A 144,179-nucleotide genomic window follows, 5' to 3' on the forward strand; every position below is an offset into this window, starting at 1 on the left:
GTAGTAACCCTGTACTATATGAATTATCAATCTACTAAAACATTCTGGAGGAATTTAGACCTACTTCTTCATACAACACTGCTTAAGTGCAGTGGTGTTTCAGTTTATATACAGCTCAGATTAGGTTATGTATACAGACAGAGTTGAGGGCTAGTAGTAAAGTGCAGGTCTTTAGAAGTGGAGTTATTGCCCATAGCAACCAGATTCTAGCTATTATTTTCTAGAAGGTGCTAGAGAAATGTTAAGTAGAATCTAATTGGTTCCACTTCTGAAAACCCACTTTAGTAAATATACCCTCTAGGGCAGGGGTTCAAAACCACGGTCCTCAAAGAACACTAACAGTCCAGGCTTTAAGGATAGCCATAGCTGAACACAGGTGACTTAATTAGTACCTTAGTTATTTTGATTTAACCATCTGTGCTTAAGCATGGATATCACTAAAACCAGGACTGTTAGTGTGCCTTGAGGACAGAGGTTGGGAATCACTGCTTTAGGGTTTGCTTTAGCCATTCCAAAACATGACTTCATTCCACTATTCAAATGATTTTCAACCGTGTAGAATACGCCACCATAGAAAAGGACTCATTGTAGGGAATTAATTAGCCTCTATGCTCGGCTGTGGAAATGCTGGTAATGTTACTGGTCCTGACGTGCCATTCCAGAACAGCTTATCAATGTTAAGTGAATCCCCCCTAATGACTATGAGACAACTAGTTCTTGTGGCTGTAAATCAACCTCAAATCATGACTACTCTACCATTATGCTTGACAGTTGGTATGGGGTTCTTGTGCTGTGTTTGGCATTTGGCATTTTACGTGAAGGTCAGTCAACTCTACTTTGGTCATGTCTGGCCAGAGGACATTGGGCCTGATTCAGACCCGGTTGCTAGATGTGTACGCTCACTCCCAGCGTATGCAAATTCGGAACACACCCAGCAAGGCAGGCGATCGTACGGCAAGTCATAAGCACACCCACTATTTCTTGGCGTGTGATCACTTTGTGTATGCAGACGCCCACCAGCCTATCTTAAGACGCCCACTAGCGCACATCATCTCCAGGAAGTGTATACAACCATCGGTACATCAGGTACCATCGGGAGCATTCGCAGCGCTTGTGGTTGCCTTTACCCTACCGTAAGCACTGCGAGCACGTCATTGTAAAAAAACAGCCAGGTGACGTGTACTATGACACTACCTATTAATTATGCACACCTCTGAAACGGCGTTGAAACACTCAGGCACGCCGGCGTTCGCACCTCCACTCCCCCGTTACTACTGGCCTGCCCCTGTTACCACCCACAAACAGCCTCTCCTGTCACTCATTCCACTGGGCTGTGTTTGCTGGGCGAGCGCATCCCGATCGCTCGGACTAGTTCGTGCACGCGCACTGCATACGCACATTAGCAAACATCGCTAGCAACGAGCGAGCACTTGCTAGCGACCGGGTCTAAATCAGGCCCATTATTCCAAAAGTCATTCAGATGTAACTTTACAAGCCTAAACTACAGTAGTGTCTTTCTGCTGTAGGTGACTATGTAGTTTTTGCCTTCTTTGCAATATCATATAATCTGATATTTGAGTGAAATTGCTGGGATGACCGCTTCCAGGAAGATTGGCAACAGTCTACTATGTACACATTTGTAAACAATCTCTCTCACAATAGATTGATAGGCTTGATATTGTTTGGAACTATAATTCTACAACTGGGTATACACTGACAGATATATTGGCCGATCAATTGATTGGCCAATATATCTGCTGCACGTCGGCCAGTGTGTGCCAGTGATATGTCGGTGAACATAGTCATTCACCGACATATCACATTGGCTGTGCTGCACAGCGATTGACAGATATGTCTGCAGACATATCTGTCCATCGGCAAGTGTGTACGGGCAATCTGCAGACCGCCCATACACATGCAGCAGCCGTGGGGAGGGGGCGGGACCTGCGGCCAGACACAGATGGCCGTTCAGTGTATGAACAACCAGCATCTGCAGATATATCTATAGTGTGTACCCACCATAACCCCTTCCAGACCGATGAGAAACAGTTCAGAGATCACCGCAGAGGTCTTATCTGTGGCATGTTGACACAAACCGGAATACTCTAACATTGGAATGTTTAAGGTTCTACTTCTATAGAGAGGTGGCCAATCACATAACTGTGCAGCACTCTGCTCAAATTACCTACTTTATTGGCACAGAAGCAGCTTACTTTTACACATAAAACTTTGTTTTGGATTTTTTTTGTTCGATAATTGATTTTTATTTGTTTTGACTAGGTAAATCTGTCATTGGGAACATGTGATTAGACTGATCACATTTTAGGACTTGACGATTGTAATTTTCTTATCTGTCTATTCTTAGTTGCAAAATTATGTTTGAAAATGGTTTACTTTAATTTCCACATGAATGTAATAAGACTCAAAACTGAGGCCTAATAACACATAGATCCATAAAACTGCATAAAGGTGAATGCTTTGCAACAATTCATAGCAAATACAACTCAATGGCTTCACACACTGTTTCATCAAAAGGTGTTAGGCACCTTGAATAACTGGTGCCACATTTAAGTATACTTTATTATAACCAAAATAGGACCAACCACAATGACTAATTACAGAACGCAATCATTTCCCCTTTTTCCACTTCTAGAGAAATGAATGCAATGCAAGCTGATGGCTATGACGTCTTTTGTCCTTCAGCGAGTGTTGCTACAGCAGCAAGTTTTTCTATTTTATGTGCCTGTCTGTGTTTTTTAAGTCCATAAGTATTGCTGAAAGCCTCACCACAGGCTCCGCATTTAAAGGGGCGACCCCCTTGATGGGTTTGTATGTGTTTGCTGAAATACTTTGGGTCTTTGAAAAGTTTCAGACAACAAGAACAGCGAAGGTCAGGTTTAGCATCATGAGATCGTTGATGGCGCAAAATGGACGAAATGTAGAAGAAACTTTTGCCACACTGATCACAACGGTAAACCTTTTCCCCAAGGTGAACTCTCTGGTGCTCCAAAAGATTGGATCGGTAACGAAAAGTCTTACCACAGGTAGGACATCGCTGAGGACGAGCTACAATGTGGAGGCGTTGGTGTTCTGCTAAACTGGATGACTGGGCAAATCGTTTGTTGCACAAGGCACACTTATATGCTCGCTCACCAGTGTGCACTACTTTGTGCTGACGAAGGTACCAAGAATGCAAAAAGCCTCGTCCACAAATTGTGCATCGGTAAGGCCGCTCTTCTGTATGACAACGCTGGTGGCGCATCAGAAGAGTGGCTTCCCAAAACCGCTTGCCACATATAGAGCATGTGAAGTGCCTCTTCTGCAAGTGGCTACGACGATGAAGCAGCAGGTCATAGGCTCCAGCAAAACTTTGGCCACACACGTTGCAAGCTAGAGTGCGCCTAACCAAGTGTACATATTTATGGGTTACCAAACCCAAGAAGTGCTTAAAAGTCTGACCACATATACTGCAGGAAAATCTCTCACCACTGGGAATCATGGGATGCTCCTCAGACGTGGCAGACACAGCCCCAGTGGCTGAAGCTGCTGCCCCAGACCCGGTGACCATATCACTTGTAAGACCATTCTGCAAACAGATCACTTGATTGCCTCCTGTCGCTTCTTGACACTGGTTTAATGGAAGGAGACGTTCTGTAGCAGTTTGGTGTACTAGTTTGTGCCACATTAAGTTCTCAATGAAACCAAAGCATTTTCCACATATATCGCACACATAAGGCTTTTCACTCATGTGCAGTTCTTTGTGATTCATAAGCTGAAAAGAGTCTGGAAACCTCTCCCCACAATCTGTACAGCCAAATGTGAGCCGGTCAGTTGTAAGCGCTCCAGCAGGCACTGTGCAAGGCAGCTGCAGCCGGTGGATCTGTTTGTGTCGTGTCAAGCTTTGTGGGTAGCCAAAAACCTTTCCGCATAGTTCACATTTGTAGGGTCGCTCTCGCGTGTGAACAACATGATGCTTAGTGAGGTGAAAAGATTCTCTGAACCTCTTGCCACACACTGAACACTGGTGTGGCTTCTCTCCAGTGTGAATCCTTTCATGCCGTTTTAGCGTTTCTCTTCTGCCAAAGCCACGTCCACAGACATTGCAACAAAAGTGTTTGCTTGAACTAGCCGAAAGAGAGGACTGCCTCCGCACGGAAGAATGACCAAAAACAGATCCAATTCTTTCAATAACGCTCATAGCTGCTGGGTCGGTCTGGGCAACATCTGTGGGAAGGAGAGGTGCTGCCTGAAATGGAACGGACACTGAGGGTTCTTTGAGGACATCATTAATCGGTTGTGGCTGTGCCAGTGACTCTGTCAGAGAAAGGCTGTGCTCATGCAAGTGTTTGTGTCTTAAAAGGCTCTGAGGAGCCGCGTATGACTTTCCACACACATCGCACTTGTAGTCTGGCCGCTCACCTGTATGTGTGGCTTGGTGCTTCAATAAGTATGTAGTGTCACGAAAAGCTTTACCACACACTTCACACTGAACTTTCAGCGAATCAGAGTGAGTCTTCACATGGCGCTTCAAGCTTTCGCGACGATTGAAACTTTTTTCACATATGGTACAGCTAAAAGGCTTCTCTCCGGTATGTATTATCTGGTGCTGGTGGAGGTGACTTTGCTTTTTAAATACTTTCCAACACAGGTTACAAGTAAAGGGACCATCTTGTTGCATGGTTATATTTTGCTCCGTCCCAGCTACAGGCATCTCGCCAGAACCCATCTGAGACTCCGACATCGCTGCTGTCGCAGCTGCCACTACAGCAGCTGCTGCAGCCGTCTCAACGTCTGTGGCTGCTAGTGTATTGGTTCCTTCAACTCCGATCTCCTCTCTATGGCAGCGCCTGTGTCTTATCAGACTAGATATATGGTTATAGGTACGGCCACAAATATTGCATTCGTATGGTCTCTCCCCAGTGTGTACCAGCATGTGCTGCATGAGGTGAGATGACTGTTTAAAAGACTTTTGGCAAATGGTACAAGGAAAACGACGATCGATTAGATATTTCAATCGACGGAAGTAGTTCTTATCTTCTTTAGCTTCCTCTTCGGTTTGTACCTGTTGAGTTACTGGAAGGGAGCGCTTTAAGTTGTTGAAAAGATGCTGATGGCTAGAAAGGTCAACAATTCCCCATTGTTGTGCATTAAAAGTCCCATCAAAGATAGCCTGCGTGCTAGAGATTGAGGGTTGGCTGTTATATTGTTGCACATGAGCAGAATCTGACTTTTTAGGTGTGGAGACAGTAGAAGGGACTTCTACTTTGAATTCTTTTGACTTAGAAGTGCCGGCAGCAGAAAACTGAATACTACTGGTCTGAGTCTGATGACTATAATCATACTGGGTTGAAGTACACGGCAGAGCAGCTACAGCTTTGGCGTGCTCATGGTGGTTGTACAATTCCATAGGTTCAAAGCGCTGGTGGTTAAGGAATTCTAAGAAATCAAATGGGTAGCTCTGAAAGTGAATGCCCTCATCTCCTGCATTAGCTTCCATCTCATATGCGCCCACTTTCCTGAAAAATAAAAACAGAGTTAATTTTTACAAAATATTAAAAAATACTTTATTTTACTAATTTTATGATCATGCCTACCAACATGAAAGCACATTTGTTGGAGAGAAAAATTGCTAATATACTAACTTCCGTCTAATTATTGATGTGTAAGGTGTTGCAGTGCTCTGCAGCAGATTTAATATTAATACTGCATACTACAGTCTGTCTTCACTGGAAGGTACCATGATAATGTCTCCCAAAAGCAGTAACGTACTAGATATATAGAGGGGGAAATAGATAACTGAAATCCCTCTCTGGCAAAGCTGCCCCAGTGAAGCTAATGGGATAAAGCCATCTGGAATTAGCCGACGCATTCAAGTTTTGTAAAGCTACGCTTTGCAGATCTTGATACATACCATCCTTACAGAAAACCATGGACACAGTTCTTTTGAGGGGTTGAGTACCAGATGCCGATGCTCGGGATCCTGGCAGTCAGAATCCCAAAGCTGGCATCCACACAGGGTTAGGATACAAACTATCCAAACCCTCCCTCCCCGATGCCTGAACCTAACCTCCCCCCCCAGTGCCTAAACCTAACCCTGCTATTTACCTTCGGGATGCCAGCAGCAGATTCTGACAGGTGTCGGGATTCCGGCGACTGCATTCTGAGCGCAGGAATCCTTGCAATCGGGATTATGACCACATCCCCCCATTGAGTGCTGGCAGCCGGACCACAGCAGCACTTTCTATATTGGTACATTTAAGGGATACTTAATTCTGCCTTAAAACTTAACCCCTTAATGGTAATGACAGAGGCCTAATCTGACATCTACCTTCCATGCGCTCTTCTGTTTCGTTCTCCCCTCCCAGATCCTTCCTGATGAACAGAAGCGGCATAACCAATACATTTAAAGTTCTGTATTTGAAGCATCCATGACATAAGAATTAGAGTAATGGGGAAGAAAAAGCTCATCTAATACATCAATTTGAGTGACAACTATGGATTGCATTAGGAAGGTGTATACTGTTCATATGGTTTGGGTACCCATCCAGCACACTACAGTCCCTTCCCTGTCAGACCTCTGACCTGAGGACTGTCCTCCAGGGTCTCCTTGATTAGCAGCTTGTTTATGCTGAGCATGGCTGAGGTCACACAACGAGAAGAACCGACAGCAGATGTCGCACCCCTGAACCAGCTGACAGGGATCCGCGATGCAAGCTTACCAGCGGGGAGGTGTGACTAAGGCAAAAGAAGGGGCGGCTTTTTAAATTCGGCGCCGGCCGCGAGCCAATGAGAAGCTGCCACTTTGCAGCTTCTCATTGGCTGATGGTCCGTAAGCCAAGATTGACTAGCGGGCGGAGCCACTTAAAAAATCTGCCCCTTCTTTTGATTGGCAGCTGGTCCACGAGCCAGGATTGGCTGGCAGCCAGTGCTAGCTTTAAACAGCAGTGCTGCCGGGACCCGATGCTCCCAGCTCTGTCCCAGCCATCACTGCCACCGATTGAGAGGTGTCCCCAGCGGGACACATCTCCACCCAATGCTGCTGCAATTCCAGCGCTGGGATCCCATACTCGATCCCAGCGCTGGTACAAACTCTACTGCGGCAAGAATTAAGTGGTGGCGGTATGTCATACCGCTGTATACCACACCCCACTTCGAGCACTGGGTGGACATATGTATATCAAGAGTCTGTGTACTGTGTGCCAATGTATAACACATTTAGAATAATTAAAACAGATGTTAAAGGAGCATCATATAAATGTGCTCAAACAACACTGGTTAAGTGGCCAAACACCACTGCCCAATTCTGTTGGAACATTGCATCACATTTACTGCAATATGTCCCCATCATCTACCTATGGCTGCCATAATAGTGATATCCAAAAATCAAAATAGAATCAATGCATAACTTCATGCAAAATATAGCTATTTAAAAACCTCATATAGGGGTCAATTCAATTAGACCCGAAGGGGGTGAGTTGCAATTGAAAATTATTAGAAACGCAGACAACTACAGCTGAACTCGCCCAGCACTCATGTATTTTTGTTTGCAGTCCTGTGGAATAAAGCTGGGTGCACACTTGTCGATATATCGCTCAATCGACGAACGATATATCGCAAGTGCATGGGCAGGTGTGTACACCTGATTAACTGATCAACGTTGTTCAAAGACATACCAGGTCTGCCGTGCAGCACAGCCAATGCGTATATATATATATATATATATATATATATATATATCGGACAACCTGCCGACACTGACATCACAAATTGAAATACCCATCCAGTTGTGATATCTGGGCAGACATATCGAGCGTCTGATTGGTAAAGTGCGTTTAGCTTACAAATCGGCCGCTCAGACAGTGGCTCGGTCCGCTGACCGATCCATCGTTTAAGTGTGTACCCAGCATAAGAAACATTTTATGAGCAATTGTTTCCACTACACTGAAAATATATTTAGACCTGTAATATCAGGTTATGATGAGATCCCAAGAATCATTTCTTTTACTTGCTGCGTTAGTAAAAAAAGAAAATATCTATTTTTAAACCCAAATAAGTTGCACGTTAATAACTTGCTACTATTGGACATTAAAGCTGTACATCATTAGTGTAAGAGTAACACTTTTACCCCAAAACTCTGCCTCCATATTTTTATGCTGCACAATACTTTTAATAATTTGGTGGTAACCCCATCAATATCTATATGTAGGACGAATTGGAAATAATTTTTGCTAAATATACTTCTCTGCCCCAAAATAATGACCCTGTAAGAAAGTTTTAGGGGTTGATTCACTTAGGGGTGATGGGGGCGGTGTAGCCCCTAAATATTTTTATTTTAATATGCACCAATAAGGGGCTGCGAATGTAAAATATACCATTAAGAGGACCATTTGGGGCAAAATTGGTGAGATTTAGGGCATCATTGCAATTGAACTGGCCCCTCTGTACAGCTGTTGCTACTAGATTACAGTGAGCGCTGTATATACATGCCATATACATATAATATGGGGGAGAAAGGCGTCATACCTGTATCAGGGCGGCCACAAGCCCCTCCGGGTGGAGACAGCATCAGCAGCACAGCGGATGCGGGCGACACCTGCTCTGTGGGGTCACTGCAGTCTCCTGTAGTGGGGGCACAGCCGCTGGTGCCGGCATCAGACCGTCACTAGTGTCTCCCCCCAGCGCCTGTACGGGGAGAGAAGGGGGGCGTCATGGTGTCTGCTCAGTTACCCCCTAAGATACTCCATAACTCTCCGCAATAGGCCTGGGAGCGGGGCGGCTGGTATCCGGCACACTGGCCGATTTACGCCCTCCTACACCGCGCCGCCAACGCCCGGGGGATGGAGAGGGAAGTGGCACCAAGATCGCAGCGGAACCGATAGGCGGAAGCTGCGTTTCCGCACACCCGGAAGGACAAGATGTGTGACGTCACTTCTGGTCGTACTAAGGGCAGGAGGATGGGCAAAATAGGAAGAAGCAGCTAGATCCAATCGTTCACCAGCCTGCAAAGTCTGCCCTGTACTAGCTCAAAGTCCCATCGCTACTTGTTTTATATTTGCCTTTGCTACAAGATAGAGATACCATAGCGCCCCCTATTTGTAGACATCCAATTTTATAATATTACTTTTTAAAACTGTACAATATATCTTTAGTACAGCCGTCAAACGACATGTCGTTCATCGTTTCTTATGTACACACAATACGACGTATTTCACAGATATAGGGCCAAATATAATAGGGTGAGAGTTTAGAAAATGTGAGAGTTTTCTTACACTTTTTAAACTAAGCCAATGTAATAGAGTCCAAGAACAAAGCAAAAGCGCAAACTTGCATGGTTTTCAGACTCAAAAAGCTCTCGCGATTTAAACTCTCATCCAGATTTTTTCCCATTTTGAAGATAAAACTCGAACAAAGTCATAGTGTGACTCTCGCATTCTGTAAACTCTCACCCTATTACATTTGGCCCATAGTGTCGGCTGCGCTCTACGGCAGATGCAATATGCAGATATATATATATATATGCCTGTGCGTACAAGCGACTGGCTCGTTATGCTGGCTACGGGAACTGCTGACAATGATATAGACATAACAATTGGACAAATTGAAATGCCCACCCTATTGTGATGCCTGGCCAGACATATTTAGTCACCAGTTGGTAAGTGTGTTTGCTTACCAAATCGGTCGGCTGGACAGTCTGCCATCCAGGTCTGCACTCCACATAACTGTGCTAGTTATACCAAAAACAAATTAGTAGCAAAAAATAAAGAAAAGTGTAAAAGAAAAAGTTTTAAAACAATAGAAGCACTGCAAACTAAAGTAAAGCTGGGTACACACCATACTTGCCTACTTTTGAAAAAGCATTTCAGGGACATTGTGAAAGCAACACCTATGAGCGCAGCGTTAGAGTGGGCGTGTACTGCTACATCTGAGAGGCGTGCCATAAACCTGATTTACATCCAAATGTAAATGAGCCCCAAAGCAGTTAGTAAAACACACTGATACTTTTCAGAAAATGCATGTAACCATAGGGATCATTGTGCCTAATAACCATTGTAGGGAAATTATACTAATGATCGCATAGGTGGGCTGTGTGGGGGCACGATCGCTTCATCGCGACCACGACCTGCTATATAAAGCCGAGATGACTAGTATTGTAAAGCAGGGGGCTGGGCTACATTGTTGCGATTCAACGTGAATTGCGTCAAACCCCCCTTCCCGACCGCCCACTTTCGCTCGGAAAGTGGGCGGGTGGCGGCCTGTCCAGGAGACTAGGCATCTTTTGCAGGTGACCGAGAGCACCACCCCTTTTTTTTGAGCTGGGAGAGTAGGGAAGTATGCACAGTTTAATGATCTCTTGTATTTCATTATGGACAGACCAGCTTGATATTTATCTAATACACTAGAAATTTCTATTTCTTAATCCTGCATATTTTATGTTTTTGTATGTTGGAAGTAGTAAAAAGGGGATAGAGTCAATATCCCGGGGGCCGTGATGCTGGCACTGATATTACCGGCGCCGGTATCCCAAAAGTGGGGATACCTAAGGTAAGTAGCCGAGTGGGGGGAAGACTAGGGTTAGGCATCCCATACCCAATCCGTAAAAAGTGACATATATAGGGGCCTTTTCATTATAGGGGGCCAGATTAAGTATCCAACTCCTCACGGGGGGATACTTATCACTGGGTCAATTCAGCGTTGCTCCGGTGCGGGGACAGCATCTCTGTCCTCATGATTAGTAGCACTGTTACTTCAGTAGCAGCGTTACTTAACTCCCCCGTTGCCGGCTTCTGCGCATATGTGACCGGAGGGCATGCATGTGCAAAGCCGCTGGGGAGGCGACAGAGAGATCAGCTTGGATCCCTCATCACAACCCCAGAATTCCTTCCCATAGGGGATCCGAGAACCAGCAACATCTGAAGATGATTTTTGTTCCTGAAAGCAAACTCTGAAAACTTTAAGTTTTTTGGAGTTTACTGAATATTAGACGGCCCTATCAGACCCTAATAATTAATGACCCGTTACATAAAATATACATAAACTAGCGTTTCCGCATGTATAACGGGCCATTTTAGTGATGATGAATAGGCCCCACAGTGCCATATGTTTTGTGATATTGTGTAACACAATTGCAGGATACAGCAGAATCAAGTAAAACACATGTTACTGAGCTATGGAAGGCAATGACAAAGGTATTTAAAAAAAAACAAAAAAAACTTTTGATCATTTTGTTTATTTCTCATACACTTTTTTAAAACTTTTTTCTTACTACATTTTATTTATATATTGCCAATATAGTCTCCAGTGCTTTACATATGAGATCAAACACAATCATAAAACCAGACTGGATAATAACAGACAAACTGGCTTGGGGCTATTAATCCAGTCACACAGCAATGTTGATTTGGGGTCAGTAGGTTGTTTGAGTATATAATTAAGATAATACATGTGAGATTTGCATGAACTCTTTAGAGCAGCAGTGGCTACTAACCAGCAAGCCTTTACCTGTGGCCGCCAGCTCTGTGCTCCCAATCTAATTCTCTACTTTGTTATAAAGCAAACTAGACGGAAAGTTAGCACCCCGCTTTCGTGTCATGGGAGGTTCTTTGCACAATGCAGGTACATTACACAAAGCAAGTCCTGTCAGAGAAAGAGAGAGTGCAGCGCATTCAGCATCACATACTCTCCGTTCTCTGCCGACTCTGGCTGTGCTTTTATTTTATGAAAGGCATGTAGGGAGGAGTGAGAGGCATGCGGAGGAGAATCGGTATGACATACCACTGGACTAAAGCCCGGCGGATGTAATACAGACGCCGGAAGGCAGAAGAATGAAGATGCCGATAGGGTAAGTATTTAAGCTATTCCTAGCCCTTTGCCCTCCTAAACCTAAGCCTCCCTTTGGGGTGCCTAACCCTAACCTCCCCCCTAGTGCCTAACCTCCCCCAGGGGTGCCTAAACCTAACCCCCCCTACCTGCACCCTAAACCTAACTCTCCCCGGGGGGTGCCTAACCTCTCCCTTAGTGCCTAACCCTAACCTCCCCCCCAGGGGTGATTAAACCTAACCCCCCCTTCCCTGCACCCTTAACCTAACCCTCCCAGGGGGGGTGCCTAAACCCTAAACCCCCCTTCCCCTAGCCTACCCCTAACCCTCCTAAGACCCCACGGGAGCCCCTAAACCTAACCCTCCCCCCCTGCGGCTATCTGCACCCGACGCCACAGGGGTGTGAGTGGCTTTGGAAGGGGTGTGAGAGGAATGCGGAGGGGTGTGAGTGGCATTGGAAGAGGTGTGAGAGGAATGCGGAGGGGTGTGAGTGGCATTGGAAGGGGTGTGAGAGGAATGCAGAAGGGTGTGAGTGGCATTGGAAGGGGTGTGAGAGGAATGCGGAGGGGTGTGAGTGGCATTGGAAGAGGTGTGAGGAATGCAGAAGGGTGTGAGTGGCATTGGAAGAGGTGTGAGAGGAATGCGGAGGGGTGTGAGTGGCATTGGAAGAGGTGTGAGAGGAATGCGGAGGGGTGTGAGTGGCATTGGAAAGGGTGTGAGAGGAATGCGGAGGGTGTGAGTGGCATTGGAAGAGGTGTGAGAGGAATGCGGAGGGGTGTGAGTGGCATTGGAAGAGGTGTGAGATGAATGCGGAGGGGTGTGAGTGGCATTGGAAGAGGTGTGAGAGGAATACGGAGGGGTGTGAGTGGCATTGGAAGGGGTGTGAGAGGAATGCGGAGGGTGTGAGTGGCATTGGAAGAGGTTTGAGAGGAATGCGGAGGGGTGTGAGTGGCATTGGAAGAGGTGTGAGAGGAATGCGGAGGGGTGTGAGTGGCATTGGAAGAGGTGTGAGAGGAATGTGGAGGGGTGTGAGTGGCATTGGAAGAGGTGTGAGAGGAATGCGGAGGGGTGTGAGTGGCATTGGAAGGGGTGTGAGTGGCATTGGAAGAGGTGTGAGAGGAATGCAGAGGGGTGTGGCATTGGAAGAGGTGTGAGAGGAATGCAGAAGGGTGTGAGTGGCATTGGAAAGGGTGTGAGAGGAATGCGGAGGGGTGTGACTGGCATTGGAAGGGGTGTGAGAGGAATGCGGAGGGTGTGAGTGGCAATGGAAGAGGTGTGAGAGGAATGCGGAGGGGTGTGAGTGGCATTGGAAGGGGTGTGAGAGGAATGCGGAGGGTGTGAGTGGCATTGGAAGAGGTGTGAGAGGAATGCAGAGGGGTGTGGCATTGGAAGAGGTGTGAGAGGAATGCAGAAGGGTGTGAGTGGCATTGGAAGAGGTGTGAGAGGAATGCGGAGGGGTGTGAGTGGCATTGGAAGAGGTTGAGAGGAATGCAGAGGGGTGTGAGTGGCATTGGAAGAGGTGTGAGAGGAATGCGGAGGGGTGTGAGTGGCATTGGAAGAGGTGTGAGAGGAATGCGGAGGGGTGTGGCATTGGAAGAGGTGTGAGAGGAATGCGGAGGGGTGTGAGTGGCATTGGAGGGGGTGTGAGAGGAATGTGGAGGGGTGTGAGTGGCATTGGAAGAGGTGTGAGAGGAATGCGGAGGGGGTGTGAGTGGCATTGGAAGAGGTGTGAGAGGAATGCGGAGGGGTGTGAGTGGCATTGGAAGAGGTGTGAGAGGAATGCGGAGGGGTGTGAGTGGCATTGGAAGAGGTGTGAGAGAAATGCGGAGGGGTGTGAGTGACATTGGAAGAGGTGTGAGAGGAATGCAGAAGGGTGTGAGTGGCATTGGAAGAGGTGTGAGGAATGCGGAGGGGTGTGAGTGGCATTGGAAGAGGTGTGAGAGGAATGCGGAGGGGTGTGAGTGGCATTGGAAGAGGTGTGAGAGGAATGCGGAGGGGTGTGAGTGGCATTGGAAGAGGTGTGAGAGGAATGCAGAGGGGTGTGAGTGGCATTGGAAGAGGTGTGAGAGGAATGCGGAGGGTTGTGAGTGGCATTGGAAGAGGTGTGAGAGGAATGCGGAGGGGTGTGGCATTGGAAGAGGTGTGAGAGGAATGAGGAGGGGTGTGAGTGGCATTGGAAGGGGTGTGAGTGGCATTGGAAGAGGTGTGAGAGGAATGCGGAGGGGTGTGAGTGGCATTGGAAGAGGTGTGAGAGGAATGCAGAGGGGTGTGCGTGGCATTGGAAGAGGTGTGAGGAATGCGGAGGGGTGTGAGTGGCATTGGAAGAGGTGTGAGAGGAATGCGGAGGGGTGTGAGTGGCATTGGAAGAGGTGTGAGAGGAATGTGGAGGGGTGTGAGAGGAATGCGGAGGGGTGTGAGTGGCATTGGAAGGGGTGTGAGAGGAATGCGGAGGGTGTGAGTGGCATTGGAAGAGGTGTGAGAGGAATGCAGAGGGGTGTGGCATTGGAAGAGGTGTGAGAGGAATGCAGAAGGGTGTGAGTGGCATTGGAAGAGGTGTGAGAGGAATGCGGACGGGTGTGAGTGGCATTGGAAGAGGTTGAGAGGAATGCAGAGGGGTGTGAGTGGCATTGGAAGAGGTGTGAGAGGAATGCGGAGGGGTGTGAGTGGCATTGGAAGAGGTGTGAGAGGAATGCGGAGGGGTGTGGCATTGGAAGAGGTGTGAGAGGAATGCGGAGGGGTGTGAGTGGCATTGGAGGGGGTGTGAGAGGAATGTGGAGGGGTGTGAGTGGCATTGGAAGAGGTGTGAGAGGAATGCGGAGGGGGTGTGAGTGGCATTGGAAGAGGTGTGAGAGGAATGCGGAGGGGTGTGAGTGGCATTGGAAGAGGTGTGAGAGGAATGCGGAGGGGTGTGAGTGGCATTGGAAGAGGTGTGAGAGGAATGCGGAGGGGTGTGAGTGGCATTGGAAGAGGTGTGAGAGGAATGCGGAGGGGTGTGAGAGGAATGCGGAGGGGTGTGAGTGGCATTGGAAGGGGTGTGAGAGGAATGCGGAGGGGTGTGAGTGGCATTGGAAGAGGTGTGAGAGGAATGCGGAGGGGTGTGAGTGGCATTGGAAGAGGAGTGAGAGGAATGCGGATGGGTGTGAGTGGCATTGGAAGAGGCGTGAGAGGAATGCGGAGGGGTGTGAGTGACATTGGAAGAGGTGTGAGAGGAATGCAGAAGGGTGTGAGTGGCATTGGAAGAGGTGTGAGGAATGCGGAGGGGTGTGAGTGGCATTGGAAAAGGTGTGAGAGGAATGCGGAGGGGTGTGAGTGGCATTGGAAGAGGTGTGAGAGGAATGCGGAGGGGTGTGAGTGGCATTGGAAGAGGTGTGAGAGGAATGCAGAGGGGTGTGAGTGGCATTGGAAGAGGTGTGAGAGGAATGCGGAGGGTTGTGAGTGGCATTGGAAGAGGTGTGAGAGGAATGCGGAGGGGTGTGGCATTGGAAGAGGTGTGAGAGGAATGAGGAGGGGTGTGAGTGGCATTGGAAGGGGTGTGAGTGGCATTGGAAGAGGTGTGAGAGGAATGCGGAGGGGTGTGAGTGGCATTGGAAGAGGTGTGAGAGGAATGCAGAGGGGTGTGCGTGGCATTGGAAGAGGTGTGAGGAATGCGGAGGGGTGTGAGTGGCATTGGAAGAGGTGTGAGAGGAATGCGGAGGGGTGTGAGTGGCATTGGAAGAGGTGTGAGAGGAATGTGGAGGGGTGTGAGAGGAATGCGGAGGGGTGTGAGTGGCATTGGAAGAGGTGTGAGAGGAATGCGGAGGGGTGTGAGTGGCATTGGAAGAGGTGTGAGAGGAATGCGGAGGGGTGTGAGTGGCATTGGAAGGGGTGTGAGAGGAATGCGGAGGGGTGTGAGTGGCATTGGAAGGGGTGTGAGAGGAATGCGGAGGGGTGTGAGTGGCATTGGAAGAGGTGTGAGAGGAATGCGGAGGGGTGTGAGTGGCTTTGGAAGGGGTGTGAGAGGAATGCGGAGGGGTGTGAGTGGCATTGGAACAGGTGTGAGAGGGATGCGGAGGGGTGTGAGTGGCATTGGAAGAGGTGTGAGAGGAATGCGGAGGGGTGTGAGTGGCATTGGAAGAGGTGCGAGAGGAATGCGGAGGGGTGTGAGTGACATTGGAAGAGGTGTGAGAGGAATGCGGAGAGGTGTGAGTGGCATTGGAAGAGGCGTGAGAGGAATGCGGAGGGGTGTGAGTGATATTGGAAGAGGTGTGAGAGGAATGCAGAAGGGTGTGAGTAGCATTGGAAGAGGTGTGAGAGGAATGCGGAGAGGTGTGAGTGGCATTGGAAGAGGTGTGAGAGGAATGCAGAAGGGTGTGAGAGGAATGCGGAGGGTGTGAGTGGCATTGGAAGGGTTGTGAGAGGAATGCGGAGGGTGTGAGTGGCATTGGAAAAGGTGTGAGAGGAATGCAGAAGGGTGTGAGTGGCATTGGAAGAGGTGTGAGAGGAATGTGGAGGGGTGTGAGTGGCATTGGAAGAGGTGTGAGTGGCATTGGAAGGGGTGTGAGAGGAATGCGGAGGGGTGTGAGTGGCATTGGAAGAGGTGTGAGAGGAATGCGGAGGGGTGTGAGTGGCATTGGAAGAGGTGTGAGAGCAATGCGGAGGGGTGTGAGTGGCATTGGAAGAGGTGTGAGAGGAATGCGGAGGGGTGTGAGTGGCATTGGAAGAGGTGTGAGAGGAATGCGGAGGGGTGTGAGTGGCATTGGAAGAGGTGTGAGAGGAATGCGGAGGGGTGTGAGTGGCATTGGAAGGGGTGTGAGAGGAATGCGGAGGGGTGTGAGTGGCATTGGAAGGGGTGTGAGAGGAATGCGGAGGGGTGTGAGTGGCATTGGAAGAGGTGTGAGAGGAATGCGGAGGGGTGTGAGTGGCTTTGGAAGGGGTGTGAGAGGAATGCGGAGGGGTGTGAGTGGCATTGGAAGAGGTGTGAGAGGAATGCGGAGGGGTGTGAGTGGCATTGGAAGAGGTGTGAGAGGAATGCAGAAGGGTGTGAGTGGCATTGGAAGGGTTGTGAGAGGAATGCGGAGGGTGTGAGTGGCATTGGAAGAGGTGTGAGAGGAATGCAGAAGGGTGTGAGTGGCATTGGAAGAGGTGTGAGAGGAATGCGGAGGGGTGTGAGTGACATTGGAAGAGGTGTGAGGAATGCGGAGGGGTGTGAGTGGCATTGGAAGAGGCGTGAGAGGAATGCGGAGGGGTGTGAGTGGCATTGGAAGAGGTGTGAGAGGAATGCGGAGGGGTGTGAGTGGCATTGGAAGAGGTGTGAGAGGAATGCGGAGGGGTGTGAGTGGCATTGGAAGGGGTGTGAGAGGAATGCGGAGGGGTGTGAGTGGCATTGGAAGAGGTGTGAGAGGAATGCAGAAGGGTGTGAGTGGCATTGGAAGAGGTGTGAGAGGAATGTGAAGGGGTGTGAGTCGCATTGGAAGAGGTGTGATAGGAATGCTGTGCTGTACCTCCAATCGAATGGTATCGCATGCTGCGCTGTTGCAGACAATAAAGGACGGATTGAGGGATCGTTCCGTCGTTCATTACATTGATCAATATGTACCCACAGTAACCAAATGTCGGCCCGTCTGGGTACACATCGGCAAGTGTGTACCCAGCATTATTGCACTGTGTACAGTGTAGGGATAGACATCGGAAGCCAATGGTTAGCAACCATCAATGTTCCCGATTAATGGAAGTACTTTTTCCATCAAATTGCAGGTATTCATTTATAGCCAGCCATCGGATGCAGCTTTCTGATGCCCACTTGATGACTGACTGATTCTGTGTAGCTGCGGACACCCCAAAGTGGTGTCCGCAGCTCAGGTAGTGTGCGAATGCTTCTGTGCAGGCACACGTAAAATCATCGATGGCTACTAGCATCAAATCCAGTGATGCTAGTAGCCATCACATCACTGGATTTGATGTAGGGATCCAGGCAACTATTTGATGCCAGGCATCGGATGTTCATCCCTAGTACTATATATCCCTACTACTGGTTTTCCCCCTTTGATCATACTGGGGTCTATTTATCACTAATATTTGTGGCATATTCCCAGAAAATACCTGTGTTCGGGGGTCACCTACAAATATTTAGTATCCCCTAAGTATATATTATGGAGGGATATCTGCTGCGGTCCCTCCATTTTCGCCAGCCCCCGCAACCCCCATATATATTTATGGGGAATGCGTAGCCTATGAGCTACACATTACAAAAATCAGCAGGAGAGGTTTCCATAGGAACTCCTCCTGGAAATGGCCACCACGCATGTGTGGCCAGTAGATTGCGCATGCACAGGGTGCCCGGCACAGGAGTGAGGAGACTGCTGACGCGGTCACTTCACTATCAGCACATCGCAGGGACGGACTCCTCTCGGCGCCCCCGGCTCTGCAGGTGCACTTTGATACATTAGAGTGCTGTAATTGCATCCTGTAATGTGATCATGGGCGCTAATATCGCGCCCGGATCACATTGTAAATTCGATTATTAATAAATGAGCCCCATTGTGAATTATAAAGTGATTATACAGCACCTGTGCGCCCCCTCGTGGATGAATAAGTAATGCATTGCAGGGAAAAAAATTGTTTCATTATTTTTCAGTTTCTTATATAGTTTTCAACCATGCTGGCATAGGCAGCCTGTGTCTCTCCAGCTGTCTGCAAACACCAGCCACAGCATACAATTCCACTATCTGGACATGCTAGTACTTTTAGCTCAAGCATAGGCAAATGCAAGGGGTTTTTTCGTCTGCCTGGAAACCCCGCTCCCCAGCCAACAATAGAAATAGTAATGTAATAGAATTTTACTAGTGCTGCATGTTCTCCACAGTATCACAAATGAAATAATTAGCACCACCTGTGGATCTTTTAACATGTATCAGTCATTAATAAATACCCTGTGCACCAACTAGGAGATCTGGAAAACATGCACTGTTAGGGATGCACTGCTATAGAGCCCAATATGTACATATATGTCCAGGGCAGTGCTAGGTTCTTCTGCTGCTCCCCCAGACTCCCGGACTTGCTCTAATACTCTGGAATGGAGCCCACATCTACAATAAAAACATTCAGCTCAGGCAGGATGGCCCTACTGCCGCATCTATTGGCTTACTGTGATCGCTGGAATTATTACACACAATACACTTTGTATGACGCATATTACAGCTGGTTAAGTGCTAATTCTACCCTCTTCATGGACTGGCCACACTCGCTCTAAAATCCAACATTTGGAAACCCCCCTCTAGAAATCCTGCGTTTGTCACTGTCCAGTACAGCTCAACGGTTACAGGTTGCCTGTCTGTGCATTATGTATGATCGTTAACATGACAGAGGCCGGCAGTGCTAACTGTTGTCATTCTCTCGCTGCACTACGAGCAGCAGGGCACAACCATTCCAGATCTCTGTCCTCTCCCACCCCTAATGCACTGTGACTGCAGACTCCATCAGGTCCTAGAGCCCGCTGCTTGCACCTAACTCCTTTCTTTTGTTCCATGAAGCCAAGGACACACACACAGTCACACACACAAGTAGGATGAATGACCCCTGTCTTCAAGCCTACATTAACATCCATTAACCAGTATGAGCCACATGGGGTAATAAGCATACAGTATACCTGCCCATGTGTCTATGCACAGTATTGCATTGCAATTAACATTATTTATTCTGTTAAATGGAGGTCCAGCATCACACGTACTGTGCTCCTTATCTAATTGTCTGTTTTTCCTTACTGCAAATACAATCTGATTATTTCACATTGAGCTTGCTGTAGTAAGGTAAGCCTAGACTCACTGGGGAGGTGGAAAATATAAATCAGTGGAGACTCAGAGGTTACTGGAGCTGTGTGACCCAGTCTATGTGCAAGACTACATTGGTAAGCATAATAATTGCTGTTTTTTTGCTTTGGGAATCTTTAAATTGGTTGCTGCAGATTTCTGATGTAATACTAATGCCATGATATATGCATGATGTACCTGGTACCTTTCCATCACAACAAGCCAATTTACTAACAGTATACTTGCAGTAACCCACAGTAACCAATCTGATTTTTGTTTTCATTTTACAAATAAAATTATAGCTATAATGTCTGGTTGCTATGGAATCTGCTTGGTTACTATTGGTTCCACCACATATGTACTCTTGGCGTTATTAATTAAGCATGGATGTTCATGGCAAAGTATTAGTTTTTTTCTGTAATTAATTATAAGTTGACCACAAGTATATTTTTATACTGATTTGTGATATCAAACTGATTATTCATAATAATTAAAATTAGGGATGTGCAGGCTCGGATTAGTTCGGTTTTGCACGCCAGGTTCGGATTTTTTCCATCCAAAAAACGGGACTCAGAAAGAGGCAAAACGTCATCATTCCTGTAAGTCCAGGAATGATGATGTTTGTCCATGAAAGGTGACGTTTTGCCTCTTTCTGAGTCCTGTTTTTTTGATGGAAAAAATCCGAACCGGTCGTGCAAACTAATCCGAGCCTGCACATCCCTAATTAAAATGTGCTTCAATGACTGAGAAAGCCAATGTTATGCACATGTTAGTAATGGTTTAATTTCTGTCTCCTCTCCAACAGAGATAGCAACAGTGCCACTAGTATGCTATGGATGACTTATATTTATTGATGGGCATTCTGAAGAGTTTAAAATTCAATGAAATTTGCATATATGAAATATTAATAAATACTGTATAATGGCTACTATGACCTGACCATATTGTAGGTGAAGCCAGGATACTGATCAGGACCTAAATTGTTATCAGGTCATCCTGTGAAACCATAAGTCACCAGTAGAGCAAATCCAATATCTTTTCCTCCAAGCATCCCTATTATCAGCTACTTGGGTACTTTCGGTAAGAAATGTAAATTGGTTGTTGATGTATTATTATTTATTATTTATTTATTAACAGTTTCTTATATAGCGCAGCATATTCCGTTGCGCTTTAGAATTGTAAGCATTAATAGAACAAAACTGAATAATAACAGACAGATATATAAGTAGGAAGACCCTGCTCGCAAGCTTACAATCTATATTTAATTATTTCCTAGCATAACTAGCTGAGTCGCTGACTTGTAATAAAGTGTAAAAAGAGCAATAAATTAAAAATATAATAATATATACTGTATATGTGTGTTATCTGTTACACTGTAACAGAATTATTGTATATCCCTATTTATATAACAGTTTTAATGAATGAGCTATAAAATGGAGATTTTCTTTTCATAGTATTTGCTAATAAATAAAATAATTTTGCAATAAATGATACAACATTGTAGAATTATGTTTTTATGAAAAGGCAGTCATGTATTTTTACGCTGTGCTCCACTCTGCACAATTTTTGTTACATACAAGTAAAATGTTTAACAGGTCCAGGGGGAGATGTATCAAACTGTTGAGATAGATAAGGTGGAGAAGTTGCCCAAAGCAACCAATCACCTTCTGATATTTATCTAGCACAGTCTGTGAAATGACACTTATCGGTTTCTATGGACAACCTCTCCACTTTAGCTCTCTCAAAAGTTTTATACCCACCCCCAATCCTTTATTGTAGTTTATGGCTCCAACCTAATGGGGGGTATCCACTAGACGATAAAGTTGAACGATTGAACGATAGCGATAAAATCATTCGATAATCGTTCGAACATCGTTTGAAAATTTGGTCTTTTAGACATCTTTTAGACATCTATCATCGTGCAAACATGCTGGTCAACCTGACGTTATCGTCAGGATCAGCATGTTTCCAGATGATGGATGACCCTGCACTGAACGTCTGCTCGTTCAGTGTAGGCTCATCACACGACTGACAAATGACTGCATGATTACAATGTCGTAATCGTGCAGTCGTTTTCAGATCTTGTAGTGGATGCCCCCCTTAACAATTTCACCATTACTTCCTTATTGTAAGTTAGTGGTTCTCAAACTCGGTCCTGAGGACCCCACACAGCTCACGTTTTCCAGGTCACTCAGCAGGAGCACAGGTGTATTCATTACTCACTGACACATTTGAAAAGGTCCACAGGTGGTTATAATTATTTCACTTTTGATTCTGTGAAGAGACCTGGAAAACATGCACTATGTGGGGTCCTGACTACCGAGTTTGAGAACCTATGTTGTAGGTTATCAAGGTAGTAAAATTCCTTTTAATTGAAGAAAGTTGGATATAGAGTCCTAATTGAGCCATGCCTTGGAACACAGTAAAGCTGGGTACACACAAAACAAAATATTATGTGATATTTTGTTCCAATGCGGACTGAAACAATATACAGTCAGGTCCATAAATATTGGGACATTGACAGAATTTTCATATTTTGGCCTCTGTTCACCAGCACAATGGCTTTGAAATGAAACAAACAAGATGTGATTTAACTGCAGACTTTCAGATTTAATTTGAGGGTAATTACATCCAAATCAGGTGAATGGTGTAGGAATTACAACGGTTTCTATATGTGCCTCCCACTTTTTAAGGGGCCAAAAGTAATGGGACAAACTAAACAATCCTAAATCTAACTTTCACTTTTTAGTACTTTGTTGCAAATCCTTTGCAGGCAATTACAACCTGAAGTCTGGAACGCATAGATATCACCAGACGCTGGGTTTCATCCCTGGTGATGCTCTGCCAGGTCTCTACTGCAAATGTCTTCAGTTCCTGCTTGTTCTTGGGGCATTTTCGCTTCAGTTTTGTCTTCATCAAGTGAAATGCATGCTCAATCGGATTCAGGTCAGAGGATTGACTTGGCCATTGCATAACATTCCACTTTTTAGCCTTAAAAAACTCTTTGGTTGCTTTTGCAGTATGCTTCAGGTCATTGTCCATCTGCACTGTGAAGCGCCGTCAAATGAGTTCTGAAGCATTTGACTGAATATGAGCATATAATATTGCCCGAAACAATTCAGAATTCATTCTGCTGCTTTTGTCAGCAGTCACATCATCAATAAATGCAAGGGAACCAGTTCCATTGGCAGCCATACATGCCCACGCCATGATTCTACCACCACCATGCTTCACTGATGAGGTGGTATGTTTTGGATCATGAGCAGTTCCTTTCCTTCTCTTCTCTTCCCATCACTCTGGTACAAGTTGATCTTTGTCTCATCTGTCCATAGGATGTTGTTCCAGAACTGTAATGGCTTTTTTAGATGTTGTTTGGCAAACTCTAATCTGGTCTTCCTGTTTTTGTGGCTCACCAATGGTTTGCATCTTGTGGCGAACCCTCTATATTCACTCTTGTGAAGTCTTCTCTTGATTGTTGACTTTGACACATATACATCTACCTCCTGGAGAGTGTTCTTGATTTGGCCAACTGTTGTGAAGGGGTTTTTCTTCACCAGGGAAATAATTATTTTGTCATCCACCACAGTTGTTTTCTGTGGTCTTCCGGGTCTTTTGGTGTTGCTGAGTTCTCTGGTGCATTCTTTCTTTTTAAGAATGTTCCAAACAGTTGATTTGACCACATCTAATGTTTTTGCTATCTCTCTGATGGGTTTGTTTTGATTTTTCAGCCTAATGATGGCTTGCTTCACTGATAGTGACAGCTCTTTGGCTCTCATATTGAGAGTTGACAGCAACTGATTCCAAATGCAAATGTCATACCTAGAATCAACTCCAGACCTTTTACCTGCTTAATTGATAATGAAATAACGAGGGAATAGCCCACACCTGTCCATGAAATAGCTTTTGAGTTGATAGTCCCATTACTTTTGGCCCCTTAAAAAGTGGGAGGCACATATTGAAACTGTTGTATTTCCTACACCGTTCACCCGATTTGGATGTAATTACCCTCAAATTAAATCTGAAAGTCTGCAGTTAAAGCACATCTTGTTTGTTTCACTTCAAAACCATTGTGGTGGTGAATAGAGGCCAAAATATGAAATTCTGTCAATGTCCCAATATTTATGGACCTGACTGTACATTGTACACACTGTATAGTGTGTACGCCCAATCCGTCATTCCCAACAGTCGTTCATCACATCGATCCCATCTGCTGTCCTGTGAGGCAGATGGGACGATGCAATGTACATTGAGTTGTTGCTACATGCACCATGTAACGACACATTGTGCAGTCTCATGCCGGATTGTGCATTGTGTATCATTACATCGTATCGCTGGCTCGCACAGTCGTATGGTGTGTACCCAGCTTTATCCTGAAGACATGCTCCACAACATTTTTGCATTCGTTGTGATCAAACACATAATGTGGTTCTTCTACAGCAACCGGTTTCTGGTCGCTGCTGTGTATATAATAGTATATGCTTAAGTTACACTCTGTAAAATACATGCACGTTATTAAAGTTTAAAATCACTGTAATAGTTTTGTAAAATGTTTATATCCCTTTAATGGGGTAGGATGAGAATCCTGTTGTCACAAACTGTCGGGCAGATTGTGGATGCAACCCGTATTCAGGGAATTGGCTAGACCTATTCCTGAGGCGTGGAGTCTAATTTGCCGGCGGTATTCACCAGGGACTCTCGCAAGAGGGTATGGACTTGGCTGCATCCGACACACAGGACGCGGCCCTCAGGTTAGGTTTCCCTATACAGGTGCTGGTGAACTTAGCAGGAGTGCAGGAGACTTTAGCGTAGTCGACAAGCCGAATCAGAAAAAACAGACGGTACGGTACCAGGGTGGAAACGTAAACAGGGAATAGCCGAGGTCAGAACCAAATAATTAACGCAGAACCAGGGATCAGGCAGAATCAGACTCACGAACAAGCCAATGTCAGAACCAATAGTCAGGATATACACAGGAACGCAGGAGTATGGTAATGGAGCCTATACTCTGGCACTGAGGTGCTCCCAGGAACTTCCTTATATAGGTCAGGTTTCAAGCCAGACCCAATCAGCGACTCCCTAACCCCGCCTGTTTCTTTAATCTACTTGCAGTACGGCACGCGCGCCCCTAGGGGAGCCATGACCGTCTGCACATTTGACAGGGGAAGCCCGCGGCAGCAGGCGCCGGGATCTCCCACCTTGCCGCTCGCCGGAGGACAAGACAGGCAGCCCGGGAGGGCGTCATCGGCAGCGGGCACCGGGATCTCCCCACCCGCTGGCTGTCAGGGAGCCAGTGCTGCCGGACCTGGTAAGTGATGACCGGTGTCCGGCACACTGTGACACCTGTCTTATGGATCAACTGTTGGTAGAAAGCAATGGAGCCTGGTAACGGAGGTGCTGGCTAGGCCTATCTGTCCCTCTCTTACCTCCTGGCATCCATTGCTGTGCAGCAGGTCTTCTTGGATTTACTGCTGCCGAGATTGCGATCGCCGAGCTTGACTTTTCGGCACCTGCGGGCGGGTGGTCAGGTGCTGATGTCACTGGGCTGTGCCATAGCTCGCAGGTTTCATGTACTGTCTCCAACTGTCTCTGACTCACTGCTCTTCCGTTGGAGCTCTGCCTGCCCCCAATGGTCCATATCAGCCTGTCCCTTCAGATCAGTGCAGTTTTAGGTACTGGAAGACATTCTGAGTAAACGTGCTTAAACAAAGATTTCAAATCAGAGACTCCACGGCCTACTTGATGGGCACCATGTAGATCTCCATGGCCCTGATGAATTTCAAACATAGCCAAAAACCTAATCCTAGTCAAACTAAACCACAATGTCAAATTTGGGGGAACTACAGTAGGTACAAAACTCTCGCCGTGCATAAAGGACAAACAGACAGACAGGCAGACACACACACTTTCTCTCTTATATAGATGACAACTGTTGTTTACCAATAACTTTTCAATATTGATTGTGATGTTGGAGTTGACATATAATTGTCACGACCACAGTTTCTAGGCATGGTGGTCAACGGGTATTACCTGTGAGATCACTAATACGGGGGGCGTCTGGCGGTGGCACTGGTGTTTGGCGAGGGGCGTTGGCTGTGCGTGGTTCTGTGCGGGCATGTTGTCACGTTGGGCTGGTGAGGCCTGGTGGTGCTTCCGTTCCACTCCGGCATGGGAGCCGCCATCTTGCCTCCGGTTATGTGACCTAATCGCCCAATCCTGGTTTGTCACATGCTCTCTCTGGCCAGTCACGGCACAGCACTTGGTATTTAGGGAGGTTCAGAGCCTCACTTCATTGCCAGTGCAACTTGTTTCTCAGCATAACTGAGAGAGAGTTCCCTGTGCTCACCACCTGTTTACTGTGATACGCTACCTGCCTGCCTGCTTGTCTGCTCCAACCCCGCTGGACTACCCTGCATCCTCCATTACCTTCCCCTTGCCTGAGTACCTGAGTCTGCTGTTCACCCTGCACCTTGCCTCCACTGACACTCTGCTGGATAATCCTTCCTCAGCCTGCATTCTTCATTTCAGCCACTACACCTGATTTCTCCAGCCTACCATCACCTGAACATTCTCTATTAACCAGTCACTTCCTGGACATTGTTCATTGCCTGTCACTTACTGGACTTTTTCCCATTACTTCACCACAGCTCCCAAGTGCACTTAGTGCTATATCTGGACTTTAGTTTTTGTCATATTCATGTCTATCAACCACTCATTAAAAGGTCCACCTTTTCATTTAAACCTGCTCAGTGTCTGCTCCTATCACCACCCCGGGCCCACAACAAAACCAGATCCTCACAATTTGTACTGGTCCCATGGACCCGGCCATGGAACAGGAGTCTGGAGTAGATTTATTTTGGTGCATTGCTGGCCGTTTGGAAAACCTGGAAACCATGCAGCATCAAATGGCTCAGTTTTTACAGGAAATGTCTAAAAGACAGGATAATCTGCAAACCTCCTTATCCTCCCCTGGGGTAACAGTCCCTACACTCTCTCCTGCATCTGGAAATACTGGTAACAGAACATCTCCTCGCTTACACCTTCCTATGCCCAGCAAATTTGACGGCAACCCTAAACTCTGCCGGGGGTTTCTGAATCAGTGCGATATACATTTCACCTTACAGCCTGATAACTTTCGCACTGCAAAAACTAAAGTTGCTTACATAGTGTCTTTGTTGTCCGGCTCAGCCTTGGATAGGGCTTCCCCACTCTGGGAGCATTCAGATTCTCTGCTGGATAACTATACAGCCTTTGTGTCATCATCCAGGAGGATCTTTGATGAGCCCGGACGTACTGTATCAGCTTCATCTGGTATTATGACTCTGAGACAAGGAATCCGTTCTGTCGGCCAGTATGCCATACAATAGCATCAGAGCTCAAGTGGAATGAGGAAGCCCTCACCTCAGCCTTTTGGCATGGACTCTTGGACCGACTAAAAGATGATCTGGTCACCCGTGAGCTTCCCAACAATCTAAACGACATGATTTCGCTGTGTAATAAAATCGACCTATGCTTCAGAGAACGTCAGGCTGAAAAGCACAGGTCTGACAGGCAAAGGTCATCTACCCTTCCCTTACCTACCCGTCCATCCCCTACTCCTATGGATGCAGAGCCTATGAAGGTGAACCATACCCATCTCTCCAAAGAGGAACGTCAGAGAAGGATGTTAAAAAACCTCTGTCTATACTGTGGAGATTCGGGACACCTGGTAGCCTCCTGTTCCCGCAAATCGGGAAACGCTCGTTCCTAACTGACACTGGAGACATCAAGTTAGGAGTAATGAGTCCGTCCTCAAATAATAAAGATTTCGTAATAACCTTAGCTATAGATCTAAAGCCTATATCTGCCTTTGTTTCTGCTCTATTAGATTCTGGAGCAGCCGGAAATTTTATAAACTCCAGCTTAGTTGACAAACTACAAATTTCTTGTTCATCCCTCACTCATGCGATTTGCTTGACTGCTGTGGATGGTCGGCCTCTGGCTAATGGAGTTGTCACCAAGGAAACTCTACCAATGCTAGTCCATATTGGAGCACTCCATTCTGAGTCTTTGAAGTTTTTAGTGATACCTGAGGCATCCCAAGACATTATTTTAGGACTACCCTGGCTACACCTGCACAATCCTAGGATAGACTGGTGTTCTTTGCAAATTCTTTCATGGGGGACAGACTGTCAGAAATCCTGTCTTCCCAAGATACGACCTGTAAGGAAAACAGCTTCATTAATATCTCCAGCAATTCCTAAGGAGTCCTATTGACCTGCTGCCTGATAAGATGCCACCTCGTGGTTGCACCTATCCTCTGTCCTTACCAGAGACCAAAGCAATGTCTGAGTACATCCAGGAGAATTTGGAAAAAGGATTTATTCGCCCCTCCACCTCTCCTGCCGGAGCTGGGTTCTTTTTCGTTGCCAAGAAGGACAGCGGCTTAAGACCTTGTTTAGACTACCGAGGCCTGAACGATATAACGGTCAAAAATCAATATCCGCTTCCACAAATCATGGAGTTATTTGACAGGGTCAAGCAGGGGCGTATCTTCCTATTGGCCTGGATGGCTCTTGCCAGGGGTGCCGCTGTTTCAGCCCACCATCACTAGCACATGATTTTCTGTCTCCTCTGCTCTTAGCAGTGTCTTGCAGTCAGCTGCAGCAAAGATCCCTGGTCTCTTTCTGTCTCCTCTGCTCTTACCAGTGTTCTCCATTGATTGCTAGCATGTATTAGCCGTCTTATATGTCCCTTTATATCAGAAACATTTAAAATTAGGGAGAGTAATTTTTTTTTAATTTTTATTCCTAATATATCTCTTCCCCCACAATACCTAACACATATCAATCACCACTCACTAATTCCAATATGTCAACTGTGCAGGAAAAGAGTGCAAGGACCACATCAATCACAAAGCTCTATTCGAAAGGTAATTTGCATATATGCAAATTATCTTGCCCATAATGCATCTTGATTGTTATTGATGCCCTCTTTTCCTGTGTTGTTGACATATAGAAGTTAATAAACAGTGCTTTTCATGTAGTAAATGTTATAACTGAAAAAAATATATATAAGATTATATATATATATATATATATATATATATATATATATATATACATAGTCTCCCTATTTCTACAGGCATGTAAATTGAACTACCCCCAGTGTAAATTTAATAAATTTGTATTTTCTTCAGTTTGGGGGAATTGGCTAGATCTTTATAGGTTGTGGCTAACCCTGTGTTGAGAATAAGATATAATCCATATGGACTGTCTTCATTCTTATGTGGGATAATATAAAAGATTCATGTGAGTTATCATCCCAGTAACTTAATGGTTGAGTGAGGGTATCAGTTGTTAAAAAGCATAATGCTGTATAGATAGCCCAATTTGAATATATGTAAATTATGTTACCCATAATGCATTTTGTTTGTTTTTGATTCACTGTTTTTAAGCTTTTCCTGTGTTTTTTTTGCATAAAAAATGTTATATATAGTGGTTTGCAATAGAGAAAGTTTTATAAAAGATATATATATTAAAAAGAGAAATAAAAATTATACTCTCCCTATTTCTTCACGTGTGTGAATTAAACTACCCCCAGTGTGGTTTTTTTTAATTTTTTTTAGTAGAAGCAGTCATTGGAGGGGGCGCCCATTCCTTAGTTTGCCAGGGGCGCTTGGACCCCTAGATACACCCCTGGGGTCAAGGGGTCCATCATATTCTCCAAGTTAGATCTGTGAGGGGCCTACACTCTCATTCGTATTCGCTCAGATGACGAGTGGAAGACCGCTTTTAATACTAGGGATGGACATTTTGAATACCTTGTGATGCCTTTCGGCTTGTGCAATGCCCCCGCTCTCTTTCAGGGCATCATTAACAAAATTTTCCGGGATCTATTATATGTGTCAGTCGTCTATCTGGACGACATATAGATTTTCTTGTCTTCTCTAGAGGAACATCATCACCATGTGAAGGAAGTGCTGTCTCATCTGAGGAAGAACCACCTCTACTGTAAACTGGAAAAGTGTGTCTTTAGTGTACCTAGTGTGCCATTTCTTGGTTATGTCATCTCTGGCTCCAGCCTAGAAATGGATCCCAAAAAAGTGCAGGCAATCCTGGATTGGTCCCGTCCTCAAACCTTGAAAGCCATCCAGAGACTACTCGGATTCGCCAACTATTATAGACGCTTTATCAAAGGATTTTCATCACTTATGGCTCCCATTACCGCCCTGACCCATAATGGTGCTAATCCTGCCCTATGGTCACCCGAGGCAGAGATAGCCTTCCAGCTTTTGAAACAAGCCTTTATCACAGCTCCAGTCTTAAGACAACCAGACCTGAATAGACCTTTCTTGTTAGAGGTTGATGCCTCATCAGAAGCAGTAGGAGCGGTCCTATCCCAGCGATATGAAGTCAACGGAGTTCATCCCTGTGGGTTTTTCTCCAAGAAGTTCTCTCCTGCCAAAAGGAACTATGCTATAGGTGAACAAGAACTCTTGGCAGTGAAGTTGGCCCTGAAGGAGTGGAGATACCTACCGGAAGGGGCTAAATTTCCCTTCACTGTCTTCACTGACCATCGGAACCTCCTCTTCCTCAAAAACATCCAGTGTGTGAGCCCTCGTCTGGCCTGATGGGCAATTTTCTTTGCTCGCTTTCAGTTCACCCTGACCTTCCGATCTGGAGCTCTTAATAAGAAAGCAGATGCTCTGTCTAGATCTCTCCTCTAACAACAATTTGGAGACCCTGCGTAGTGCCCCTGTCCTGGAGTCAAGAGTGTTTGCCACCATACAGATACAGCCTCCTACTGGGAAAACTTTTGTGGCCCCGGAGTTAAGGAAGCAGCTCCTCACCTGGGCTCCTCTCGTTTTGCAGGTCACTCAGGTACTCGAAAGACTGGAACTTTTAAAGAGAAGTTATTGGTGGCCGTCCATGAAAACTGATGTATTGGAGTTTATTTCCTCTTGTGCCTCATGTGCTCAGCATAAGTCTTCGCATCAAGCCCCAGCTGGTGAATTGTTACCCCTGCCTATTCCATCACGTCCATGGACACATCTCTCCATGGACTTCGTAACGGATTTACCTAGCTCTCAGGGGTACACCACCATCTGGGTTGTGGTAGACCGATTTTCGAAGATGATTCATTATATACCTCTAAAGAAACTGCCTACTGCTCCTGACTTGGCTCATCCCTTAGTCCAGCACATATTTCGCCTCCATGGACTTCCTACCAAAATAGTTTCTGATCGTGGCATTCAATTTGTGGCAAAGTTCTGGAAAGCCTTATGTTCTGTTCTACAAGTAAAGTTAAACTTCTCCACGGCCTATCACCCTCAGAGCAATGGATCCACAGAGAGGGTCAATCAAGATCTTGAGACCTTCCTAAGGATCTTCATGACGTCATCCCAAGACAATTGGTCTGAATTGCTACCATGGGCAGAATTTGCACATAATGTCTCGTATCATTCCTTGACAAATCAAACCCCATTTCAAAACATCTACAGTCTTCACCCTCGTATTCATGAGTTTCGAAGCCTGCCTGCCTTTGATGTGCCAGCCGTGGAGGATACTTTACAGAGATTTGCATCTAATTGGGCTCAGGTACGTTCGGATTTGGAGAAGGCGTCCTCCCGTTACAAACTTCAGGCAGATAGGAGACGTAGGAAGGTACCTTGCATGCAAGTTGGAGGCCAAGTCTGGTTGTCCACCCGGAACATCCGTCTCAGAGTACATTCGATGAAGTTTGCTCCCCGGTTCATCGGACCCTTTTCCATCACAGAAATAATCAACCCTGTGGCTTATCGCCTTCAGCTGCCTGCTTATCTAAAAATTCAAAACTCATTCCATATCTCCCTCCTAAAACCCCTAATATTGAACAAATTCCGCAAGGGTGTTCCTGTTCCCCCTCGCATCCAGACTGAAAGAGGCGTGGAGTTCGAGGTCTCTCAGGTCCTGGATTCTCGCATCCGCAGAGGACGATTGCAGTATCTCCTGGATTGGAGGGGTTACGGTCCGGAGGAGCGCTGTTGGACCGATGCTCGAGATATCCATGCTCCCGACCCTGGTCAGGAGATTCCATCCTGCTCATCCCGAAAAGCCTGGTGAGTGTCCTGAGGCCACCCATAAGGAAGGGGGGGTACTGTCACGACCAGAGTTTCTCAGCATGGTGATCGACGGGTATTACCTGTGAGGTCACTATGGCCGGGGGCGTCTGGTGGTGGAGCTAGTTGCTGGCGAGGGGCATTGCCTGTGCGTGGTTCTGTGCATGCATGTTGTCACTTTGGGCTAGTGAGGCCTGGTGGTGCTTCCGTTCTGCTCCGGCATGGGCGCCGCCATCTTGCCTCCGGTCAAGTGACCTAATCTCCCAATCCTGGTTTGTCACATGCTCTCTCTGGCCAGTCACGGCCCAGCATTTGGTATTTAGGGAGGTTCAGAGCCTCACATCATTGCCAGTGCAATGTGTTTCTCAGCATAGCTGAGAGAGAGTTGCCTGTGCTCATCACCTGTTTCCTGTGATACGCTACCTGCCTGCCTGTCTGCTCCAACCCTGCTGGACTACCCTGCATCCTTCATTACCTTCCCCTTGCCTGAGTACCTGAGTCTGCTGTTCACCCTGCACCTTGCCTCCATTGACACTCTGCTGGATAATCCTTCTCTCAAAAAAACGTTGAAAATTGGCTTGACACGAAAAAAACAGGCTTTTTCTTCTGTAACCATTGCAGAGCATGCAAGACCTCTAACAAAAAATCTACTCTCCCTCTTCAAATGTTTATCTCTCACACCACACGAAAGGAATACAAGATAAAAGGGAAACTCAGCTGTGATTCCAAAGGAATCATATATTTATTATCATGCCCATGTGGACGCACCATAAGAAAATTAAGTACACGTCTGGGAGAACATATAAGAAACATTGAGAATGGTTTAAAAACACACAGTGTCTCGGAGCATTTCAGTACACACCATAATAAAGATTCCTCTTTACTGACATTCCAAGCAATTTCGCTTGTCAAACCCTCATGGAGAGGGGGAACCATATTAAAACCATGTCCAGAGAAGAAAGTAGATGGATATTCGAACTCAAAACTCTGACATCATACTGACTTAATATTGACTTTGAGCTCTCCAGTTTTTTGAACAAAGATCCCTGATTGGAACACCTAAAGAGGATGGGCAATTTTTGGCTCATGGGAAACCAACTGAAGTGGGGAGAAAATTACAGTTATACCACCCTGGTAAACGCCCAAAATACCATCCGAACTTGGAAGCTAAGAAGGGTTAGGCCTGTCAAGTAATGGGAAGGAAGACCGCCCATGAAACACAGGTACTGTAAGTAACATCCTCTCCCCACTCTCATATTGGTACACCTGAGCTAATGCCCATATCAAGGGTGCCATTCAGCATCACCAGCCGAAGAAATCCCCTCGATGGGTACATAATCCACTTTTAAGATCTGATGAAATTTGTATGTCAGAATGGATGATCCATCCAACAAGAATTCACTATTAAAAACAGTACAATCTCTTTAAAGCATTCTAGAGATTTCATTTAACTATACAGGATGCTGAGACACTCCGTATCCAACACTATCCTTGCAGGACAACCATGTATTGTATTCCCTTATTAAGACACATACACAAGATCCAAGTTTTACCATCTTTAGAAAACATTAATCTGTCATACCTTAATATTACAATGAACATATTGTCTTATACAATTTCCATTTTATTATCCATTTTTATTTTTATTTTTCGTTTTACTTTTACTTTTAATTTTTTCTTTCTCATATCTCTATTTTTATTTTAGTTTATTCTATTTTATTTCATTTCCAGTAAATTTTAACTCTGCACTACTGTGTCAGTTTGTAGGATTCATTTGATTTATTACATTTTTATTCTATGTGGAGCTCTCTGTTCATTTATTCCCTATATGTTATTATTTAAAATCTATCCATGTCAGAACTGTAATTACTGCTGCCAATGAAAAAGATATGTTTAGAAACAGCATGCTAGGTCTCCACCAGTTATTCAACGTGAAACACAATTTTTGAGACAGCACAGCAGATCCCTATGAGTCAATTAAAGTTACAACGATGTTCTAAATGAGGTGCAATCAAGGTAGCCTTTAAAGGAAGCATTTTGCATATAGCAAGATCAACACTGTCCCTGACGAAGCCCACCTGGGAGAAACGCGTAGGCCAACAGGACAACACTGTTTAGACGTCTAAACCAACTACAGACTTTCATACTGCCAAGCGCCAGCCTACATCAGAACATCAGACAGCAGCAGGAAGCACGGACCTGTGGTAAGAGCTAACTCCAGGGGGATCCGAACCTGCCGCTTGAATCACCGGCGCCACGAAGGAAGCCTGTCAACACGGACCTCCTCTGTATACCACTACACACAAGGAACTCAACGAGGCGGCTACCGCATCAAGTCCTTCCCGAATTCTGTGAAAGCTGCAAACAAGACAGTCCAGGATAAGGTAGGAGGTGCGCGCACCCACATTAAAGAAAATATACCAGTCGGTATCGTTCACATCACCACTACGAACTTCATAAGCCCCTGAGCTTCTCCATTGACTACTCAGCAAACATCTTTTACAATACCTAATCAGACTCCATTTAATATGAATTTTATTATGGAGCACTGTAAGGGTGAAGGGTAAAACAGGATTGGACCAACCCCCCCTTATTAAGTGTAAAACCACTCTTTTATATCTACATCAAGAGACATTGTTTATACGGTGGTGAGGATATACATACTACATGACCTATTGTTATAATACATATGTTTTTATGCCTGAATTTTTTCTAACATCTAATCTGTTGTTCTTATTTGTCACATTTTATATTGTCATCAATAAGTCATTTGTTTATATATATATATATATTTACTCAATATTTTTATTCAGTTATTCTGAATAGTGTACATATATTGTGTAAACCATTAGATTTTTGATTAAGTATATATAGGCCAACCAGGTGCGCCCTATAAGATCATTTCTACATATCCGTTTTTATTTGTGATCTTGGAAGGGATCACAATGATCTGTGGCAGCCCTGGTGACACACCTTAGAGGCACCCTGTCTAAATAGTGCGGCTATCCCACTCCCATTGTAATACCTTCCTCAGCCTGTATTCTTCATTTCAGTCACTACACCTGATTTCTTCAGCCTGTCATCACCTGAACATCTCTATTAACCAGTCACTTCCTGGACATTGTTCATTGCCTGTCACTAACTGGACTTTTTCCCATTACTTAACCACAGCTCCAAAGTGCACTTAGTGCTATATCTGGACTTTAGTTATTGTCATATTCATGTCTAACAACCACTCATTAAAAGTTCCACCTTTTCATTTAAACCTGCTTCAGTGTCTGCTCCTATCACCACCCCGGGCCCACAACAAAACCAGAACCTCACAATAATGCAGTGAAAAGAATGGAGAAGTGGACCAATGGAGACGTTTCCCATAGCAACCAATAATCTTCTACCTATCATTTTATAGAATTAATTCACTGGTGGAATATTAAAATGTGTATTGTACAGTCTTTTTTGAATATAGAAATTGATTATTAGAAATTATTATTAGATTTATATAATATATTTTTAGATGGAATAAAATTGTTCCCTTATTTATATACAAACCTGTGTCTTGGTGTCGGTAATTTCGCCATAGTAGAAGCGCAGCACCAATTTTTCTTTTTTTGAATAGTCTGTTCTCCACTAGTCAGTCTCCACAGACTTCACAGGTAACTGCTGCTAACATAACTTGGTTTCTTTACATGACCACCTAAAAATAAGGAACTTTGGCCCTGATTCAGAGCCGGACGCTCTGACAGAGCGCTCGCTCTGAATCAGGGCCGTCCCTCCTCCTTTTTGGAGCGGCCTCCTGGCCGCTCGCATAGCTGTGGCTGACCACCCACAGCTATAGCGACTCGAGTGGCCAAAATGATGGTCGCGATGGTCAAGACCATCGCAACCATCGGGCTTGCGACGAGACCCTTGCGGTAGGGTCTCGCTGCCGCAAGCCCTGGAGTGCTTTTGGCTCTATCAGTCAAAAGCACTCCCACCGACATCACTATTGATGTCAGTGGGGCCGGCCCCAGACGGTAGGCGTTCCCATGGGAACGCCTCCGTCTGGGCAGCCACGCCCCGGCACGCCCACCAAAGGGGGCGTGCTGTCAATCACCATCGACAGCACGCCCCCTTTGGTGCGAGACCCATAACGACGGCTTGGCCGTCGTTATTCGGGTCTTGGGCATGCGCACGATGCAGCCGCCTCCGTCGTGCGCATGCGCACTTGGGCAACATCGACCCGCTTGCGAGCGCTTAGCGCTCACGAGCAGGTCTGAATCAGGCCCTTTGTTTCTAAGATTGTGTGTACTTTATAGAATGTACTTGATAAATGCTACCTCGATGCTGATGGGTTGCTATGGACATCTTCTCCACTAGTCCACGTCTCCACTCTTTTCACTGGTAACCCTTCAGGTTTACAAGTTCCAAGTACTTTTGCCCTTCCAGAACAGCCTAATATTTCCTGAATTTAGGCCCTCATTCAGAGCCGGACGCTCTGAGCAGAGCGCACGCTCTGAATGAGGGCCGTCCTCGATAATTATGGAGCGTCCTCCTGGACGCTCGTATAGTTGTGGGTCACCACCCACAGCCTATACGAGCGTGCAGGTTGATGGCCGCGATGGTCTTGACCATCGCGACCATCGCCACTGCGAGCCGGAGCCTGCGGTTGAGTTTCTCAACCGCAAGGCCCGGAGTGATTTTGGCTCTATCAGAGCCAAAATCACTCCCACTGACATCACTAGTGATGTCAGTGGGCCGGCTTCTGACGGTAGGCGTTCCCTTGGGAACGCCTCCGTCTTGGAGGCACGCCCCCGGCACGCCCACCAAAGGGGGCGTGCTGTCAATCAACATAGACAGCACGCCCCCTTTGATCAGACACAACGAGCGATCCCGCCATCGCCATCGTGCGCATGCGCAGTGCACACCATCGACCCACTTGCGAGCGGGTCTGAATCAGGCCCTTAGTTTTTCAGATTGAAATGGAAGCTTCCATCATGATCTCTCTCGATTTATAATCCAGTATAATAAGGGACACAGGTGGTTGATCTCAAAGTAATGACTGCTCATAACAAATAGGCACGTCACTCACATAAGCCACGACGTGTCTTCCTTTGCTGGTTGTGCCATCCATGAATCATTAATATGATCCGGAGCACATATAGATAGGTCTTTATAAACTGTCTGAGGAGAAGGGAACCAAACGATGCCTGCAGTGTCTTTGCTTATATTGCGGACTCATAGATCACTTTTCTAGGCTAAATAATTTCATCCCAAGGTTTTTCCATGGATCAAACTAAGGTAACAGATATACAAGGGTGGGTGCAGCCTACAATTCTGAAAGCTGTACAGCGGCTCCTAGGATTCGCAAATTATTACCAGAAGTTTATTAGAGGATTTTCTGCTTTGGTGGCACCGCTGAAGGAAGCAGATACGTCCAATTGGCCTTTAGAGGCAATTCAAACCTTTTCTGATAAAAAAAATGCTTTTTTATTTAGCTCCAATACTCATCCACCCGAATCTGGAAGACTTATTTGCCATTGAGTTGGATGCCTCAGGCATGGGAGCCAGAACCATTCTATCTCATAAAGGACCTTCAGACAACAAATTACAATAATATCCTTACAAAGGACTAAGGATCAAATAGGGTTGAGGTTACCAAAAGGTTAAAAAAGGGCAGATTAGATGGGCCATGTGGTTCTATGTTTCTGTGTTTCTACATCCTCGTGCATTTTTCTCTAGGAAAATTAACATTAGCAGAAAGCCATTATGATGTTGGCAATAGGAAGTTATTGACAAATGGGCATTAGGAAAGTGATTTCGTTGATTAGAAGGGGCCAAGCATGTGGTCACCATATTCACTTATCATAAAAATCTTGTGCATCACAAATCAGCCAAGAGACTAAGGGCCTGATTCAGACCCGGACGCTATTTGCGGACGCTCGTTTTTAAAAACGGGACGGATATTTAAATTGAGCTCTCGCTCTTTGCGGTGTGTTGATGCCTCTATGTCTGAGCGAGCACCCGAAAAATGCGCTCGCTATTTTGTAAAGACGCCCATTTGCCGTTCGCATCACACGTCATCTCCGTTATTTTTTAGATTAATCGGGAACATCGAAAGGCATCTGAACTGCTCACAGTGCTTGTGGTAGGATTTACTTCCCGCTATCACTGCGAGCAGTTCAGGCTAAAAGACAACCAAGTGACATGGTCGATGACGCTCCTTTACTAATTATGCACTCCCATTAAACACCGTTTTGACCGTTAGGCACGCCTGCGTTCGGATCTCCACTCCCCTGTTTTCAAGCACCTTCCCCTGTTACCACCCACAAACGGTACATTCTGTCAATCAAATTAACAGCCCCTCGTTTTAAGAGCGCACGATTTCCGACCGCAATGACTGGTTTGAGCATGCGCATTGCGAACCATACGCATGCGCAGTTGTGCGAACATCGCTCAGAGCAAATGAGTGGCCGCTTACAAGCGGCTCTGAATCAGGCCCTAAGGCCCTCATTCAGAGGCGGTTGCAAGAAGCGATCGCTCGTTCTGAATGAGGGCGGTCGCTTCTTATTTTTTAGTGCGGTCTGCTGGTCGCTAGCCAAGCTGTGGGTTACCACCCACAGCTTAGCGACTGACCAGGGTGATGGTCGCGATGGTCATCTCGACCATCGGGGCTTGCGACGAGACCCTAAGGTTGGGTCTCGGCAACTGCAAGCCCCAGGGAGCTTCCTGCTCTGATCGAGCAGGAAGCTCCCCACTGACATCACTGCTGATGTCAGTGCGGCCGCTCACAAAACGGCAGGCGTTCCTTAAGGAACGCCTCTGTTTGTAAAACCACCCCCCCCCGCCCTGCCTACAAAACGGGCCGAGCTGTCGATCAACATCGACAGCCGGCCCTTTTGTAGTGAGCTCCGGAGCGAGAGAGCTCCGGGGCTTGCGTACGCGCATAAACATCAAGACCATCGGGGCTTGCAACGAGACCCTAAGGTTGGGTCTCGGCATCCGCAAGCCCCAGGGAGCTTCCTGCTCTGATCGAGCAGGAAGCCCCCCACTGACATCCCTGCTGATGTCAGTGCAGCCGCCCACAAAACGGCAAGCGTTCCGTCAGGAACGCCTCTGTGTAGCCACCCCCCCGCCCCGCCTACAAAACGGGCCGAGCTGTCGATCAACATCGACATCGACAGCCGGCCCTTTTGTAGTGTGCCCCGGAGCGAGAGAGTTTCTCTCTCGCTCCGGGGCTTGCACACGTGCAGTGCGGCCGCTGCGCAGGACCAAACCATCGACCCAGTTGCGAGTGCGCATCGCTTGTGACCGGGTCTGAATGAGGTTCTAAATCCCAGACAAGTTAGATGGTCTTTATTATTTTCCCAATTTAAGTTCATTATTGCCTATCAACATGGGTCAAAGAATGTGAATGCAGATGCTCTCTCTGTGAGTTTTGTACAATCCGATCCTTTACCTCCAAAATCAATGATACCGCCAACCAAAATAATTGCAGCGGTTTCCTAAATCTTTGCTCCAAACTCCAACAAGCACAGAAGCAGGTCCCCCCTCATACTCTGCAGTCCAAGTTATTTGTACCAGAAGAACTAAGGACAGAAGTACTCAAGAAAGCTCATGACTAAAAACTGCAAGCCACCTTAAATGTTCCCTCTGGTGGCCCAATCTCCACACTGACATCTGAAATTTTGTGAAGTCATGTCACATCTGTGCTCAAGTTAAAACCCTGTTAAATACTAGAGTGTTTCCTGGTCCCTCAGTATCCTTGGTTCCATATCCCAAGAGATTTTATTGTTGATCTTCTACTATCCAAAGAATATAACACCATTTGGGTGGTAGTGGACCAATTTAGCAATATGGCTAATTTCAGCTAAAACATTGTCTGAGCTTTTCATTCTACATATTTTTCAGCTCCATGGGGCACCTCAATATTGTCTCAGACCAAGGAACTCCATTTGTAGCATTATTCTAGAAAACTTTTTGCAAGAGTCTAGGGGGTAAATTTACTAAAGTGACAGTTATTAGAAGTGAGTTTTAAAAGTAATGTTGCCCATGTTCCACTATTACTATTGTACATTCCCTGTATGGTGCTGCATACACATTGTGGTGTCTTAAAAATAAAAGATTATAATAAGTTCAAGCTGTTTGTAAATGAGGTCAGATGAAAACAATGTCCATTGTATATAGGATCATGTGTTGGGGGGACGATGACTGCTACTAATTGCGCGTGCGCAAGCCCCGGAGCAAGACAGAAATTCTCTCGCTCCGGGGCTCATTACAAAAGGGACAGCTGTCGATGGTGATCAACAGCTCGCACCGTTTTGTAGGCGGGGTGGAGGTGTGGCTGGCCAAACTGAGGCGTTACCAAAGGAACTCCTGCCGTTTGGGGGCGGCCCCACCGACATCACTCGTGATGTCAGTGGTGAGCTTCCGGCTCTATTAGAGCAAAAGCTCACTGGGGCTTGCGGTAGACGATACCCTACCACAAGGGTCTCGACGCAAGCCCCGATGGTCGCGATGGTCTTGACCATGGCAACCATCAACCTGGCTGCTCGCAAAAGCTGTGAGTGTTCACCCACAGCTTAGCGAGCGGCCAGGAGGCCGGCTCTTTACAGAGCAGTGGCCACCCTCATTCAGAGCGAGCGCTTGCATTTTGTGAGCGGCTCTGAATGAGGTCCATTGTGCACATATAAGAGCTGGCCACTCACCATCACTTATTGTGCACATATAAGAGCTGGCCACTCACCATCACTCATTGTGCACATATAAGAGCTGGCCACTCACCATCACTCATTGTGCACATATAAGAGCTGGCCGCTCACCATCGCTTATTATGCACATATAAGAGCTGGCCGCTCACCATCGCTTATTATGCACATATAAGAGCTGGCCACTCACCATCACTCATTGTGCACATATAAGAGCTGGCCGCTCACCATCGCTTATTATGCACATATAAGAGCTGGCCACTCACCATCACTTATTATGCACATATAAGAGCTGGCAACTCACCATCACTCATTGTGCACATATAAGAGCTGGCAACTCACCATCACTCATTGTGCACATATAAGAGCTGGCCACTCACCATCACTCATTGTGCACATATAAGAGCTGGCCACTCACCATCACTTATTATGCACATATAAGAGCTGGCCACTCACCATCACTCATTGTGCACATATAAGAGCTGGCAACTCACCATCACTCATTTTGCACATATAAGAGCTGGCCACTCACCCAGGGGCGTAACTATAATGAGTGTGGGGCACACAGGCCCCCGGGTGCAGGGGGCCAGCACCACACGCCCTGCACCCATATTATTTAGAGCTCACCTGTCCGTGGTCCTGCGTTGGGTGTCAGTTCTGCACAGGACACCGGAAAATGACCGCCGTGGCCATTTTTCCGGCGTTCTGCGCATGCGCAGTAGACTCTGGGCACACTCTAGTGCCCAGAGTTTACTGCTTCTGCGGTAGCCGGCCAGCTGTGCCAGTCAGCAGCTGGCCGCCGTGGAGAGGGGAGGGGCCCCTGCACGGGGAATACACACTGGCCCCTTCCTCTTTTAAAACGCCCCTGACTCACCATCACTCATTATGCACATATAAGATCTGTAACACAGAGAAAAGGCAGTCAGCGCTCACATGCAAGGGACAGTTATTACCACTAGCTGCTTTCCCGGAAGGTGTCCTAAACTCTCCCAATAGCAGAAAATACAAGAAAAAAAGAGAAGAGCGCTCTGTGCTAAAGGGGTATATAGATGTAAGAGTGTGTAAAGGATTTGCGGTCTGGGTATTGTGATCTTAATAGCTGTAGTGTTTAGTGTAAGTGGAGAATCTGAATTTTATGGTAAATATATATAAATATATATATACACACACACACATGTATACATATATATATATATTTATATATATATATGGTTCTCTTTGAAGATAGATGTATAACGTCAGGTAGGCAATAACTTGAGGCTGGTAGTTGACAAATAATTAGGAATTTGTCCAATGATTGTTGCGAATAATGTCTTAATAATTAAGGCAATCAGTCTCTCTGATTATGACAGGTGGGCAACAACTGTAGGCTGGGTGTTGTAAATTAGAAGATGATATAATACAATATAGGCCTTATAAATTGCCAGAGAATAGGACCATCTGTCCTTATGTAATTAGTTTTTAGTCAAATTACTGGCTTATCTGTATGCTACACAATTATGGATCCCTCGACCTCATGTACCTAGCCCACCTGGACTCAAGGAGAAGTCAGACCAGCAGACATCCACCCAGGGTAAGTAGGTCTCACTTACCTAACACTGCACTATAGTGTCACAAGACATCCTGATACTGCGTTTCCTATTTTTTGAGGTGACGTTGACTACAGAGGAGGTGCTATCCACAGCATACAGCTTTCATCATAATACAAAGTTTTTATTACAACATCCAGCCTACAGTTTTTGTCTACCTGTATAGAAGGATAGATTGACAGTACTTTATACCAATTACATAAGGACAGATGTCCTATTCTCTGGCAATTTATAAGGCCTATATTGTATTATATCATCTTCTAATTTACAACACCCAGCCTACAGTTGTTGCCCACCTGTCATAATCAGAGAGACTGATTGCCTTAATTATTAAGACATTATTCGCAACAATCATTGGACAAATTCCTAATTATTTGTCAACTACCAGCCTCAAGTTATTGCCTACCTGACGTTATACATCTATCTTCAAAGAGAACCATATATATATATAAATATATATATATATGTATACATGTGTGTGTGTGTATATATATTTATATATATTTACCATAAAATTCAGATTCTCCACTTACACTAAACACTACAGCTATTAAGATCACAATACCCAGACCGCAAATCCTTTACACACTCTTACATCTATATACCCCTTTACCACAGAGCGCTCTTCTCTTTTTTTCACATATAAGATCTGGCTACTCACCATCATTCATTGTGCACATACAGCATAAGAGCTGGCCACTCACCATCACTCATTGGCCCTGATTCAGAGCCGGACGCTCTAACCAGAGCGCTCGCTCTGAATCAGGGCCCACCTCCATTAAAACCAGGAGGACGCTCCATATTAATGGAGGTGGGCTCTGATTCAGAGCGGGCGCTCTGGTCAGAGCGTCCGGCTCTGAATCAGGGCCTTAATTACAATACTGTACCTATAAAAGGTGGTGTTAACTCCTGACACCAGTTCCTGCTGCATAATTCCCTTGACCGATTCCTCATACTCATTATAATCCACCTCCATAGGTCACCCTCCTCCAGTGCTGCATGTTCAGCGCCTTTCCTGGTCCAACTTGGATTTGATACGATGTTGGATGTCTGAAAAACGCTTCACATACTGGCACTTGTTACGTTTTAATTGCCTAATAGAATTCACTGCATCAACTGCTGCCTGCCACATGGCTGCTTTCTTCTTGCAGATGTGCATTGGGCGCGGTGACCAAATAACTACTCAAAGTTAGACAACAGTGAGTTTACCAATGCACAAGTCACCTCAAAGTTAAACCTGACATTACGGCCAGATTTACTTTTGCCAGATTGAGACTCCTCCCCCGTATCAGAGTCCAGGCCCTCTGCCTGCTCCATCTCACTAGACTCACCTGCTGGGTCCCTCTCCTCCACCTTCCTATCATCTCTTGCCCTACACTTTCAGTTTGCTTGGGTGTGCGCCAGCCTTTTTATAATGAGTTTCTGTGGCTCACAGTGCATGTGGTATGTTTTGGTCACAGAGTCGGCCCTAGCTAAATTAGTGCCCTAGGCAAGATTTTGGGTGGTGCCCCCCTCCCCGTGGGATCCTGAAAAGAGGTGTGGCCTCATGGAAGGGGCCCTCACCCAGCAAAGCACCCCCCTATTTCAGCACAGCATCAGCATCCACCCCACTCACCACCCCTATCCCAGCAAAGCACCCCTCTCCCAGCAGTGAGCACCACAGCACCCTGGCCCTCTCCCAGTTCCAAACTTACTTTGCTTGAGCGCAGCCTGCAAAGCCGTTCGACACAAGGTACAGCAAGTCACGGGTGGCGGAACCGCTTTTCCCGTCTCAGGCTGGCAGGCCAAAGCTATGTGTGTTGATTGCTGGAGGCGGAGCCCAGAGCCGTGAGGTGTGACTCACTACTCTGAGCTCCGCAAAGGCCCATGATGCAGCAGCCCTCCCATGACTATTTACTTATAGTCCTGAATGAATCTCTGCACATGCGCAGAAGCTCATTCTGATTGTGTGATGCTCCAGAGCCAACCCGGCGCTAACCACTAGCTGCTGTCCAGGTGCCCCATCCCCGCAAATTGCAGCTGGCTGTTCCGCCGTTGCCCACTCACTGTTTGCTGCTGCCAGGCCCGATTGGAGCTGTCAGGTGAGCTCCGATCGTGGACACTGCGCATCGGCAGTAGCAGCTGCCAGAGTATCTGCGCAGCCGGCTGTTGGTGCCTCAGCCATGCCTGCACCAGACCTCCACCGGCCCTAGGTGGGCTTGGATGCCCCTAGGCATTCCAAATGCCCTAGGCATTTGCTTAGTTTGTCTATGCCTAGGGCCGACTCTGTTTGGTCAATAGGAGTACATAAGGAAGTGTTTGTTGATTTTGTAGGTGATTTTGTACAGTAGGTGATTTGGTAGGTGATTTTGTAGTGCACATTCGAAATCAACCATTTTTACACTCTTGAAAATCGACCCACATCGCATTAAGGCCCTCATTCAGAGCCGCTCGTTAGCAGCAGTACGCTCGTTGCGTTCTGATGTTGAGAAACCGCGCATTCGTCGGCGTAACACTGCGCATGTGCGTACGGCAGTTTGTGAGCTTTTTTTCACTCGTTCGGCAAATTGCGAACAGGAAGTGACATGTCAAATGTGATTGACAGAACAGGCCGTTTTTGGGCGTTGACGGGGGTGGAGATGGGAAAACGCAGGCGTGTCGAGGCGTTTTTTGGGCGTACATAAATTAGCACATGCGAACGTCAAATGTGTTCGTACCAAGTCATACGTCACTGGCTGATCCTCTTTCCGTTCAAACTGCTCGCACAGCTTGGGGTCTGGATTACTCGACCACAATGGCGATGGCCTTGTCCTCTGGTCCGGGCCTCCTCGATGTTTCATCGATTTATCACGGCTTCTCAGAAAAACAATCAACTTTGGATTGCAAACCAGCTTGTAATGTTTTTTTTTTTTTGGGATAGCACAAAACCGTACGCAGCTGAAAATCTCAGCTGCTAATTTCAGGATTACACAATCAATTAGCGTTTTTTTGAAGGAATGTTTTTTACAATTTTGTTAGTGTTTTGTGATATTGTAACAATATTGTCATCATGTTTGTGTGTATTGTAACCTTTTGCATTGGGCTGGAGATTTTTTTTTTTTTTTTTAACAAAGTGTTCCTTAAAGAAACATTTTTTTTTTAACCCTTTTTTTATGGTTTTTTTTTAAAGCTAAGATTTCGTTTTTGCCTTGTGGTACAGGATTACTCTAAACCATTTTTCAAATAATGAGAAAAATTTTTTTTTTTTATTTTCTCAACACATTTTTGACCAAATCTTGTGCATTTTGCCTTAAAAGTTTGGGGTCATTGTTACCCACTAATATTTTGTACATTTGTCTTTAAAAAAAAAACAATTTTGGCCCAAAAAAAATAAAAAAATAAAAACAATTCACAAGAAAGGAGAGGGAAGTTTTGGCCCTTAAGGAATATGGGGCAAGCACAGAAGGAGTGTGGGAAAAGTAGCCAGTGCTGTCATCGTTTCTTTCCCCGTTTGCTGGGGTAGGGTGGGCACCAGACTGGGTCCAGGATGTCCTCTGCCTGGCCTGTCCAGAGGCAGATGTTGTGGCCTCTGGACTAGGCACAGGGCAAGGCACATTTGGAGGAATGGCTGTTGTTGTGCCAGAGGGGTAGGATCCAGACGTTCCGGCAGGAAGAGAGGTCAGGTCCACCATGTGCTGGCGAACGAGCTGCTCCAGGGCATTGGCGATTCGGATGTTGGCCCTGGTATTTTCAGCCAGGGACTGACCAATGGTAACGTTGGCTGCAGCATTTTGCTCCAGGGCCTCAGTCACCCGTAGCAGACTGGCGTCCATCCTCTACAGAATCTCCATATGGGAATCCGATTTAAAATTGAGTTCTGTGAGGAGTGCCACTGCCTGCGAGGGGGATTGCCCAGGACTGGCTTCTGCAGGGTCCTCAGCCGGATGTACTGGTTCCTCCCCTGCAGAGCCAGCAGAAATTCTGCGGCCAAGGCTCCCCTCTGGAGCAGACTCATCCGCCTGTGTCTCTGTGAGAAAAAAGAGAAAAGAGGAACATTACAATCTACATATTGTCACAATAACATTTCAGAGTTGGTTACATCACAACATTTACCTGGGACAACATGAGGAGCCGCAAAGTCTGGCATGTCCGTATCCATGTTGGACACGCCAAACACCTCCACATCCTGCACATACCCCTGTGCCAGCTCTTCCAAATCATTAAACTCCAATGACACAGGGGTGGGACCCCCACCTGTCCCCCTTGCATGCCTAGCCCTGTCAGCCATTTTTTGCTTCAGGCAATATTTGAAGTCTTGCCATCTGTGGATGAAAAAGTAGGCATTATTCCTGCATTATTTGACCCTTTTTATTTGTGTTGGTCAAGTTTTTACTTACCGGCGTTTGACATCCCAGGCTAGACGGACATAATCACCCACCCTATTGACAGCACTGGCTATCTCCTCCCACATTCTCCACTTCTGGCTTACACCCATATTCCTGTCTGCCTGTGGCAGGATGTCCACACACTTCTGAACCAAAACCTCCATCTCCTTTCTTGTGAATTGTGGCTGCCTTTTTGTTTTTCCCAGCTTTGGGCGGAATACTGGGCCCATCAGCCTCTTCCATGTCATCCTCAACACCTATTTACATTAAATTATTGTTAATTTAGATGTCAATCTTTCACTATATTCTGCTTCTAAATAAGCCTTGATTTGAAATGTGAGAAATACTTACCAGCCGCCTCTTGGCCATTGTTTGGCTGGTCTGTAGCCATTTTTCAAGCCAAAACAAGAACTACACCAGACTGTTTGTTTTTTGTCGTGACGTATTTATACATGCGTCCTTATTATTCGGCCGAATCATTGATTGTGCGTTCCTATGATCCGTCCTTAATTTGAACGGGAAAAGAAACACTATTTATGGCTTTTGGCGACTCGAGTCGAGGTGGCGGGTGTTGTTTGTTGGAGGTTACGTTGGTCGGAGTGGATTGTTGGCGGGAGTTGTATTTGGCGGTGTTTTGGAATTTGTTAGAGGCGGTTTTTTTGGGTTTAACTTTCCGTTCGCATTTTTTGGTGTGGTTCTTTTAGTTGTGGTGTATTTTTTGGGTAAGTTTTTTCCTGTCATCCTTTTGTAAAATATGGCTCTCTTTTTTGTTTGGTTTTGGTCCCAAAATAATTTTTTTTATTTTTTTTTATTTTGTAGGTTTATTTTGGCTCTGCCCCAACGACCTTTTTGTTCTGTGACTTCTTTATCGTGTATTGGTAAGTTTGGATTTTAACTTGTTTGTTAAATGTTCATGACTTGTTTTTCGCAGCTTTTGGGGACATTACTGATTTCTTCTGGGTTTTTGGGGATGTGAAAACTGCGAACTATTTAGCGCACTTTTGTAGGCTTGATTCCCCTTGTTAAATTGTGAACTATTTAGCGCACTTTTGTAGGCTTGATTCCCCTTGTTAATTTGCGAACTATTTAGCGCACTTTTGTAGGCTTGATTCCCCTTGTTAATTTGCGAACTATTTCGCGCACTTTTGTAGGCTTGATTTCTCTTGTTAATTTGCAAACTATTTAGCGCACTTTTGTAGGCTTGATTCCCCTTGTTAATTTGCGAACTATTTAGCGCACTTTTGTAGGCTTGATTTATCTTGTTAAAATGCGAACTATTTAGCGTTCACAATCTGGGATGTTTTTTGGGGGCCAAATTGTGGAAGTCGTCGCAATGTCGGTTTGCTCTTTGTAGAAATGTGTGTTTACCCCCTTTATTTTTGTGCCTTTTCAAAAATCAAGCTTACAAAATGGACACCCCAAAATCTGTCCTTTTTATGGTCTGTTGAAATGTAGGTTTTGGAAATCATGACAATACCCCGGCATGTAAGCATCTTTGGATTGTATCGTAAAGATAAGTATTTTTCAGTCTTTTTTTGGGGCAACATACCTTAACTTCAATTCTTACCATTTCAGGTTCATGTTGGTCGTATTATTGTGGCCATTTTACCGGAAGCCGACCAACCTCAGTCTCGTCCCAGGCATAGGCATCGTAGGCGTGCAAGGCCCCAGATATATAGAACATGTGTCACCCTTTTTGGAATGCCCGATGATGAGGTGTTAAGGTGATACCATCTTCCGCCCCAAATCATCATAGACACTCTCTCATTAATAGAGAGTGATCTGGAGCGGCAAACTGACAGTCCTACAGCAACCACTTATGCAATTTATGGCGGTGTTACATTTCTGTGCCTCAGGATCCTTTAAAACCACGGTGGGAATAGTTGCGGGAATCTCCCAATCCTCCTTTTCAAGGATCCTGAGGGCAGTGATGGAGGCCCTTTTCAAGCACCTCCATCATTTTATTAAAATGCCTTTGGATATCGGTTCCCTTAGTGTGGCCAAGGCCAATTTTTACCAAATAGCTGGCTTCCCACACATCATAGGGGTTATGGATGGTACTCACATACCACTTCAGCCTCCAGCACAGCTGGAGGCCATTTTTAAGAACCGAAAACACTATCACTCACTGAATGTAATGGTGGTATGCGATGCCTCCCTCCAGATCCTGTCCCTGAATGCAAAATTACCCGGGAGTGCACATGACTCATTCGTCATCCGGCAATCAGGGATTTGGCAAAAATTAAACAACCTACAAGCTGATGATGCGTGGCTTCTGGGTAAGTGGAGACCTTTAGTAGATACCAATGCAAAGCTTGATACACAGTGATCCTGATGTTGTCACTTCTTTTTCACAGGAGACAGTGGCTACCCTTGCACGCCCTGGCTGCTCACTCCTTATTTGGCTCCCACACCAGGCCCACAAAGTGATTTTAATTCCGCACTTACAGCCACCAGGCAAGTGGTGGAGCGCTGTATCGGCCTTTAAAAGGCCGATTCAGATGCCTCCACCGCTCTGGTGGAGAGCTCATGTATTTGCCGGATATGGTTTCGAAAATTGTGGTCCTGTGTGGGATATTTCACAACATCGCCATAAGGAGTGGTGTCCCAATGCAGCCAGAGGATGCCTTGCCTGAGGATGGCCCCCCCGAGGTTGGTCGGAGGTCAGTATGTGGGGGGGCCATACGCGATGATGTGGTGGCCAGATTCTTTAGGTAATTATTGACACAAAATAAGTTATTTGACACAATGTAGGAAGGTTATTATTTTTAAATCCAATTAATCGATTTTTTATTTCCCATCTTGTGTTTTTTTTCATAATATTTTGGAATGAAACGATGACTACTTCCTGCTCCCAAAAAATGACTTCATGTGGCCACATTGGATATATCTTCTGGACCCAATTTTGCAACGCCACATTTGTGGAATCATGTTGGCATGCTCGTTCGTCAACCAGTTCTTGATTGTTTTTTTGCTTTTTTATTATGGTGTAGGCTGGATTTTTGAGTTTGTTATCACTGTGTGTATTGATTGTGACCCAACACTTTGTGTTTATTATTTATATTTAATAAATTTTTGATTATTTTAAAAACATCATTTCTTTTCGACATTACAAGCAAGTGTAAGCTGGTTCACCCAAGGAAAAGTTGCTTAATGGCTAATCCTGTAATGTGTCAAATTGCTAATTATTTTACTATGCTTTGTGGGTTAAAACCAACACCAAAAGGTATTATGTAGAATCAGTATGTTTTAGAATCTCGGCCTAAGCAGGTTTAAAAAAATATTTACCAAACCCCAAAAAATTTGAAAAACACATATGCTGGTAACTCTACAAACCTATTGTTAGTGTTAGGTGTTTCATGTGCCTGCTTAAAAAAATCAGCTTTACACAATCTTAGTTACATTAGTTTCAAATACTTGCTGCAATAGTCTACTTATGTAAGTTTAAACAATCTAAGATTTACAGACAAGGAATGAGACTGTATTCAAAATTTAAATGTTTATTGTTTAAAAATATTTTGAAACAAAATAATAATAAAAAAAATGAGTGGCGCAGGATCCCCGTCATTCTATCCAGGACCACCAGCAGGCCGATAACATGCCCCCTCAACATTTGGACACACCCGGCTAGCTCCGCCAACCGCCTCTGGTCCTCTGTGGGTTATAAAATTGTGGTGCTTACTAAAATGAATCCTTAATTTATGATTCTAAAAAACTTCAAAAGCAAAATCGACTTAGCAAAAAGTGACAATTGTTTTACAAAAACCAAAAAAACACCAATTCATTTTTCAAACCAAAAACTAAAAAAAAAAACCCCAAAAAAACAAAACAAAAAAAAAACATTCTTGCTACCGTAAACAAGAGATACAAGTATGAGTGTTTTGACATGTGTGATATGTGTATGGGGAAATCATCTGAGAAATTTATAAACAAAGAGATATATAACCAACCTTTTAAAATACTAAAAAAAGGAAAAGGCACAGACAAAGGATTACATCAACACATCAAAAAAAACAAAAAGGATAAAAGGGAAACATACCGTTCAGAATGAAGCCTGGACCAGGAACCACACCATCGTCCTCCTCGGAGGTGGGACAATTTCCTAAGGAGGTCGGCGGGGTTATTTCTGACTGTGGTGATGGGGTGGTCAAGAGAGGGGTGGGTTGAGGGGAGGGGGAATTTGGATGGATGGGAAATCGCCAAGAGGGAGGGGCGTCAGGGTCTGGGCAGGCTGGGGTGGAGGGGGAATTTTGGGGAGAGGAGGTTTGGCTCGGTGTTGGGGAGAGGGGACGAGGGCGATGTCTTCGCAGGCGATGAAGCCGTAGTCTTTGCTCGGCCCCTAAATGATGGATAACAAATTGAGGTTAGTTTTGAACATCACCTTTCTAAACGCTAATTGGTTAACAAACAAAAAGGAAAACATGCACACGCAGATATGTGTGAAAAAAAGAAACAGGCCAAACAAGAAAACATGCACACGCAGATAGGGCCGCAAATAAAAACATGAAAACCAAACAAAACATAACTTACTTTCCGCTATACGCTGGCGAAAACATGCCAGCAAGCGGGGCGTCCGCCGTTGAAGGTCGGACCACCTGCGCTCCAGCTGGCCGATCTGTCGGCGTGAGCCGAAGGAACGCAGGCGGCGGCGAACCTCCGCATAGGCGGCACGTTTCTCCCGTTTGCTGATGGGGGAAGGCTGGCTGGTGATATGCCGGTCCATCACCTCTGTCAGGACAATAAGCTCCCGCTTGGTGAATGCAGAGGCTCTCATGATGGCAATGGTGTATTTTTAATAAAACAGTTTTAATAAAGACCAGAAAAAAATTTTGATTGGCTAATGTAGTTGGGAAATTAACAGGAAACATTCTATTGGTTAGTGTATGAGTCATGTGTTCTACAGGCCAAAAAATCTATTGTGAGTTATGATAGGCTTGATGCAGTGACATGCGTAAACTAATTTAAATAAAGAAATGAAACCAGTAAAATATGCGTGGGTAAAAACACGGAAAACAATTTGATAATTGGATCAATCATGTATATTGGATAAAGAAAACCATTGTTTAAACCGTACGTATTCTGCGGGTAAACAAAAACACGGACAAGAGTAAAGTTTATTGAAAATGAAAAAAAAGGTTTTGAACACATGTGAAGAGCAATTAACCTAATTGATATATTGATTGGCATGATACGATTGAAGTAGGTAGGCTGAATGAACGAGCAGGTAATCGAAATCTGACAGGCCCACTTCCGGTTTGTACTTGTGCGAGCGTTCCCTGCAAGCCACATTGGGGATGTACGCTCGTTATTTGTCTACCTCGTTAGCTAGAGGAGGGGTTGGGAGACTTTGGGGAGGAAGTTTAGCTGCGTACGAAATTACGAGCGAGCGCTTAAATTAACATATTTTGGCACGTACGCCGAACGTACGAACGGCCACTTGCGTCCGGGTCTGAATCAGGGCCTAAATTTTTAAATCAATTTCAAAATCTAATGTTAGTAAATGAGAGATTTGGCCAGTGATTTATACGGTCGATTTTGAGTCTTGAGTTTTAATTTGATTAAAATCAGCATAAAAATCAACTAAAAAATTTACCTTAACTATACCCCCATGGACAATCTCTGTGTGTACACTGCGGGAAGCATTTGCTATATGACCTTTTAGGGGTTTTCAGCAAAAAAAACATTCAACTCCGTGAACATTGGCATTGTGTGTGACTCCGATTCAGGCCCATTATGTCTCTCCAGCAAATATCTGCTCCTCTTAAAGTGCCTTCTTTTCAGTATTTAAGCAGTACATATATTATTCATTGTTATTTTGAATTGTATGTATTTGAGCATATTTATACCTCTTTTCCACCAAAAACCCAGGTCCAACCTGGGTTTTTGGACATGGTTCCAACCCTGGTCAGACCCAGGTCAGACCCATTTACACTGCACCTTCGATCTGGGTTACTCCCAGGTCAGCCCTGTTCACACTGAACTCAGGTCTGCCCTGCTAAACCTGTGAGGTCATAAAAAGTGGGAGGTGAATGCTCCACAACCACCAATCAGCTCATTTTAGACATGACCCAGGTCAGATAACCCTGGTTGCACCGTTTACACTGCACCATTACCCGGGTCCATCCTGGGTCCAACCCTGGTAGCTACCTGGGTTGGATTGCTGGGTCACTTGACCTGGGTTATTTTTCAGGGACCCTTTTACACTGAGCTGCAACCGGGGTAGAACCAGCAAAAACCAAGGTTTTTGCTCTGGTGTAAAAGGGGTATTAGTCAATTTAGGACACGGGTTCCCGACTTTTGCGGAGTGAAAGTGGTCGCTTGGAGATGACGTCATCTCCAAGCGCCACTGAAGCCGGACCAATCGGCCGGCTAGCAGAGCACTCCAGGTCATCGTGACCCGGAGTGCGCTGTTCTCACAGCAGGGTTTCACGGGCTATGCCTGTGTTAAACCCTGCTAGTTACCTGGGTTGGATTGCCGGGTCACTCAACCCAGCGATCCAACTCTCTCCCCTTTTACACCAGGGAGCTGCCCGGGTTAACCCTTCAAAAACCCAGGTTTTAGCTCCGATGTAAAAGGGGTATTAGTGTGCCTTGAGGACCTAGGTTGGGAATCACTGATTTAGGAGAACCCTGTTTTTTCTTTCATTTTATTGGTAACAGCTTGGTATTCATGAAGTAGCTGAGCGGTAAGAGAAGAGAACAGAGCAGCATGGGTTTATAAGAGCTATTGCGGTACCCTGCGGTTCCTATGGAATTAGATATGACTTGTTTATTATCTTAACATTATTATTATTGTTTATGTAACTGGAGCACCCAGGGGAAGCTCACACAGACACCTGGGGAACATACATACTCCACACAGCTAGGGACCTAGTTGTAATAAAAAACTCATGACCCCAGAAACATAAAGCAGCAATGTTAACCACTGTGCTGCCCATTATGTCAACCTTCAAATTTCAGGAGGTTCCAGAAAGCACTTAGGACCTGATTCAGAGACGCAAATGCCATCGCAGCTGCAATTCTCTCACGGATTCGCAGTTACAAAAACATGGTAATGACTCACTCATTGCCCAGTGCTTATAGACGCCCATTGAAAGCATCTCACATCCGCCGCTCACACGCAAAACCGGAAACATCGAATACAGACCAGACGGCCATCAGCCTTCTGAGTAAGTCTTTTGCTGGCCATACACTGGCGTGATTTCGGGCCAATAGCCTGATTTTAGACGCGTCGTACGATGAATTGTGTCGAAATCGTGTAGTATTTAGGTAGGATAGGATCCGATGCTCGCTCCCGCCGCTGTTCTATCGTATCGTATGCTCAGATGTGCAGCCCATATTATCTATTGTAATTGTATACAGAACGTGTGTGAAAAAAAGCACCAAATCGTGCGACCGGGACTCCCAGGGAGTTGCCGGGGAGTTCAAGGGAAAACGTACGATAAACCGCATGGTACTGCATCGTACTAGTGTATGACCAGCATAAAATGCCGAGACACAGCAGGTCTCCAGACATGCAGAGCGCTCTCCTGCTGCAACCAAGCAACACACTGGCTAATTTATGGACGCCCAGAAAACAGTGTTTAAACGGTCAGACACGACTACGTTTTTCTAACCACCCCACCGTTACCTCCCTCAAATACTGACTGCCAGTCACTCACTTTAGCGAGTGAATCCTCTGTGTGAGCATATTCACAATTCATTCGCTGCACAGTGCGGCTTACACACTTGCGCAGTGGCAAACAGTCGCTCTTTGCATAATTTCGCCATTGCGATATCTTTGAATCGGTCCCTTAGTCCCAAACTTAAAAAAAATATATATTTTTAAATTCAGTCACATTGTATAATTGATGGATTATTAACTGTCTTTCTTTTTTGGCTTCATATCTTTCTATCACATATCACAGGGGGGTTTAATGGGATTAGGACCAGGGCTATTATAGCAGATTTTTAAAAAGTAAATGCTATTCCCAAACATCAAGTCTACTAAATTGGAATAGCAGACTTTCTCAGGTTCATGCAGTGAGTGAGAAGGATTTTATTCATTGTTTGCATCTTCCAAACCAAAACTCATTTATGTTTTTCTTATTCACATCTGCACTGCTTATTTACTCTAGGCAGTTATTAAGAAAAGTCACTTTTCCATATGTAATATAATTAAATATAAATTAAAGAACATTAAATTCAAACATCTGTTTCTCTTTTAAATATTCAATAGCAATCTCTGTCTCTGCAGTGGACCAAATAGAATTGTCAATTATGTGATGCCAACAGAAGGCTGCAACGTCATATAATTAGAGATGAGCCGTCCGGATTACCTTGCATCCGGACCGCTCCGTACATCCTGGCTCTGGGTTTCCTGCTAGGCTCGGATATCAGATTGAGGCCGAACGTCATTCTCCCGGCGTCGGATTCTTGCGGGTTTTGGATTCCACATAAGGAACCGCACCCGGGACTCGGCACCATTTCCCCCCAGTCCAGTCAAGCTTATGCATGCTCTGCTTTGTGGTGTCCAAGTGTGTCACTGGGGCTGGGTCCATCTCTGAGGGGCTGTGCTGTCACTGTGCTGTGTCCAATCCCCTTAGTCTCAGGGGGGGCAGAGAGGGGGGCGGGTACTAATTATCCGGACCCGGGCTTGCTGGAGGGGCCCTGGTCCAGAGCTTCCCCCCCCTCCATCTTACATCACAGCAGCCCAGCACACACTGCTGTGTTCTGGGCTTCACTTGGGAGACTGCTGACGGCTGCTATAATAGTCTCCTGTGCCTGTGGGGAGAGCGATCACACTGATCATGCCCCCCACTGGCTATGCGCCGGGCTGAGGGGCTCACAGCACCAAAATGTTTTGTTTTGGGTTTTAACTAAGGGGGCGTGGCCACGTATAGCGCGAGTAGGCCATGCCCCCTTCTCACCCCAGGCCCAACGTGGCTCTAGGCGCCCCTGCTTAGTCTAATTCCATCAGAGTGGTGCTGCACTGACTCTGCAGGCCCCACCCACTGCATTTACAGTGTGACTCCATATTTGTCAGGAAAAAAAGTTTAGAAATTAAAAAAAAAAAAAATTGTTGTAATTGTTTGTACTGTGCACTGCACCCAGTACGCTGTTTTTCCCCAGAGAGTGCGTGTAAAGGCGGTCTGACTCTACGCAGCTGTGAGGTGGTCAAAATTGACTGTCGATGATTGGAAAATAGTGTTATTGAGGTTAATAATACTATAGGAACAAAAAAAAGGCCCAAATTATGTCATTTTTAGCTTGTTTGTAAATTTTTTAAAAAAATGCAAATCCATATCCAGTCATGGCAGTTTGGCAAATCCAAAATCAGACGATGAATCAGAGCCAAATCCAAATCTAGCAAAAATGGTCCGGCACACATCTTTACATATAATATAGGTGCAAAGTAAAATAATGAAGTACTGTCTGCTGTGGGTGGGATCAATACATAAACAGCCAATCAGAAGCAGCCAGAGAGTGCTGCTGATAGTCATCATTAGTATTATTTACATTTGAACCAGCCGTCCAGCATTGCCTCCTGACATGTGTATCTGTGCTTCCACCCACAGAGTTCTTATTATTGCAAATGACACATGTTCCTCATAAAATGCAATTACATGCTAACTCAAATATAAAACACAAATAACAAGTACATATTAGATGAATCAACTTTGTTTTTGTTCCTTCATTAGTACAAAATAAAAATGTCAATTAAGTAATGTGAATAGACAATCACAACTTCATATAATATAGCTGTGATACTAAAGGCCGATACACACTTAACAATAAGCTCCTTGAGCAATATCCTGGGCAAACGACATTGGCCCTCATTCAGAGCCGTACGCTCTGAGCAGAGCGCACGCTCTGAATGAGGGCCGGGCTCCATTTTCATGGAGCGTCCTCCTGGACGCTCGTATAGCTGTGGGTCACCACCCACAGGCTATACGAGCGTGCATTTTGATGGCCGCGATGGTCGTGACCATCGCGACCATCGAAATTGCGAGCCGGAGCCTGCGGTTGAGGTTTTCAACCGCAAACTCCGGAGTGATTTTGGCTCTATCAGAGCCAAAATCACTCCCACTGACATCACTAGTGATGTCAGTGGGCCGGCTTCTGACGGGAGGCGTTCCCGTGGGAACGCCCCCGTCAGGGAGGCACGCCCCCGGCACGCCCACCAAAGGGGGCGTGCTGTCAATCAACATTGACAGCACGCCCCCTTTGATCGGACACAACGAGCGAAGGAAAGTCCTTCGCTTTTCGTGTCTGGCGCATGCGCACGACGGAGCTCCCTCCGTCGTGCGCATGCTCAGTGCAGACCATCGACCCACTTGCGAGCGGACAGCCGCTCGCGAGTGGGTCTGAATCAGGCCCATTGAGCATACACACTGAACGATATCGTTAATGATATCGTTCAGCGACGTCACCCTGCACTTCCCCGTACATGTAGTGCCTGACGATATTGTCAGATTGTCCTGCATGTTCGGCAATGGCAGTCATCATTAATGATCCGCGGGAGCGCACATTGTTAACAATATCGTGCATACACACTGGGCGATATGAGCACTATATTGTACACTTTATCGTCTAGTGCACAGGTTCTCAAACAGGGGGTCATTCAGACCCGCTCGCGAGCGCAGGACGCTCGCAAGCAGGTCGATGTTGCCTCAGTGCGCATGCGCACGACAGAGGGAGCTCCGTCGTGCGCATGTGCGAGACCCGGCTAACGACGGGCTCTCTCCGCAGCGAGACCCTACCACAGGGTCTCCGTCGCAAGCCCGATGGTCGCGATGGTCTTGACCATCATGACCATCATCATGGACGCTCGCATAAGCTGTGGGTGGTAACCCACAGCTATGCGAGCGTCCATAAGGCGGCTCCATTTTTAGGTAGGAGGGCCCTGATTCAGAGCCAGCGCTCTGGTCAGAGCGTCCGGCTCTGAATCAGGCCCTCAGTCCTCAAGACCCCACACAGTGCATGTTTTCCAGGTCTCTTCACAGAATCAAAAGTTAAATAATTATAACCACCTGTGGATCTTTTAAAATATGTCAGTGAGCAGTGAATACACCTGTGCACCTGCTGGGTGACCTGGAAAACGTGCACAGTGTGGGGTCCTGAGGACCGAGTTTGAGAACCACTGGTCTAGTGTGTATGAGCCTTTATGATATTAAGTACTATTGCAGTGATTCCCAACCTCGGTCCTCAAGACACACTAATACCCCTTTTACACCGGGGCTAAAACCCAGGTTTTTGAAGGGTTAACCCGTGCAGCTCCCTGGTGTAAAAGGGGAGAGAGTTGGATCGCCGGGTCGAGTGACCCGGCAATCCAACCCAGGTAACTAGCAGGGTTTAACACGGGCGTAGCCCGTGAAACCCTGCTGTGAGAACAGCGCACTCCGGGTCACGAAGACCTGGAGTGCGCTGCTAGCTGGCCGATTGGTCCGGCTTCAGTGGCGCTTGGAGATGACGTCATCTCCAAGCGACCACTTTCAATCCGCAAAAGCAAGGTCTATGCAGACCCGACTGCGGTGTGAGCGGCGCTGACTCGGGAATATCCCGAGTTGGCGCCGGCAAAATTCCGGGTCTGATCCAGATATTAACTTTGTTCCAACTCCAGATCAGACCCGGAATTTAGGTGGAAAAGGGGTATAATACCCTTCAAAAACCCGGGTTTTAGCTCCGGTGTAAAAGGGGTATAACAGTCCTGGCTTTTGTGATATCCATGCTAAAGCACAGATGGTTTAATCAAAATATTTGAGGTACTAATTAAGTTGCCTGTGTCCTTAAAACCTGGACTGTTAGTGTGCCTTGAGGACCGTGGTTGGGAACCCCTGTACTATTGACCGGAGCAAGTAGTATGCAATCAGCCAGTCAGTAGCAGCTGCATGGTGCTACTGATAGAATTTATGGTCAATATTTTTTTCACCAGCCCACCGGTACAAACGAGAGCTACGCCTCCTCCATATCTGTATCTTGAGTCACATTTATATGAATAAACCCTTTCCGTCATCGCCCTACGCTTTCCCACCCCTGTCCTCTTCCATTCTGCTTCTTCAGGCATAATGAGACGGAAGTGAATAATATACAAAAGACCGTGAGGGAGATGTATCAATCCTTGAAGAGATATAAAACAGAGAGGATGCCCAAAGAAACCAATCGGCTTCAAACTGTCATTTATCTAGCACAGTCTGAAATGACAGAAGCTGATTGGTTTCTTTGGGCAACTTCTCCACTTCATCTCTCTCCAAGGCTTGATATATCTCCCCCTATATCCGGGTATTGGTGTGCATGCACATTAGGAAAATGCATATCTTGAACAAAAACCAGACATGCTCCCAACTTTAAAGGGGAGATGTATCAAACCTTAGAGAGAGATAAAGTGGACAAGTTTTCAATAGCAACCAATCAGCTTCTAGCCATCATTGATCTAGCTCAGTATATAATTGGTTGCTATGGGCAACTTCTCTACTATATCTTTCTCCAAGGTTTGATACATCTCCCCCTTTATATTTGCATACTTATAGGGGCATATTCAATTGGGGGCGAAAATAGCAAAAATCCAGCACCCGCTGGGTATTCCTGCAGTTGCAGGATTTTAGCTATTCAATTAGGAGCAAGGTTTTTGATTTTTTTTGAGCGCCAGGAGGTTTTTTTTGCGCACCTCCGAAGCACGACCAATTTTTCCTAAAATCCACAATGGTAGGAAAAATGGTCAGGAAAAGCTCTGGGACCCCGGCGTCACCCCTCCTAATGACTAATTAACAATTGGAAGTTTCCAACAGGGCCGGCTCTAGGGGTGTTCGACCACTGCGGGCGTACAAGGGCGCCACCCCTAGAGGGCGGCACCCTTCCCCAGTATCCCGTTTTCAGCGGGACAGTACTGTCCCGCTGCTCCATCCGCGGGCCGAGGTGGCCCGCGGGTGGTCTAATTGGGAGGTTGGGGACCCCCACCGCCACAGCTGTGCGGCGGTGCCGGACCCCCGGAGTGCGTATGGATGCCGCGCGCATGCGCCCAGCATCCATTCACTGATGGAAGACGGCTGGGGGAAGCCCAGCCAGTGACAGATTGCTGGGCTTTACCCCCAGCCTGACGCTATTTGGAGGCGTGCCATGCGGGCACGCCTCCAAATAACGTCACATAGGGGGTGTGACCTATGGTAATTAGGCCACGCCCCCAAATTTGCGCCGCGCGTGATGAGAGGGCGCCATATGATGGGCCGGCACAGGGTGCTCTGACCCCTGGAGCCGGCCCTGGTTTCCAATTAACTTAATTAGTCAGTAATACTCACCTTCCGAAGTGCTATCTTCTGCATCCAGCGTCGGGACCCGATCTCCTGAAGCAGCGGTGAGTATGTCAGTGTGTGTGGGTGTTTATGAGTGAGTGTGTGTGTGTGACTCCCGGTGAGTGTGTGTGTCCACAGTGAGTATGAACACTGGGAGAACTACATCTCCCAGCAGCTCTTGTGCCTCCCTGCAGCCCCCTCACCCTGAGAAGATGGAGGGGAGGCCACCAGGACCCGCAGAGACCACCTGAGACCCCTGGGCAGGTAAGTGTAATTTTTTTTTTATGCGGCGTAGGGTTTTCAGAGCTGAAAACAGCGCAGCGTAAAGAAAATTTTATAAAATTGGATACTGCGGGTATCGGGAGTGCGCATACCCGCGATAATCCAAAATTGGTCGCAAGCTTTTTTCCTCGCTCAACCTCACGCCCAATTGAATATGCCCCATAGTTTCTGCAATAAGTGTACAATGTTTGCCTTACAGATCAGGAACCATAGAGTACTAAATGCCTACCATGTATTTCGTATATGTCTTTATACTGTACAACATTTATGCAACATTCACCATGGGGTATTGCATACATAAATACATGCGTTTTCTTTTAAATCACTGCTTAAGATGGTGCAATCATTTTCCTTTTAATAATTATGAAATTATCAGGTGCTTATGGGGATTTATTTTTGTCTCTAATGATTTTCCAAGATGTTAGGCTATCAACCCTGCCTGACTCCTCGGAAATGTAATTCTGCTACGTTTAATTACATAGACTTCATTAGGGACATCTGGATGAGCACCTTTTGCCTCTCATGACACCCAAACACTGGATGTTCCATTATGTAAGATTTACATGGGTATTCAATATGGGTGCGATAACATCGTTTTTGCGTTAATATCGGAGGTATGACGTCATTATTGCAGGTTTTACTTTTACACCGTATTAAATTTCATAGACTTATCGCAGTTTTGAAAAGTCTTTGATAAAAAACGGGGATAAGTTTTCACCATTGAATAGGTGTCGAAAAAAACTGCAGAATTGGGGTTTAGGGGTGCAGGCTTAAAAAAAATAGCCTGCACCCCTGGGAATGACATTTTAAAAAGAACTGTGTCAAAAAAAGTTTTAAAAAAAATAGGGACACCCCAAAAAATTAATTTAAAAATTGGGGTGAAAAAAAAAATGGGAAAAAATTGTTTAACAATAGGGAAATAGGTTCAGGGCTATTCTGCAAGTATGCGGCAGGTGTTTTCTAGAATAGAATTATAGCGGCAGGTGCACAAATGCAGAATTTTAAAAAACTTACTTTAGGGACATAAAAATATGCTAGTACCCATTTTCATGTACCCCAAATTTGATGGGACCACTTAAAAAAACGAAAAAAATAACCTAAGTGCTCTTCTGCATCACTTCTTCAATGTCGGAAAAAAACACTTGCTGCGGCTATTTAAATCCCCGACTTTCAATTAAAGGCTAAAACGGGGGTACCCATAGTGTTCCCCCATGTTTTTACTACTTTAGGGGGGTCTTACAATTTTTTTAAGGAAAAATTCGTCACTTTACGCAAATCCAACTTCGGAGTTTCCCGTTTTCGTTAATTTTATATTGAATACGGGTATAAGCGGGAGCGCGCCCGATACTTTAACGCAGGTAAAAACTCTGATATGAAACGTTAAATTCGACAGTGAAGTTAACATTTCATATTGAATACCCCTCTTAATCTAGTAAATATCTACACATGCAGATATTATCTATCAATACATGTAAAGTATACACAAGGCTCCTAAACTAGATATCAGAAAATTATTATTAACATTTATACAAATCAAGTATTATTGTATTACTAAAGTATGTGCATTCTAATAACTATTTATAATGATAAGACATCTAAAAAAATAAAGAAAACAAGCCCTTTAATAGAGACGCTCAGGTTTAAGGATGACAGTGATAGATAAAAAGTAATATATGTCTTAAGCTGTATACACACGGTACGATCTGCACAACCAATGATATCACTGAACGATTTCTCTTGAACTTTCTGTAGTGCAGGACAAACGATATTAGGTGTACACACTGAAAGTAATCTATGATAGATATCTTTCAGTGAAGTCATCCTGCCACATCTCTGAACAAGCAAATCTTGATGAAGTCGTCCAAGTTGGCCTGCATGTACGGACGACCATAGATATCATTATCGTCCAAGTGGGAACGTGCATCGTTGGTCATTCTCTGCACAAAAATGAATGATATGAATGATTTATCGTTGAACGATATCGTTATTGTTCATATCATTCATAGATATCGTACCATGTGTACGCACCTTTAGACTTTAATAAAGGTGTCTTTGATTGTCTGGAAGAGGGTCACATAAATTTTGCTAAGAAAAGGATGATATACCAGCACCATTATTTCAGTGTCAATTGGACTTTTAAGCACCCATCCTATTAATAGCAAAGCAGAGCCAAGGGATGTTAGATGTTTGTTGTGTTATCAAAATACCTGCTACACTAGTAATTGTGAGATGACAATCATTCAATACAGTGGTGCTTGAAATTTTGTGAACCCTAAAACTACCTCAGATTTTTACACAGGTCCTAAAAGTAGATAAAGAGAACCAATCAAACAAATGAGACAAAAAAATTAGACAAACTAATTTTTTTTTTGAGTAAAATGATCCAATACCACATATTTGTGAGTGTCAAAAGTATGTGAACCTTTAGGCTTAGCAGATATTTTGAAGGTGAAATTAGAATCAGGTATTTTCAATCTATGGGATGACAATCAGGTGTGAGTGGACAACCTGTCTGTTTAAAAAAACAGGGATCTATCAAAGTCTTATGTTCACAACATATGTTTGTGGAAGTGTATCATGCCACGAACAAAGGAGATTTCTGAGGACCTCAGAAGAAGAGTTGTTGACGCTCATCATGCTGGAAAAAGTTACAAAACCATCTCTAAAGAGTTGGACTCCATCAATCAACAGTCAGACAGATTGTATACAAATGGAGGAAATTACAGACCATTATTACCCTCCCCAGGAGTCGTCGAGCAGCAAAGGTCACGCCAAGAGCAAGTCGTCTATTAGTTCTCAAGTTCACAAAGGAACCCAAGGTAATCTCTAAGCAACTGAAGGCCTTTCTCACATTAGCTAATGTTAATGTTAATGAATCCACCATCAGGAGGACACTGAACAACAATGGTGTGCATGGCAGGATTGCAAGGACAAAGCTGCTGCTCTCCAAAAAGAACATTGCTGCCGATCTGCAGTTTGCTAAAGATCACCTGGACAAGCCAGAAGACTATTGGAACAATGTTTTGTAGACAGATGAGTCCAAAATAGAGCTTTTTGGTTTAAATGAGAAGCATTATGTTTGGAGAAAGGAGAACACTGCATTCGAGCATACAAACCTCATACCATCTGTGAAACCCAGTGGTGGTGGTATCATGGCCTGTTTTGCTGCATCTGGCCCAGGACGCCTTGCCATCATTGATGGGACAATGAATTCTGAATTATACCAGAATATTCTAAAGGAAAATGTCAGGACATCTGTCCATGAGCTGCGTCTCAAGAGAACGTGGGTCATGCAGCAAGACAATGACCCAAACCACACAAGTCATTCGACCAAAGAATGGTTAAAGAAGAATAAATTTAAAACTTTGGAATGGCAAAGTCAAATTCCTGACCTTAATCCAATCGAAATGTTGTGGAAGGACCTGAAGCGAGCAGTTCATGGGAGGAAACCCACCAACATAACAGAGTTGAAGCTGTTTTGTATGGAGGAATGGGGTAAAATTCCTCCAAGCTAATGTTCAGGACTAAACAACAATTACTGGAAATGTTTAGAAGCAGTTATTGCTGCACAAGGGTGTCATACCAGATACTGAAAGCAAAGGTTCACATATTTTTGCCTCTCACAGATATGTGATATTGGATCATTTTCTTAAAAAAATGAGCAAGTCTTGTTTTTGTTTCATTTGTTTGATTTGATTCTCTTTATCTACTCTTAAGGCTTGTGTGAAGTTTTAGGCCAGAAATATAGAAAATTCTGAAGGGTTCATAAACTTTCAAGCACCACTGTATTTGCCAAATAATGAAGCCTACAGAATACTTGTCTGTGCTAACCCTCATAATAATTTACCTTGTAGAGATTCTAATATACGAGCAAGAATCAAACCAACTTCACACTATACATATCTATTAGTATGTAACAAATATATTTTTGCAGGAGCTGTGAATATTCTCCTGCACAATTGTGTGTTTTACAGATTATCTCACTGCATCTAGGACAGAACCCATCTGCAAACTGTAGAAGCACTCAGAGAGGTTCTAGATATGTACAGTATGTATCATACAGGTTGAGTCTCCCATATCCAAATATTCCGAAATACGTAATATTCTGAAATACAGAATTTTTTTGGCATGACTGAGATAATGAAACGTTTGATTTTTGATGGTTCAATGTACACGAACTTTGTCTAAGGCACAAATTATTGAAAATATTGTATAAAATTATCTGCAGGCTGTGTGTATAAGGTGTATATAACACATAAATGCATTCTGTGTGTATATTTGGGTCCCATTCCCAATATCTCTCATTATGGTATGCAATTATTCCAAAATACGGAATATTCCGTTATCCAAAATACCCCTGGTCCCAAGCATTTTGAATATGGGAGACTCAACCTGTACAACATAATGACCTTCCTGTCAGAATATATTTGAATATATCATTATCTAGAAAGGTACATAAATCCTGGAGTCTGTAGTAACTTAGGTTTTTTTTCCTTCAATTGAGATGTTTAGCATAAAATGTTTTCAGGATAATTAGATGGAACATACCAAATACTAGAACAAGGAATATTTGCAGTGCACAGTTCAATACATCAATAACAGGAACCATTGTTTGGGATTGCACATCCTATTTACTGACAGAATACTAATTTTTTGGGGGTTTTTTTACATCTATTTGTTTTGACTTTGCTTCCCATTGTTTCCACATTACATAACATTAAGGTTTTAATATTTCACAGTTTATTTTATTATGAAAAGACATAAAGTAAGTTACATTTTATTGATTGCTGTTTTACGTGTTTGCCCCAGAACAAAATACTTTCCTCTACTCCTCGTCCCTAGAAACTTCTTGTCCTAGGGAGCACCTCCCTGATAATTTGGGTAATGTTTATCCTGATATTTATCTTTACAGGGAACAGAATCAACGCACTTTATTACGTTGGCCTATAAATCTACAGTGCAGATTTTTTTCATTATCCAGTCCAATATCAGTCATATTCAGAGAAGGAACTGATGTGTATGGCTGACCCACAGTGGTGGTTATTGCATCATCTCACCATGTAATTTCTTAAACCACAGGTTCTCAAACTTGGTCCTCAAGACCCCAAACAGTGCAGGTTTTTCAGGTCTCTTCACAGAATCACAAGTGTAATAATTAGCTTCACCTGTGGATCTTTTAAAATGTGTCAGTGAGTAATGAATACACCTGGGCATCTGCTGGGTGACCTGGAAAATGTGACCTCCTGAGGACCGAGTTTGAGAACTGCTGTCTTAAACGAATGGCTTTCAGAACTGATAGTACCCACCAATGTATATTCATGTTCACATCTACATGTTCGAAATGTACAAAAGGTAGACAAGTCTCTAATTCAAAAATCTTTTCATCTCCTAGATTCCTAAAACTTCTGTATGTCCATTTGTAGTGATGGCTAGACATCTTTCAACTGTCATTTTAGTTTAGTGTTTTCTCATTATAGCCTTGTACATGGAATTAATTTTTCCTTTTTTGTATTTTAAGGATGGTTAACAGAAATCTGATGGACAGTGTATAAATAACGTTTTATGATGACATCTCCAAAGCACAACAAACAGTATCATCAGCCATGGACAATGAATCATTTGGATCATAATAAGGAGTGGATTAAACCAATATATCCCATGTATAACTCTGTGACTATGAAGCAGATCTGGACTTCTGGAATCAAACCTCTGGAAAGAGGAACCAGTGGCTTACTTGTATCTCAACAGAGATATGGCTACAGATCTGCCAGAGAAGATATGAGAGAGGAACCGTTTTTTCCAATTTTATACAATTATTTTGATAATATGCATCACAAATGTTTACCTGAGGATGTAACACCATCACACTGGATTGCGACTGGAACAGAACTCATAAAATTGGATCCTGCACCAGTTTCAAAATCATTTCTCACGTCACCTTGGAATGTTATCCAGAATTCTTCTGAGGCAATGATAAACTATGGCTGTGACATTGAAAGTAAGCAAACACAGCATCCATATTGTGGAAATCCAACCCTGAAGATTGCTAGTAGCACTGACAGTGATATTGCATCTACAAGGGTTCCTGACTGTAGCAAGACAAGGTCATCTTCAAATATTTGTAGTCATGACCAACCAACTATGATGTCCATTTCAGAATTTAGTGAAGATGATAAAGTTATTATGACCAACAATCACCCTTTACTCCCTATTACTCAAAACAAAGGCCTCAAATATCAACTTAAAGAGGCAGACACATGTTTTACAGAAGAAAACAAGTTCCTCTTGATCGATGATCATGGAGTTCCATACACTGTTTCCAAGAAGGATCTTATGAAGTCATCAAACACTTCTGATGAACCATCTGAGATTTCATCACAGGTTCCCAAAAAATGTCATTATTGTCTGGTCTGTTTTAGGTCATTCTTGTATGTCTCTGATTTGGAACGTCACAGCATCACCCACTCAGAATGCAAACCCTTTGAATGTAAAGTTTGCAGAAAGAGCTTCAAACGGTCATCCCACCTGCAACGTCACAAACATATCCACACTGGTGACAGGCCATTTGTATGTGTCATCTGCCAGAAAGGATTTAGAGAATCTGGTGAACTACAAAGACACCAAAGAGTACATACTGGGGAAAAGCCTTATCAGTGTGAACTTTGTTATCTCCGCTTTACAGAACGAAACACACTCCGCAGGCACATAAAGAGGAAACATCCAACACAACTTATGCACCTGCAGGATGATGGGGACAGCAGTGATTGGGAAGAGAACCTCAAGTAAAACCCTGTGGTTGACAGACTGTATTGTGGGATAATGCATCTCATTGTTTCTTACACATGTATAAATTAGAACCACACAAATTGGATAGCCGCACAAAGAAATAGTTCCTCAATAGGATCAAGCAGCAACCTCAATTTATGGATAATAGAGTATGAGTTAATATGGAAATCAAAATAATGACTGTTGATACTGATGGTGCAACTAGAATATTGAACTATCAAATAAAAAATATTTGAGAAGAGACCCAAAATTTAAAGTATTGTACCAATATGGCACTCAAGGTTGCAATTTATATTGGGTATAAACTATTAAAATTAATATTTTTTATCAGATATGCAATTGAAAAAGTCTAAAGTAGTCTAATGAAACACCTGTACATACAACTTACCGAAATTTAACAAAAATGTGACAATGTGAAAATATTTAATAATATACACGTGAAATCCATTGCAATACATCTTTATAATAAATTAGAAAGTGTGTGTGTGTGTGTGTCTGTCTGTTTGTCCTTTATGCACGGCCAGAGTTTTGTACCTAGCTCAACCAGTTTTGGCATGGTGGTGAAGTTTGACCAGTATTAGGTTTTTGGCTATGTTTGAAGTTTGTCAGGACCATGGAGGTCTACATAGTGCTCACCAAGTAGGCTGTGGAGTCTCTGATTTGAAATTTCGTTTAAGCAAGTTCGCCCAGGATGTCTTCCAGTGCCTAAAACTACACTGTTCTGAAGGCACAGACTTAATTGTACAAGCAAGGGGAGCTCCAATGGGGGATCAGTACGTCAGAAGATCAACTGTCACACTGCACCTGCACTGACAGTTACTAATTTCCTCTAAGCACATATAAATGGATAGATAGGTCCTTTTCAGGGCTAAAACCTTTTTAGCAATGGGGTCATTTTCAGGATCAATGGAATGGGGTTATAGGCGGGGACAATGTAAAAAATAAAGCCTGCAGATGTACTTCAAGGTCCATTCTTCAACCCGGGCAACGTCGGGTATCCCAGCTAGTATATTATATTACATACTGCATATTTTTATTTATATATGTATTGTAAAGTCCTTCACATTGTTTATATTATTTAATTTTCTCACATTATCACGTTGTTATATTTTGCTATATCGTATGTACAGGAGCTTTGATAGTGCTTAGTACTATTTTGTTGCTTATCCAATAAAATATGATTTTTAAATAGTTCATACCCAATATGAATTTCAACCTTGAGTGCCCTATTGATGGAATACTTTGTATTTTGGGTCTCCTATTGAAATTATCTTTTGTTGACATGTATTAAATAGTACTTGTGTCTCCTGAATTGAGGCTGGGTTTCAATCGTGCCAATTTTGAGACTGCTAAATAAATGGTATGAAATCACCCATCAGCTGTAATGATATTGGAAGACTTCTAACTTGTGTAACTAGCTAAGCATCAGTAAGTGACCCATAAATGCCGGGAAAATGGCTGCAGCGTTTTGCGCATGCGAAGTAGGGAAAACTGGTCATGCGATGTAGACTCTGGGCACACTCTACTGCCCAGAGTCTACCGGTGCGGCAATGCGCTCAATGCACAGCCAGCCACCGGAGAGAGAGAGGAGGGGGCCCTGGACAGAGACAGCACACGGGCCCCCTCCTCTCTTGAAATGACCCTGAATATACTATGACAATTCATATTGGAATGTGAAAGTCATTAAACAGCCGCATACTGTAAGAATTACATAAAGTGATCATTCATGCTGTCTAGTGCTCAGCACTTAATAAACCCTATCCACTTATGCCAGAGACTCTGGGCCTGATTCAGACCCGGTCGCAAGCGCTGAGCACTCGCAACCGGGTCGATGGTGGCCCAGAGCAAATGCGCACGACGGAGCCGGCTCCGTCGTGCGCATGCACGAGACCCGGGTCTCGTACCAAAGGGGGCATGCTGTCGATGTTGAGTGACAGCACGCCCCCTTTGGTGGGCGGGCCGGGGGGGTGGCTGCCCAAACGGAGGCGTTCCCATGTGAACGCCTACCGTTTGGGGCAGGCCCCACTGACATCACAAGTGATATCAGTGGGAGAGATTTCGGCTCTGTTAGAGCCGAAATCTCTCTGGGGCTTGCGACAACGAGACCCTACCACAACGGTCTCGTCGCAAGCCCGATGGTCGCGATGGTCTTGACCATCACGACCATCTTCCTGGCCGCTCGCTATAGCTGTGGGTGGTCACCCACAGCTATGCGAGCGGCCAGGAGGCCGTTCTAAAAACAAAAATAGCCCTGCCCTGATTCAGAGCGAGTGCTCTGTCAGAGCGACCGGCTCTGAATCTGAGGAGAGCTAAATATAAAATATAATGTTTTAATATTTCTATTAAACATAATTGTATTTTACTATTTATATCACTATTAAAATGTATGACTTTATGCACTTTTTTCTGATGCTTCTCCTCTGTAACATGTTGAAGAGACAAGGCTGGCGCTACCACTTAGTGAACCTACATGGTCACCTAAGATGTTTTGGTGTAGGCGGCGTTTAAATTGCTAATTGAGTGACAAAATGCCAATCATTGAATATTTCTATTAGAGATGTGCGCCGACCCGTGTTTTGATTTTGGTTCTAATTCGCCACCGGGTTTTGGTAAAACTGCCCTCGCTTGTTTTGGTTTTGGATCTGTATATATTAATTTTTTTTTCAAAAAATGCTTAAACAGCTAAATTCATGTAATGTGGGCCTGTTTTTATTCCTACAGTATTAATACCCTCAAAACATTAATTTCCAGTAAATTTTGACCACCTCACAATACTGTTTTCACCAAAACAGAGGAGGGCAGAACTGCTTGGCAGGGCTTAGGCTATGATTCATATAGTTTATGAACAGTGGCACATCTGCCTGTCCTGCGACATGATTGAGTGGGTGCCCGACTGTCGTAGCTAATCTCAGAGAGCCTTGGGACAGCAAAACAAAAACAAAGAAGCGCTGTCTTTCTTGCAGGAAAATATATAATATAATACATACTTCTGATATTAGTACATAACATCCAGTAGCAGCATAATACAATTCTAAAAAGATACAATACAAAGTGATGAGAGGGCTTCCAGCTCAAAGTTTTATTGTATCAATATATTTTTAGAATTGTATTATTTATACTGCTACTAGATGTTATGTACTAATATCAGAAGCATCCTGGCCATATATATATACATTCATACCAGTTTGGAACTCACTAAATGTATGCTATCAAGGAGACAGACCAAGACTAAAAGGTATATTGCACTACAATACTATATACCTTTTAGTCTTGGTCTGTCTCCTGGGTAGCATACATTTAGTGAATTCCAAACTGGTGTGTGTGTGTTGTATATATGGCCAATAAATCATATACAGAGGTCGGAGAGAGATAATCGCCAGGACTTGAAGGTCAGTCTTATCTCTTGTGCAAATTCATGTGAACAGATCTGTCATCAGACACAGACACCTCTCTTCTGCTCTTGAAAGCTGCTGGCTGGGCAAGTTGAGCCGGCTGTGGACCTGCAGCATCCGCAAACAGCTGGGCATCCATGTGTAGAGTATGTCATAGAGGACAGGTACATCTCGTTCCACTGACCGCTGTTGGCAAGTCCCCCTCTGGTTTCTGTCACTTGTGCCTGTTGGATCCAATCAGTGGCAACTACCATTTTAACAGACCACTAGTTGGCTGAGAGACAGCAATTCTCAGCCAATCAGTGGCCTGTTGCCAGTAATAACGGCAGCTGATTGGATCCGACAGACACAGTGTATAAGAAACCAAAACACAGAGATTCGACACAGAAAAGAGCAGATTTTGGCTTGTTTTCAGATCCGAGCCTGGAGCGAAGACCCGAGCCAGGACCCGGATCTGCTCGGAACTCCTAAGTTCGGGTGGGTTAAGTTTCCAGGAAACCGAACCCGCTCATCTCTAGTTTTTATTCTCCATGTGGCGTCCCAATACTGAGCACTGACTACTGTCAGTGACATGCTAGGAGCATGCAGTGGGCCATTATGCCACACTCCGAGTCTGACTGTGGAGAAGATGGCACTGCTACACTACACACAAAGTAACAAGCAAGTGGGTTAAGCAGCGTCTGTGGAGGGCAGGGCAGTCAGGTTGTTTGCATTGGAGTGGTCACTGTTGAAGCTGTAATGTGAATGTTTTACAAACCTGTGATTTAGCCTGTGACAAAAAGCTCCCCATATACAGAACATAAAAACTCATGATGGTTGAGCAACAAAACTCTGTGATGATTTAAGCAACCATAACTAGACAGTAGACTATTACACTGGGGAATAGTCAATCTGTTGCCAGGAATTTAAAAGTCGATTCCGATTAATTTTGTGCTCTTGACAATGAATATGCCATGCTTATTTTTCAATTGGCTCTAGTTTTTGACATATGCATATGTGTTTAATATTTATGAAAAATTAAATTAAACAATATTCACTCCACTGGACTGCCAGGGCCCGGGCCATATCATCCACAATACACTGTTTTCATGGTCCGGCGGCAACACTTTGGGTCCCCATCGGCCTCCGTTGGACTTGGATGACATGTTGGATGGCCCAGCTCATTTTTGCTCTTTTTTTTTTTTATTAGTTAGTTTTTTGCCCGTTCCTTTCCCTTTTTTTTAAGGATCCCTATTATTCATTATTGTTATTATCTTATTGTCCTTATTATTATTTATTGATCATTTATCCTATTTATTTATTTATTATCATATTCTACATGGTTTAATTTCTGTAACCTTTCTTTCTTTTTCTATTGCTCATCATTGATTGGTTGCTATGGGCAACATCTCCACTTCTGAAAACTCTCACTTTAGTAAATATACCCCTAACTGTTACTTTTAGACTCTGCGACTGCCCTATTTTTATGTAGTTATCTAATAGTAAGTGGGTGCCGCTGTGGATGTGCATATACTAACTGCCTTACTATCTTTTTTACCTGGCTCCCCGCTTGACTGCATTCACCTATAACCACATGCTCCTGTCCAGGGCCAGCTCCAGGAGGAGCTGCTTCCTATGCAGAATGGGACTGAGGCACCTGTCAACCCTTCGCGACCTAAAAAAGGGGACGTGGCCTAATGACCATAGGTCACACCCCCTAAATGACGTTATTTCGGAACGTGTACATATGGCACGTCTCATGTTTAAAGTCAGGCTGGGGACAAGCTCAGCACTGTCAGTAGCTTTCCCCCAGCCTTCTCCCTGCACTGAATGGATGCCGCACGCTATTCAGCTTCTCTGGAGTCCGGCACCGCTGCATAGCTGCGGCGTTGGGGGTGTCCAGCCTCCCAACCACCCGTGGGACACTTTGGCCCAAGGGTGGAACAGCGGGACAGTGCCTGAAAAGTGGAACTGTCCAGCTGAAATCAGGATGGTTGGGAGGGGTGCGCCCTCTATGAGGTGGCACCCCTGTTTGACTTCACTGGTCACACGTGCCTTGAGCTGGCCCTGCTTCTGTCTACTAAGTCTACTAAATGAACTACAGTAACCATTGCATACTAACATGGCTGTCAGCCTTGATATTGGAAGTTATCGCAGTGTTTCAAGGTTATTAGGCTAGCTCCAATACCTATTTTTACACTGTCGTCTGAGTCAATATCATTGCTATATATGACATAATCCTTTACAGTATATCTGCTATTCAATTGTTCTTTTAGACTAATGTTTCCTGCATATTTATATTGATTCTGATATTTTATCTTATTGTTTATTTTTTAAATACTGTGATTGTATATTTATATGACTATATATTAAACATTATACCTCTGTCCAGCACACTCTCCAATTTGTTTCTGCTCACCAGTAAGTCTGTTCCACGAGACTTACTGGTAATAAGCATTGAGTGCAGGACGCTGCCTTTGCTTTCCCCACAAGGCACATTACATTGCCTACACATAGTGTGTACGGAGAGAGACCCCACAAAAGGGTCTTTTCACACCCATACTAACATTAAGTTGTCACACCAGAAGAGAAAAAGTTGAGCAAAAGGATGATCGCTGCTACCAAGTCACACGACGCTCACGCGCATGGGCGTTTCTACTGTATAATGGGTGCAGGGTGTGCGGTGCACATGGGGGGGGGCCACAGCGCACACCCTGTTCCCATACTTTTTAATAATTACCTCTCCGAAGTCCAACGAGAGGCGCTACACAAAACTCCTTGAAAATGGCCGCCGCGCCATTTTCCCGGTGACTTGCACATGCACAGTAGACTCCAGGCACAGACTGTTGCCGGGAGTCTACTGAGGCTGTCAGTGCGTGTCGGGCACTGGAGAGAGAGGAGGGGGCCCCGGAAGGAGAGTGAACACGGGCCCCCTCCTCTCTTAATACACCCCTGCTCACTCATGTGTAACGCTACTTGTAGCGCACAGAAAATAGATAGATGTATGTGGACACATGTACATCGGCCCCTCTGTGACTTTATGGGGCATATTTGCAAATATCCAGATTTTGTTACTGATAACTATAATTACCACATTGCAGCAATAAGAAATTAAGTATTGTTGGAAAAACACTGCAGCCCCTTTAAAGGTGCCTATCCACTAGACGATTAAACTGAGCGATTGAACGATAACGATATTAAGAATTCCTATTAATCTTTATACCCTAATGTCGCTATTTAGCATTGCGTATGCACAAGAAATAATTGCTTTCCAGACTTTGATTGTGGTTCCAAAGCACAAAAAGATATTATGCACATAAAAGCATATAGTTACAAGCCTTGATCTAGAACACAATTAGCGCAAAGGTTACACAAAATACAAGGTACAGTCGATACATTCGCATGCGCTCTGAATCCAGATTTCCCGGCATCAACTATGAAACCTCCGTCAACAGAAAGAAAGATGACTAACTACCAGATCTAGAGTGCTTGCATATGTACCCTTGCAGAGATAGGCAATACAATAGAACGAGTTGGCATAATCCCATTGGTTCTTCCTCCTGGTTCTTCTGTTACAATACAGTTCATAGGTCAGTTTGTATTGTAATAGTTCAGTCCTCCAACAGCTCTTTGTGTCCGTTTTCTCGCTGAAGAACAAGTCTAAACTGGCTAATAAACATTACATTACAGAGTACATTTCAATGCCTATCGCTCTATGATCCATAACTGGCAAACGCATGTTGAGATTTCCTTGCCGATGGAACCGGAAGTCTGCAAGTAAACAGTGGTTTAGAATGGCACCAAACATGGTCTGCTTATCATGTACTAAACCTTAGATACCAAAAATATGTATTTCACAATAGACTTGATAATGTATAAAACCTCTAATATTAACCTTAATGCTTAGGGAACCTTTTTATAAGTTTTGGTGTGTGTAAGTGTAAGGATATTGCATGTAGTCACTAATATGCGAGGTGCGTTTTATGTGCAGAGTGTTTTAATAAACAGCGCAACTGTGCACTGTGCGTCTTGTATATTATATGTATGATTTAATGTGTGTATGGGTTATGGTAGGACTTTTAACAATATGCGGTAGCAATGCAGTCGCACGATGCTAATAGCATATTAGCATCGCACACAATAGTTTCATGCTGACGATGCAAGATGGCGTTGTCAGGGGCAACATAAAATGGCATCGCCCAATATTAACTTGAGATCTCATCTCAGCCAATCATTCTGCTTTGACAGTCCACCCTTTGATAGCAAACAATACGCTATCACACTCTGGTCTTAAATTTAAAAAAAAATAAAAAATTCTCTTACACTATGACATATATTTAATGTTACATTATGGGATGGCACATTAAATAATGTGGTCTAATGATGTGGTCATTAAACCATCAATAATGTGTCTCTGGGAGGGACATAAAACTACCCTTATATGCACACCGTGGATCATGGAAGATCATGGGAAAGATGTAGGGATGCACCTAGCCTATAAGGGAAGTCTTGAAGGGGATAGGGACTTACATTATTTAAGATGTTTTAAGATAATATTTCATAATACATTTTATGCATGGCTAAATCTATACATCATCTGATGGTACATTCTAGTTCAGGGTTGTAATACAGTTCTTCCTTGACCTTGGTAACCATAATATCATTGTTCATCACCATCATCTCGGTTTCTTGGTTCGCCCTTGTGCACTTTCCACACTTCGATACATTAGGAACACACCTGACACATAAGCCAATTACTAAGATGACAATCAGTATAAGGATCAGGAGCTTACCCACAGTGGCAAGTTCCTGGACCCATTCTCATAGACCAGAGAACCATTTCACAGGGTTCAACCAAGTGAACCACTCTTCTACCTTCTCCTCTACTTCAATCAGTGAAGCATTGTGGTTCTTCTGAAATTCCCATTTTAACTGCAGAATTTCATCCATCTTCCGGTCTATCACCTCCCTGGGGGTCACTAGTGCTATTTGTAATATACGTGCAGCACTTGACACCAAATTGGGTGGCCAAAGTCACACATTATCCCCCAGTGACAGATGTTAAATAATTTAACACTAGCCTATGTTACACAAGTTCTTTCTTATAAGCTTGTAACTCCCTACCTGTATACCTAAATGTGTCATCATACATCTCGGTGATATTATCTATTAATTCAGCAAGGTCTTGAATATACCTGAAATTTAGAGTACCCCGAGTGATCCTGGTGGGATCCAATGCTACTAAAACTTGAAAGCCAGTTGTTTCACTAATCAATTGTGTGGCTTTATGTACATCACCAGGTATCATGTTTCTTTTGTCACAGTGTTCATAGTGCGTATAAAGATATGGGGATGGTGTATTTTTATGGATACCAAGCATTTCACCATGTGTAAGGGTCATAACTTCTGGAACTACTCGTCCTAGGTAGCATAAACCTTCTGAACTCGGAGCAAGCCACTTATACGCTTTCCTTCCACATATAAAATACACATCATCAGGGAGTACATAAGGGATAGTAAACATCATTATTGTCAAACACATTTCCCTAGCCCGTGATCCTATTTCAGGTTCTCCAAACAGTCAGTTTGGTTTGAAACTTTGCCCACCATGGTATGATAATCCTCTAAAGGATACCCACCCGAATACGGGTTTTACTTAGGCTGACACCGTTGGATGCATCTCTCATCGACTAGGGACCCACAAAACTCATACATACAATAATCCTCAGATGATAGACCTTCATACTGTCTTCGAGTTTCCAAAACAACAGATCTCTTAACAATTACTGTACTGGGTTTGGTCAGATACTCCCCCGATTGGTTTAGCACTCCTCCCAACTCCACTCCTTCAATATCACTATCAGCTCCCCTCTCCGTCATCTGCCCTCCATCACAGAAACTAGAAATCCCAAAACAAACTAGGATGATGAAAACTCTGGAAGAAGACACAAACGTAACCCAAGCACACCACTCCATTTCTGGGACAGTAATCTATAAATTTCTTTAGCTCAGGTGTCTCACTGTAACTTTTAACCCTCCCGTAACAGGCTCGCAATTGATAGGTCTACGTTATCTGCCTCAACTCCACCTTGTCTCTCAACCGGTTCTTACAGTGAATGGACCCAGGTATCTCTCTCTGCCACCTTCAAGGAAGTTGTACTCGTCAGCAACACTTGATACGGACCTTCCCACCGATCTGTCAAACAACCTGAATACAAGAAAATTCTGATCATAACAAATTCTCCAGGTTCAACATCATGACAGTTTGCTTCTGGCATATCATGTGACAACAATTTCAGTTTCTGCTGTTGCTGCTTCAACTGTTTACTCATTGTTATAAGATACCTTACAGTTACCTCATTGTTACTTTTCAAATCTTCCTGTGGACTTATAATCAAATGAGGTTGTCTACCAAACAGTACTTCAAAGGGGGACAGATTAAGAGGGGATCTGGGAGTTGTCCTGATGCTATGAATGACTAGTGGTAGGGCTTCTGGCCATCCCAGTCCAGTTTCTGCCATGATCCTACTCAGTTTATTTTTAATAGTACCGTTCATCCTCTCCACCTTGGTGCTGGCTTGCGGTCAGTAAGGGGTGTGAAGTCTACTATTAATACCCATGAACTTACACATGTTCTGGAAGACATCACCTGTGAAATGAGTACCCCTATCACTTTGAATAATTCTAGGGATACCGTATCTGCATACAAACTCCTGAACAATCTTTTTAGCAGTAAACACAGCAGTATTAATGGCAGCTGGATATGCCTCAACCCAATTAGAAAACACATCTGTACAAACTAATACATACCTGAGATTTCTGAAGGGTGGTAATTAGATAAAATCAATTTGCATTACCTGAAAAGGTCCATCAGTCGGAGGAACATGGGATGGTTCAGTTGGTATTGTTTTTCCAACATTCTTCCTCAAGCATGTCAAACAGGACATCGCCCTCTTTTCAGCTTGGGAAGAGAAACCTGGTGCACACCAATACACTCTGACCAACTTGCACATACCTTGCTTTCCCAAGTGAGTCAGACCGTGCGCTGCCTCAGCCAAGCTTGGGTAATATGCCTTGGATGCCACCGGCTTACCTTGTTCATCTCTCCAGAGTCCAGAGGACTCTTGCCCACATCCCTTGGATCTCCAGACTGCCTTTTCCTGAATGGAACACAAATTTTGCATCTGAATTCATTTCTGCATATCAATCGTTTGGAAAACCATCATCATTTGATTAATTGGCATGTTTACTCTTAAAACTGCTGCCCATTTGGCAGCCTCGTCTGCCCTGTTATTACCCAGTGACACTGGATCTTCTTCACATGTATGGGCTTTACACTTAATGATGGCCACTGCCTTAGGCATTTGGATAGCTGTCAATAGTCCTTTTTTATGTTTTGAGCGTGCGACTGGTGTGCCTGCTGTTGTCATAAAATTTCTTAGACGCCATAGAGCACCAAAATCATGTACTACCCCGAAGGCGTACCTAGAGTCAGTGTAGATATTAGCAGATTTGCCTTCTGCTAATTCACACGCTCTTCTTAGTGCCACCAGCTCCGCCACTTGGGCTGAGTGAGGTGAACCAACAGGTTCAGCTTCTATGATGTCTTCGTCATTTACCACAGCATAACCTGTACATAACTCTCCAGTTTCAGTCTGTCTATGACAACTCCCATCCATGTAAAATGTCACATCTACATTTTCTAAAGGTGTATCCCGTATGTCTCAGGTCTTGTAGTAAAGGTTTGATTCAGATTTTCCATACAATCATGTGCATCAATATACCTGCAGAACTCACCCTACGCCAGCGACTCACCTCTCTCCACCCTTTGTGCATCCTGTGGCACATATGGTAAATATGTTGCTGGGTTTAACGTTCTGCAATGCTTAATGGTGATGTTTGCAGGTGCTATTAGAGCTAGTTCCCATTTTGTGAACCTAGCTGAGGAGACATGTCTGATTTGGGCAGAATTTAGCAAAGCAGATACAGCATGGGGAGTATAGACAATCATATCATTGCCTAATACTACATCCTCACTCTTACTGACCAATAGAGCAGTTGCTGCTACACTTCTTAAAAACATTGGGAGTGATCTTGCCACAGTGTCCAATTGTGCACTGTAGTATTTTATGGGCCTACTGGCATCACCATGTCTTTGTGTGAGGACACCTGCTGCGCAACCATCAGCTTCCGTACAGTTTAAATCAAAAGGTTTTTCATAATCAGGTAATCCCAATGCAGGTGCTCTTGTCAGACTATCCTTAAGGTTAAGGAAAGCCTGCTCTGTTTCCTCTGTGTGTATAACACCATCGGGCTTTGAGGAAGAGACTAAGACCCTCATTCAGAGGCGGTCGCAAGAAGCGATCACTCTCTCTGAATGAGGGCAGGGGCTTAATTTTTTTCTGTGCGGCTTCCTGGTCGCTAGCTAAGCTGTGGGTTACCACCCACAGCTTAGTGACCGACCAGGGTGATGGTTGCAGTGGTCAAGACCAACGTGACCATTGGGGCTTGCGACGAGACCCTAAGGTTGGGTCTCGGCACCCGTAAGCCCCAGGGAGCTTCCTGCTCTGATTCAGCAGGAAACTCCCCACTGACATCACTGCTGATGTCAGTGCGGCCGCCCACAAAATGGCAAGCGTTCCGTCAGGGATGCCTCCATTTGTGTAACCACCCCCCCGCCCCGCCTACAAAACAGGGCGAGCTGTCGATCAATATCGACAGCCGCCCCTTTTGTAGAGAGCTCTGGAGCAAGAGTTTCTCTCTCGCTCAGGGGCTTGCACATGCACAGTGCGGCCACTGCGCGTGCGCAGGAATAACCATCGACCCGGTTGCGTGTGCATCGGTGCTTGTGACCGTGTCTGAATGAGACCCTAAGTCCTGTAATGGCAAGGCCAAAATAGAAAAACCTGGGATCCACATTCTGAAGTATCCACACATTCCCAAGAAGGTATGGATTTGCTGTTGGTATCGTGGCAGTGTCATGGTCTCTATGGCCTGGATCCTGTCAGTGGTCAGATGTCATAACCCCTGGGTTAGGCAATGTTCCAAGTATTTAACCCTGGACTGGCATGGCTGTAGTTTGTCCTTAGCAACCTTGTGTCCTGTTTGCGAGAGATGAAGCAATAAAAGTTTAGCATCATTTAGACATGACATAAACTAATCAGAGCACAACAATAAATCATCCACATATTGTATTAGAACAGATCCATTGGCAGGTTGAAAAGATTGTAAACAATCGTGTAAGGCCTGGGAGAAGATACTGGGGCTGTCTATGAAGCCCTGGGACAATCATGTCCATGTATATTGTACCCCCCTGTATGTAAATGCAAATAGGTACTGACAGTCAGGATGAAGAGGGACAGAGGAGAATGCAGAACAGAGGTCAATGACAGTAAAATGGGTTGCATTTGGTGGGATCTGCATGAGAATGACAGTTGGATTCGGCACTACGGGGAATTGGCTTTCTACTACCTTATTAACCCCTCTAAGGTCCTGTACCAGCCTATAACCCCTCCCACCACTCTTTTTCACAGGAAAGATGGGACTGTTGGCTACACTCGCTGTACAGACTAAAGCTCCCTGTTGTAATAAATGCTCAATTATGGGATAAACCCCTATCTCTACCTCCTGTTTTAATGGGTACTGGTGAATTTTTGGAGCTTGCCTACCGCTTTTTAAATTTACCATTATGGGAGCTACGTTTGCCATCAATCCAGTGTCCTGTCCATCTTTGGTCCAGAGGGACCCCGGTATCTGAGATAACATTTGTTCTACTTGAGATGGATTTTTATCTGAAACAGTAGAGTGAAACATTAACTTTTGGGGAGTGTCCAATATATCGCTCACCTCATGCGCAACTCTCTCTGGGATATCTAGAAATATACCATCAGGGGTACAATAAATGACACATCCCATTTTACATAACAAATCCCTTCCCAGTAAGTTAGTAGGGGCCACCGCTGCTGCCAAGAGAAAGGCATGCCTGGTATACAATGGGCCAATAGTAACCTCTGCAGATTTGGTTAAAGGATAATGTTGCACTTTATCCGTTACACCCATTGCTGGTACTGTTTCGCTGGTCACCTGTAAATTAGATGGAGATTTAATCACTGATCTGGTCGCCCCTGTGTCTACAAGAAAAGAATGTTTAGTACCAGCTACGTCAATTAACATTACAGGTTCTTCTCTAACATCCCCAGTTAACCTGACTGGCTGTAGACTACAGGTATGACCTGCCCCCTAACATTGACTCTCACTCTCCAATACAGCATTTAAGGCCACAATTGGAGCAGGTGACTGTGGAAAATTCCCTGCATTCTGCATATATCCCTTATGTGGATATCTAGGTACTCCCTGGTTAGGGAGTCCTACGCTCTTCACCTTACAGTTCCTACTTACATGTCCACTTGGTTGCAGTTAAAACACCTTCGTGAGTGGAGGAAAAGGTTGTTGTGTGGGTTGGGCGGTTGGGAAAGATTGTGAGTGTGGGTATGAATTGAGGATAATATGGTGGCTGCGGGTAGTATGGGTTTTGTGCCTGTGTGTGATAAGTAAGGGCTATGTTTGTGGCTGTGCAGGATTGGTGAGGGCGTGTAGCTGTGCAGGTGCATATGTGTCTGGTGGCTGTGATAGTATATTCATTCCTTCTAGAGCTTGAATGCTAACAGCCATTAGCTTCTCACTCTGGGTTTCTCTCTTCTTGATGATGTTTTTATCGTGCTCAATAGCGGACTCCCTGAGTGTGTCTACAGTAACTCCCCTCCAGCCAGGCAGAGGTCTGGACTCGGGTCTCTAGATTGTCTTTAAGACCATCCATAAGTACCGTGATGACCATTTCTCTGTGATGAATGCTATCTTTAATATCTTCTATCCCAGTGTACTGGGTGATAGCCTGCAGAGCTTGGGTACAGTAATCTTCTGCAGAATCACTCTCCTTTTGTTTTATGGTGAAAATTTTACTCCAGTTAACTACTAACGTCTGGTAAGGGATCATCTCCCTCTAATACGCAATCCGTGATAAACTTTTTCATGTCGGTATTGTGCGGAAGACACGCTCTTAACACCACTTGCCAATCTTTATTGGTTGGCTCATGAGCATTACCCAAGTTTTTCACAAATCTGGCATTTTTCTAATTCCTTCTTAGGGTCAGGGAAGTCTGTCATTATGGAATTTAGCTCAGCTCTTGTCCAAGGACAATGCATCACTACATTCCTTGTGGGCACCACTCCATTCGCATCCGGATTCCCATTGGGAACAGTTATTGTCCGGACGGGATGGATGGCTGCCATAATGCTACCTTTGGCTGAATTGCCTAGTTGAGGGTTCAGCCTACTGCTACTACGTATGGTATCAGTAATTTCCGCTACTGTTAATACTTTCTGTATGGGTGGGGCTACCTCCATTTCTGGTACTAGTGAGGCAGCTACCTGTGCTTGCTGTGGTAGTACATTTAACATTTGTGCAACATGGGAGAGAGCGGACATCACAACAGGTTCATCATCTACATCATCAGCATGTTCCTTATAATTACTCAAGAGGGGGTACAGGTTACATGTTAGATTTTTATGATTTTTTACATCGACTGTACCTTCACCCCCATCCGCAAAGGGCGGTGGTGGTGCGCGTGAACTACTGACATTACCTTTCGCAATGCTACCTTGCTGTGTGTGCGTGCTATTTTGTGGCGCGCATGCAACGCTGTTTAGCGCTGCGTGCACACTCCCCTGCATCGTGTGTATGACGCTGGTTTGCATCGCGTGCACACCCCTAAACCACGTATCCCTCTCGTGCTGCCACAACTTTAAACAGTCATTATACTTTATCCTTTTCTTTTGAGAGTTTGAGATGCTTTCTTGGACATTGTTCAATACCTCCTTATCAAAGCTGCCAACCTTGGGAAAAAATTTGACACTCATTCTTGTCATCTTAACTCACACATCACAGTACATAGTTGCATACGCACCGTACTTTGTATGCATTATATTCCGTGCCGAACCGATCGGTGCTTCCAAGAGCAGCACATCATCTAACATCTCTACCATTTGTTTGCCTCCCATCTTGGGGAGAAAAAAAACACTAAACTTTTCAATAGAGATTTAAATCAGTGAAAGAATGTCAAGGCTACTTTCACTTACCTGTGGACGATTTAACAGCCAACGCCCACACACCTATGGAAGAATAACCAGGTTGCTTCCACGCACCTAAGACCTTTTTGAGTACTTTGCACTGCTAGAATTTAAGCATTCCAATAACACTTACCCTTTTCAGTGATTTCGTCCACCACAACTCAGTTCACAATCACGATATGCCACAACCGTGCGGTTCAATCACAATGCCCAATAACCCTAACTGATAACTGGATTCCGCAATCACACTGAGAGCCGATACCTAACACAAACAACAACAACTACACCTGCTTATGTGTATAGACTGCGGTATCTACTACTGAGCCACTAGGCTGACACCAGGCGCCTAGCACTTAAGGGTCCTACGATACCCCTAGCTAGGGAACATGTTACCCCTACCAACACACGTTCACTGTTACACACCTTTTTCTGCGCAGAAGAATAAATATTTTCCCAGCTATGGCAGTACCAACTAAGATACTTAAAACAATGCTATCACGCTATCAATATCACAATGGAATCTAAACAGCTTTGTTTAAACACGTGGCAGCAATACAGGAAATACGTATACGCTATTGTGTGACTTCCCCTTTTAACATGAAATTCTATCAACAAAGGAAAACAAACTTTTTTCTTCCTTGTCCCTGGATTCTAATCAGAGCTCCTTGAACTCACATAATAACGGATAGCGGTCTCTCAGCAACAAAGTGGTAGCACGTATTCGAAGGCACAATGCGTTCTTTCCTGCGTATGGCGCCTCCACCCTTTGCTGAGAGATCGATAACCATGTGTTACCATGTGAATGGTAGCGTGATTTTACTCTACGAGCCCCCAACTATGAATTCCTACCTATCTAAACATCCTAAATGTCGCTATTTAGCATAATAAGTCGCACAAGAAATAATTGCTTTCCAGACTTTGATTGTGGTTCCAAAGCACAAAAAGATATTATTCAACAAAAAGCATATAGTTACACGCTGTGATCTAATTACAATTAGCGCAAACAAATTATACAATCACTAGGTACAGTCGAATATATACGCATGCGCTCTGGATCCAGATTTCCGGCATCAAAGGTGAAACCTCCGTCAAGCAAGAAAATGATGACTAGCTAACAGATTCAGAGAGCCTGCTTATTTACTCTTACAGAGATAGGCAATACAATAGATCAAGTTGGCATAATCCCATTGGTTCTTCTTCCTGGTTCTTCTGTTACGATGCAGTTCATTGGTCAGTTTGTATTGTAATAGTACAGCCTCCAACAGCTTCTTTGTGTCCGTTTTCCCGTCGAAGAACAAGTCTAAACTGGCTAATTACATTACATTTACAGAGAACATTTCAATGCCTATCTCTCTATGATCCATAAATGGCAGACGCATGTTGCGATTTCCTCGCCGATGGAACCGGAAATCTGCAAATAAACAGTGGTTCAGAATGGCACCAAATACGGTCTGCTTATCATGTACTAAACCTGAGATCTTAAATACAGTCGCTTTATTACATAATTAATAATGAATAAAACCTTGGATATTTACCTTAATGCTAGGGAACCTTCCTATGTATGTGTGCAATGTATAAGTGTAAGGATATTGAGAAAATATGCTAGTTAGCATTGTGCGTCTACGTGTTTCTGGAGTACACCTTGCTACGTGTTTTGCAAGGTTGTTCATATTATATGTTTTAGTAAATGTATGTATTTATATAATGAGGACTTTTAACATTGTTCTATTGCATGGGAATCGCACAACGCTAAATAATAGCATCGCCGTATGTACTGATATTGTGGGATTCACTAAAAATGGCGTTGTGCGGCCATTCGCAAAATGGCGTCTTGTTGCAATTCGCAAAATGGCGTCGTGCAGATTGAATTTTTTTAACAGATTCTGTCTCAGCCAATCATCCGACTTCGACAGAGGAAATCCCGACTGGGAAGAAACGCGTTAGTGATCTTAATTAGTGTCTTTCTGAGATAGATGGAGTTTGAGGTTTGCTGGTGAGTGAGAACATACTGCACTCATTACGAGACATAATATTTGTCATTTTGCACCCAATTGACAGTGGACCACCACCTCAACTCCTGTAATTCTATTTTTGGACAGCTGTCACTAGTGTTCAGCCGGATTTGGTCTGAGGATCATTGCATAATACAATATTACATATCCGGATAAAACCTTTTGAAAGCTGCTACATTCTTGTTTTTGGAACTTTATGCATATCGCAGGCTCCATGCATATATAAAAAGAGATATATGGGATTATAACCATCTACGTCTGATATTTAGCATTTAAAATCCCAGCTGCTATAAACTATTGTGGTGATCTAGACCAGGGCCGTAGCTAGGGTAGTGCGGCCGGTACCATCGCAAAGGGCACCACAGGTCAGGGGGCCCTGTCAAATTTCTGTTTATTATTATTCTTGCTTGTAGCTTCCTCTTATTTCATCCCCAGCATCTCCTGTCCTCCCCTATATCTTCCCTGGCCCTTACCCATGATGCCATGGCTCTTTTTCAGGTGCATTATGTCCCTTTGAAAAATGAGGGGGGGCGCCGATGCTCTTTCTGGCACAGGGCACCAAAAAGTCTAGTTACGGCCCTGATCTAGACAAATCAACTACCTTGTTACAGTGTTATATTGGCTGTTTTGTAAACATTTTTTGATGTTATCTTTTTCTTAGACACATTATAAATGAGTATTTATGTTTACGTATGTTACATTGGCCAATGATGTCTGTTTTTAATTATTAAATTTGTATTTTTTATTTTTTATTATATATATTTCTTATTTCTTATCCTTATTTTTGGCATAGCTGCTACACAATTGTGTCTTTTATATAACTTTACCTAAAACTATTGATTCAGGTTTCAGGTGTTATACAGCACTGTTGATTATCTTCTTTTTGTGTTTTCTTTTAGATTGCAACCACAACAGCTGTGTAGAAACACTTGTATTAATTAATTCTACTAAGATTTTTATAGTACTCCATTTTTCAGTGCCATTGGCTATAGATTCCTATTCATATGTGTGGCATACTGTATGTATTGGAGACATTGTATGGCACACAGATATGTCCAGTTGCATCTTTTCCGGTTGTTCAGGAAAATCGAGCCACGAATGACGTTTGTTGCGTTCCCACGAATGGGTACACACGCTGCGTTCGCACCCACAACAACATAGGATTGCATAGTGTGAACGCAGCACGCGGCATGGTGCACCGTGGCGCATGCAGCTGCAGCTAATCGCATGGCGCGATGCATGCGCACATTTGCAGTGCGAACGGCAAGGATGCAAGAGGACACATCTGTAATTCACGGCTGTGTGGTATACAATAAATTTGGGGCACAGTTGTGTGGCATATGTATTGGGGCACAAATGTTTGGCATATTATGTATTGTAGGCATTGATGTGTAGCATAACTGTGAATTGGGGATACATTTGTGTGGTATATAATGAATTTGTGGCACATATGTGTGTCATATTATGAATTGGGGCAGTGTTAATAGGCACAGTATGATTTTGGTGCTGTGCTTTGTGGCATATTAGTTGGGGCCCCCCCTCTTGGCGCCCCAGGGTATACTACCCTGGAATATAGAGACGCAGAGAAGTATAACTATGAATCAAACTGCCAAGTTTATAAACTTGTGGTAATTATGGATTTATGGTCTTCATGGTAATCCTTGAAAGCGTCTGAGTGAAGTCAAAAAATATTTTTTCCTACACAATTGCATCTATGGGAGAAAGGTGAAAACTTCCTGTATTTGTACTCTGCTGGCTGATTTTGGGGATTTGCTGCGCACACATATTACCAAAATATTTTGTATAAATTGTCACTGTTGTTTTCACCTGTGTTAATATATATGCGGCAGACATGTTTACCTATAAGGAAATTAGAGAAGATTTACCAAGATATAGCTTTTTACGTGATAAAATAGAAAATGTGGAAGATGAAGATTTGAGTAATTTATTAAGAAAATTGGAAAATACCAAAAGAAAATAGAACATTTGTGGGAGGTAGCTACCTTAGAAAGGTATCAAACTGACCACTTGATACCAAAAGGTTTAACAATCCTCAAGTCACCATCTTTCACTAGCCCTAATGAAGACTTAAAAAAAAATTGGGATCGTATTCTGCAACACTGCTCACATTCATTTATGGAATTAATAATCAATGAAAGGAGAGCAGAACTAGTAAGGTTTAATAATGAAATAAAATCTATGGAAAATCTAATTATGCCTTTTAAGGATTTGGAGGATGTTATTTAAAATAGAGAAAAACACAAAAGAACTTAGAGTAAAAAAGCAAAAAAAAAATATGAGAGATAAAACTTTTAAAGAAGGTAATCACGAGAAAATGTTTGAGAAATAATTAGAGGTTAATCCTTCACCGAAGATTAAAGAAAAATGGAGGCCAGTCACTTGGAAAAATGGAAATAAATATAGAGATAGAAATACGGACAATTTGAGACATTTTAACAATGATTCATTGAATGGAAATTTTAGGAATAAAGAGATGGTATACTCCCCTTGGCAAAAACATTCTAGAAGACAGGGGGGCCAGTCCCGACCCACTGAAAATGGGAATAATTGGGGATATACCAATTAAAATTTTGATACCAACTTTTTTACTAATCATAGATCTAGGAAAACAGAATTCTATCCTAGAACTACAAACAGATATGATCTTTTTAAAGAGCAAGAACCAAAACCTTTTTTAGATTGGGAACAACACACACAAAGGAGAGAATAGATGTACAAAAAAAAGTAAACAAGGAGAAAGAGGCAGAGTCAAAAAACTTAAAAAACTAAAAATTCTCTAAAAATGAAAAAAACCTTGGTAAATAATCCTTTGGAAGAGAAAAAAACTTACTGAGATGAAAGAGAATATATTACAAAAAAGTTTGTTCTCCCCCACCAGTGACCCTAATACTTTCGACTTGTTTATAGATGTTAATAAGTTTGTAAGGAAAGTTACAGTAAAAATTTTTTTGGGAATAAAGAAAAGGAACAGACCATTGAAACAATAAAAGTTGTCAAAAAACTGTATTTAAGAATAAATCCAGCTATTATCCGACAAACACTAAAGGTAGCTGTATTGACTGCTTTAGTAAAGTAGTCAATGAGGAAATACAGCAATGTATTCTTAAGAATAAAAATAAAAAGAATAGAAAATTTAATATTACTAAAAAGGAGTGTAAAACTATAGAATCATTACAAAAAGACACTAGTATAATTATAAAACAGACAAGTGGGGTGGAGTGGTCCTAATGGATAGTGACAATTATGTAAAGGAAGTGGAAATACAACTTAATGATGGGTCACTTATAAACGATTAAAAAGTGATCCCACACAGAAGATCTCAAAGGCTATGTTGGAATTAATGGTATAACCTCCAACCTATCAGCTGTAATAGATTCTTTTTTACAACCTTTAGTCACTCAGAGTAAATCGTACCTGAAAGACATGGCTGACACTTTGAGAAAATTGCAAGCTATTAATTGGGATTCAAACAGTTATCTTTGTACAGTGGATGTAAGTATGTTGTACATTATAATTGAATTAACCCATGTACTGGAAGCTGTAGCATATTATTTAGATAAAACTGATATGGAACCCAAATTGAAAAGCTTTATCTTAGAGGGTATTTCTTTATACTAAAGAACAATTATTTTTACTTTAATGGAGACATCTTCTTGCAACAGGTGGGCACAGCAAATGGGCACCAGGTTTACCCCCAGCTATGCCAACTTGTTCATCATACTGGGAGGAGTCAGTGGTGTGGCATGGAGAGTTGGCAGGGGCATAGGTCCATTGATGATGTCCTCTTTATTTGGAGGGGTAGTCAGGATGATTTGATGTCTTTCTGCAAAGATTTTAATACCGTAAAAATGATAGTAATATCAAACTGACTTATAACATCAGCCAAGACCAAGTGAACTTCCTGGATGTAAATATATATGTTAAAAACTAAAATCTACAAGAAACCAACAAATTCAAACTCTCTCATTGAAAAAGAATAACCAACATCACAAGAACTGGCTGGAGGGTATTCCCTTCAGGCAGTTTATAAGAGCTAAGCGCAACTGCTCAGAACCTCATATACTAGATGAGCATATTAACAAAATAGCAGAATATTTCCCACAAAAGGGATACAAAAAAGATAAACTAGATATGGCTAAAGAAAGGGTTGATCAGATTAAAAGGGAAGAACTTCTTGTAGATAAAGTTAAAAAAGAACCTCAAAAACATTTGGAATGGTCATTTATATCAGGTTATATATACTTAATTACACAAACAAATAGAGGCAATTATTAAGAAGAACCGGAAATTATTATTACAAGATACTGTATTAAAAGGAAAAATTCTGGATCACCCCACCTTTATATATAAAAAAATCCAAGTCCCTGACAGATAAACTTGTCAGGAGCACTTTAGAAGATAATAAAAAAAGTAGTAATCGTACAAAAGTATTCCACAGGTGTGGATCCTGTCTTCCATGTAGAACTGTGAAAACAACTACCGCTAAATTTAAGGGAGTTACAATAAATGGTACAAATTATAAAATAAATCAATTTATTACTGGTACATCTAAAAATTTAATTTATGCTATGGAATGCAAATGCGGTTTGTTATATGTTGGAAAGATGTCTAGAATGCTAAAAATACGTCTTTCCGAGAATATATATAATATTAGAAAGGGGCTAGAAACCCACACTCTGGGCCTGATTCAGACCCAGTCGCTAAGCTGCCCTTGCTCGCTGCCAAAAGGGGCCCGGGTATGCAAATCCTGTGATCGCACTGTCTGGCTTAAGGAGGCCCTCTATGTCTTAGAGGGCAATGGCAGTGAGCGTACGCACACGTAATCTCCAGGAAGTGTGTGATTAATCGGGAACATCGAGACCCATCGGAGATGCTCGCAGCACTTGAGGTAGCCCCTACCGCACCGCAAGCACTGCGATCAGTTGAGGCAAAAAACAACCAAGTGACGTGTTCAATGATGCTACTTTGCTAATTATGCAAACCTATTAAATTCCGTTTTGATGCTCAGACTTGCCTGCGTTCGCACATCCACTCCCCCATTCACAAGCACCTTCCCCTGTCACCACCCATAAATGGCGCTACCTGTCACTCAAAGTAGCATCCAGTCTGTGTCCTGAAAGCGCACAATTTCCAGTCACAATGACTGGTTCACGGATGCGTACTTTGACGCATATGCATGCGCAGATGTGCGATAATCGCCCCTAGCGAGTGAGAGCACCTTAGCGACCGGGTCTGAATCAGGTCCTCTGTCTCACCATCTTAAACATTGTCATAATTCCAAAGAATGTGAGATTAAGAATTTTTGGGGTTTGGATCAAATCCCATATACTTGAAAACAGAATAAAATTGAGACTAAGTTAGCGAAATCTGAAATGCGGTGGATCTTTGCATTAAATACTTTAGTCCCCAATGGTCTCAATGGTGAATTCGAGTTGAAGTGGTTGTTAACGTAATGATATTTGTAAATATTTTATATCTATAAAAGTTGAAATGGTCCTTTTATGTATTTTTACAAATTGAAATGGGTCTTAATGGAATGATATTTGGTAAATATTTTACATTTGTGCATTATGTGAACAATTTAATAATTTTTTATTTACAGTATTTAAATGTTTTTAGTAATTCTCCTAATTGTTCTATATATGTGAACTTTTATACTTGTTTTTGTTGTTTTTTATTTCTATGTGCTGTATTGGATAATAACATCGCAACTACCTTCTGATTCATTAAGATACAAAGGATTTTAACGATGATCCCTGTTTAGTTAAATGGTTTCTATTTTTAAACTTGCTGCTATAATTTATAAAGACTTCCGATGTTATGGACTTGAAACGCAAATGGAACTTATGATTGAAAGTAATTCTATTGGGAAATTAGCGACTGGAAATCGTCATAACCGGAAGTCACAGTGGCCATCTTGGATCCGGTATTTGGAACGCAAACCGGAATTTGCTGGAAGTAAATCCGGTATTTCGAACGCAAACCGAAAGCTGGTGGAAGCAAATCGGGCTCCAGAGTGTGCAATTAACATCACCTCATGAGATCCAGCTGAATAGAATTTGATAAATGCATTTAGATTAGGAGTGGTATATAAAGTCCTATTGTACAAGGCAGCCACATCCGCTTTTGATAAAGGACTTTGATTTCGAAATGTGTTAAGCGGTGGCTGTGGACTTGGTATAGCAGACCTAGTGGTGATTCCATCCATCCTTTCTCCCCTTCTTGGATGAGCTAAGTATCTGGAACTGGGCTCTATCCTGGCTGTTTTTAACATCTCAGCAGTAGTGGGAGGACGTGTGCCACATTAGCAGAGGGTCTGCTTATATGTCTGTTATGTTTTAAAACTATGTGAGTGTAATCGTTGAAAATTAAAACTTTGTGTTTGTTTTGAGATCTCTGCACTACTGGTCTTACTTTTTGTTTTATATTTCCTTGTGTTCCCTGATGAGGACATAAATAGAGGTATATTACCTTGGAATACAGAGACGCAGAGAAGAATAACTACGAAACAAACTGCCAAGTTTATAAACTTGTGGTATTTATGGATTTTTGGTCTTCATGGTAATCCTTGAAAGCGCCTAAGTGGAGACAAAAAATCTTTTTTCCTACCCACTAGCACAGTGTCAGCTGGCTTCCCACCATGCCTACAAGGGAAACTGGAGAAGAAGGCACCATGGCAACATTGCTGACAGTGAGCGGCAGAGGTTCAGGCCTGTCCTATGGTTGGAGGATGCCTGGAATTAGCCCTCCAATAGCCCTATCTGTCACCAAGCTGCTTATATACCAACAAAAAACTGCCCTTCAGCCCAGCAAGCACCAGGTACAGTGGAAGCTGTTCAGAAGGTAGTAATGCTGAAAGGACAGTAATGTAACCATGAGTACTGACAGTGTCAGGCATATCTTACACCATTTTAGCTAAAGAAGGGGCAAATAATATGTAAAAGCAGCCTAACCATAACCGCAGCTAAATCCTAACCCTACCCAAACTACAGCCTAACCCGAATCGGAGCCTAATCCTAACCCAACCTGAACTACAGCCTATCCCTAACCTAACTACAGACTAACCCTGACTTCAGCCTAACCCTAAACCCACCCTAACTGCAGCTTAACCCTAACCACAACCTAATCCTATCCTCACCCTAACTGCAGCCTAGCCTCAGTCTAATCCTAACCTCACCCTAACTGCAGCCTAACCACAGCCTAATCCTGACCCCACCCTAATTGTAGCCTAACCCTAACCACAGCCTATTCCTTACCTCACCCTAATTGCAGCCTAACCTAACTGCAGCCTAACCACATACTAATCCTACCCTCACCCTAACTGCAGCCTAACCCTAACTGCAGCCTAACCCTAACCGCAGCCTAATCCTAACCACAGATTAATCCTAACACTAGCCTACCTACAGACTAACCCTGACTGCAGCCTAACCCTAATCCCACCCTAACTGCAACCTAAACCTAACTATAGCCTAATCCTAACCCCACCATAATTGCAGCCTAACCCTAACCACAGCCTAATCCTCACACTACCCTAACTGCATCCTATCCTCAGCCTAATCCTAAACCTATATTTATGTGTCAACATTCTTGCTGTTGACATTCTAAATATCTGCATGATGACTACGTAATTTCCAGTGCTCTTCATTTCCAATATATAGCTACTACATATTATTACTAACTCATAAGTGTAACATGTATGCAAAGTGACTTACCTTCAATATGGAGGAAAAGGATCCACTGGTACTATAGCTCCAACCAAGGCTGAGGCCATGTCATTGTCTAGAAGATCATGATGACGCTTGGCTCTTCCCTCTTTCAGTGTTCATTTACTGTTGGAGTTGAACATGAGTGGAGAGGGGGTCTGGGTTGCTGTGGATGTGGGAGGGTTGGAATGGTGAGGGGAGAGAGCCAGAGACGGGAACCTGTGTGGGTTAGGGGGTCAGGGTACCACAGATGGGGGAGAGTTTGGAGCTATGTGAGGGGAGAGAGAGCAGGAGAGGGGACCTGTGTGGGGGAGGGTAGTACCGTGGATGGGGGGAATGGAGCTGTGAGTAGATAGAGAGCAGGAGAGGGAAACCTGTGTGGGGGAGGGGGTGTTGGGGGTGCCACAGATGGAGGGGGGAGTTTGGAGCTGAGAGAGGAGAGAAGAGGAGCAGGGAACCTGTGTGTGGGGGGGTCGAGGGGTGCCGCAGATGTTAGGAGGGAGTTTGGAGCTGTGGCAGAAGAGGGCAGGGAGCCTGTGTGGGAGCGGTCAGGTGGTGCAACATATATCAGGAGGGATTTAGGAGCTGTGAGAGCAGAATCAGGGAACCTGTGTGGGAGAGGGGGGTGCTCGGGGAGTGCCGCGTATGTCAGGAGGGAGTTTGTGCTGTGAAAGGAGAGAGCAGGGAACCTCTATGGAGGAAGGGAGGTCAGGGGGTGCCATAGATGTCAGAAGGGAGTTAGGACCTGTAAGAGGAGAGAGAAGGGAACCTGTGTGGGGGAGGGAGGCTCAGGTGGTGCAGTGGATGTCAGAAGGGAGTTAGGAGCTGTGAGAGGAGAGAGCAGGGAATATGTTTGGGGTAGGGGGGCTCAGGTGGTGCAGCAGATGTCAGGAGGGAGTTAGGAGCTGTGGGAGCAGGAGTAGAGAACCTGGGGGGGGGGCAGAGGGTTCCATGGATGGGAGGAAGGAATCTTCTGCATGTCAGCGCGCCATAGACAATTCTGTCATGGAACTGAACTGGTGAATGAAGGAGCTCTGTCTCAAGAGATGACAGTCTATGCTCGTGTTTTCAGAAGCACAGTGCTCCCCCTAGCCGAGGGCCTGTGACAATAGCTGGCAGTGTCTGTCAGAAAAAATATTGACTAAGTACTGGGGCCGGGCAACGTGCTGCATTTGGCTCCACAGTCCGATCGGCCTCCCAGGAAATTCACAGTGATTTTAATATCCAATCTGCCCCTGTATATGTCCCATTTTAATAGCTTCTGTCTGCTATGCCACGCGCACTACTCTATTCTATACACCGGGTGTCACCCAGTGGAGAGACACCACTGCTGTAGTCAATCTCTCACTGCCCGGTGAACAGGTCTCAGGCCATTGTGATTACTGGCTGTAGTTCTGTGCTAATGATTTCTGTTTTGTGCCAGGGATGTTTGGTCCTTCCACTATGTGAAAGGGAATCATTTTATGTGGTTGGAGCTGGACAGGCCAGGATTTTCTTTTATGTTTTGTTTATTTTGTTGCTGAAAAACTAGCTGTGGTTTCTTGTACCAAGGCCCTTGACTGGTGTACTACTATGTGGCTGCTGCCTGACAAGTGCAATCATTTACCCCAGGAGATGGCACGTTTACCCTGATCTTCTGAATTTCAGAGTAATATATCCAATGCAAAGTGTTGCCCACTACTTTCATTTTGACACTGGCTATGGGAATTGTGATTGCATGTACTGTACAAATAGACTATTTGTAGACCAATACTTTTTTCCCACATCCTAGGCCTCCTGTAAATAAAATGGAAATATTAAGAGTGTAATGTATATGTATATATGTGAGGTACTGAGCACCAGCTGCTAGTGTCAAACAACAAACCTTTTACTTTTTTTTTAATAAGATGTTTGCTCTCTGCATTTCCTTTAGAGAATATCCAGGTTGATACAACTACCCCATAATTATTTCTCCAAAACTAGTAATTTATTATAAAGATGTCTACTGAGAGTTAACAAAATATATGTAGACATATAGATAAATATATAAATATATCTATATATATGGCTTAGCAATTCACTGGGTCTGCGTTAGGTTTGACCTCATTGTATATATATTTTATTTTAAAAGTTATACTGTAGGCGACTTAGCTTTACTGAAAGCTTGATAGATGAATTGGGTAGATTGGACATTATTTCAGATAAACATTACTTCTGACATTGAAATAATTGCCAATATTTATTCTAAAATTTGTTAAAACTACCACACATGTTGCTTATTTTCAATGCTAAAAATATATTTTGGTATTTGTTAGATAAATGATTCTATTACTGGGGATTGTTGAGATTTTTATATGTGTATGTCCCATTGTTTCCAAATGTAAACTTTATTAAGTGTTATTTCTGAGACCGTACTGTCCATCATCAGTTCGTATTATACTGTGTGATAACATGAAGATTTTTTATGAGCAGTCTCTTGTTATTTTGCTGCTATCATCACATTTTCAGCCTTTTTCTGATGCCACAGTTTACACTGAATTTAACTCAAGTGCCAGCTGTGTTTTGAGCAATACCACCTTGAACAGCTACTTTAAAGATGGTGATATTATCCTGGGATCTGTAGTGACGCTGTACAGTTTTGCTTTTGAACAACAGTACACCTTTTCTGAACTACCCGTACCCCAGCCATGTATTGGGTAAGCATTCATTTGCTCAGGATAGTTTTATTGTTCTAAATCTTTTCTATGTGTGTAAAATAAGCTTTGCAAACTGAAAACAGCATATAAGTGTTTAAAAAGGATAAAAGAACAATAAAACTTACATTTTCAGAAACATCTCTGAAATAAATAAATCACTAGGGCATATAATGATGTTACTTGCAAACACAATTAAACGTACTTTGCTCATATTTGCTTGTACGGCATATATAGCAAACATTAGCATACATTCCAGGTTAGCAGACAAATTCCTGAGGTGCACTGTCAGCTTTGCAATGATTTCTGAACAGGGGTAAAAATGTGATGAGTTATAGGCTTCCCCAGCATTGTACAGGAAGTGCGAACATAACGGCTGATATTGATAGTACTGTACATACTTAGATAACTAATAGGGGTAACAGGAGAGCAAGTGCCCTGTGTACTTAATTATAATACATTCATTTTATGGTCCTTCTATGGTAAAGGGAAACTTTTTTCAGCTCTATCTTAAAAACTGGTCTCTGTGAATCATTCTACTAATATCTTATTAATTCTTCTCAATATAAAAACATGGGAATTGAACATTAAACTACTAGATAAATGGAATTTGTGCCCTAATTTCTATATAATACATGATGTTAACATTTTGTCACTGATTGACAATCATATGCACAAAAAATACTTTCTATGCTTCTTTTTCCCTTGTCTTATTCTGGGTTCCCAAATCTTGCTCGGACGTGCCATTTTTCAGCATTTTCCTTGCTGTCGTCTGGTGCTCCCCGTTGTACCTCTCCGTGGTCCCTTCACTTCAACCACCATAGTGGAAGCCATTAACGGGGGTGGGGTTAGGGGCTCCAACTGCAAATGTCACACCGGACATACCATCCACAATTATTATATAGAATAATTAAATCTTCTAATGACCCACAAAAATATGCCTTCCTAAATGTGTCTACAGAGACAATTCCCAATAAATTGTACCAAAAGAAATGTTTATTAAGTCAAATATGCCCCTTTAACCTAAATATGTAAAGTAATAAATGAGTGTCCATGTGATAAAACAGGTGGAAGGTATCCAACATAAAAGTTAAATCTCTACATAAAAAATTCAGTATGAAAAAGAAGGTAACATTTGTTGGTACATACTGAGGTCAGTATTTGGGTAGCTGGTGTTAATCTTAGTAAATGCAGAAATTTTTGCATTTGGCTGGGACTCCCTTGAAACCAAAGTATAGTCAGGCACCTGCTAAGCTAAGCAATATAGAATACATGTGTTATAAAGAAATGCCCATTTAGTGAGGGTTTCCTGTATGAATTTGGCGATATATTCTAAAGAACCGTGGGAGGGATTATTGTGTTTCAAAGTTAGCTCAATGAATGTGACATAACAGTTCAGTTGTAGAGGTTGGCTTTATACAGTAAGTATAAATAACAGTTTATATAATGCTTAGTGGTGTTCTTATGTAGGAAGTGGGGCTTTCAGTCTAACATGTGGAGTGTAGCAAAATGCGTGGGTTCTAAGGAAATGGTTGAGGATATAAATATGAGCAGTGGTATAAGCATACAAAGGGGTTTGTGATGTTTGCATTAGTTATACTGTTGGGGGAACAAAGTGGAAAGTGAGGGGTTTAGAGAAAATAAACATGGCTGTTGCCAGTCTTTGTGCATCATGTATAATGTGAGGTGTCATGGTGCGTGTACCTCAGTGTGTGACATACTGCAATTAGTGAGGCTTAGTAGTATTTGTTATATTGTTAGTGTACAGGGCTGAGGAAATACAGCAGGATAACATGTGGGATGTGCTGCTTTCTGTTCTTTTCTCTACCTCTAACATGACCATTTCATTTTACTTCCAGAATAACACTACGGTACTACAGGCATGTCCTGGTCATTCTTTTCGCCATTGAAGAAATAAACAGGAGTCAGGTGCTTCTTCCTAATGTTACACTGGGGTTTGAGAATTTTGATTCTTGTGCATATGAAAGTAAAGCATTAGAAAGTACTATGAAATTACTGACGGGAGTGCAAGACGCTGTCCCAAACTACCAATGTACAAACAGAGGAGCCCTTGCTGGCATCATTGGACACATGGTATCCTCATCAACTAAAAGCATGGCAAGGCTAACAGGAATCTATAGATACCCCCAAGTGAGTATGTGGAATGTAAAGCTGAATATCATTAACACTATGAAATATATGTTATTGCATGTTAGAATAAAAAAATGGGTATTTATAAAATATTATAGGTAATATGGGCCTGATTCAGAGATGTACGCTAACCCGATGGTTAGCGCACATCTCCGATGGTGGGAGTCCATCTCTGAATCAGGCCCATTGTTCACACTACTAATAATGTTTCTATTTTATAGATATAACAAATACTGTTCATCACATCTGTAAGTAACGGGCAGGAGTTCTACATGTAGCTGCAATATGGTAAGATGTGGCACTGCATATGTGTCACATTAGATTATGGGCTCCTGGAATCTAATGTCAGTAAGACCTAGGATCCAACTTTAAATCTTCTCAGAATTTCACTTACAGTATTTATGGAAGCTCCACTATAAGGGCAGGATGCAGCAACCTGAGAAATGCGGTCAAACCCCCAAAATGCGGGTTTGACTGCATTTCTCATATGCACCAAGCCCTGGAATGAGATGCACTCCTCATCTCATGGGTTGCGGTGGGTAACGTCATCTTTCCATGGGCTTCTATTGGGAGAGTGCTGAGAGAGGGATCCATATGGGCTTCTGGGTCATAGACCCGGAAGTCCCTCCATTGCAAAGGGCCGCTCTTACCGAGAGAGTGGTTCTTTGCAGTGCTCTAACCAATGCTGGCATGCATGCGAAGGGCGGCAGGATGCATCATGCATCCTGCCCCATATGAGCAAACATTGCCAATCAGGAGAGGAGATGTATCAAAGCTTGGACAGAGATAAAGTACCAACCAATCAGCTCCTAACTGTCACTTTATAGGCTGTTTACAAAATTACAGTTAGAAACTGATTGGTTGGTATTTTACCGCTCTCTCTACTTTATCTCTTTCCAAGCATGGATACATGTCCCAACATAGATCTGATGTGCTACCTGACTGGCCCCCGAGTCCCCGTCTCACAGGGCCTCCCCCCACACAAATACACAAGGATTTTCTATAACAGGCACTTACAGCTCACAGCTCCATGCCTTAGCTGCATGCCACCCCACAAAGCTAGAGACCACTCACACTCAGACATCAAAAGAAATGTGAAAGCTAAAATGGCAGAGAAGAGAAAGGCTGCAAGGCAGACTACCTATGGACCCCTTTACAAATGGACTATCTAGAATATGAGGAATACGTGCATAGCATCATTCCTGTCAAAGTGTTCATAATTCTGATGCCCCTCTACAGTCTGGTGAGTGTAAATAATGTTATCTGTGCAGTTATCCCAGTTGCATGGAGGCAAGTTAGAGTTTGTTTTCCAGTGTAAGCAATTTTCAAGTGTGGTGTAAAAATAAAAACACATCATGGATCAGTCGCTAGAAGATCAGGAGCAGCAACCCAGTATTAGTGCTGCGGCTGCTGCAGTCTTTATAGTACTTCAACATCTACTAATGTTGGTCAAGAGGTAGGGTTTTAAGATAGGGCACCTGAAATGTTAACAATATTTCACAATGTTAAAGAAAAAACACCTCTAACAATAAAGTGAAAATTTATTGCCAAAAAATTAAAAATTTTCAACCTGCCATACACCACACACAGTGGCAAGGAAAGGCTCAGGCCATGGCCTTCCTTTGCAATTGGTGGTCCTGCTTCTGCTGTTTTGTGCCTTAGAATGCCTATTGCGAAAGTCAGGGCCAAACACAGTTAGACATCTTCTACAATATCCTCACAAGCAACACCTTCTAGCAACACCTTCTACCTCTGAGTCTAGAGGTGTAACCTTTCATATAGACAAATCAGGGCACAATAAGAACACTAAGGCTGAAGAACAAATTGTGTTTTCACAAACTTTGCAGATCCCTGAGGAGAGTCTAAGGGAGTCCAGAAGTGCAATGTGTGAGTCTGACATTTTTGAGACTGTAAATGTAGAGAATCCTCCTTTCACCATTTTTACAACATCTGCAAAGGTGTGGATGAGTAGCAGTAAAGATAATGATGGTGATATAGAAATTGAGGATGCTACTGTGGAAGTGCAACAGGACGAGGTTGATTTTTGTGTATCTGACGCTAATAAGAATGATGATGAGGAATGTGTTGGACAAGAAGAAGTTGTTTGTATCAAAGTAAGTCAGCCAACATTGGCAGAAGTTCTTGATAGTGATAACAAGAAGGCCATTGTAAGACCAAAAATCCACCTCTTTCGAGTGGAATTTGTATCCAATTCCTGACATTTGTCAAGCCATCTATACTATTTGTGAGGCCAAAGTAAGTAGAGGTAGGGATGTTAACTATCTAGGAACCTCCTCCTTGTTAAGTCATTTGCAGCGAGTTTATGCAAATTATTTGGGAAAATATAAAAAATCCTGCAACATAACAACAAGCAGTCCAACATCAGCTAGCAACAGGATAGATAGATCCCAGCACATGCAATGTCCACCACTAACACCTTCATCATCAATCTCTTCATAAAAAATTGGACGTAGTCCTCTTGCATCCAATTTTGCGAAGTCTAACTGACTCCTCCCCTATCCAGGATTCCTAAGAAGAATCCTTGCACGCTAGGGCTGCTACTGTTCCTGAAGTTGATTCTTCATCATAGAAAGGAACTAAGAAGACTAGTAGTTTCAAACAACATTTGACTGTGAAACAATCATTTGCAAGAGAAAGCAAGTATGAAAGTAGCCATCCAGTTGCAAAAGAGATCACTGAAGCTATGACATGTACGCTAGCATTAGATCTGCATCAAATATCTGCTATCAATGCATTTGGTTTTAGACAGCTAATTGAGGTCCTGTGTCTCTGGTACCATATTCCATCTCAATTCCATTTTACCAGAACAACAATTCCTCGCCTGTACCAGGAAGTAAAAAATTTATTCTTGGCCTAGAAAATGCCATTGTGCCAAGTATCCACTTAACTACAGATATGTGGACAAGTGGTACTGGTCAAACAAAAGATTACATGACTGTGACAGTTCATGACTGGGTAGGTGTATCGCCTTCAGAAACAGCAGCAGTATCTAACATGCTGTCTGTGGCCTGTAAAATGTCTGCCCTTGTACGGCATTCAGCAACTGCATGTAGAAGATTGCAACAGCTGCAAGATCAGATCAACTGAAGCAAGAGGTAACAACCAGGTGGAATTCCACCCTTTATATGCTTTAGAGACTGGAGGAACAATAACAAGCCAGGCAAACCTACAAAAAAAGCCATGACATAGAGAGAGAAGGGGGAATGTACCTTACTCCAGTGGAGTGGAACCTACTCTCAATTTTATGCAAGACAATGAAACCATTTGAAATAGTAACCTATGAAGGGAGTTCAGACACTGCCAGGTGATTCAGTTGATCTATTGGAAAAGCAGCTAGAGAAACTGAAAGAGGGGGTTAAATGAAACAATACCTCTAAGTATGTTGGAATTGTAGATCAAGTTCTTTTCTTTATTCCCTTCACCAGAACTAATGGGTTTGCAACATCTTGTAATTGGATCACTACATTTTGGCAACCTTGCTTGATTCTTGGTTTAAGTCCTAGGTAATGACTTTGTTTCCAATTGATACAGATATTAAGAGGTGCAAAGAGCTCCTTGTGAGCAAGTTGTCAGTTCAAGTGGCAAATGACTATGGACTATTTAAAACCTTTATGCAATCCTGTCTATACCTTCTTAAATCTTAAAATGCTTTTTAGATATTCAATATAAAAACAGATGGTTACACGCTGTGATCTAAAGACAATTAGCACAAATAAATCATACAGACCCAAGGTACAGTTGTTACATACACACGCACTCTGGACCCAGATACCGGCATCAGCAATAGAAACCTCCGTCAACAGCACAACAAGAAGACTGAGGTCCGAGTTCAGAGAGCCCACATATATACTCTTTACAGGGATAGGCAATACAATAGCCAAGTTTGGCATGATTCCATTGGTTCTTCTTAAAGGTGCTTCTGTTACAGGATAGTTCATAGGTCAATTCGAATGGACACAAACAGCCTCCAACAACCCTTTTTCACGCTGCATGCTAATCTAAGCTGATAACATTACAGAGTATATTTTAATGTTTTAACTCTCTATAGTCCATCTATTGCAGACGCATGTTGCAATTTTCTCACCGATGATACCGAAAATCTGTTGAGACACAGTGGATCGGTACAACACCAAACACGTTCTGCTTACCATGTACTAAACCTTAGATATCAAATAACCTTTATTACACATCAATAATAATTACTGAATAAACCTTGAATATTGCACTTTAATGCTAGGGAACCTTTTATGTAAGTGTGCAAGTATTGGGGAATTGAGAAAAGACGCTAGTTAGCGCTGTGCGACTATGTGTTTTGTTGAGTACACCATGGTATGTGTTTTGCAGGGTTAATCATTTTATATGTTTTAATGACTGTCTGTACTTGTATGGTGAGGACTTTTAACTTCTTTCTATGGCGTGGGAATCACACAACGCTAAATAATAGCATCGCCGTATGTACTTATAATGGCGAGTTGCACTAAAATGGCGCTGGGCGGCCAGTTGCAAAATGGCATCTCATTGCCATTCGCAAAATGGTGTTGCCCCAATCTAATTTTACACCGATCCTGTCTCAGCCAATTATCCGGCTTTGACAGTCCACCCTTTGATAGCAAACAACATGCTATCATACTCTGATCTAAAAATTAATTTAGGCTCACATTATGACATATATTATTCAATGTTATATTATGGGATGGCATAAGGTGGTTCTTAATCCATCAAGAATGTGTCTCCAGGAGGGGACATAAAACTACCCCTATACGCACACCGCGGAACTTGGGAGATCATGGGAAAGATGAGGGGATGCACCAATCCTATAAAGGAAGTCTTGAGGAGGAATAGGGGCTTACATTATTTAAGATGTTTAATATAACATTTTAATAATACATTTTATGCATTTCTAAATCTTATACATGATACGATAGTACCTTCTATCTTAGGGTTGTAAAGCAGTCCTACAATTACCTCAGTATTCATATTGTTACTACTGACCACCATCATAATTTCATTCCTTTGACTCACCTTATCTTTACATTTTCCACATTTCAACATAGTAGGAACACACCTGACACATATGCCAATTACTATGATGACAACCAGTATAAGGATCAGGAGTTTTATCTATACTCACAATCATTTCCTGGACCCACTTTCCTAGACCTAAGAACCATTTTACTGGGTTCAACCATGAAACCCATTCCTCTACCTTCTCTACTTCAGCCACTGAAGCACTGAAGTTCCCATTTCAGCTGCAGAATTTCATCCATCTTCCGGTCTATCACCTCCTTGGGGTCACTGGTATCATTTGTAATGTAAGTGCAACAATTTAAACACCAAATTGGGTGGTCAAAGTTACGCAATACCCTCCAGTGACAGCTGTTAAATAATTTAATACTAATCTGTGCTGCACCAGTTCTTTCTTGTATGCTTGCAATTCCCTACCTGTATACTTGAATGTGTCATCATACATCTCGGTGATATTATCTATTAATTTTGCAAGATCTTGGATATATCTAAAATTTAGTGTACCCTGAGCAATCCTGGTGGGATCCAGTGCTACCAAAACTTGAAAGCCAGTTGTCTCACTAATTAACTGTGTGGCTTTATGCACATCACCAGGTATCATATTTCTTTTGTCTCTGTGTTCATACTGTGTGTGAAGATATGGTAATGGTGCGTTTTTATGAATACCAAGCATTTCACCATGTGTAAGGTCATAACCTCTGGGACTACTCTTCCCAGGTAACATAAACCTTCAGAACTCGGAGAGAGCCACTTATACGCTTTCCTTCCACATATAAAATATACATCATCGGGGAGAACGTAAGGAATAGTATGCATCATGATCATCAAACACATTTCCCTGAAATTTAGAGTACCCTGAGTGATCCTGGTGGGATCCAATGCTACTAAAACTTGAAAGCCAGTTGTTTCACTAATCAATTGTGTGACTTTATGTACATCACCAGGTATCATGTTTCTTCTGTCACGGTGTTCATAGTGCGTATAAAGATATGGGGATGGTGTGTTTTTATGGATACCAAGCATTTCACCATGTGTAAGGGTCATAACTTCTGGAACTACTCTTCCTAGGTAGCATAAACCTTCTGAACTCGGAGCGAGCCACTTATACGCTTTCCTTCCACATATAAAATACACATCATCAGGGAGTACATAAGGGATAGTAAACATCATTATTGTCAAACACATTTCCCTAGCCCGTGATCCTATTTCAGGTTCTCCCATCTGGCAAATACATGTTTCTGGTTGTATAACCTTAGCACAGTACCCTTCTGATATTCTACCAATCATTTCTTTGGTGTTACTCAGTGTATATTTGTACCAGAAGTGTCTTCCACCTGACCTAATTTTGCATAACAGTTCATAATTCATAGGCTCACGGTCAGCTCTTTGTGAGAAGGTCATCGTCTGGTTATTCCCAGTCACCTCCCAACTTCCTGGTTCATTGGAGTTGGTGATGTTTAAACAAAAAAGTGTTTTATCTGCCTGGTACTGGTGGAGTTTAAAATGGGGTGGTTTGGTATTAAGAAATTTTCTATCCAGTGTCTTCCCTTTTTGCAATTCTAAAATCTCAGGGATATTTAATGGGAATGGCACTAATCCAACATTATGTTGTCCTTGGGGTACGTGAGAGCACACCCAACAGTCGGTTTGGTTCAAAATTTTGCCCACCATGGTGTGATAATCCTCTAAAGGATACCCACCCCAATACTGGTTATAATTTGGTTGGCACTTTGGATGCATCTCTCGTTGACTATGGACCCACAGAACTCACACATGCAATAATCCTCAGACGATAGACCTTCACACTGTCTCCGAGTATCCAAAATAGCAGATCTCTTAACAATTACTGTACTAAAATTGGTCAAACACTCCCCTGATTGGCATAGCACTCCTCCTCTCAACTCCACTCCATCAATACTGCCATTAGCTCCCATCTCCTCTATCGGTCCCCGTCACAGAAACTAGAGATCCCCAAACAAACAAAGATTATGGAAACTCTGGAAGAGATTACAAAAATGAACACAGCAGACCAGTCCATTTCCGTGGCAAGGACCTACATATTTCTTTTTAGCTCAGATAACTCACTGCAACCTTTTAACCCTCCCAGAACAAGCTCGCGATCGACAGGTCTACTTTATACTTGCTCGTCTCTGCCTTGTTTCTCCACCGGTTGGTTGACCTTCTTGCAGTGAGTGGAATGGACCCAGGTATCTCTCTCGGCCACCTTCGAATATGTGGTACTCATCAGCAACACCTGATATGGACCTTCCCAACGATCAGTCAAACAACCTGAATGCAAGAAATTTCTGATCATAACATATTCTCCAGCTTCAACATCATGACAGTTTGTTTCAGGCATTTCATGGGACAACAATTTCAGTTTCTGCTGTTGCTGTTTTAACTGTTTACTCATTTTTATAAGATACCTTACAGTTACCTCGTTGTTACCTTTCAAATCTTCCTGCGGACTTATAATCAAATGAGGTTGTCTACCAAACAGTATTTCAAAGAGGGACAGATTAAGAGGGGCCTAGGAGTAGTCCTGATACTATGAAGGACAAGTGGTAGTGCTTCTGGCCAACCTTGTCCAGTTTCCAATATGATTTTACTTAATTTATTTTTAATAGTACCGTTCATCCTCTCCACCTTGGCACTTGCTTGCGGTCGGTAGGCGGTATGAAGTCGACTATTAATACCCATCAGTTTACACATATTTTGAAAAACATCACCTGTGAAATGAGTACCCCTATCACTCTCGATAATTTTAGGGATACCGTATCTGCACACAAACTCCTGAACAATTTTCTTGGCAGTAAACGCAGCAGTATTAGTGGCAGCTGGGTATGCCTCAACCCAATTGGAAAACACATCAGTGCACACTAATACATACTTGAGATTCCTGCAGGGTGGTAATTGGATGAAATCAATTTGTATTACCTGGAAAGGTCCATCAGTCGGAGGAATGTGGGATGGTTCGGTAGGGATCATTTTCCCAATGTTTTTCCTCAAGCAAGTCAGACAGGACATTGCTCTCTTTTCCACTTGAGAAAAAAAACCTGGTGCACCCCAGTATGCTCTCACCAATTTACACATACCTTGCTTTCCCAAATGAGTCAGACCGTGCGCTGCTTCAGCCAGGCTTGGGTAGTATGCCTTGGGAGCCACTGGCTTTCCTTGTCCATCTCTCCAGAGTCCAGAGTACTCTTACCCATATCCCTGGGACTTCCAGACTGCCTTTACCCAGATAGAACACAAATTTTGCATCTCAATTAATTTTCAGCATATCAATTGTTTGAAAAGTCATGATTTGTTCAGTTGGTACATTCATTTTTAACCCTGCTGCCCATTTTGCAGCTTCGTCTGCCCTGTTGTTGCCCAGTGACACCAGATCATCCTCACATGTATGGGCTTTACACTTAATTACTGCCACTGCCTTTGTCAATTGGATTGCTGTTAGTAGTACTTTTATATGTTTGGAATGTGCAATTGGTGTGCCTGCTGCTGTCATAAATTTTCTCAGACGCCATAAGGCACCGAAATCGTGTACCACCCAGAAGGCGTACTTAGAACCAGTGTAGATATTAGCAGATTTACCTTCCGCTAATTCACACGCTCTCTTTAGTGCCACCAGTTCCGCCACTTGGGCAGAGTGTGGTGGGCCTAAAGGTTTGGCTTCTATAACGTCCTCGTCATTTACCACAGCATAACCTGTACATAACTCTCCAGTGTCAGTTTGGCTATGACAACTCCCATCCGTGTAAAATGTTACATCTACATTTTCTAAACGTGTATCCCGTAAGTCAGGTCTTCCAGTAAAGGTTTGATTCAGATATTCCATACAATCATGTGCATCAATATACCTGTGGAGAGCCACAAAAACAGGAAGACCAGATTAGAGTTTGCCAAACAACATCTAAAAAAGCCATTACAGTTCTGGAACAACATCCTATGGACAGATGAGACAAAGATCAACTTGTACCAGAGTGATGGGAAGAGAAGAGTATGGAGAAGGGAAGGAACTGCTCACGATCCAAAACATACCACCTCATCAGTGAAGCATGGTGGTGGTAGTGTCATGTTGCCAGCGGCTCAGCTCTCTCCACCCTTTGTGCATCATGTTGCACATATGGTAAATATGTAGCTGGATTTAATGTACTACACCTTTTGATGGTGATGCTTGCAGGTGCTATTAAGGCCAGTTCCCATTTTGTGAATCTAGCTGAGGTTTGGGCAGAGTTTAGCAAAGCAGATACAGCATGGGTAGTATAAACAACCATATCATGGCCTAGTACCACATCTTCACTCTTACTGACCAATAGAGCAGTTGCTGCTACATTTCTTAAACACGTTGGGAGTGATCTTGCCACAGTGTCCAATTGTGCACTGTAGTATGCTACGGGCCTACTGGCATCACCATGTTTTTGTGTGAGGACACCTGCAGCACAACCATCAGCCTCCGTACAATACAAATCAAAAGGTTTTTCATAATCAGGTATTCTCAATGCAGGTGCTCTTGTCAGACTATCCTTAAGATTAAGGAAAGCCTGCGCTGATTCCCCTGTGTGTATGACACGATTGGGCTTTGAGGAAGAGGCTAAGTCCTGTAATGGCAAGGCCAAAATAGAAAATTCTGGGATCCACATTCTGCAGTATCCACACATTCCCAAGAAGGTACGAATTTGCTGTTGGTTCTGCGGCAGTTATAAAAAAAAGGGAAAGAGGGAAAACTGGGTAAATGGGAAAGACACAATTGCACAGGAGAATCCACTAGATTAACGTGGTATTATATTTAATTGTAAAGAGGTGCACCCTCAGAGTATGGATAACATGTAAGAAAAAAGAAGAAAGAGGACTCCTATAGCGGGGCACACTCAGGTTGTATATTTGGGATCACATAAATGAAATATATCTTTTATTACTTAATTATTAAAAATATTACTGCCAAGCAAGAAAAACACATATATAATGAAAAAGTGCAAAACAGTAGAAAAAATAAAAAAATATAAGATATGTTGTTCACAAGTGGACATCACCTATATTAATATTAGTAATCTCTAAGAATACTATACAATATATATAGGTGCATAAATATTGGGATATTGACAGAATTTTCATATTTTGGCCTCTATTCACCACCACAATGGCTTTGAAATGAAACAAACAAGATGTGTTTTAACTGCAGACTTTCAGATTTAATTTGAGGGTAATTACATCCAAATCAAGTGAGCGGTGTAGGAATTACAACGGTTTCTATATGTGCCTCCCACTTTTTAGGGGGCCAAAAGTAATGGGACTATCAACTCAAAAGCTATTTCATGGACAGGTGTGGGCTATTCCCTCGTTATTTCATTATCAATTAAGCAGGTAAAAGGTCTGGAGTTGATCCTAGGTGTGACATTTGCATTTGGAATCAGTTGCTGTCGACTCTCAATATGAGATCCAAAGAGATGTCACTATCAGTGAAGCAAGCCATCAGTAGGCTGAAAAATCAAAACAAACCCATCAGAGAGATAGCAAAAACATTAGGTGTGGCCAAATCAACTGTTTGGAACATTCTTAAAAAGAAAGAATGCACCGGAGAGCTTAGCAACACCAAAAGACCTGGATGAGCACGGAAAACAACTGTGGTGGATGACAAAAGAATTATTTTCCTCTTGAAGAAAAACCCCTTCACAACAGTTGGCCAAATCAAGAACACTCTCCAGAAGGTAGATGTATATGTGTCAAAGTCAACAATCAAGAGAAGACTTCACAAGAGTGAATATAGAGGGTTCACCACAAGATGCAAACCATTGGAGAGCCACAAAAACAGGAAGACCAGATTAGAGTTTGCCAAACAACATCTAAAAAAGCCATTACAGTTCTGGAACAACATCCTATGGACAGATGAGACAAAGATCAACTTGTACCAGAGTGATGGGAAGAGAAGAGTATGAAGAAGGGAAGGAACTGCTCACGATCCAAAACATACCACCTCATCAGTGAAGCATGGTGGTGGTAGTATCATGGCGTGGTCATGTATGTCTGCCAATGGAACTGGTTCCCTTGTATTTATTGATGATGTGACTGCTGACAAAAGCTGCAGAATGAATTCTGAAGTGTTTCGGGCAATATTATATGCTCATATTCAGTCAAATGCTTCAGAACTCATTGGACGGTGCTTCACAGTGCAGATGGACAATGACCCAAAGCATACTTCAAAAGCAACCAAAGAGTTTTTTAAGCCTAAAAAGTGGAATGTTATGCAATGGCCAAGTCAGTCCCCTGACCTGAATCCGATTGAGCATGCATTTCACTTGATGAAGACAAAACTGAAGGGAAAATGCCCCAAGAACAAGCAGGAACTGAAGACATTTGCAGTAGAGGCCTGGCAGAGCATCACCAGGGATGAAACCCAGCGTCTGGTGATTTCTATGTGTTCCAGACTTCAGGCTGTAATTGCCTGCAAAGGATTTGCAACAAAGTATTAAAAAGTGAAAGTTAGCTTTAGGATTGTTTAGTTTGTCCCATTACTTTTGGCCCCTTAAAAAGTGGGAGGCACATATAGAAACCGTTGTAATTCCTACACCGTTCACCTGATTTGGATGTAATTACCCACAAATTAAATCTGAAAGTCTGCAGTTAAAGCACATCTTGTTTGTTTCATTTCAAAGCCATTGTGGTGGTGAATAGAGGCCAAAATATGAAAATTCTGTCAATGTCCCAATATTTATGGACCTGACTGTATGTGATCCCAAATATACAACCTGAGGAGTCCTCTTTCTGCTTTTTTCTTACAGGTTCTGCGGCAGTGCCATGTTCTGGATGGCCTGAATTCTGTCATTTGTGAGATGTCATAACCCCTGAGTTGGCAGTGTCCCAAATATTTAACCCTGGACTGGCATGGCTGTAGTTTGTCCTTAGCAACCTTGTGTCCTGTTTGCGAGAGATGAAGCAACAAAAGTTTAGTATCATTTAAACATGACATAAATGAATCAGAACATAACAATAAATCGTCCACATATTGTATTAGAACAGATCCATTGGCAGGTTGAAAAGATTGTAAACAGTCGTGTAAGGCCTGGGAGAAGATACTGGGGCTGTCTATGAAACACTGGGGCAATCGTGTCCATGTGTATTGTACACCCCTGTATGTAAAGGCGAATAGGTACTGACAGTCAGGATGAAGAGGTACAGAGAAGAAAGCAGAACAGAGGTCAATGACAGTGAAATGGGTTGCATTGCGTGGCATCTGCATAAGAATGACAGCTGGATTTGGCACTATGGGAAATTGGCTCTCTACCACCTTATTAACCCCTCTAAGGTCTTGTACCAGCCTATAACCCCTCCCACTACTCTTATTTACAGGAAAGATGGGACTGTTGGCTACACTTGCTGTACGAACTAAAATTCCCTGCTGTAACAATCGCTCAATTATGGGATAAACCCGTAATTCTACTTAGTGTTTTAATGGGTCCTGGGGAATTTTAGGAGCTTGCCTACCACTTTTTAGATTTATCATTACGGGACTTACATTTGCCATTAATCCAGTGTCCTGTCCATCCTTGGTCCAAAGCAAATCTGGAATTTGGGATAACATTTGATCTACCTGAGATGGATTTTTACCTGTACCAGTAGAGTGATACATTATCCTTTGGGGAGTGTCCAACATATCCCTCACCTCATGCGCAACTCTCTGGGATATCTAGGAATATACCATCAGGGGTACAATATATGACACATCCCATCTTACATAACAAATCCCTTCCCAGTAGGTTAGTAGGTGCCGCTGCTGCCAGGAGGAAAGAATGCCTGGTATGCAATGTCCCGATAGTGACCTCTGTGGATTTTGCTAAAGGATAATGTTGCACTTTACCCATTACACCCATTGCTGGTACTGTCTCGCTGGTTGCCTGTAAGTTAGTGGGAGATTTTATCACTGACCTGGTTGCCCCTGTGTCTACAAGAAAAGGATATTTAGTACCAGCTACATTACCCATCATTACCGGTTCTTCCCTAGTACTTCCCGTTAACCTGACTATCTGTAGACTACAGGTATGACCTGACCCCTAGCGTTGACTCTCACTCTCCAATACAGCATTTACGGCCACAATTGGAGCTGGTGACTGTTGTGGGTTTCCTGTACTCTGTGTATATCCCTAATGGGGATATCCAGGTACTCCCTGGTTAGGGGGTCCTACCTTCTTCACCTTACAGTTCCTACTTACCTACTTACATGTCCCACTTGGTTGCAGTTAAAGCACCTTCGTGAGTATGGTGGGTGAAAGGATTGCTGTGTGGGTTGAGCGGAAGGGAAAGATGGTGGGTGTGGATAAGAATATTGAGGGAAATATGGTGGTTGTGGATAGTATGGGTTTTGTGGCTGTGTGTGATAAGTGGGGTAGGGTTGTGTTTGAGATGGTGCAGGATTGGTGAGGACATGTAGCTGTGCAGGTGCATGTGTGTCTGTTGGCTGTGATGTTATAGTCATTCCCTTTAGAGCTTGAATACTAACAGCCATTAGCTTCTCGCTCTGGGTCTCTCTCTTTTTAAGGATGTTCTTATCATGTTCAATAGCGGATTCTATGAGGATGTCTACAGTGACTCCCCTCCAGCCAGGTAGTGAGGTCTGAACTCGGATCTTTAGGTTCTCTTTTAGACCATCCATAAGTTCAGTGATGATCATTCCCCTGTGATGAGTGCTATCTTTAATATCCTCTAACCCAGTGTACTGGGTGATAGCCTGCAGAGCTCGGTTACAATAATCCTCTGCAGATTCACTCTCTTTTTGTTTTATGGTGAAAATTTTGCTACAGTTAACTACTACTGGAAAATATACACGCAATTGTGTGATATTGCGGGTAATGTTACCTTGGTTAATTTCGTCTGTTAAGGGAACATCTCTATCCAATACACAATCCATGATAAACTTTGTCACGTCTGTACTGCATGGAAGACAAGCCCTTAACACCACTCGGCAATCTTTATTGGTTGGCTCGTGAGCACTACCCAAATTTTTCAAATATGTTTGGCATTTAGCTAATTCCTTTTTAGGATCGGGGAAATCATTAATTATGGAATTTAGCTCTGCTCTTGTCCAAGGACAATGCATTGCTACCTCCCTTGTGGGCACTACATCGTTCGCATCCGCATTCCCATTCGGAACAGTTATTGTCCGGATGGGATGCAGACTGGCTGCACTGCTACTTTTGACCTTGTTACCTGGCTAGGGATTCAGTCTATTACTGCTACGTATATGTACGTAGCAGTAATACACAACTTCATGTACGGGTGCAGTGGATGTTAACACTTCCTGTACTGTCACTGATGGAGATGGGTCCACCATTTGTGATTGTTGTGGTGGAGCATCTAACATGTGTACAGCATGGGAAATGGCAGACGTAACAATAGGCTCATCATCCACATCATAAACATTTTCTTTGTGATTACTCAAGAGAGGGTACAAGTCACTTGTTACATTTTTATGGTTTTTTTTTAACAACTCTACCTGCAGCCCCATCCGCATAGGGCGGTGGTGGTGCGCGTGAACCACTGGCAATACCTTCCGCAATGCTACCTTGCTGCACGTGCGCGCTATATCGTGACACGCACGCACCACAGTTTAGCGCTGTGTGTGTATGTGCTCACAACGCCAGCTTGCATCACGTGCACACCTTTAAGTCACGCATCCCCCTCATGCTGCCATAATTTTAAACACTTGTTATATTTTACTTTTTTCATTCGAGAGCGCACCATACAGATGCTATCTCGGACATTGTTCAATAACTCACTATCAAAGCTGCCAATTCTGGGAAACGGTCTAACACTCTTCATCGTCATTTTAAATCATTCATCACAGTACCTAATTGCATAAGCACCGTACTTAGTATGCATAATATGCCGTGCCGACCCAAGCGGTGCTTCCAACAGCAGCACATCATCTAACATCTCTACCGTTTGCTTGGCCCCCATTCTGGGAGAACCCTAAGCTTTTCAATAGAGATTTAAACTGGTGAAAGACAGTCAAGATACTTTCACTTACCTGTGGACGATATTAACAGGATGCCCCCACACACCTATGGAAGAATAACCAGGCTGCCTCCATGCACCTAATTCCTTTTTGACTACCTTTCAACTGCTAGCATGTAGGTATTCCAATAACACCTACCCTTTTCAGTGATTTTGTCCACCCTCAACCCATTTCACAATCACAATTTAGCCAAAACTGTGCGGTTCAATTACAATGCTCAAATAACTCTAACTGATCACTGAATACTGTAATCACACTGGGAGCTGAACCTACAACAAAGACAACAACTACACCTGCTTATATGTATAGAACGGTATCTACTACCGAGCTACTAGGTCGACCCTTGCGCCTAGTCCTTAAGGGTCCTACGATACCCTTAACTAGGGAACAGTTGTCCCTATCAACAAATACTCACTGTTACACACCCTTTTCCTGCACAGAAAAATACACGTTTTCCCAGACTATGGCAACACTGATCAAGATTTATACAACAATGCTATCTATCAATGCGCTCTCAACAGCTTTGTTCAAAACACGTGCCAACAATACCGGAAGTACGTATACGCTATTGTGCGACTGATCGCATACACAATAATGCGACGTCCCCTTTTTAACACACAAAAACAAAAACAACTATCGATGAAGGAAAACAAACTTTTTCCTCCCTTGTCCCTGGATTCTTAATCAGCTCTCCTAAAGCCACAATAACAGATAGCAGACTCTCAGCAACAAAGTTATAGCAGATTTTAGGAGGCACAATGCGTTCTCCTGCTATGGCGCCTCCACCCTTTTGCTGAGAGATCGCTACCGAGTGTTACCAAGTGACCGGTAGCTTGATTCACAGTGCGAGCCCCCAACTATGGATACCTAATTAAAACCTCTATGCAATCCTGTCTATACCTTCTTAAATCCTGCCTATACCTTCTAAAATTGTCGCTATTTAGCGTAATGAGTCGCACAGTAAATAAATGCTTTCAGACTTTGAGTTCGGTTCCAAAGCACAAAAATATATTATTCAATATAAAAACAGATGGTTACACGCTGTGATCTAAAGACAATTAGCGCAAATAAATTATACAGACCCAAGGTACAGTTGTTACATACGCACATGCTCTGGACCCAGATACCGACATCAGCAATAGAAACCTCCATCAACAGCACAACAAGAAGACTGAGGTCCAAGTTCAGAGAGCCCACATATTTACACTTTACAGGGATAGGCAATACAATAGCCAAGTTTGGCATGATTCAATTGGTTCTTCTTAAAGGTGCTTCTGTTACAGGATAGTTCATAGGTCAATTCGAATGGACACAAACAGCCTCCAACAACCCTTTGTGTCCTTTTTCCCGCTGCATGCTAATCTAAGCTGATAACATTACAGAGTATATTTTAATGTACTAACTCTCTATAGTCCATAGTTTGCAGACGCATGTTGCAATCTTCTCACCAATGATACCGGAAATCTGCTGAGACACAGTGGATCAGTACAACACCAAACACGGTCTGCTTACCATGTACTAAACCTTAGATATCAAATAACCTTTATTACACAGCATTAATAATTACTGAATAAACCTTGAGTATTAAACTTTAATGCTAGGGAACCTTTTATGTAAGTGTGCAGTGTGTAAGTATTGGGGAATTGAGAAAAGACACTAGTTAGCGCTGTGCGACTACGTGTTTGTGGAGTACACCATGGTACGTGTTTTGCAGGGTTAATCATTTTATATGTTGTAATGACTGTCTGTATTTGTATGGTGAGGACTTTTAACTTCTTGCTATTGAGTGGGAATCACACAACGCTAAATAATAGCATTGTCATATGTACTTATAATGGCGAGTTTCACTAAAAGGGCGCTGGGCGTCCAGTCGCAAAATGGCGTCTCATTGCCATTTGCAAAATGGCGTCGCCCCGATCTAATTTTACACCGATCCTGTCTCAGCCAATTATCCGGCTTTGACAGTCCACCCTTTGATAGCAAACAACATGCTATCATACTCTGATCTAAAAATTAATTTAGGCTTACATTATGACATATATTATTCAGTGTTATATTATGGGATGGCATAATTACATCTCTTGCTTCAATTTCTCCTGCAAATGCTGCTGCCAGGAAAAAACTGACCTTTCCCAAGAGATCCACTGGTGATGAGGATGAGTCAACTTAGCACACCAGAGTGAAACACCGCTATGCTCAAACTTAAAATTATTGACACTGCTACCATGACTTAATCTGATACAGTATCAGTAGAATGGTGGAGGATTATTTTAATGATAATGTACAAATTAGCATATCACACAGGCACTTTGAATACAGGGAGAAAAAACGGAATATGGAGCCCGTTGTACAATTTAGCTTTGCTTTACTTTAGCTGCACACCCTCCAGTGTGTACTCAGAATGAGTGTTTATCACAGCCGAGAACCTTGTGAGTGATCGGCGTAGGTGGCTACTTCCTAATAATATGGAAAAAATGATGTTCATAAAAATAAACTACAAATGCTATGAGAAAGACCTTTGCCACCAATTACAACAAAGTCCAGATACTTTTGTAATTGTGGATTCCACTGGAGATGAGCTAATAATGTGTGGTGATGATGATATTAACACTGATGAGGGTCAGAGTGAGGATGAGGATGATAATGACATCTTCCAAATGTAGACATGATTAAAAAAAACTGTTAGCCACCATTGGTAGCTTGTTTATGGGGCAAACCAAACACTTAGCCACAATAATTCCTGATGCTGAAGTTCTTGGTTTGTTTAACTGTGCATGTCCTTTTTAATATACAACAAAAGGGCATCCAGACCTACAGTTTAGTGGTAGATATTTCCAGTTTAAGGGATATCATAATTTACTAATTTTAATTGTATATACTATTCTAGCTCCCACATTTTTATTTTTGTGTTATTTCGATTGTCTGGTTGGTGAGGCTACTTGTTTGAAAATGTCTACATTGTGGTGTTTAGCACAAAGATTAGAAAGAAGATGCAATTATATAAAAGACCAAATATCAGTAGTATAAGAGACACATACAATGGGTTATAATGACATGCACAAATTATTTAACAAACTAGGAATACTATGTATGCCGAAACAAGACATTGGTGGGACCAAGTAACCTTCCCGGAATTCGCGGGAAGCTCCAGATTTTTTGGGTAACTCCCAGCACCCCTGGAAGGGTAGGTACTTCTCCCGCATTCTGCCCACTTCCTAGAGAAGTAGGCAGAATGTGGAGAATATTAATGGGGACCGGTGGGTCAGTGCATTGGGGGCGGGGCCTAATTACGCAATTCTATGAGAATTGTCATTTAGCCCTGCCCCTTATTTTAAATATGTGCCATCTAAGTGAATTCTCGAGAGGGGTGGGGCTTAATGACACACTTTCGGCTGACCATGCCCCAACTCCACCCACCTGCCTCTCCCCCCCGGGCGTCTCTCAGGGAGGAGAATTTCTAAGTCTACAAATATGCTATAGGGGTTATGTATTTTTAAATCTGCTTCATTTAAAGAAGATAAATAATGTTTAGGCTATTGTAATCAGATTTTAGATAAGTGTTCCTTTCAATTGATGTAACTCATAATACAAAGGGAAAATTATGCCTCACAAATAGAGATAGAAAAAGTTTAGGAATCACTTAGATAATATGAAAATAACCCAGGATTCCAGGAAAGAGATGAAAAAGTGAATAGAAAATTATAGGATTTTGAAGAATCCATTCTTCAAACTAAAGACAAATAATTATAAAGAGATAGAGAAGACTATGAAACAGGTAGGGTTAGGACATACAATAGAGTGAAAAGGTATTATTCAAGATCCCTGAATTGAAATATACATGGTAACTCTACCCAAAGAAATAGTGGTTTCTCTAGAAATAGAGGAAGGAATCCTAAATTACCTCTAAATAGTTCACAAAAAGTAGAAAAAATAAGATTGTACACAAAAAATAGATACAAATGTTTAGATAGATTATTACTCTCCATAAACCTTACATAGAGGTGGAGCAAGGCATAAATCCAAACTGCACCTTCAGAATAGACAACATGAATATAAGGGGTCTTCTTAGGGGACAGCATCAAAAAATTAAATTGAACAAAAAGGGGCAGGTTCAGTTTCTCCAAAAGGGATCGAGAAAGGGATTTAGAGGAGGAAGAGTTTGGGCAAGTAAAAAGCTCCCAATAAATATAATGGCCAATGGTGTGCTCAATCAGTCCTTAAAAGAAAGTTGATCACACCAGAAGTCAACTTGCTAAGAAAAGGATTAAAATACACTCCCGCAAAAAAAAAATCTAGTCACACTGTTTGTAAATTTAAACAGATATAAAAGAAACTTGAGTAGAAAAGGGTATTTAGCTATGAAACACCTATAAAGGAAAAAAAAAAGATGCATTAGATATGTTGGAAATACTGGCCTTGAGGGTAATACTGGAACAAGTACCTGCATACATGTATTCAACATTGAACAAAATATTAAAAGACAGAACAGTTTAAAAAATAAATCCGAATTTTATCTGTAACAATTTAGGAGTCCTTGTATTAAAGGGTTCTATAAAACAACTATGAACGATTTCAGAATAATGTGTGAACAGGTGGATAGGGCTTCCTTGAAAGATAACCTTACAGATGATGAAAGACGAGCTTTATAAGATGTAACAGCATATTCTAATATTTATCATAAAAAATGTCAGATAAAGAAGGGGAACAATAGTTGTCCAGATTGTGGGTGACTATCTTAGGGAAGCACACAAACAGCTGGACAACACTGAGTACACCAGTCTATAAGAAACTATCCTCAGATTCTACATTTGTTTTTCAGAAGAAACTCAGAAGCCTTGTTGATATGGATTTGACCAGCGGTGTGGCATTGTTCATATATAATACATCCGGTGGTTCTGATTTATTACCATTTACCCAAGTTACACAAGACCCTCACTTCACCCCCTGGGCGTCCCATCATTTCAGGGATCAGGTCTATCACATCTAATTTATCTCATTATGTTGATGAACATTTACAAAGTCACTTAACTTCCCTAAAGTCATATACAAGGTGTGGCTATTAAATAACGAGATGCTATAATTTATGTTTAATTATATTAACTACATTTTAACTTAATTTCCCTTCTATGTACTCCTCTACTGCATCCATACACCTTTGCATGCTTATTTTCAATTGGTCAAAGCCGTGCAGTAGTTCTTTATCTGTCAGCTCAGCAGCTCCATCGTTTTCTTCTTTACCTCAGTAACTGATGCAAAATGGGTTCCCTCGAGTACAGATATGACACTGGAGAAAAGAAGTCACACAGTGCTAGGTCTGGCGAGTATGGAGGGTGTTATAGTATTGCAATCTGTATTTTGGCCAAAAACTGCTTCACAGAGAGAGCTGTGTGGGCTGGTGCGTTCTCCTGATGGAGGATGAAACCATTATTCCACAACTCTGTTCTGGCTTCTTTCTTCTCATTCTTTCCAGCAAAGTTGTTAAAACATTTTGTAGCAATCTTGATTCACTGTTGCGCCTTCTGGTACCCAGTCTTCCAAAATAACACCCTTAATATCAAAGAAATCAGTTAACATGGCTTAGAAATTGGTTTTGCTTTGAAGTGTTTTTTTTCATTCTTGGTGATAATGGTGTTTTCCAGTGCATTGACTGGCATTGCGTCTCAGTATAATACTGAAAGATCCAAGTTTCATCCCAGGTAATAACTCTAAAAACTGCTAATCCGCTTGAATTTATTCCAAAATGTCTGTAAAAGTTCACTTTTGATTTTCTTTCTGCTTGGCAGCCTTGGAACCATCTTAGCACAAACTTTTGTCCTGTTAAGATTTTGTTGCAAAACTTGCCTAACAGTTTCTTTGTCGATGTTTGCCATTTCTGCTATCATTCGGATGCTGAGTTAGTGGTCAAGTCGAATTTTGATGTGCAAGGCCTTCATCATCTGTAACGTCCTCATGACCATCACTAAATGTTTGTTACCACTCAAACACACATGCACGTGACATACAATCTGCCTCGATTAGCAAACAGAAAGAATCAGTGGGTGTTTTGTTCAATTTCACTTAACACGGTGCTCTACTGCTAAAATAAGCATTTTTACAACGCACAGGAAAAACACAACTTCTTCGAATGCTGTGTGACAGCAAACTATCTGTGCGAGAGAGGTGAAACTTGAAAAACCATTTTGGGATAGTCCAAGGTCAATGTTCCCACACTCCCTTTTAACTCACGCAGTATGGTTTATTTTTTACAGGTACAGTCTCATTATTTAATAGTCACTTCTTGTATTAGAGATAGTCCACAATTCTTTAATATGATTAAAGATACTAGAGAAAAAAAACATTTTCTATCTTGTGATGTGGAATCTTTATAGTTCAATTTTACTGACATCAGAAGTCTTGCAGTTATTAAGCATTATTTAGATAAAGATATTGATATGAATGAGGAGTTATGTAACTTCATTATATTGGTCATTAAGTTCATATTGGATTACAATTATGTTTGTTTTATACACAGTATTATTTACAAACATGGGGGATTGCCATGGGAATCAAGTTTGCCCTGAGTTTTGCTAAGCTCTATTTGGGTATGCTCGAAGAACAACTCATTTGGGGTGGCAAATTTGGAGCGAATCTAGATTTCTATGGCAGGTATAATGATGATTTAGTCTATATTTGAGAAGGGGATAGATCATCCATTACCACTTTTGTTTCTTCACTGAATGACAATTTGTTTGTATTAAGGTTCACAAACAGGGCTGCCATCAGAAATTGTGAGGCCTGGGACTGACAAATTAGGCAGGGCCCCCACCTTCCCCCATGAACCTTCCCTTCTCCTGCCCCCTCCCCACAACCCCCCTTACCCCACTACCTTATTCATACACAATTAAAAAATGTTGGCAAATTGAGGCATATTAAAAATAGCTGGAGCTTGCAAGGCAGCAGGGGGAAAAATCCATGGAGCAGGGACAGTCTGTTCTCTCAGACTCAGTCCCATAATGATCTGTCGACTGTCTGAATATGGAATCAATGGCCTGGGACTCTGGGAGAAAGTACAAACAGTGAATGAGTGACACTCTTACCTTACTCCTTTCTTTGGTCAGCTCCTCAAACTCTTCATACCACCCGCCCGCCCGCAGCAGCTCCTCTCTCTAATTCAGCAGTGCCGCATGACATTATGATCACACCGCGCCAGCTTCAGTGATCAAAGGAAAACTTTATTGAGGGCACGCGGGCCAATGTGGCGTAGGTAAGGAAGGAGGCGGAGTGGGAGGACACCCAGCGGATGGGTGAGCAGTGAGTCACTTTACTCACTCTATTGTGCGGTGGAGGGGTGGGGCTGTCACTCTCTGCCTGTCACGGGTAATAGCAAGCGGGTGGTAGCGAGTGCTGGGTGGGCCCCCTGAGTGTCCGGGCCTGGGACTCCATATATTCAGTTTTTGGATGTTGCACTGCTGGCCAGTGGAGAATGTATACATATGGAAACCTTTTTTAAAAATGTAGACCCAAATGACTTTCTTAATTATACAAATAGTAATTTAATAGCTTGGCGTAATAACATACCTAAAAGCCAGTTTTTTAGCATGAAACTAAACTGTTCAGATAATGACAATAATCAAAAACAGGTTAAAAGTTTATATATAGCTTATAAAGAGCAAAGTTACCCTAAATATATATTGGAAAAGGCCATTAAAGATACAAATGAGAAGTATAGAATGGAATGACTACATTTGGAAACTACAAGTGTCATACTGTGTAACTCAGTATAATACTATTATTATTGTAGACCTTTGAACACACAAAATTCTTATTACACAGAGTACACTATGGGGCCTATTTATCAAGTAATTTTTGCTGGAGCTTGGCCCATTAGCTAACACCATCCTCAGATGGTGTTAGCCATTGTAGCCTACGGGCTACTTACTGAAAATTGTGCCAGGAAAGGGATCTGTAGGATTCCTCCCCGGTATTGTCTGCTCTCACATACATGCTCAGCAGATAGCACATGCGCAGGACTGCACTGGGTTCCCAAAAGGAGAATTAAAGTCGGCATATTAACAATCAGTTCTTGGATTTTATGTTTTAATACATTGGGATGATCCTTAATTTCTTAGCAGAGATAACAAATGATAATTATCAGTTCTAAACTGTGATAATTAATAAATACACCTCTATGTCTTTTCTGCCGGCACATGCATCATCAGGGTTCAACGGAGAGGGATCCGAAGGATCTGTCTCCAAAAAAATTGGCGATATAGTAGCCCATAGGCTATATCCCTTAGGCTACTATGTAAGCTGGGACTAAATTTCGGAATGTTTAGTCCAGCATCGCAGGCCCTAGGGTATCCTTAATATTTGCAGGTATGCCCCGAAAACGGCTTGTTCGGGGGATATCCTTCAAATTTTCTTAAATAAATATTAGCAATTTGAAGCTCTGAGAATACATTTGCACAGTCTAAGCTGGATTCAGAGTTGCATGCAAATATAACCATTATCATTATCAGAAGGCACTTGCACCAGACCTATCCTTGGGGTATGGGTTAGGGGGGGGGGACACTGTCTTTGTTATAGGGAGCAATATTGCATGTGAAGTGTATTATTACACTGCTAAGAGTGGGCCTGTCACTATGTCTCACAGCTCAGACCTGGTGTAATATGTTCCCTTTCCATCCCGATCTTATTTCTATAGTGCCACTCTGCAGAACAAAGTCTTGTGTCTGTACCACTCTACCTATTCTATACCTCTCTGCCTGCTCCTTCCTTCTGCTTGCAGCCACATGAAAAATTATATTTTATATTGTGGGATGAGATTACTTAAATAAAACGGGTATATGTACTTAGCTCTGGATAGTGATAAACTGGAGAGTGATAAACTATCAGCCAATCAGCTCCCTACTGTCATTTTTCAAACACAGGGGTCTATTCATCAACACTAAAATAACATTTTTAAGGATATTTTCCTTAAATAACATTATTTTGGTATTCATGAACAGACCTAGCACAGGAGATATCACAGATATCTCCTTGCTAAGTTCCCCTGCGTTAATTTCCACACTCCCCATACATTAGTATGGGGATGTGGAAATTGCGGTATTCATCAAATTCCGAAAATTATGAATTTTCGGAATTTGATGCAGTTACTATTCGCCACTGTGAGGTGGCGAATGGCAGAATCGACTTACCTGTATCCGCGTGTGCAGGTCCCCCGACGAGTCCCTCCGGCGCTCTGCTCCGTCCTCAGGCTCCGGAGGCTGGTCTGTCATATGTGCTCCCCAGCAGAGCACAAGACAATTTATAAAAAAAAAAAAGTTTTTTATTTTTTTCTAATCTGTCATGTGGTCTGCTGGGAAACCACATGACAGACCAGCAGGACAGAGCCAGATGCTGCTGCCGGCAGGTAAGTCGGGGGGGGGGGGGGAGGTGAGCAGAGGGGGGTCGGGGGGGTACACAAACTTAACGCATCTGTAGGCAGTGCTGTGCATGCGCTGGTTTTACAGATGTAACAGCGCGTGCGCAGCACTGTTTCCAGATGCGATAAGGTAGTGTAGGCAGGGAAAAGTATCTATTTCCCGAAAAGCTGTCATCGCAAAAATTACAGCTTTTCGGAATAGATACTTATGGAGAGGTGGAATGATGAATTCCACCTATAATTAGGTAGAACTCTATGCGAGTTCTAAAGCTAATTATCTCCAGAGAATTTTTAGGTTTAATGAATAGGCCCCACAGTCTGTAACATGACAGGAGCGGAGTGGCTGGTAGTTTATCACTCTCCAATTTATCACTTTCCAGAGCTTTGTACATCTCCCCCAAGGTGAGATGGCGCTTTCTGGGCAACCAAGACTTTATATGGGCCTGAGTCTGGGGTTGTGTTGCAACTGGAGGAGGTGCGGCTATAACCCTCATATACATTACTATATTTGAGGGGAGATCGTGGCATAATGGGGAAGGCTTGGTTACGACTCCCTAGCACTTCGAGGCCTCTACAGATGACCCCCTCTCTCACATCCCCTGGCTCCATTTAGGCAAAGTATTTCTTGTTCTGAAGGAGGTGGCACAGCCTTTTTGTCGCTATTTAAGTTGTCCTTCTATTTGTGCTTGTCTACTCTCCATTATCTACTAGCACTATGCAAAGTCCACCATGTGTTCCTTCTTATATTTCATGTAGTTATCATTGGGTACTGTAATCGTCAAAGTTCACCACCGTAAAGTGCAAGTACGTTTAAATTCCATGAGCACTGTATATTAATAATACAATTGTAAGATTTATTTATTATATGCATTATTCAGCTTTGGTAATATACTCCATCAGGTGTGCCTTCTCTGTTTTCCTCATGATTGTTTACATTTTCAGGTAAGTTATGGAGCTCAGGATCCAGATTTAAGTGATACCTCCATGTTCCCATCTTTACTGCGTACAGTTCCAAATGAGCGCCTTCAGTATGACGGGTTCATACAACTCCTCAAACACTTTGGCTGGACATGGGTCGGAATTATAGCGTCTGATGATGAGAACAATATTAACGCTAGCAATGATATTAAAAACCAACTCCTTAAAAGTGGAATATGCATTGCATTCTTTTCTATTATTTTAAGTGCAGAGTTGAACAGCATAAATGCAGCAATGGAAACCACTGTACAGTCATCTGCCAATGTTGTTTTCATTTTCTGTGGTTTGACCACATTTTTTAACCTAATGTTTTTCATTGAGAGAGCTTCCATGGCTGGAAGAGTCTGGATTATACCAGCAACACTTTCTGTGATCACTCAAGAGACCTATTTAAGAGCACTAAATGGCTCCCTTATGTTTGCAATTCACAGAGGAGAGATACCAGGATTAAAAGAATTTATTTACAGTGTTAATCCCCTCACTCTACCAGATGACGTCTTTACTGCAGCAGTGTGGCATGATGCGTTTCTGTGCTTACCTGCAAATGAGAGCACATTTAGGAAATTGTTAGGACCAACTAGAGATTGCACTGGAAACGAAACACTAACAAAGTATGATGCAGTTTTTGATGTCAACAACTTCAGACTAACATATGCTATTTACAGAGCTACATACGCTTTCGCATATGGCGTGCATGATATGCTTTTCTCAAAAAACAACCCACAACCTGATTACAAATCTTATTTCAAGACAACTTTCCAGCAATCTAAGGTAAAGGAATACACACTCATAGGGGTATATTTACTAAAGTGAGAGTTTTTAGAAGTGGAGATGTTGCCCATAGCAACCAACCAGATTATAGCTATTATCTTCTAGAAGGTGCTAGTTGAATGTTAAGTAGATTCTGATTGGTTGCTCCATTTCTAAAAACTCTCACTTTAGTAAATATACCCCAGAGACTTTATGCCAAAACTCATGTGTTTTCTGTGGTGCTTTATACACAGAATTTGCTGATATCCAGATGAAATATAAATGTCATATAAATGGTAAACTTTCCTTAGATGAACCATACATCAATTTTTAACATGTAAACAGAAGAAGTTAAAGTAGATAATATAAAATGACATAAGCACATCCTTGTTAGTTTTAGGCCTACCTATCAATAGAGCCGTAACCACAGTGACAAGGCTGGTCTTTTAGCTGCTTATTGCAGTGATAGTAAAACAGTTATTAATGCATTTTAACATAGAATTATTGCCAGGGACCAACCTGTAGTGGTAAGGGCTATTCTACCGCATCCCCAGGTCAGTCTTTGCAAAAACCCACACGCATGAGCCAGCTTGCCATCTTATACATGCTCAGTGTAGCTGAAAGCTCAGATGTGGCTTGGATCTTTTTCAGGTAGTGCTTCTAGGGCCTGATTCAGACCCGCTCGCGAGCGCATAACACTCGCAAGCGGGTCGATATTTGGGTACTGCGCATGCGCTGTGTGCATGCGCAAGCCCCGGAGCGAGAGAGAAATTCTCTCACTCCGGGACTCACTACAAAAGGGGCGGCTGTCGATGTTGATCGACAGCTCACCCCGCTTTGTAGGCGGCGAGGGGGGGGGGTGGCTACACAAACGGAGGCGTTCCAGAAGGAATGCCTGCCATTTGTGGGAGGCACCACTGACATCACCAGTGATGTCAGTGGAGAGCTTCCTGCTCTGTTAGAGCAGGAAGCTCTCTGGGGCTTGTGACGGACGAGACCCTACCACAAGGGTCTCGTTGCAAGCCCCGATGGTCGTGACCATCGCGACCATCACCTGGCCGCTCGCAAAAGCTGTGGGTGGTCACCCACAGCTTAGCGAGCGGCCAGGAGGCCGCAACAAAAAGAAAAAAAAAACGCCCTTATTCAGAGCGAGCGCTCTTAAAGAGCGTCCGGCTCTGAATCAGGCCCATAGTTGCACTAATTATGTCTTAGGAGTCTATGTACTAAGCCTTGGATGGAGATAAAGTACCAGCCAACCAGCTCCTAACTGTCACTTTTCAAACAGCCTGTGACATGGCTGGATGATTGGCTGGTACTTTATCTCCGTTCACTTTATCTCCATTCAAGGCTTAGTAAATATACCCATATGTTAGTAAATTGGGGGTGTGGCTCAGTTTGCACAGATCAGGGGTGGAGATAGCTTTGTTCTGGTCTGGATAAATGTAGGATCGAATGAGCTGTTGTTTTAATACCTAATTGCACTAGATAACGCTAAGTATTTTTAAGAGCATTTTTTTAAATTACTTTTTTTTTCCAGCTAAATCAATATATCAGAAATGTTAATTTTAAATCAACATCTGGTGAGATGTTTTATTTTGAAAATGGAGAGACTGCAAGCCAATATGATATTATGAACTGGATTATCACTCCCAATAACAAAATTCAGTATACTCAAATTGGAAGCTACATCAGTTTTGCACCTCCAGGGCAACAGCTGATTATTAATGAAAAGCTGATACAGTGGAATCACAAGTTCAGAGAGGTACAGTAACTAGTAATAGAGTGTCCTATAATCTGACCACTTTCTCTTTAGGTACTAATAGGGGGGTGTTCATGAAAGCTTGGAGAGTGATAAAATTGTGAGAGATAAAGTACCAACCAGATCTTGTAAATGGCCCTGGAGCCTGGCCTGCATTTCAGACCATACCAGCCTGCTCACAGTCCCCCCAGATTATCTCTCCCCTGCTGTGCTGGCTCCCTCCTGTCGGACCTGCTTCTCAGCCCTGCCCTGCAGCGTGTGGGCCCTCAGGTGCCTCACCTTTCCTGCTGGACCCTTCCTCCACTGTAACTCTCTCCCCTTCTGAGTTACCCACCTTGGATTGATAATCCCTACGCCAATGGCAGACCCTTTTACAATCTGCTCTCCGCCAACTACATCAACGAATACTGTGCTCTAACATCAAGGGTCTCCTCCACCCTGGCAACGTCGCCTGGTCACCTGCTAATAATTGGAAGGGTGAGTGTATTCACGATAAACTGAACATTTGATTATATAAACAAGGGATTTTATAGTGGACGCGGCCTGGCGGGCGGGCTCGGCAGATTTGAATAAGTGCAGATTCTGATTTGTCCACACTTTATATCACACAGTCTGCACATCTTCTTTCAAAGTCTGCACCTACTAGAGGCCCATAAACTTTTTCACTCTCCTACACCATTGGCCGGGCTGACGGGCAGCTCTAAAGCGAACACGCATATCCGGCTCCAGCGGAACTTCACTGCCGCCTATAAACTGCCTTATGACACTGAAATAAATGTGTTTACAACTTGAAGCAATGACTCCCTGAGAGAGTTGGAGCAGTGCCCTCCTGTGGTTCTTTTCTTAACAAAGGCCGCACAATTACACTTTGTGCATATTTGCAGACGTCCGCCATCTCAAGTCCTCTGTCGCTGTTTAACCAGGCCTATAGAGTCCTTTCAGTCACCATACTTACCTCTAACTACCTTCCCCCTCATCGTCATTATGAGCAAGTCAAATACTACCACCAGAAAACGTGTGGGTGGTGACATCTCTCAACACTTTCCTAAAGGTGACAAGTCATCAGCGGCTGTCGACCCTCCATCCCCCAGTCCTCCCCATACAGAGGGAGAGGACACACCCTCTTCAGCTCTATCCACAAAAGAAGACATAATGGCTCTGCGATCCCTTATTACTGACTTCAAAGAATCTCTTGAGTCTAAGTTGGATAAGGCAGTTTCCTCGATCAAATCAGACCTATCCTCACTTTCTACAAGAACTTCTAAATTAGAATCACGCCAAGACACCCTTCAAAAATTCCAAAATGAGACTCATAGGGACATCGATCACATTATCCAGGATCTTGCTGATCTTCGTACCAAGAATGAGGATTTGGAGAATCGAGAAAGACGAAACAACCTCCGCATACGAAATATCCCAGAATTGGTCTCTCCGGATAACTTAGAGACTTATCTCCATAACATGTTCTCCACCATTCTCCCTGACTTATCCTCCCATCCGTTGCCCCTTGAAAGAGCCCATCGAGCCCTGAGACCTAAACCAAGAGAAGGTGAACCCCCAAGAGATGTCGTCATACGCTTCCTAAGTTTTAAGGACAAAGAAAAAGTCTTGGCCCCTACACGTGGAAAACCCCATATTCTCTACGACAACATCAAATTACAATTCTTCCAAGATCTGGCCCCCATTACAATTTTGAAATGCAGAGAACTTCAAGATTTAACAAGAGCACTAAGAGCACGGGGCATCCATTATCGTTGGGGTTTCCCCTTCAAACTAATGGTTGACTTCAACAGCAAAACGATTATCATCAAAACCCCTAAAGAAGGCAACGACTTTCTTTCCCATTTGGAAGACTCCGGCCCCTCTCCAACTGCTTCAGAGGACATATAATATGACCACAGTTACATGTTGTTTTTTATTCCCACTTGGGTTCACTCGCTATACCTGAATACGCTTCCGAGAAACATACTACTATTGGGCGGAGACTACCATCCCCCACCATGGGATCCTAATTTTGGTCCTGAATCTCTACACAGACAGTCATTTCGTATCCTTTTTTCTAATCATAATACTATGCATTAAGATGTATGTAGTTGTTTTACCTGCTCTATTGATTCATAGTAGAATTCTTTTGCTATATATCAACGTTGTCTCTTAGTAAGTCCATCACTCCATCGGAGCTACAGGTATGCTCTGTTCATTAGGACTTCGCATGTGGGTCCCACACGTCCAATATTATTCTATTCTTTCATTGTTTCTAAGAATATCTGATAAACATATTTGAAATGTTTATGTATGTTTTATATACAGTTATAATTGATGTTATATTTAATAAGTATACCCTTATCTGGGCTCTTCTATATGTTTTCTCTCCCCTCCCCTCTGACATTCCACATTGACATCTCTTCAGACGTCCCTAGGTCTTCATCTACCTTTACTACACAACCACAATTGGAGGGCCAAAGCTCTCTGACACCCTCATCTCTCTCCTCTATTTCCAGCATTCTTCAGTACATACAGTTACTTGTTTTCTAATATATTTTAATTAAGTTACCTAAAGGTAGTTCGGATTCCCTTCCCTACTACCTTCCTGGACTACCTAGTCCCACTTTCCGAGTGTGTTTTCCCCTGCTGGACACGGGGAACTCCCGCCCGGTTCTCTCCCCCTTGTCTTCCACATTTCTAATTTCTAACCATACCTCACTTCTTCTTTTTTTTTTTTTTTTCTCTTTCTTTCTATCTCTCAACGAACCAGGAATCTCTCACCTACATTATCCACATTGAGTATCACGCTCTACCCAAATGTCTCTAACTTTTGCCTCCCTTAATTCCAAGGGCTTAAACACCCCTCAGAAGCGCTCATCGCTCTTCCGAACTATCCGAGATCTCGAGGCAGGGATTATTCTAATCCAGGAAACCCACTTCAAAGCGCAGTCACATCCCTCTCTGCATACTAAAAGTTTCCCCACCGCGTACTATTCTTCTAGTCGGTCTAAACACAATGGAGTAGCGATACTGATCAATAGTAAAATCCCTTTCTCTTTACACACAGTACATACAGACTCAGACGGGAGATATATTATCTTGACAGGCAAATTAGGCAGTTTAGAATGCACGATTGTTAATATATATGCTCCCAATTCAGATCAATCATCATTCTTCAAATCTGTTTTCTCTAAAATAAACAAATACAGGATAGGTAGCCTCATTGTCGGAGGAGACTTCAACGCAGTCCTTAACCACGAGCTTGATAAAGGTCCTACCCCTACCAGAACACGACCCTGTCCGGCAACTCGCTCTCTAAATAATCACCTCAGTGAATCGGGTCTATTTGATACATGGAGGGCCCTTAATCCCTCATCTAAGGATTTTACTTTCTTCTCGATACCCCATCAGTCCTACTCGAGAATAGACCTTATTTTTTGTAGTACGTCAGCCAGTGAACATCTTGTTGACTCCTCTATTGTGTCTAATGCTTGGTCAGACCACTCCATCGTCACAGCGTCCTTCGATTTTTTTGATGTTCCACCCTCGCGACCCCCGTGGCGTTTGAATGAGACTCTGCTTACCATTCCGAAATTTCAGGAAAGGGTGAAGTCCGCTCTTTTTTCCTTAAATAACGATAATAAATAATAAAGCTGTTATCCGTGGGCACATCATTAATTATGCTTCTTTTAGAAATAAGGAGCGTAGGTCCCAAATTAAATTCCTGACCGGAGAGGTTCAACGCCTTGAAACCGCCCATAAACGTACTCCCTCTAATTCACTATACGCCCAACTGACCTCCTCCAGGAATGCTCTCAATGCCCTTAATGCTGAAAAGACTGAACAGGCCCTACGTTGGCTCAACCAAAAATTTTACGAAAAGAGCAATAAAGCTGATTCCCTACTGGCCAACAGATTGAAGGCTCACAAAGCCAGGACTGCTATCCCAGCATTAAACGATGACCGTGGAACCAGCCACTATAGTCCATCCACTATCAATTCTTTATTTAAAAATTACTACGAACGCCTTTACAATCTCCCCCCAACAAATGACACTACCACTGACACCTCAACTGCGGACTATCTAGCTTCTTGTAATCTCCCCCAAATTGATACCGCCAACTCTTCCGCGCTAAACGACCCTATCTCTGCAGAAGAAATTGTTTCGGCTCTCAAAACACAAAAGTCCTCGAAGGCGCCAGGTCCTGATGGACTTCCAATGTCCTACTATAAAACTTTTCAAACTTCCTTGATACCTCACCTAACTGTGGCTCTCAACTGTATTTTAGAAGGTTCTTAATTTCATCCGCACACGACTAGAGCTACCATAACCGTCATCCCGAAGCCTAATAAGGATCCCCTTTTAGTGACTAATTACCGTCCCATCTCACTACTTAACACTGATCTAAAGCTCTTTGCTAAGGTGATTGCAAATAGGCTAAACCCCCTCCTTCCCTCTTTAATCCATCCCGACCAAGTGGGCTTTGTCCCGTCCAGACAAGCATTAGACAACACTAGGCGCGCAATCGATCTAGTCCACTATATTAATATTCACAAACTCCCCTCTCTGGTGCTTGCTCTGGATGCGGAGAAAGCCTTCGACAGGGTGTCCTGGCCTTTTCTTTTCCAAACATTGCGCCAATTCGGATTCCGAGGACAGTTTTTGCAAGCCATCCAAGCCCTCTACTCCAATCCCTCTGCTACGGTCTCAGCAGGAGGCCTGATCTCCGATTCCTTCTCAATAGCGAATGGGACCAGACAGGGATGCCCTCTATCGCCACTCATATTCGCCCTTATTATTGAACCACTCGCTTCTCGTGTACGGGCCAATCCCGATATTACAGGGATTAAGGTTAAACATTCTCAATATACTCTATCTCTATTTGCGGACGACATACTTTTCACGCTAACAAAACCACTCACCTCTCTTCCCAATCTATTTCGAGAACTCTCTATATATGGCTCCCTGTCTGGTTACAAGGTTAATCATACCAAATCCGAAGCCCTTCCTATACATTTACCCGGCAATATGAAGTCATTATTGCAATCAAATTTTAATTTCATATGGAAAAAAGATTCCCTCAAATATCTAGGAGTATTCATTACTAAATCCTATGATTCTCTATATAAAGCCAACTACCCCCCCCCCTCATCAGCTCAATCCAGAGGGACCTGCAACAATGGCAAACACATTTTCTCTCCTGGGTAGGTCGTATCAACGCCGTGAAAATGAACATTCTCCCCAAACTATTATACTTATTCCAAACTCTCCTTATTCCTATCCCCTCCCACACCCTCAACACACTTCAAACCGCACTCTGTAAATTCATCTGGAACTACCGAAAACCCAGAATCCGTCGAAACATACTCACTAAGCGTCCCTGGGATGGAGGCTTGGGGTTACCCTCACTGCACCGCTACTATAATGCAACCCGATTAAGTCAGTTGGCCGCCTGGCACTCACTTCGCCATGTTAAGAGATGGGTTGACCTGGAGAGCGACTTGGTAGGTGTACACTCAGTCTCTTATCTACCCTGGACGCCCCGTAAACACAGACCTAGATCCGTTCTTTTATTCCCCACTATAGCACTGACGCTTAATAACTGGGACTCCCTTAATAAAAAACTGGAACTTTCTCCACACCCTTCCCCTCTAACCCCCATTTGGAACAATCCTGCATTCCCCCCTGGTCTATCCCAGACAGTGGCTTCCCCTTGGATTTCAGCAGGCATTACTAGGCTTCACCATATAGTTGAAGTTTCCTCACCTAGATCATTTTCGGACATTCAAGACAAACATAAAATTCCCAACAAACTTCACTATCAATATTTACAAATCCGCCACTTCGCTAGCTCGAATCCCTCCACCCGCTCCCCTCCTAACCCCACACCTATAGAGAGATTATGCATGCATAGACCTAATGACAAAGGAGCTATCTCGCACCTTTATCACTTCATACTGGCGTTGAAGCCTCCTCCACTCGAAACTCATGAACAGGCTTGGGAAGCGGATCTTGGCCTTTCTCTCGGGGACGAAGCATGGGACACTATACGCTTGACTATTTCTAAATGCTCCATTAGTGTGGCCATACGCGAGAACTCATACAAGGTATATACGAGATGGTACTTAGTGCCAGAGCGTTTACATCAAATCTACCCCAGCACCTCCAATCTTTGTTGGAGAGGGTGCGGTCAACTCGGAACTTATTTTCATACGTGGTGGTCATGCCCCCTGATTGTCCCATTCTGGAACATGGTCCGTACCCTACTTTCCCAAATTCTTACCATTCCGATCTCTTTTTCTCCTGCTACTCTTTTACTCTGCGCTCCGATTGATTCCATCCCCAACACTACAAATAAACTAATCCTTCACGTTTCCTGCGCAGCCAAATTTCAAATCGCTCGTAATTGGAAAGTTCAACACACTCCCAGCCGACAGGAGCTAATAAACAGAATCTGGTTTGTAGCAAATATGGAATATATCACCAGTCTACAAAACAATGCTGTTGGGAAATTTCATATCATTTGGAACCCCTGGTACACCTCTCAAAATTCACCTCTCCCAGGCCTTGGTTAGTCTCGATTCAACGCTTTCCATATAATTACATATAAATACTTATCCACCAGTGGCTTATCTTCTTACACTTCTCCCCCCATTTCTTTTTTTTTTTTTTTTTCTTTTCTTCCCTCCTTCCCTCCCAATCATATACATTAATCCTCACCCTATTCTCTATTATCCCCTTTTCTATTCCATCATACTCACGTTCTATTTGGTTTTTGACTGTTAACTATTCATATGTTCCGTGGCAAATATCATTACTTGTCTATTGCTGATATACTATTGAATAATTTTGTCTGATACGTCATTTGTACAAAATTACTATGCCACCATTTATTTTCAATAAACGAATACAAAAAAAAAGTACCAACCAATCTGCTCCTAATTGCCATGTTATAGTCTGTGTTTGAAAAATGACAGGAGCTGATTTGTTGCTACTTTATATTTCACAATTTTATCACTCTCCAAGCTTTCATGATTAACCTTCTAAAGCTGGGTACACATTAGCCAATGTGTACCCAGCGTGAATTCGCGGGCAACGGAACCTGGCATGCGGCAAGTGCATACACACTTGCTGATGCTGGGTACGACGGGCGGGAGGGACATGCATACTGCAGAATGACACCGTAAGCGACATCCCCCGTCGGCCCTGCAGTAGGGCCAACGGGGGATGTAGCTAATGACCTGCGGGAGCACGCATATTATGGGTATACACTAGACGATGTACCTGATATGTCGCTCCGATCCGTGTACCCACCTTTAGACTGTACATTTTGTTTATTGAAGTAGTTATGTTACTATAGTTTTAGTCTAAATATGAGCTAAATTATTTCAATTACGTTCTAATCATGCTAAAGAAGTGCTATAAAAACCCACTACACTAAATGTGGTCATGCCCTATTTTTGGAGGGAAATCTTATTATAATTACAAAACGATACCAAAATATAGAACGTTTGGAGGCAATTATAAATGCCTCCAGATGCCTCAGGAGTCCTATTCAGAAATGCCTGCAATTTTCTAAATAATTTATGATGGTGTTGGTTTTAGCAGTATAAAGTAATTTGCTTTGTATATACATTTCCTTCTAGCTATATGTAAAACATTGTAGATATCAAATTAAATATAGCTGGACTGTTTTGTTATATTACTTTGTAAAAATATTTGTGGCAATTAGGGGTGAGCGGGTTCGGATTTCTGAAATCCGAACCCCCCCGAGCCCCCCCGATCCGAGTCCGATCCGAGTCAGGCTCGACTTTTCCCGCCTGACTCGGATCTGACATCGAGGCAAAACGTCATCATCCCGCCTTCCGAGTCTCGCGGGTTTTGGATCCTATATAAGGTACCCGCGTCGGCGCCATTTTCTCACTCGGCTGTGGACAGTGAAGAGGGAGGGTGGGAGTTAGTGCTGTGTAGTGTAGTGTAGTGTAGTGCTGCTGTTGTCCACTACTTCAAAGTCCATAGGGGCTGGCTGTGTTGTGCTGTGCTGCTGTTGTTAATAGGGGCTGTGTCCACTACTTCAAAGTCCATAGGGGCTGGCTGGACTGTGTTGTGCAGTCAGTTCTCCATAGGGGCTGTGTCCACTCCAAAGTCCTGTGCAGTGTCCCAGTCCTAAAGGGGTGCTGTAGTGTTGTCCAGGGGGTGCTCTGTCCATCAGGGGTGCTCCCCCCAAGTGCTAAAAAAATAATATATTTTCTGTGTTTGTGAATTGTGTGCGCAGTAGCCGCACGTGCATCAACAAAGTAGTGCCAAGCGTGCGCCTGTGTCATAAGTAAAGGGCCGGCTGGCTTGACCGTTAAAGGGTGCTGTAACCCCCGAAAGTACACTCCAGTCCAAACCAAAAAAAAATTATTTTCTGTGTTTGTGAATTGTGTGCGCAGTAGCCGCACGTGCATCAACAAAGTAGTGCCAAGCGTGCGCCTGTGTCATAAGTAAAGGGCCGGCTGGCTTGACCGTTAAGGGTGCTGTAACCCCCGAAAGTACACTCCAGTCCAAACCAAAAAAAAAATTATTTTCTGTGTTTGTGAATTGTGTGCGCAGTAGCCGCACGTGCATCAACAAAGTAGTGCCAAGCGTGCGCCTGTGTCATAAGTAAAGGGCCGGCTGGCTTGACCGTTAAGGGTGCTGTAACCCCCGAAAGTACACTCCAGTCCAAACCTAAAAAAAAATTATTTTCTGTGTTTGTGAATTGTGTGCGCAGTAGCCGCACGTGCATCAACAAAGTAGTGCCAAGCGTGCGCCTGTGTCATAAGTAAAGGGCCGGCTGGCTTGACCGTTAAAGGGTGCTGTAACCTCCGAAAGTACACTCCAGTCCAAACCAAAAAAAAATTATTTTCTGTGTTTGTGAATTGTGTGCGCAGTAGCCGCACGTGCATCAACAAAGTAGTGCCAAGCGTGCGCCTGTGTCATAAGTAAAGGGCCGGCTGGCTTGACCGTTAAGGGTGCTGTAACCCCCGAAAGTACACTCCAGTCCAAACCTAAAAAAAAATTATTTTCTGTGTTTGTGAATTGTGTGCGCAGTAGCCGCACGTGCATCAACAAAGTAGTGCCAAGAGTGCGCCTGTGTCATAAGTAAAGGGCCGGCTGGCTTGACCGTTAAAGGGTGCTGTAACCCCCGAAAGTACACTCCAGTCCAAACCAAAAAAAAATTATTTTCTGTGTTTGTGAATTGTGTGCGCAGTAGCCGCACGTGCATCAACAAAGTAGTGCCAAGCGTGCGCCTGTGTCATAAGTAAAGGGCCGGCTGGCTTGACCGTTAAAGGGTGCTGTAACCCCCGAAAGTACACTCCAGTCCAAACCAAAAAAAAATTATTTTCTGTGTTTGTGAATTGTGTGCGCAGTAGCCGCACGTGCATCAACAAAGTAGTGCCAAGCGTGCGCCTGTGTCATAAGTAAAGGGCCGGCTGGCTTGACCGTTAAGGGTGCTGTAACCCCCGAAAGTACACTCCAGTCCAAACCAAAAAAAAAATTATTTTCTGTGTTTGTGAATTGTGTGCGCAGTAGCCGCACGTGCATCAACAAAGTAGTGCCAAGCGTGCGCCTGTGTCATAAGTAAAGGGCCGGCTGGCTTGACCGTTAAGGGTGCTGTAACCCCCGAAAGTACACTCCAGTCCAAACCAAAAAAAAAATTATTTTCTGTGTTTGTGAATTGTGTGCGCAGTAGCCGCACGTGCATCAACAAAGTAGTGCCAAGCGTGCGCCTGTGTCATAAGTAAAGGGCCGGCTGGCTTGACCGTTAAGGGTGCTGTAACCCCCGAAAGTACACTCCAGTCCAAACCTAAAAAAAAATTATTTTCTGTGTTTGTGAATTGTGTGCGCAGTAGCCGCACGTGCATCAACAAAGTAGTGCCAAGCGTGCGCCTGTGTCATAAGTAAAGGGCCGGCTGGCTTGACCGTTAAAGGGTGCTGTAACCCCCGAAAGTACACTCCAGTCCAAACCAAAAAAAAATTATTTTCTGTGTTTGTGAATTGTGTGCGCAGTAGCCGCACGTGCATCAACAAAGTAGTGCCAAGCGTGCGCCTGTGTCATAAGTAAAGGGCCGGCTGGCTTGACCGTTAAAGGGTGCTGTAACCCCCGAAAGTACACTCCAGTCCAAACCAAAAAAAAATTATTTTCTGTGTTTGTGAATTGTGTGCGCAGTAGCCGCACGTGCATCAACAAAGTAGTGCCAAGCGTGCGCCTGTGTCATAAGTAAAGGGCCGGCTGGCTTGACCGTTAAAGGGTGCTGTAACCCCCAAAGTACACTCCAGTCCAAACCAAAAAAAAATTATTTTCTGTGTTTGTGAATTGTGTGCGCAGTAGCCGCACGTGCATCAACAAAGTAGTGCCAAGAGTGCGCCTGTGTCATAAGTAAAGGGCCGGCTGGCTTGACCGTTAAAGGGTGCTGTAACCCACAAAGTACACTCCAGTCCAAACCAAAAAAAAAATTATTTTCTGTGTTTAGCCGCACGTATATATCAAATCGATATAACATAAATGGAGGACCAAACTTTCTCCGATAAAAATAAAATAGAGAAAGATCAAGAACCACTTCCTCCTAGTGCTGAAGCTGCTGCCACTAGTCATGACATAGACGATAACATGCCATCAACGTCGTCTGCCAAGGCCGATGCCCAATGTCATAGTAGAGGGCACATACAATCCCAAATGGCAAAGTTCAGGAAAATGACCTTGAAAAAGACATTTAAATCAGCTGAAGAGAAACGTAAACTTGCCAATATGCCATTTACGACACGGAGTGGCAAGGAACGGCTAAGGTCGATCCCTAGTATGTTCATGACTAGTGGTTCAGCTTCACATGACGATGGAAGCACTCCTCCCACTAAAAAAATCAAAAGAGTTAAGCTGGCAAAAGCACAGCGAAGAACTGTGCTTTCTAAGAAGATATCACAAATCCCCAAGGAGAGTCCAAGTGTGGTGGTGGTTGCGATGCCTGACCTTCCCAGCACTGGACGGGAAGAGGTGGCTCTTTCCACCATTTGCACGCCCCCTGCAAGTGCTGAAAGGAGCACCCACAGTCCACTTGCTGATATGCAAATTGAAGATGTCACTGTTAAAGTACAACAGGATGAGGATACTGGTGTAGCTGGCGCTGAGGAGGAAGTTGGCGAGGAGGATTCTGATGGTGATGTGGTTTGTTTAAATCAGGCTCCGGGGGAGACAGTTGTCCGTGGGATGAAAAAGCCCATCACGGTCATGCCTGGGCAGAAGACCAAACATTCCACCTCTTTGGTCTGGCAATATTTCTATCCAAATCCGGACAACAACTGTCTTGCCATATGTACCATATGTAAAGGTGAAATAAGTAGGGGTAGGGACGTCAACCACCTAGGAACATCCTCCCTTATACGGCACCTGCAGCGCGTTCATAAAAAGTTACTGTCAAGTTCAGAAACTTTGGCTCAGACCGTAAGCAGTCCAGGGACACCTAAATCCCGTTGTCCTGTTGTATCCAAGCGCCTGCAAACCACACCGTCAACTCCCTCCTCGTCAATTTCCTCCTTAGTCAGGATCGGAAGTAGTCCTGCAGGCCATATCACTGGCATGACTGACTCTCCTATCCGGGATTCCTCCGGAGGATCCTGCATTGCTACGCCTACTGCTGCCGCTGCTGCTGTTGCTGCTGCTGCTGGGAGTCGTTCATCATCCCAGAGAGGAAGTAGGAACACCACTACTTTTACTAAACAATTGACCCTCCAACAGTCCTTAGCGAGGAGGATGAAGTACGACAGCAGTCATCCTGAAGCAAAACGTATAACTGAGGCCTTGACTGCTATGTTGGTGTTAGACGTGCGTCCGGTATCCGCCATTAGTGCAGTGGGATTTAGACAATTGATGGAGGTAGTGTGTCCCCGGTTCCAAATCCCGTCTAGATTCCACTTCACTAGGCAGGCGATACCGAGACTGTACAGAAACGTCAGAAAAAGTGTCCTCAGTGTCCTGAAAAATGCCGTTGTACACAATGTCCACTTAACCACGGACATGTGGACAAGTGGAACAGGGCAGACTAAGGACTATATGACTGTGACAGCCCACTGGGTAGATGTATCACCTTACGCAGCAACAGCAGCAGCGTCACCAGTAGCAGCATCTCAGAAACGCCAGCTCGTTACAAGGCAGGCTACGCTGTGTATCACCGGTTTCAGTAAGAGGCACACCGCCGACAACCTCTTAGAGAAACTGAGGGAAATCATCGCCCAGTGGCTTACCCCACTTAGACTCTCCTGGGGATTTGTGATATCTGACAACGCCACCAATATTGTGCGGGCATTACATCTGGGCAAATTCCAGCACGTCCCATGTTTTGCTCACACAATAAACTTGGTGGTGCAGAATTTTCTGAAAAGCGACAGGGGCGTGCAGGAGACGCTTTGGGTGGCCCGAAAAATTTCTGGCCACTTTCGCCATTCAGCGACTGCGTGCCGAAGACTGGAGCGCCAGCAAACACTCTTGAACCTGCCCCGCCATCACCTGAAGCAAGAGGTTGTGACGCGGTGGAACTCAACCCTCTATATGCTTCAGAGGATGGAGGAGCAGCAAAAGGCCATACAAGCCTATACATCCACCTATGACATAGGCAAAGGAGGGGGTATGCACCTGACTCAAGCGCAGTGGAGAATGATTTCCGTGTTGTGCAAGGTTCTTCAGCCCTTCGAACTTGCCACACGTGAAGTCAGTTCAGACACTGCCAGCTTGAGTCAGGTCATTCCCCTCATCAGGCTTTTGCAGAAGCAGCTGGAGAAAGTGAAGGAGGAGCTAAGACGGAGCGATTCCGCTCGGCATGTGGGACTTGTGGATGAAGCCCTTCATTCGCTTTGCCAGGATTCCAGGGTGGTCAATCTGTTGAAATCAGACCACTACATTTTGGCCACCGTGCTCGATCCTAGGTTTAAAGCCTATGTGGTGTCTCTCTTTCCGGCCGACACAAGCCTGCAGAGGTGCAAAGACCTGCTGGTGAACACACTGTCAGCTGAAGCGGAACGTGACACGTCAACGGCTCCTTCTTCATTTTCTCCCGCAACTGGGGCTGCCAGGAAAAAACTTAGGTATCCTAAGCAACCCGCTGGCGGTGATGCAGGGCAGGCAGGACCAAGTTTGGACATCTGGTCCGGACTGAAGGACCTGGCAACAATTTCTGACATGTCTACTGTCACTGCATATGATACTGTCACCATTGACAGAATGGTGGAGGATTACATCGGTGACAGCATCCAAGTAGGCATGTCAGACAGTCCATACCTGTACTGGCAGGAAAAAGAGGCAATTTGGAGGCCCCTGTACAAACTGGCTCTATTTTACCTGAGTTGCCCCCCCTCCAGTGTGTACTCCGAAAGAGTGTTTAGTGCAGCCGGGAACCTTGTCAGCGAAAGGCGTAGGAGGTTGCTTCCACAGAATGTGGAGAAGATGATGTTCATCAAAATGAATTATCAGCTCTTCCAGGGAGACCAGCCTCCAGAACGTACAGAGGGACCTGTGGTGGTGGATTCAAGTGGGGACGAGTTAATACTTTGTGAGGATGAGGATGTACACACTGAAGAGGGTGAGGAATCGGTGGATGAGGAGGATGAGGATGACATCTTGCCTCCGTAGAGCCAGTTTGTGCAGGGACACATTAATTGCCAGCTTGTTTTGTGGGGGCCCAAACGAACCAATCATTTCAGCCACAGTTGTGTGGCAGACCCTGGCGCTGAAATGATTGATTTGTTAAAGTGTGCATGTCCTGTTTATACAACATAAGGGTGGGTGGGAGGGCCCAAGGACAATTCCATCTTGCACCTCTTTTTTTCTTTGCATTATGTACAGTTTGGGGCCTAGTTTTTCTAACTGCCATCCTGTCTGCCACTGCAGTGTCACTCCTAGATGGGTCACGTGTTTGTGCCGCCCACTCGTGTCGCTTAGCATAGTCATCCAGCTACCTCGGTGCAACCTTTTGGACATAAAAACACTATTGTGAGGTGTGAGGTGTTCAGAATAGACTGGAAATGAGTGGAAATTAAGGTTATTGAGGTTAATAATAGCATAGGAGCAGAAAAACCTACAAATTCTGTGATTTTAGCTGTTTTTATGCTTTTTTTCAAAAAAATACAGATCCAAAACACAAAACCCAGAACCCAAAACACGGAAGGGTGGTTTTGGCAAAACCAATCCAGATCCAAAACACGAAGAAAGATCCAGATCCAAAACCAAAACACAAAACACGAAAAGTGGCCGGTGCACACCCCTAGTGGCAATACAGTTTGATCATTAGTACATCATGTTTGTATTATACATCTACATTATATCGTTCATCATTACTGTACATTATATTTCTGGCAATTCAGATACATCATTCAAACTCTACTTCTTAGTGCTGTTCACTATTCTGTAATAATGTAGTCACACTGTATATTCCTTTAGTCCCAATACATTTTTATTAGTCCAAATGCCACCGACTATTCACATTGAAAGTTTTTTCACAAAATATATCAGTAATTGACAGAAATTTGGTATTTGTAATAGTTAAAACCTGTATTATATATTATTTTAATAATTAATGAAGAATACAATCATATTGTAATTTAATTTTAAAATATTAAAGTACTGAATCTTTATACAAGTTTTTTTTTTAATTAAATTGCATATTTTTGCATATTCATTATTTCCTATTAAATTATTAGTTTTTACACTACACTATTATGGTTCTTCAGGCCTCTAAAGATCATTTGTGTTAAATGTTTTGCAGACCTCTATCTATCTATCTATCTATCTATCTATCTATCTATCCATCTATCCATCTATCTATCAACAAGGGGGTAAATTTACAAACAATCGTGTTGGTAAAAGATTGCAATCACAGGAGTATTTTGTTATTTTTCCAAACATGGGAATTTACTAAGAAAAAAACAGGGGTATTTTTTGTACCTTTAGAGGTGATCATGGCCTATTTTGAAGTTAAAATGCACCCGAAAATACAACTAGACATGAATACACCATTGTCTGAACACGCCAGTACTTTCCATAGACAGGAATACAACACAGGAATTTACCAAAAATCGTGATTAAAACCAGGGATGTAATAAAACCAAACACGGTGTAAAAATAAAACTTATGCTGCACATCCACTACCCCACCCAGGGAAGATAGTACGACTACGACATCGTAATCATGCCATCGTTCCCCATCCCCTGCAGTGCCTACACTGAACAATCAGTCGTTCAGTGTAGGCACCCTCCATCATCCCCGAACATGGTCAATCTGTCATTATCGGCAGATTGACCAGCATGTTCGGGCGATGATTGAGGTCAGAAACGACCAGCGGGAGCGCGCATCGCTGGTCGTTTCCGACATTTACATGCCCGATTTATGCCCGATTAATGAGCAATAGAACGATAATGATGTCGTTATCGTATCGCTCTGTTTAATCGGGTAGTGGGATACCCGCATTTACAAATAGACCCACTCCTGAGCAGCATGTCTAGCAGAAACATACACAGATCAGTGTGATCTGTGTATGTTTCTGCCTTTTGTTGTTAAATTGTTACTTTAAACAGTCCTGCTTCTAAAAATATGGGCGTAGGGTTGCCCTGTATTTTAGGAACCAGCACTGGTTTTAAATATAGGGGTAAAAAATTGCGTGTTGTTCCCCGTATTTTTAAAAATAGCACCATACTCAAATCTAGCCGGGGTGTACTGCTACAGCCAGGGGACAGGTCTCACCGGCCACTGCATTAACACCCCAAGCTAGTCAGCTCAAGTCGGGGATCTCAGGGGAGGTGGTGACCCCCCCTATAAAGGGGTCGCCCCTCTCCAGTGGCAAACGCAGGATTTCAAGAGGGGGGTTTCCAAATGCTTAATTTTAGAGCGAGTGTGGCCTGTTAAATGAAGAGGTCAGAATTAGTACTTAACCAGCTTTTTATAAGCGTCATACAAAGTATATTGTGTGTAATAATTCCAGCATATACAGGACCAGTGATCACAGTAAGCCATTAGATGCGTCAGTAGGCCATCCTGCCTGAGCTGAATGTATTTATTTTAGATGTGGGCACCATTCCAGCATTGGAGCAAGTCCTGGAGCCTGGAGGGACAGCAGAAGAACCCAGCACTGCCCTGGACATATATGTACATATTGGGCTCTATAGCAGTGCATCTCTAACAGTGCATGGTTTCCAGATCTCCTAGTAGGTGCACAGGTTATTTATTACTGGCTGATACATGTTAAAAGATCCACAGGTGGTGCTAATTATTTCATTTGTCATACTGAGAGGAACATGCAGCACTAGTAATAATCTATTATATTACTATTTCTATTGTGGTCATGGTGTGGGCTGGGGAGGGGGGTTTCCAGGCAGATGGAAACCCCCTCTGCGTTTGCCTACGCTCTCCTGACCACCACAAGCTTACACTGCAGTCTGGGGTTCTTACCTGCACCACTGGATAATAGTGTGAAAAATAAAATGATACTATTGTTTTTTACAGTGGAACTACAGGTGCCCGTGTGTCTGCACTTTGGCACTTGTGGAACTTCAAGTGCCAGCAGGCAGCGGGCACCCGTATCCCCACTCTAAAAAAATAGTAAATTGTAAAAAAAAGACAGTACACAAACACAGTAGAATTTAAAAGTTTATTACATACCTAACACACTCACACATACCTACCCTCTACCAGATGTTCCCGTCCCCTTCTCCAGTAGGATTCCAACGATTTACCTTTTTGAAAAAAAATCCAATGCTCAACCTACCTCCTGGCGTAGCTTTGGTCGCCTTCTCCTATAGGCTCTACGGGACTTGGCAAAACAAAAAAACGAGTACCCAATCAATTTTGGACATGTACACATGTATTTGTTAGCTGTGGATGACTGAGACCGGCATGCTTCTGTCATTCTCTGGGCCCGCCAGCCAATCAGAGGCCGCTCTGCAGTTAGAGGCCGCTGATTGGCTGTGACCCATGACTGTCAGCCACGGGGGCCAAAATGTATTTTAAAAAAAACCTCCTGCTTCTGATCATTCCTACCAGTGTTTAAAACTGGGCAGACACGGGCAAGACACGAATCCAAACAATCTGTTACATATATATCAAAGTTAAAAGCATTCAGCATAACACTAGCTTGTCACAGCCGCCGGTCTCCACAGACGTATTGGTATTAGATCTCCAGCAAAGCTACACTGTACGGAGCCACTGATAATCACAGACTCCTCCAGTATTCACTGTCCGGCAGAGACAGCTCTCGACACACTCCACACACACACACACACACACACATATATTATATTATATATATATATATATATATATATACACACACATATATATACTAGGGGTGTGCACCGGCCACTTTTCGTGTTTTGTGTTTTGGTTTTGGATCTGGATCTTTCTTCGTGTTTTGGATCTGGATTGGTTTTGCCAAAACCACCCTTCCGTGTTTTGGGTTCTGGGTTTTGTGTTTTGGATCTGTATTTTTTTTTTAAAAAGCATAAAAACAGCTAAAATCACAGAATTTGTTGGTTTCTCTGCTCCTATGCTATTATTAACCTCAATAACCTTAATTTCCACTCATTTCCAGTCTATTCTGAACACCTCACACCTCACAATAGTGTTTTCATGTCCAAAAGGTTGCACCGAGGTAGCTGGATGACTATGCTAAGCGACACGAGTGGGCGGCACAAACACGTGACCCATCTAGGAGTGACACTGCAGTGGCAGACAGGATGGCAGTTAGAAAAACTAGGCCCCAAACTGTACATAATGCAAAGAAAAAAAAGAAGTGCAAGATGGAATTGTCCTTGGGCCCTCCCACCCACCCTTATGTTGTATAAACAGGACTTGCACACTTTAACAAATCAATCATTTCAGCGCCAGGGTCTGCCACACAACTGTGGCTGAAATGATTGGTTCGTTTGGGCCCCCACAAAACAAGCTGGCAATTAATGTGTCCCTGCACAAACTGGCTCTACGGAGGCAAGATGTCATCCTCATCCTCCTCATCCACCGATTCCTCACCCTCTTCAGTGTGTACATCCTCATCCTCACAAAGTATTAACTCGTCCCCACTTGAATCCACCACCACAGGTCCCTCTGTACCTTCTGGAGGCTGGTCTCCCTGGAAGAGCTGATAATTCATTTTGATGAACATCATCTTCTCCACATTCTGTGGAAGCAACCTCCTACGCCTTTCGCTGACAAGGTTCCCGGCTGCACTAAACACTCTTTCGGAGTACACACTGGAGGGGGGGCAACTCAGGTAAAATAGAGCCAGCTTGTACAGGGGCCTCCAAATTGCCTCTTTTTCCTGCCAGTACAGGTATGGACTGTCTGACATGCCTACTTGGATGCTGTCACCGATGTAATCCTCCACCATTCTGTCAATGGTGACAGTATCATATGCAGTGACAGTAGACATGTCAGAAATTGTTGCCAGGTCCTTCAGTCCGGACCAGATGTCCAAACTTGGTCCTGCCTGCCCTGCATCACCGCCAGCGGGTTGCTTAGGATACCTAAGTTTTTTCCTGGCAGCCCCAGTTGCGGGAGAAAATGAAGAAGGAGCCGTTGACGTGTCACGTTCCGCTTCAGCTGACAGTGTGTTCACCAGCAGGTCTTTGCACCTCTGCAGGCTTGTGTCGGCCGGAAAGAGAGACACAACATAGGCTTTAAACCTAGGATCAAGCACGGTGGCCAAAATGTAGTGGTCTGATTTCAACAGATTGACCACCCTGGAATCCTGGCAAAGCGAATGAAGGGCTTCATCCACAAGTCCCACATGCCGAGCGGAATCGCTCCGTCTTAGCTCCTCCTTCACTTTCTCCAGCTGCTTCTGCAAAAGCCTGATGAGGGGAATGACCTGACTCAAGCTGGCCGTGTCTGAACTGACTTCACGTGTGGCAAGTTCGAAGGGCTGGAGAACCTTACACAACACGGAAATCATTCTCCACTGCGCTTGAGTCAGGTGCATACCCCCTCCTTTGCCTATGTCATAGGTGGATGTATAGGCTTGTATGGCCTTTTGCTGCTCCTCCATCCTCTGAAGCATATAGAGGGTTGAGTTCCACCGCGTCACAACCTCTTGCTTCAGGTGATGGCGGGGCAGGTTCAAGAGTGTTTGCTGGCGCTCCAGTCTTCGGCACGCAGTCGCTGAATGGCGAAAGTGGCCAGAAATTTTTCGGGCCACCCAAAGCGTCTCCTGCACGCCCCTGTCGCTTTTCAGAAAATTCTGCACCACCAAGTTTATTGTGTGAGCAAAACATGGGACGTGCTGGAATTTGCCCAGATGTAATGCCCGCACAATATTGGTGGCGTTGTCAGATATCACAAATCCCCAGGAGAGTCTAAGTGGGGTAAGCCACTGGGCGATGATTTCCCTCAGTTTCTCTAAGAGGTTGTCGGCGGTGTGCCTCTTACTGAAACCGGTGATACACAGCGTAGCCTGCCTTGTAACGAGCTGGCGTTTCTGAGATGCTGCTACTGGTGACGCTGCTGCTGTTGCTGCGTAAGGTGATACATCTACCCAGTGGGCTGTCACAGTCATATAGTCCTTAG

The 144,179-nt window shown here is 43.6% G+C and overlaps 2 protein-coding genes across 2 annotated transcripts in view; one reads left to right on the forward strand and one right to left on the reverse strand.

Annotated features, from left to right (window-relative positions):
• The window catches only part of ZNF865 (zinc finger protein 865), a 10,855-nt gene extending 1,910 nt beyond the window's left edge, over positions 1-8,945 (reverse strand). The window contains exons 1-2 of the mRNA XM_088444551.1: positions 8,524-8,945; positions 1-5,516 (exon numbers count right to left, since the gene is read on the reverse strand). The exon at positions 1-5,516 is cut by the window's left edge and continues 1,910 nt beyond it. Of these exons, the coding sequence (XP_088300677.1) occupies positions 2,681-5,497 (2,817 nt within the window). The 5' untranslated portion in view covers positions 5,498-5,516; positions 8,524-8,945 and the 3' untranslated portion in view covers positions 1-2,680. The remainder of the gene's footprint in view (positions 5,517-8,523) is intronic.
• A 10,452-nt stretch (positions 8,946-19,397) lies between these two features.
• Positions 19,398-66,884, forward strand: ZNF524 (zinc finger protein 524). Its single transcript, XM_088444483.1, has 2 exons — positions 19,398-19,698; positions 65,361-66,884. Exon 2 carries the CDS (start codon positions 65,405-65,407, stop codon positions 66,626-66,628), a length of 1,224 nt encoding a protein of 407 aa, XP_088300609.1. The 5' UTR covers positions 19,398-19,698; positions 65,361-65,404; the 3' UTR covers positions 66,629-66,884.
• The last annotated feature ends 77,295 nt before the right edge of the window (positions 66,885-144,179 follow it).

This window comes from Taudactylus pleione, unplaced genomic scaffold (assembly GCF_031769625.1).
Source record: "Taudactylus pleione unplaced genomic scaffold, aTauple2 ptg000366l, whole genome shotgun sequence".
NCBI classification, from domain to species: domain Eukaryota; kingdom Metazoa; phylum Chordata; class Amphibia; order Anura; family Myobatrachidae; genus Taudactylus; species Taudactylus pleione.

Bases quoted from the DNA above. Each gene is read 5' to 3' on its own strand.
- ZNF524 (XM_088444483.1), top strand. From the start codon at position 65,405: ATGATGACATCTCCAAAGCACAACAAACAGTATCATCAGCCATGGACA.